We start from the raw sequence: 144,179 nt of genomic DNA, 5'->3' as shown, positions 1-144,179 counted from the left end.
CTGCCCTATGTCCTATTTTTTATTATCTAGAATCTCCAAAAGTTCTAGAATGCATGTAAGTTTTTTTTCCTTCTTAACTATAGTTATCAAAGTTTTAGAGAATATTTGAAAAGGAAAGTAGAAGAAAAAGACAAAATTAGAATGTCTATACACAAAATAGGAAGTCACTAGTGTAAAGTGCATAATGCGCTCTGATTTTTCAGCACCAAGGACAGGGAAACATTCACTGAAAGTGGGGGGTGATGAATTTACAGCAGCTAAAATGAAATATGTGCTTTCGCAGCATGCAGCAAGTCTGTTGAACTCTTCTTCGGGAAATCACATATGCGAATAATACAATATCCGTTGCCGGATTCCACCACCTGAATCTTCTCTTTAGTTTGGGTCAGTACATTAGTCAGGAGATGAGCGTCCATCAGGCTCTAAGATGCCAACACGACATTGGAAGGAAGATGAAACACATTTGTCAAATCCACTCATCAGCACTGGTTCACTTCCCGTGGAGTTTTGAGAAGAGTAATTACAAGATTGTTTGTTTCCTTGTATATTTACCACCTTTCATCTAAAACCTTAGTTTATTCTTATTTTTCATAGAGTTATTCTTTGGGGGGAGGCTTCATAAATTATAAAAATTATTAAAAATAACTGTGCTTTCATACATTAGAAAAGTCAAAATTGTAGATTTTCCTCTACTCTTTTTTACCATTAAGACATGACCTGATAGTTGTGTGGGATGGGGGCAGTGGGAAGACTGCTTTGGAATCTATGCCCTTTATTTCCTGTTCCTTTTTCTGTTTGTTTGTCTTGTTTGCCTATTATCATGTATATTGCACAAGTTAAAATGCCTATTTCACTGAAAGTGGCTGTATGGATCAATGCCACATTTGTCACCTCTGCTTACACTTCAGAAATTCTTTACTTTTTGCATTAGAGATCCCTTCATTTCTTTAAGAATGAAACTATAATTGGCTAAGAAAAATTTTAACATTTACCATTTCATATTCAAATGTTTGCATTTGAGAACAAGGTAAATAGATTATTTTAATTTATTCTAAAATTTAAAACCAACTTTAAATATTGAGAATATTTAAGGAAAATATCATAGTGAGAAATATTACTTCATACTGTTTCTCTTTTGCTATATATTTAATTAGAAAAATATGTGAGCCACTCAATTGCTTAAAAATAGTTAAACATCCATCAATCAGGGATTGGTTCATAGGTCAGCAAACTGCAGCCTGCTTTTGTAAATAAATTTATTGGAATTAAGAAAATCACACTTGTTCACATATTTGGCTACTTTTGTACTACAGTGGTAGAATTTGAGTGGTTGTAGTGAAGACAGTATGGCAAGCAAAGCCGAAAATATTACTGGTTCTTTAAAAATATTTTTTAACTCCTGGATTAGTTACATAAATTATAATTTATTCAACAATAAAACACTATGTAGTATCAAAAATAATGGTCATCTATATATGAGTACTTTAGTTTCCTAATGCTGCTATAAAAAATACCAAAAATATAATGTCTTCAGACAATATAAATTTTTTATCTTATAGATCTGGAGGTCAGAAAATCAATAAGGGTATTTATGGGCTAAAATAAAAGTGTCAGGAAGCTGTGCACCTTCTGGCGGCAATAGGGGAGAATCCATTTCTTTGTTTTTGCCAGTTTTTTAGAGCCACTTACATAATGTTGCTGTGTCCCTTTTCTTCCATCTTCAAAGCTAGCAATAGCGGGTCTAGTCTTTCCCATGCTACCATCTCTTTGGTTTTTCTTTTCTACCCTACTCTTTCACTTATAAGAACCCTTGTGCTTACATTGGGATGATCTGGATAATCAGAATCATCTCTCCATCTCAAGGTCATTCTTTTTTGTTTGTTTGTTTTTTTCCAACCATTTCAAATCACTTTTTAATTCAATCTTTGATAACTATGCAATTTTTTTATTATTAATTTTAATGGGGTGACATTGATAAATCAGGGTACATATATTCAGAGAAAACATCTCCAGGTTATTTTGACATTTGATTATGTTGCATACCCATCACCCAAAGTCAAATTGTCTTCTGTCACCTTCTATTTGATTTTCTTTGTGCCCCTCACCTCTACCATCCCCTCCCTCTCCCCCCCCCATTTCCTGGTAACCACCACACTCTTGTTCATGTTTCTGAGTCTCATTTTTATGTCCCACCTATGTATGGAATCATATAATTCTTAGTTTTTTCTGATTTCCTTATTTTACTCAGTATAATGTTATCAAGGTCCATCCATGTTGTAAATGATCTGATGTCATCATTTCTTATGGCTGAGTAGTATTCCATAGTGTATATGTACCACATCTTCTTTATCCAGTCATCTATTGAAGGGTTTTTAGTTGTTTCCATGTCTTGACCACTGTGAACAATGCTTCAATGAACATGGGGCTACATGTATGTCTTTATGTACCAGTGTTTTTGAGTTTTGGGGGTATATACCCAGTAGAGGGATTGCTGGGTCATATGGTAGCTTTATTTTTAATTTTTTGAGGAACCACCATACTTTCTTCCATAGTGGTTGTACTACTTTACATTTCCAACAACAGTGAATGAGGGTTCCTTTTTCTCCACAGCCTCTCCAACATTTGTTATTATCTGTCTTGTTGAAAATAGCTAATCTAACAGGTGTGAAGTGGTATCTTATTGTAGTTTTGATTTGCATTTCTCTAATAGCTAATGAAGATGAGTATATTTTCATATATCTTTTGGCCATTTGTATTTCTTCCTGGGAGAAGTGTCTGTTCATGTCCTCTTCCCATTTTTTATTGGATTGTTTGGGTTTTTTTGTTGTTGAATTTTATAAGTTCTTTGTATATTAGACCATTATCTGAGCTATTGTTTGAAAATAGCATCTCCCATTTAGTTGGCTGTTTGTTTGTTTTGTTGTCAGTTTTTCTCACTGTGCAAAAGCTTCTTAGTCTGATGTGGTCCCATTCATTTATCTTTGCCTTCACTTCCCTTGCCTTTGGAGTCAAATTCATAAAGTCTCTTTATAACCGAGGTCCATGAGTTTAGTACCTATGTTTTCTTCTATGTAATTTATTGTTTCAAATCTTATATTTAGATCTTTGATCCATTTTGAATTAATTTTAGTACAAGGGGACAAACTGTAGTTGAGTTTTATTCTTTTGTATGTGGCTTTCCAGTTTCCCCAGCACCATTTGTTGAAGAGGCTTTCTTTTCTCCACTGTGTGTTGTTAACTCCTTTATCAAAAATTATTTGATGATATATATGTGGTTTTATTTCTGGGCTTTTTATTCTGTTCCATTGGACTGAGTGTCTATTTTTCTGCCAATACCATGCTGTTTAGATTGTTGTGGCTCTATAATACAGCGTGTCCATAAAGTCATGGTGCACTTTTGACCGGTCACAGGAAAGCAACAAAAGATGATAGAAATGTGAAATCTGCACCAAATAAAAGGAAAACTCCCAGTTTCATACCTATTCAGTGCAGTTTTATATGGGCTCATGCACAGATTTTTTAGGTTTCCTTAGGTAGCTATCCCATATAGCCTCTACAGACTCATCACTGACTGATCGCCTACCAGAATGGGGTTTCTCTACCAAACTGCCAGTTTCCTTCAACGGCTTATCCCACTGGCTAATGTTATTCCTATGTGGTGGTGCCTCATTATAAATGTGCTGATATTCACGTTGCACTTTGGTCATGAATTCCAATTCAGTGACCCACAGAACACACTAAACTTTCCTCTATACCATCCACATCTCAACTGGCATGGCCGTGGGCTGCTCTGCTGTATACATGGTGTTATGTCATCATCTGCGCATACACACATGCTGCCACATCATCCTACAAAAACTGGGAGGGCTTTCCTTTTATTTGGTGCAGATTTCACATTTCTATCGTCTTTTGTTGCTTTCCTGTGACTGGTCAAAAGTGCACCATGACTTTACAGACACACTGTATAATTTAAAGTCAGGTATTGTAATGCCCCCAGCTTAGTTCTTTTTCCTTAGGATTGCTTTGGCTATTCGGGGGTTTTTATAGTTCCATATAAATCTAATGATTAATGATGTTTTGTTCTATTTTTTTTAAATGACATTAAAATTTTGATGGGAATTGCATTAAATTTGTATATTGCTTTGAGTAATATAGTCATTTTGACTGTATTTATTCTTCTTTTCCAGGAACAAGGAATATTTTTCCATTTCATTGTATCTTTTTTAAATTTTCCTTAACAATGCTTTGTAGTTTTTATTATATAAGTTCTTTACATTCTTTGTTATGTTTATTCCTAGGTATTTTATTTTTTTGTTACAATCATAAAGGGGATTATTGTTTTGAGTTTGTTTTCTGATGTTTTATTGTTTGCATATAGAAAGGCAAAGGACTTTTGTATATTAATTTTGTATCCTGCGACTCAAGATCATTCTTAATTCTGTATGCAACCTTATTACTCTTGCCATTTAACCTATCATAGTCACAAGTTCCAAGGAATTAAGATGTGAACATCTTGGGGAAGAGAGGCATAATTCTGGGCATGATTCTGTCTACCACAATGAGTATTAAAAATATTCACAATATTCGATTAGTCTGTAAAATTTAAAATAACAAAACATATATAATATAGTTCAACTTAAAATTTTTATGTTTGTGTCACAAATAAAAAGTAATTCTCAAAGTGTTTGTGGCAAAATATTACAATTATTTTTTTGAAGATGGAATTTTCTATTACTTTTACTTTATATTTTTTAAACTTCAAGATTTTTAAACAATGAACACTTGTCACTTTTATAATAGGGAGAAATCTAAATGCAAATAATGGTAAATTGGAGACCAATTACAATGGAAATTTTAGAACAAGCAATTTTGCAAAACAAAACCATTGTTCCTACATTTATTTTTGTATTTTTTCCTTTATGATGCTAGTCATTTAACAGAATCAGATAGCTCTCACTTTCAAATTTTTAGTAATTTCTGTTGCTTCCCTAGTGCAGGTGCTTGTCAGAAGGGTTTTAGTTACCTGCAGTGTGGAAAACCCAATCCTAATTTCCTTGGACTAGGATGCCCCAATCTGCAGAGACACGGAAACATGAGTGTGCATAGAGAGATTACTCTCCAGTATTTTCTTCTTTCTTAGACATGCAATACTTTCCAAGTCTCAATTAACTGATTTTATAGCTTTTGATATCTGTTTGCATACCCCATACAATTCTAATACTTAATATACTTGAACAAAAATTGATTTTCAAATTTTCACTTACTGTTTTACTTTCAGCTCTTCCTTTTTCTTAGTTTTTTCTTTTATTTTAGATAACTCAATTGCCTTCCTTTCCCACTATTTATGCTTTAATGTGCTTTTTGTTTTGATAAAATTTTTTGTTGTTTGATATTACTCTGTTGTCCCAGATCATAAAACTTTATCATTTCTTCCATTTATGTTACATTCTGTCTGAATTCAGCTTTAGATAGTAATCTACTGTATTCATGATGTGCCTATTTGCATATTTTCCATACTACTTATTTTTGATACATTGTTTTGAATTCTTTTGTAGGTTTTGCTTTAATATCACAGTATTATCAACCGGAGCCATTGTGTTACTTGAAGTAGAAACAATTATTTTTTTTTAAAGTGTCAGGTTGGAAACCAGTAGAATGTTTAAAGGATTCACAATAAAAAATAGAAAAAGTTTAAAAGGGGGAAAGAATAAAGAAACAGAATACCCTTAATTGCTTTGAGTTTAGCTTTCTTTTGCTCATTAGCTTCAATATGGCTTTGCAGATAATTGTGGCTTTCATACTTTCACCAGAGAAATTAAAGAGTGCACGAACCTCATCTTCCTATTCTGTATACTTCCTAGCACATTATGGGTCCTTGGAAAAGACTAAAAAAGTGGCTGTTAATAAATATGAGAACAATATTTTTCTCTAATAGTTGAAAATACAAGCAGTTACCCTGACCTAAAATAAAAATAAATAAGAGAGCCAAGTACTTTGGTCAAACAACTGGCAAAGAGAAGCTAATAAACAAATGTATTTAACCGAATTAGTTTTGTGTAGTTAAATGAGAAAAAATGTGTTTCAAGCTGAGTAAAGTTATATTTTTTTATAATGATTAAAACACATCAGCCTGACCAGGCGGTGGCACAGTGGATAGAGAGCTGGACTGGGACGTGGAGGACCTAGGTTTGAATCTCCAAGGTTGCCAGCTTGAGTGCAGACTCATCTGGTCTGAGCAAGGCTCACCAACTTGAGCCCAAGGTCACTGGCTTGAGCAAGGGGTCACTTGGTCTGCTGTAGTCCCACGGTTAAAGCACATATGAGAAAGCAATCAATGAACAACTAAGGTGCTGCAAAAAAGAATTGATGCTTCTCATCTCTTTTCCTTACTATCTGTATGTCCCTATCTGTCCCTCTCTCTGGTTCTCTCTGTCTCTATCACAAAAAACAACAAAACAAAAACAAACAAACAAACAAAAAGAACATGTCAACAACAAGTATTTCTCAAGCCTCCATTCATTTGCAAGAACTTGTAAGTTGGTCTCATAAACCTGATAATCTCTTTAAAGAGACAAAACTTACCAATAACTTAAAAGAAAAAAAGAATCAAATACCTTGTAGCATCTATATTAAAAGCTTTATGATTCAGAAAATCAGTAGGAGCTGGAACAGTCAGTAAAGGCTCAGTGGCTGAGAGGTGATAAGTACCCAGTTTCAAAAGATGGGGAAGGATACATGCAGGATAAGACATGAGGGTAGATGGTGAATATATCTCCATGACAAAATCAAGAGGTAAGCAAGTGTACAACCAGTTACCCAATGGCTCACTGGAGCGTGGTGGGGTTGGAAAGACATAAAACATCACATGGAATGAAAATATGCCAGTTTGTACTTAAGCAATCTTATCACTTTGTCCCAAAAGGAATTCCCATTTGGTGAGGAACAAACACCTATTATCCTGATTAGAAGACAAAGTCCAATGTTAAAAGAAAAAAAGAAGTGGAATTTGTATCCCAAAGATTTGTTTGCTAAAAAAAACAAAACTGAGCTTCTAGTTTCCTAGGACCTAAGAAAAGTAAGGAAAGCACAAATGATAAAGTATCATGTTTGTTAAAATGAGAATCACATTTTTTCTTTTCCCTCATCCCTAAAAGAATTTATAATTAAAACATTGAAGCAGCATAATGAGTAAGGCCTTGAGAACAATTTTAAACGGTAGGCATTTGGTAGGTAATGACTTTTCCTTTAGTGGTGAGAACAAAGTCAATGGGGTTAGGACTAGACTATGAAGGACATCTTGAATGCCAGTCTGGTTTGACTGAAGCCCCTGGCTTTTTTCCTATTATATTTATTTTGACTTTAGGTCAGGGCTGCTATGGTAGTGTGTGGCTAATGGAGAACAATAAAATTCCCCTAATTATTAAGAATTTTCTCATTAGTCTTTTCCAAGGAACCATAATGTACTAGTTGGTGGCCAGCATATGTAGGCAAGGGTCATGTGCCTTCAGTTAATTTTTCTAATGCAGGTGGGAAATTAAGTATTGAAACATAGTCTAGGCTGCAGCTAATGAGAAGGAGAAAGCTAGACTCAAAGCAATTAAGGGCATTCCAATTCCTTACTCTTTTCTCTTTTAAACAAGTTTTATTGGGAATCCTTGTGTGTTTGGGCTGCTCTTTGTTATATGTAAAAATGCACTAATTTTATTTTAAGTGGTACAACTGCTCTAATTGACAATATTGTGATATTAACCACAGTTCCAAAATAAAGAGTATAGTTTTTAAACACGCACACTTCTCTGCAATGACACTGCATTGACATTGGTGAGAGCTATCCGTGACAGGGTAGGAATAGGGTCTGGAGAACACGTTGAAGACCAAGGAGAGCACGTTTGGCTTTTTGTTTTAATAAGTAGTTACCTTTGGAACTTTTAAGAGACTACAGAATAAAATAATCTGTTCTTATTACAAAGATTTTTCTTAAAAAAGGCACATTCTCTTTTTTATTTTTTCTTTCAATTTGGAAAAAGGGTGAAGGTGAATAATATATGGTTAGAGCTGTGATTTTATAAAATGTCAAATAAGTACGAAGAAATAGCTACGTTTATGGCGTTTATGTTAAGGCCTATTACTGGTATGCAAATTCCCATCCGATAATTGTTTTCACAATCAGGCCCAGAGGCATTACCATGGAGGAAGTAATTATAAAATAGTTAATTAAAAGTAGTTATAAAATGGCAAATTACTTTTTATACATAATCATACATTGCTCAGTTATAACTTAATCTTTGAAATACCGCAATGGCTGCCTCCCAAGAACACAACATCCTTCAGGGAAACAGCTCATCAGCAAGTAACAACTGCCCTTTTTAAAAACTTTGCAAACTCCATTTCTAGGAACTTCCAGCTCAACAGCTGGTTCTTTGTCCTGTGCCATGGTCAATGTTTAATGCACTATAGAATATTTCTCCATTGGGGAGCCTGAGCTCCCCTGAGGGCCCCCCAAGTTGATATGGGAGAGAGGAATGAACATCACATGGGCTTTGTAGAGGGTCTGCCACACAGCAGCCAAGGCTATAAGAGCAAGCAGGTAAGTATTTGTTTGAAAAGGTAAAGTGGCTGGTATACTTTGGCCATTAGAAATGGGAGGCCTCAGAAATTCAACTAGGTACCAATGGGCCCCACTGGGCCAAAAATATGGGAACCAATTTTTCTATACAAAATTGAAACTTTTCTAATTATTAAAATTATATTCTATAATTTAGCTGCAATTTAAAAAGAACAATAATAGTTTACAGTATATACTATAGTGAAAACTATTGTTGAATGATGGAGCTAGTGAATATTTAGCCAGGAGAGTGTAATCAGTTCTATAACCTGCACCTGTTTTTAAAGTGATATTTTTTTTTTATACTTCTGATCTAAGGTAGCTAGAAAAAATTCAGAATGCCCAGTTAAATTTGGATTTCAAGCAAATAAGTTTTTTTTTGCTTTTTTAGTATATGTATGTTCCAAATATTACAAGGAGCATATTTATTACAAAAAAAATCATTGTTTATCTGAAAATTTAAATTTAACAAGGCATCTCAGATTTTTATTTGCTAAATATAGAAACCTTATTCTAGTTGCTACAGTAAATAATATCTTTTTATAGTACATGTTCAAATCAGTTATTGCCTATAGAGAAAAAACACTGATCTTTTTCCATATTAACCAAGTTACCTCACTGAATTCTCTCATTAATTCTCTGGGTTTTTCAGATATGCAATCTTACCTTTGGAAAATAATGATATTTTTTGCCTTCTCCCCTCTATTATTTATATGTTGCCTTCCTTTCCCTTGTATGAGTGCATTGAATAAAAATATAAAACCAGAGTTAGATAATATTGGTGATACTTAGAGGATCCTTGTGAAACCTGATGTCTACAGGTAATAGTTTTTCTTAATTTTCAAATAAAACAACTAAGGATTTTATCTCAAGTTCCATGTAAATAAATTTTAGCTGCCACTGCACTATGTCTGAGGATTCTCATAGTGAGTTCGTCTCATACTAAATTTTGGGTTCGGATATAGCCTACACTGTGGTATTTGCTTTTATTTTTTCATTAAACTTATAGGGGTGATACTGGTTAATAAAATATATAGGTTTCAAGTGTACAATTCTATGATGCATCATTTGTATGTTGCACTATGTGCCTATCACACCAGGTCAAATCTTCCGTTACCATATATTTGACCCTTTACTGCCCCTCCAGCCCCTTCCTCTCTAGTAAATACTGTTGTCTATGTCTTTGAGTTTTTGTTTTTTTTTGTCCATTTGGTGCTTTCAGTTTTATATCCCTCTTATGAGTGAAATCATATGGTTCTTGTCTTCTTCTGACTTATTTCACTTGGTATGATAGTCTCAAGATCCATCCATGCTATCTCAAATGGCAATATTTCGTTTTTTCTTATGGCTAAGTAGTGTTCCATAGTATAAATGTACCACATTTCCTTTATTCAATCATTTATTGAAGGACACTTTTGTTGTTACCATGTTTTGGCCTCTGAATAATGCTGCAATGAACATAGAAGTGCATATATCTTTCTGAATAAATGTTTTCAAATTTTAGGGATAGAGACTGAGAAGAAGCATTGCTGGGTCATATGGTAACTTTATTCTTCATATTTTTGAGGAAACTTCAAACTGTTTTTCATAGTGGCTGTACCAGTTTACATACCCAACAGCAGTGAATGAGGGTTCTTTTTTCTCCCTTCAAAACTTGTTATTAATTATCTTGTTGATAATAGTCATTCCAACAGGTCTGAGGTGGTATCTCATTGTAGTTTTGATTTGCATTTCCCTAATAGCTAGTGAAACTAGCTATTATTATTGAGCATATTTTTGTATATCTGTTGGCCATTTATATGTCTCTTAGATGAAGTATCTGTTTAGGTTATCTGCCCATATTTTAATTGGAATGTTTGTTTGATATTGAGTTGTATAAGTTCTTTATACCATTGCTTACAAAAATTAGGGTATATTTTATAGCTTCATATTTGCTTTGAAATATCCTCTAATTTTTGTGTGATGTATATATTTTGGATATTAACTGAACAGTCAGGGCTGTTGTTTGCAAATATCTTTTCCCATTAGGTTGGTTGTTTATATTTATTTATTTACTAGCTGTACCTGGCCACGCGTTACTGTGGCTCAGTCTGGTTAAATGGAAAAGAAAGAAAAGAGAAAGTGCATGTTTCTAATATGTTTAATTTCACAATGCTTGTGGGTATACAATATTTTTTGTTGTTCCATTGTCTGTGCAGATATAGAGATTGTCTGGTTTGCTGACTCTAGAACATGCAACATATAACTGTCCATGTGAGAAGCAATCCGTGTCTAGATCTAAACCACACAATTATAAAGATTGGCCCTGAGCTTTGTTGATGGTGATTGCAAACGCCAATTGAATTGGGAACTGCAATCTCTTAAATTGAAATGGCAAATCCGTTGGAATCATAAGAATGTGAGGAATAAGGACATCTTCACCTTTGAAAGGTCCTGTCAAGATTGTTGCTCATTAATTTTTTTATTGCAAGCCATGTGCCGTTGCAAAGCTTTGGCTGGTTGATATTTTGCAACATGATAATTGGCACGCCGATGTTCAATTGCAGTACGTGTGGTGGCATCCCTGGCAGATTGAGTGAATTCAAAAATTCTGTTTCATCTGCTTCATCTGCTTCCACAACAGTGTTCACGAACTTGTATGTGACTGCCTCGCTTTGAATGTTTGACTGAATAATATTGTTAAGTTCGTAGATGTCTTTGTTCGTAGACGTCTTGGCCACAAGAATAGCTTGTTCACTCAGCCAATCATGATTTTTATAATTGGTTTGAATATTGGGAAATCCTTTTCAACTAATTCTTCTTTTGACATCACTAAGTTGCAGAAGTTATGAGGCAATGAAATTTGTCCTGAGGTCAGATCAACCGGCACCTTTCTGTTCCCAATTTCCAGTAATTGATGTGAGAATATCTCAGCTGATTGATCATTTTGCAGCTGGACATGCATATTTACAGTTAATTTTAACGTCTTTACATGTCGCCACAAAGTAGAATATTTCAGGCAAGCATTTATTTCATCCACTGGTGTCGATCGAGGAATTATAGGTAATGTTTGTCTGAAATCTCCTGCAAGCAATATTAATGCATTCCCAAATGGTCTGATGTTTCCACGCAAATCTTGCAATGATTGATCAAGAGCCTCGAGCAATTTTTTGTGCGCCATTGTGCATTCATCCCAAACAATAAGTTTGCATTTCTATAATACTTTTCCCACACTGGATGCTTTGGAAATGTTGCATGTGGGAGTTTCAATGAATTTCATGTTCAATGGCAATTTCAAAGCAGAATGAGCAGTTCATATACCTAGTAGCAATGTTGTAGCTAGTCCAGATGATGCAAGAGCTAAGGCTATGTCATTTTGGGATCGAATTGCTGCCAGAATCAATCTAATTAGGAACATTTTACCAGTTCCTCCTGGTGCATCTAAGAAGAAGATTTCTCCAACTCTGTTATTAACAGTTTTCATTATTTGATTGTAAATGCTTTTTTGCTCAACCGTTAGCTTAGGAATATTTAATTGCACAAATGACAAAAGATCACCTGTGTTGTAATTTTGTTCTAAAGATGCAATTCTACATCGAACGAAGCAGCAGCAGATCAATTCGGTGATGGCATTCCTAATTGACTGAGAACTTTGTTTGCAATTTCTAAGCAGAAATCTTCAGTCATTATCAACGCTTTGTTGTAGATTTCTGCTGTGAAATCCATGTTCATATTTAAATTTTCCTTGCTTATTCAACTGAAAATATCTTCAACCATGTGCAATTTATATTTCTCTCATAACATTGAAATAGAATCATAAAAGATTTAGTATAGTGTGTGTTGCTTTTACATCCAACAGATGGCACTGTTTTTTTTAAAAAATATGTTTTTACCTGTCACAGGTGTGACATCTATATAATAGTAGGTATATGAAAACATTAAAACATGCACATATTTGAATGCAATGTTGTGTCCAAATTTCAAAGCAATCAGTGAAGAACTTTCGGAGATTTAAGATTTTGAACAAATGAACATTTACATTTTTATTTATATAGATTTTTTGAATTTTTTTTGTTGTGCAGAAACTTTTTAGCTTGATAAAGTCCTATTTATTATTTTTGCTATTACTTGCCTTGCCTTTGAGGTCAAGTTTATAAAGTCCTCTCTAAGGCCAAGAATCATAAGTGTAGTACTTATGTTTTCTTCTATATAATTTATTGTTTCAGGTCTTTGACTCATTTTGAGTTAAATTTTGTATATGGAGACAAACTATAGTCTAGTTTTATTCTTTTGTGTATGGCTTTCAAATCTTCCCAGCACCATTTATTGAGGAGGCTTTCTTATCTCTATTGTATATCTTTGGCTCCTTTGTTAAAAATCATTTGCCCATGTGCATGTGAGTTTATTTCTAGGCAACAAAAGAATAATATGCATAGGAATAAGCTTAACAAAGTATGTGAAGGACCTGTATGTTAAAAACTACAAAGTATTATTAAAAGAGATTGAAAAAAAGACATAAAGAAATGGAAAGATATTCTGTGTTCACAGACTGAAAGAAACAACTTAGTTAAAATGGCCATATTAACCAAAGCAATGCAGCAATTTTCATTAAAATTCCCATTGCATTTTTAAAAGAAACAGAACAAAAAATAATCAGATTTGTATAGAACCACAAAAGTCAGAGTAATCCTGAGAAGAAAAAAGCAAAGCTGAAGGTGTATATTTATGCTGACTTCAGATTATATTACAAAGCAACAATAATCAAAACAGCATGGTATTGTGGTCTCTGCTTGTGTGACTACCCACTTCCCCTTCTATCCCAGAATAGTGTTCATATAATAATGGTATACAATAGACAGAGAGAGCAGAAGGATAGGAGTTTAAAATAAACATGCATTTGAAAAGAACTTAAAAGTCACTACTCAATGTCATTTTCTTTAACTTTTCACTTGGGTTATCTCCCAGGTCATCTCACTCTCCCAAGATTGCTGTCTATAACCTAGTTGCTGCATCTCTTATTCTACTCTACAGAATTCCTTCTATAGCAGGGGTCAGGAACCTATGGCTCACGAGCCAGATGTGGCTCTTTTGATGGCTGCATCTGGCTTGCAGACAAATCTTTAATAAAAAAATAATAACGTTAAAAATATAAAACATTCTCATCTATTACAATTCATTTCATTTCCTACTGCTCATGTTCATGGTTGCTGGTAGCTAGAGCCAATCATAGCTGTCCTCCAGGACAACACAAATTTTTATTGGATAATGCGTAACATACACAGGTCGTTGTATGGCTCTCATGGAATTACATTTTAAAATATGTGGTGTTCATGGCTCTCTCAGCCAAAAAGTTTCCCAACCCCTGTTCTATAGTCTCCTTTGTTCTTGATTCAAACAGTATGGGCTATTCTCAAGAATTAATAATGGAACTGCTTTATGACCCAGCAATTCCACTGTTAGAAAATATATCTGGAAAAACCCAGAATATTAATTTAAAAGAATTGATGTGCTCCTGTGTTCATCACAGTGTTATTTACAATAGCCAAGATCTGGGAGCATCCCAAGTGCCTGTCAATAGATGAAAGGAGAAAAAGTGGCAACACATATATAATATGGAATATTGCTCAGTCATAAATAAATTAAATCTTATTTGCAACAGAATGAATGGACCCAAAGAGTTTTATGCTTAGTGAAATAAGTCAGTCAGAAAAAGACAAATACCATATGACTTCATTTATATGTGGAATTCAAAAAACAAAATAAACAAACAAAATTGAAACAGACTCAGAGAGAACAGACTAATGGTTGCCAGATGGAAGGGATGAAAAAGGTGAAGGGATTTAGAGGTACAAATTAGTAGTTACAAAATAACCATAGGGATAAAAAATACAGCCTTGGAAATATAGTCAATCATATAATAATAACTAAGTGTGGTGCATAGTGGGTACTGAAAATATCAGGGGGCTCACTTTATAAAGAATATGATTGTCTAAACACTTTGCTGTTCACCTGAAACTAATACAAAATAATAACAAACTATAATATAATTGAAACATAAAATTAAAGAAAATAACAAATACACTAAAAAACTCCTGCATGCATCACCACAGTCCCCAAGCACAGGGAGACATCAAATACATGTTATGTTTTTGTTAAGAATTTTGGGCTAGCCTGACCAAGTGATGATACAGTGGATAGAGCATCAGACTGGGATGTGGAAGACCCAGATTCAAAACCCTAAGGTTGCCAGCTTGAGCGCAGGCTCATCTGGTTGAACAACACTCACCAGCTTGAGCCCAAGGTCACTGGCTTGAGCAAGAGGTCACTTGATCTGCTATAGCCCTCCATTCAAGGCACATATGAGAAATCAATCAATGAACAACTAAGGTGCTGCAACAAAGAATTGATGCTTCTCATCTCCCTCCCTTCCTGTCTATCTGTCCCTATCTGTCCGTCTCTTTGTTTCTCTCTGTCGCAAAAAAAAAGGGGGGGGGCTACTTGCATAATGCTGCACATACAGAAAAAACTCTTGTATTTATTAAGAAGTTCATTTTGCTAAGGAGCTATCTTCCAGTTTCTCCACTGTGAGCTATGCAAAGTACTGCCAAACAAGTAAAATGACAGGTTTTCTTTAATTTGGGCTAAATTTGACTCTAAAGAGGTCTCTTGTGAAAATGAAAGCAATAATTGGAAGATGAGTTCTTCCATTTACAATTTTTTGCTTTGGACTTTCAGGTGTCCTCTATTTTTTTTCCTCTTAATAATAAAGTAGGCTGTTCTTTGAGATACTTTTTTTATGCTAAGGAAGTTCTTGACAGCAGTGGTGCTGACTTAAATCAAATTGTTTTCTGACATCTCTCAAGACAACCACTATTCTCCCATTACCTTTTGATTAATTGGTGGGTTACCTGATATTAACATACTTTCTAATATTTAGCCATTCTCGCTTTTCTGGAAGATATTTGATTTAGCTGTATTTTTTGGTTGTTGTTAAGTGAGAAGCAGGAGGCAGGGAGGCAGAGAGAAAGACTCCTGCATGCATCCTGACTGGGATCCACTTGGAAAATCCCTTACAGGATGATGCTCTGCCCACCTAGAGCCACTGCTCCATTGCTCAGCAACCAAGCTATTTCAGTTCCTGAGGCAAAGCCATGGAGCCATCCTCAGTGCTCAGGACCAACTTGCTTGAACCATTCGAGCCATAGCTGTGAGAGAGGAAGAGAAAGAGTGGGAGAGAAGGGGTAGGGGGAGGGGTGAAGTAGATGGTCACTTCTCCTGTGTGCCCTGATGGGTAATTATTCCCAGGACCTCCACATGCCAGGTGATGCTCTATTGCTTAGCCAATTTGCCAGGGTCTAGCTGTATTTTTTAATGGAATACTTGAATATTCCTCTGTACTGCTAGGGCTCATCTGATATAGCAATGATTCTTACTGTTCTAAGAAATAATCAATGCTCCCAAACAAAAGTTTTCATAATCAAATAAGCTTGAGAAATCCTTCTTAGAGAAGATACACAAAACTTGTTGTCGCCTGACCTGTGGTGGTGCAGTGGATAAAGCATCGACCTGGAAATGCTGAGGTTGCCGGTTCGAAACCCTGGGCTTGCCTGGTCAAGGCACATATGGGAGTTGATGCTTCCAGCTCCTCCCCACCTTCTCTCTCTGTCTCTCTCTCCCTCTCTGTCTCTCTCTCTCTCTCCCTTTCCTCTCCTCTCTAAAATGAATAAATTAAATAAAATAAAAAAATAATTAAAAAAAACAACTTGTTGTCATATTAAAGCCTCTGAGAAAAACAAAGTTGAAAGATGTTTTCATCTTTTAAGTGATTGAATTAACTTATTTGTACAAGAAAAATACATTCCATGAAATCAAATGAAAGTTTTTCCTTTTTGTAAGCTCTACAAGAGTTGGACTTTGTGGCTGCATGAATGTTTGAAAGAACTTATTAGGTAAGCCTTTTGTATGCAGTGCTGTTTGTATGTATGTGTGTGTGCGCCTGTAATTATCTCCTTAAAACCTTTAAAATTAGGGTTTCTAATTTCCCTGGAGACAACTATGGTAAGCTGTATTTTTATAGAAACATATTCGTTTCATAAAAGTATTTATACAGAGAGCTACATAGAATTGTTGGCGGTGAAACAGTACCAGAATGCTATGGGCGGTTGGACCTCAGTTCAGCAACTTCTGTACTTCAATTTTTGGCTAAGAAAGAATTCAAAACCAAGATTCAAATACTCAAGCAAAATTTGTTTGGAAAGTCACAGAGGTAGAAGAAGTCAGTGGTGGAAAACATGAACCAGCTGGGTTGTGTGAGCTCAGGAAACAAGTTACAGAGGCAAAAGGAGGACCCTTGGTGCTAGAAGAACGAAAACAAAGATATGCTCCTCTGGTGCAGGAGAGGGGAAAGGCTCTGGTGTGCTTTAGGGAGAGTGCACTTGCTGAAAGAAAAGAGCGGGGAAAGGCACAGGTATGCTAGAGAGAGAGTGAGCGTCACTTTGGGTCCTCTGTCCTGAGGAGTTTATCCTCCCTCTAAAAGCTGTTTTCTTAGAGGAGATCTCAGGGGAGGATCTCAATAGAATACTAACTTCTTTTTTAGGTGTGTCCTTTTGTGGACAGGGTCTTCACTGATTGGTTTGGGTCAGGGAGTCCTTAGTTATCACAGCTGCTGTGACATCACTTTGTCTGGTTTTGCTACTTCTCTGAGCCTGGAGCTGAAACACAACTGAGGTTTGATCAACAAACCTGAGGCTTTTTTTTTTTAAGATTATTTAATGTGGGTCAGACTCCACTTTCTTGAGGACTTAATGCTTAAGGAAGTGGTCATAGAAGGGCTCCTATGGGAGTCATCTGAGGTTATTCTCTGGTTCCTTGTTCCTCCTCTAAGGGGTTCTCCTACATGACTAGTGACACACTAGGGGCGATAAGGTCAAGGAGGGTCTGAACAGCATGATTAGTGATATGCTAAGAGAGGAAAGTTTGCTCTGGTGTGAGGTCCCACCCTACAACTGTCTGTTGCTAGGCACTGGGGCTTCCAGTCCTGGTAACCTCCTGCAATTGGCTTATTAGTCATTGCTCTTCTCATACCTGCATAACCACCTACTACAGAAAAATTGTGTTATATAGAATTATTTTCTATATTACACATTCTTAAATATCTAGCATAATTCTTCTCTATTATTTCTCTAAACCACCATTTCTATGATTTCTATTTACTTATACCCCTAAATCTACCAATATTAAACTAGTTTTAGCAAATGATCTCACTATTTCCCAAAGAAAATAGATGCCAATACACAGAAATTTTATGTCTGCTTAGTACTTCCTATCAGTATTTAAGTATTTTCAAATATCTTTATCTTAAAAATAAAACCCAAGTGGCCTAAAACACATCCACACCCTGTTTCTGACACTCCTGCCTTCAGGGTGGGAGTTAGTTTCCTTCTTGAGCATGTGTCAGATTTAGCAACTTTCTTCTAACAAATAGGATGACATATGAGTGAGGGTATATCACTTCCAAGATAATGTTACAAAATGCCTGCATCTTCCATGCTGAGCGCATACTCTCTCTTGCCCTCTTTCTTTCCCTTGGATCACTTGCTAGGGGAAGCTATGTTCATGTTGTGAGCAGTCTCATGGTGACATCCATGTGGTGAAGAATTGAAGCTTCCTGCCTACAGTCATGTGAATGAGCTTGGAAGCCCCAGCCAATTCTTTAGAAACTGCATTTCTGACAGACAGCTGACTGCAACCTTATGAGAGACCTTGAAGTATAATGACTTTGTTCAGCATCTCCCAGAATCCTGAGGCTCAGAAACTGTGTGCAATAATAAATGTTTTTTGTTTTAAACAGCTATGTTTGGCATAATTTTTTACACTGCACTGGATAGCTAATATACCTTCTTTTAACCCTATATCATTTTACCATCAATATTCTGTATCTCTATTTCTTTTCACAGAATAAAAGTTGGAAAAAGAATTTTAATTGGCTTAAGGACATTTATCATCTCACATAACAGTATTCTGGGCTCACATATCAAGGTTCTGGTCTGGCTAACTCAATGGATCAGTGAAGTCATTATGATTCACTGACCATTTCTCTTTTTTCTGTAGTCATCCTCATGTTTTCTCTTAAGCCAGTTTCTTCAGGATTCCAACATTTTTTTCTACAGTTCCAGACATCACCAGCAGGTGACAGCTTCACAAGCAAAATTATTTCATTTGATTTTTGTTTTAAGAAGTGAAAAAAAAAAACACATCAGAAGTCTTCTAGCAGACAACATGACATATCATTGGTCAAAGTTTCAGCACATGTTCTTGCCTAAGCTAATACCTAGTCAAAGCTTAAAATAAATTCTCCTTGTTCAAAGTATTTATCTGGCTGTTCAGTGATTAGATTTTTAAACTGGTGTTCATGCCTACATTATATGGTATCTGTGGAAAAGCTGTGGACTGATAATACTTTTTTCTTTGAATGTTTGTTTTTCTTTCATATTTTTTTGTCCCTTTTACCAGATCCCATCACTGGGAGGATGGCTGCACAAAATAATCCATAGAGAACATTAATAAGAGCAAGTTTGCTAATTCTGTTATATAAATTAATGCCTCAACTTTGGTCAGTTTTAAATTTTATAAACCCTGGGCTTGCCCGGTCAAGGCACATATGGGAGTTGATGTTTCCTGCTCCTTCCCCCCTTCTCTCTCTGTCTCTATCTTTCTCTCTGTCTCTATTCACTAAAATGAATAAATAAATAAAAATAATTAAAAATAAACTTTAACAATTTATAAAATTAATGTGTTTAAAATGAGAAAGAACCTTGCATGATACATCTTTTTGATTTTGAGAGCACCTAGCTAGTCAGCCAGAAGTTATTTTTTATAATGAAATTAAAAACACTTTGTTATCACAACAAGCTAGGATTCATGGTGCCCATTGCCCTGTTAGCCAATTCACAAGAGATAGGTTGGTACCCAGTAGGTATAAGGGCATCTTTAATCAAATTGCCAGCAACTTGAGAAGACAGTGAACTAAAGTCTAAAAAAGTGCCTTAACAGTCTCAGCTGACTGCCCAGTTTATATCTTTGGGCATTACTGAACATACAGTCAGTAATTAACAGGACACAGGAGGTTAGGGGATTAAGAGGTTGGGGAATCCAGCATTCTGGAATGTCCTCCAGAGGGTGCAGGATGTTTGGTTGATGTCAGCATTGGTCTAGATGCCCTAGAGATCTTATTCTCGAAGTGCTAGTGTCCTTTGTTCCTTGGAACTCATCTGTAAACTAACTCTTACACTTTTTAAAGGACAGAAAGCTGAGATCATATTGTTCATGAGTTAAGCTATTTGCTTTTTCGTAAGATAAGCTGCAGGTTGTAAAACAGATTTTCTTACTTGTAACCTATTATCTACACTATAGGTATATGTTAACTAGTCTAGCAACCCTTATATAGTCTCTTATTGATTGCAGCTAAAAGCCACTATTCTTGAGGCCAAATTTCTAATTTTTGGGTTCCCCTATCACCATGACATCAGAAATTGTATTTGATCAGCCAATCAGAGTTTTTTTAACTCCTATGTCAAGAATAAAATGGCTACCCTATATCATGGCAGAGAAATAGAGTTGCCTGAAGATGTACACATTGATAAGTAAGGTTGAACTTAATCTGACACATTGTCTAGTATATCTCTAATGAGAAATATCATTTTACTGTTTTATTTCTGACAGTCTTGACAATATAATTAATCTAAGAGGTAATGGAGAAAAAAATATATATAATCTACAACAGGATCCATGTAGTATTATAAAAGCTTAAACCTTATACTATTAAGGCTTCTTATATTATAATTAGAATTGATCTATGTAAGTAAAATTATGAGACATTTTCTCAAACTTGAAAACTCCAAACCTTTCATTATTCTCTGCACTAAATTTCCATGTACACTGGAAATATGATGTACTTTAACTATACCTGGTAAATACATTAGTGCTAGTCACTGAGTGTAGCCATGGATACCATGAAGAAGAGGGTAGTGGATCACAGCAGGTAAGCCCTAACAGAACCATATCTTCTGTCTTGTAACAGGGTTTATATTATCATTCTTAGCACACCAACAGACATTATTTGTCTTCTACAAAGTGTCCTTTGAAACTATGTCTGTGTTAGTTTTTGATTTATTCATTCATATAATACTTGGTCACTATTTTTCTATCAGTGACAGAACAAATATTTTGAGTCTTAGGCTGTTTAAGATTTAATGACAATGATGACTGATGAATTCATCTTATTAAAAATAAACTTGTTCAGCATTTAACACTCCTTACATTATTTTAATTAGAAGGTAGTCCCTATTCTATGTCTATTTTCAAATGTTTTAAAAGTGACTTTCCATCATCATCTCCAAAGCCCCCCCCAATGTAATAAAAATGGGAAATTCAATAATAAATAAAAAAGTTACTTGGACTATCAGTGTCTTCTAAGTAGTTAAATTATTGCAGAAAAAAGTTCTGCATATAATTTACCTAGAAAATAATGATGAAAATGTATAAATAAAGTAAACTAAGCAGCACTCAAAAAGAAACTCAGTTTCAAATGCTTAATCACAAATAAGAAAAATTGTAAGATCAAATAGCCTAATGAATTCACTTCAGGATGTTAGAAAAGAAAAATAAATCTTTAAAAAGGCAGAAAATAGTTATAAAAATAAAAGTAGAAGTGAAGAGATAATATAGGGGTAAAAAGGTATACTGAGAAATCTATGACCCAGTTCTTTGACAGAATTCAAAACACAGATAATTTTCAGGGAAGATTATAAAATGGGAGAAAAAAACCCAGAGAAAATAAAAATTTACATATTATGAGCTGATAAGGGAGAAACACTCAGATACATTAGTATTTGTCACTTTGTGGGTTTTTCTAATCTGGAAATCTGGAAGAAACAGGTATAATATAAATTCACTGAAGAAAAGTTTGAAACTTTCAGCTGACTGATATTTAGAGTGGAAATTGGAAAGTTGTTAATAAATAGTGTCCAAAAAACAATTGGGTCATAATTATAAGTGAGCCCAATGAAAGCTTCAAAGTAACAATAATTTCTTTGTTGTATAGAATTTTCCAGAACATAAAGAATTAAGAAAGCTCTCCAAAGTAACTTTTTAAAGTTAGCATAATCCAGTAGAAAAATCCAAGAAACAGAACATGACTAATCACTGATCTAAAACAGAAATTTGGAAATCTCTGTAACCTGAAGTCAATATCACTGTGAACCTAAAAGTGCCCTAAAGAATAGTTTAATAACATAAGATTTAATAACAAGTGTTAATAAATCTAATGTAGGAATAGAGTAACAATAATTGTGTTATCACTAACTTGGGCTTATTCTAAGAAATCAAGAATTATTGAACCATTAAAATGTATGGAATAAATTACCATCTTAATACTCTATGATACTAGAGTCATTAATAATTTAATATTTCAAAAACATTTTAAAAATACCTCAACAGATGTCAATATATATATATATATATGTCTCTCTCATATTTCACCAGAAAATGAGAGAGAAGCAGACCAGTGGCCACTGTTACTTGGCCTCTTCCCTCTTTGGCTGAAGCCTGACTGTCTACTTTCTTCATTCTAAGGAAGACCACGGTGGATGATAGGCATGTTATAGTCTGACTCATCAGGTTGGTTCTGACCTTGTCTTGGATTTCCTGAAATGATAAAAGGAAAGAAAACCAGACATAAACTTTGGAAGGTATAGTTTCTAAATTTTTATACTCAGAAAACCAATTAAAAGAAAAATACAAAAGCAACATGTTACTGTAGATTGCCAAGCTATAAACTTATTTACATAATTGAAGAAATCCATCTCTGAAGTGGTTTTTTTTTTAACTTGAGTTCTGAAGAGCCCTGAGATGCTATAGAAATATCTCAGAAACCACCAGGAAAAAGGGCCCCACTTATGGATAGAAGGTGGCAATACCTATCTCTGACTTCATAGATTTGATATATGCAAAGTATGTGTGTATGTGTGTGTGTGTGTGTATTTAATGTTCTGTATAAACATTCAGTAGAGAAAAGGTATTGATATTAGGTATTAAACCAATGGCTTCTGAATTTTAAAAATACTTATATATATATATATATATACATATGTTTCAATTTTTTAAAATTCATTTTTAAAAAGATAGAGGAAAAGAGAGAAAGAGAGAGAAGCAACCACTTGTTGTTCCACTTAGTTGTATTTGTATAACCATTGGTCATTTCTATTATTTGCTTTGACCAGAGATTAAACCCACATCCTTGGTGTTTCAGGGTGACGCTCTAACACTAACAATTGAGCTAACCAGCCAGGGCAAGAATATATATTTAAATTGTTCTTAATTCTTTTTATAATGAAATACTATTTTAGGAAAAAAAGTCAAACTAAACTTTTATTAATTGGGGAAAACACTACAGAAAAAGCACTCAGCCTTAAAAATATTAAGCATTAAAGATATTATGGTGTTTGTATAAGTTTCTAAGACAAACTATTTTTACCTACATTTTTCCAACCTATTTAAAACTGAAGAAAACATATTATATGTTCTTTGTAAAAAATATTTCTACACATATAGATTTAAAAATTATATTTTTTAAGCAAATCGCATTTTCAAAAGGGATAACCATATTGTTAAACATGCCAAGAGCTTAAAAACTGTGCTTTTTTAAACTAATAGATGTACATCATTAAAAATATATTTGTAAAATAAATGCATTTTTATATTTATTTGTACTCTGCATTGTTGTGAAGGTAGGTGATGCTATGCTTTTTGTTTTATTTTTCAACAATGAAAGCTTGTCACCTCCTGATGGATGATGATGTAAATGGACATGTTTATTATAATAGAAGACAAAAGTGAAAATATATTAAATCAACTGAACAATACAATTCTTTATGTTTTTCATATTTACTTAATTTATTCCATTTCTTCATGCCAGATGTTGGAGAATACAGAGTTGGGTACATGAGTCCAGAAGACTTGGCAGACAGCTATTTGTATTCTCATAAGTTTCAGAACTGGTCCACATGCTTCAGCTGCTGCCACAGCCTCCCTGGGGTGAAGCCCAAGCAAGGCAGCGGACCAACAGGTAGCAGTATGCTCATAGGAGCTCAGTTGCTATAGTAGCTGAGCACAAAATCCTCCCCGCATACATGATCTGTGCTGATTAGTTGCAATCCGTTTTGAGAAACAAAAACATCGGTTAAGAAAACAAGGCAGGCCCTTTGAATTTACAAGACAAGGTAACTACTTTCAGTTTTTTAGGAAGCATTCTCTGTATTCCAGTCGGTAATTCTGGGACCTAGGGGGTGATTTTGGAGCTCATGATATGACTTTCAGTTCTATTGTCAGTTCTCCTGTGTCATTTATATTGCATGCTTAGGTCTCACCTGGAGACGTAGTCTTGTTTTTCTAACCACAAATTTAACTTGGTTGTCTCAACTGAATTTTTAATCTTACCCCTGAAAGTCCTCCTTGCCTAGTTTCTTCTATCTCATTGAATTGCATCACTATCTTTACAATTGCTCAAGACATATTGTTATATCTGCACAGTGAGGAAACAAATGTTTTGCCACACAATTAAGTAGCCAAATTAAAGAGTCTTTTATTTTAAAGCCCGTGGCCACACGGGAACTATAGTTACCAAATCATGCAACCTGAAACAAACTCAGGGGTTTGCTTTTAAAGGCAAAAATAAGCGAGGGGAGGGGGTGAGCACCCAGCCAAAGCAGTTTTACAGAACCGAAACAGGCTTTTGGTTATTGCTGGGACAATCTTGGGAGAGAGTGCTCAGCAAAGCATTTTACAAAAAGCAAAAGAATGTGCTCGGCTATGTTGGCCTTTACAGAGGTTGTTAAGGTAGCATCCTGAGGGCTTTTCTGGAATCTAGACATCAGGGAACATTTATGGCCTTTACAGAACTTACATTATGGCTTTACACAACTCTTTTAATTTACGCATCTGCAAATCTTGCGAAACTCGTTCTATGGTCAGGGATATGGTGCTTCTACATTTCAAAGTAACTGTTATTCTGAACATTTCTGTTTATCCCCTGGATTAAATCCATCATACAGTCTTGCTGAAAGCCCTCTGTGAACACATTTGGGCCCACCTCTCTTTACTATATCTAATTGTTTTCTCCATCATAATTAATTATACTTCAGCTACATCTATTTTATTTATTTATTTATTTATTTATTTATTTATTTATTTATTTTGCATTTTTCCGAAGCTGGAAATGGGGAGGCAGTCAGAGAGACTCCCGCATGCGCCCGACTGGGATCCACCCAGCATGCCCACCAGGGGGTGATGCTCTGCCCCTCTGGGGCGTCGCTCTGTTGCATCCAGAGCCATTCTAGCGCCTGAGGCAGAGGCCACAGAGCCATCCCCAGCGCTCAGGCCATCTTTGCTCCAGTGGAGCCTCGGCTGCTGGAGGGGAAGAGAGAGGCAGAGAGGAAGGAGAGGGGGAGGGGTGGAGAAGCAGATGGGCGCTTCTCCTGTGTGCCCTGGCTGGGAATCGAACCCGGGACTCCTGCATGCCAGACCGATGCTATACTGCTGAGCCAACTGGCCAGGGCCCTATTTTTTTGTTTGTTTTTGTTTTCAACACATCACGCTGTTTCCTGTTTAGAGCCTCTGCCCATGCTATTTTTTGTTCCTGGAATGCTTTCCCCACCAGCTTCACTTTGCTAAACCCTGCATATCCTGGCTCCCCCATATTATTTCATCCTGTTAGTGCACACTGTTCTTTCCCTGCATGACATATATCATGATTTGTAATTATAAAATGCTTCTTTCTCTTCCTTTGTTTGATGTTGCCTCTCCCCTGTAACTGCAAACTCTCTGGGGGCTGAAATTATGTCTGTTTTATTTCATTGTATTCCTAGTGTTTGCCACATCCTGGAGCCTTGGTGCCTCTTTCAATGTAGCCTTTGAGCCCCTTAGCATGTGTTAGCCAGTCTTGGGACAGTACAGCTGTATAATAAACAACTTCAAAGCCTCAGATGCTTAAACTAACAAATATTTATTTTTCTCCTTTACAGACTATGAATCATCTGTCATAGCAGGGCTATTCTGGTCTCCATACAGTGGGTCATATTCCAATCTGCTCCACCCATCTTCATTCATTCTGGGACCGCTGGGACTTGGCACCTATGGTCTGGGTGTGATCTTATTGCAATCATAAAACAGCAAGTGGGTAAGCCAAACAGCAAGTGCATTTAAACTCTCGGTTGCATCATGTCATCTAAGATCCCATTCAATATTGCTGAATGAAGAGTAAGGGAAAGAGATGAGATGGCAGAAAGAGATTTGGGTGTTTTGGATTTTGCAAATCTATCTAAATACTTTCATATAATTAGCTCTTGTTTTACTAACCGTAGTATTCTTTGACAAATTTGTGTAAATATAGTTTCCAAGATATTTTTTATTAGCTTTTAAACATTATTTATACCATTTGGGTTTTGCTGAAGATCTTAATCTTATGTAGTTAAAATGTCATAATTTTTTGTATATGTGTGTGTGGTTTGTGTCTTTGGGTTGTCTTATATAAATACTATGTGGTACAACCAAACCCAGATTCAGCACAACTTGGCTCAAAACATTTCCTTAGAGTAAAAGTTGAAGTCTTTTCAAAGCCAATAAAATTTTTTATGCCCTTTTTCCCCACTCCACTTCTGATACCTCTCTGATGTCATTTCCTGCTTCTTTCTCCTCTCTGAGTTTTCATTGGCTTAGTTTTCTCACTGTCCTTCAAACACACATTGCATTTGAAGAATACAAGAACATAGAATTTTCAATAAGATTTTTATACAAATATGTAGAGAACACACTTCAGACATTTATTTAATAATTACTGAGGGAACCAGTAGAGTGGTAAAGCTGATTGAAAGGGGGGTAGGTGATCAGTTATTGAAAAAAAAAGAATGCTGGAATAAAATGCAGAGTTAACACAAAACTATAACTTACTTGTAACACACACATATATCTTTTCTAAACATTTTTTTGTCAACCCACTGATCTCTTTGGGTATCAGAAGCATAATGTTTTCAGAGTTGTGAATGTGAAGTTCTCATATTTACCTCATCACTAATCTTTTGAACGTTTTTGGCCCTGGCTGGTTGGCTCAGTGGATAAAGCATTGGCTCAGTGTGCAAACATTCTGGGTTTGATCCTCAGTCAAGGCCCACAAAAGAAGTGACCATCTGCTTTTCTCCCCTTCCCTCTCTCTCTTCCCTTCCTCTTCCCCTCCTGCAGCCAATGGCTTAGTTGGTTCTAGCACTGGTTATGTGCTGAGGATAGCCCGGTTGATTTGAGCATCAGCCCCAGACAGGGGTTCCAGGTGGATGCCCATCAGGACACATGCAGGAGTTTATCTTCCCTCCTCTTACTTAAAAAAAGTTTTTGTGGTCAATCTTGCCTTTTGATTTGCAGATACATATTTTTGAGATTTAAATAAGCATTTTATAGTTTTTAAATTAATTTTTAGACTATGCACTCTTATTTCATCTTAATTTTAATATATTCAAATGACATTTTAAATAACTAGGTTTTTAGGTGTATATAAAAGTATAAAAAACTGAGTTCTTAGATATACATAAAAAGTATGTGAAAAAGTCAATGAACATTAAGATAGATATAAAAATATAATTTAATCCTTTTGATAATGACTGGCAATGATTAGTAATTTGTTAATTTGAACATTTCTTCAAGCTGTTTCTCAAAGTTTGAGGACATGCATAAAACATGTACTTTAGTTATATACAAGTTACAGATATGCTGATTTATTTCCATTATAACATTTGAAAAAAGAAACTGATAATTATTGTCAAATGAGGGAGCATTAAACCACCTTCAATGGTTGTACTAATACTTAAAGGAAATGCATTAAAGTAACAGAAAAAAAAGGAGAAATAATTATTGAGGTTATAATTAAAAGTTTCTTTTTTTTTTTTTTTTTTTTGATGTGCTAAAATATTTAATGAAATATACCACAATAATATTTCAACAATGTAACCTCAACAGCAGTATTAACAACCATTAGCACTGTTATTAACAAATGAGAAGAGACTTTAATGTTCAAATACTCTTCTAGTTGTCCGGGAACCCCAGGAACTCATCATTGCTGGTGTCAGAATTTAAGAAGCTCAGTGGCTCACAATCACTGGTATCACTTTCTTCGCTATTTTCATATATGATACCATCTTCAGTGCCATCTAAGACATTGCTAATGCCACATTTTTTTTTTTTATAATTTTATTTTTTTAATGGGGTGACATCAATAAATCAGGATACATATATTCAAAGATAACAAGTCCAGGTTATCTTGTCGTTCAATTATGTTGCATACCCACCACCCAAAGTCAGATTGTCCTCTGTCACCTTCTATCTTGTTCTCTTTGTGCCCCTCCCCACCCCCTATCCCTCTCCCATTCCCCCCTCCCCCCCGTAACCACCACACTCTTGTCAATGTCTCTTAGTTTCAGTATTATGTCCCACCTACGTATGGAATAATACAGTTCCTGTTTTTTTCTGATTTACTTATTTCGCTTCGTATCATGTTATCAAGATCCCACCATTTTGCTGTAAATGTTCCGATGTCATCATTTCTTATGGCTGAGTAGTATTCCATAGTGTATATGTGCCACATCTTCTTTATCCAGTCATCTATTGATGGGCTTTTTGGTTGTTTCCATGTCCTGGCCACTGTGAACAATGCTGCAATAAACATGGGGCTGCATGTGTCTTTACATATCAATGTTTCTGAGTTTTGGGGATATATACCCAGTAGAGGGATTGCTGGGTCATAAGGTAGTTCTATTTTCAGTTTTTTGAGGAACCACCATACTTTCTTCCATAATGGTTGTACTACTTTACATTCCCACCAACAGTGTATGAGGGTTCCTTTTTCTCCACAGCCTCTCCAACATTTGCTATTACCTGACTTGCTAATAACAGCTAATCGAACAGGTGTGAGGTGGTATCTCATTGCTGTTTTGATTTGCATTTCTCTAATAGCTAAAGAAGATGAGCATCTTTTCATATATCTGTTGGCCATTTGTATTTCTTCCTGGGAGAAGTGTCTATTCATATCCTCTTCCCATTTTTTTATTGGATTGTTTGTTTGTTTGTTGTTGAGTTTTATGAGTTCTTTGTATATTTTGGATATTAGGCCCTTATCTGAGCTGTTGTTTGAAAATATCATTTCCCATTTAGTTGGCTTTCTGTTTATTTTGTTATCAGTTTCTCTTGCTGAGCAAAAACTTCTTAGTCTGATGTAGTCCCATTCATTAATTTTTGCCTTCACTTCTCTTGCCATTGGAGTCAAATTCATAAAATGCTCTTTAAAACCCAGGTCCATGAGTTGAGTACCTATGTCTTCTTCTATGTACTTAATTGTTTCAGGTCTTATGTTTAGATCTTTGATCCATTTTGAGTTAATTTTTGTACAGGGAGAGAGACTGTAGTCCAGTTTCATTCTTTTGCATGTGGCTTTCCAGTTTTCCCAGCACCATTTATTGAAGAGGCTTTCTTTTCTCCATTGTGTGTTGTTGGCCCCTTTATCAAAAATTATTTGACTATATATATGTGGTTTTATTTCTGGACTTTCTATTCTGTTCCATTGGTCTGAGTGTCTATTTTTCTGCCAATACCATGCTGTTTTGATTGTCGTGGCCCTATAATAGAGTTTGAAGTCAGGTATTGTTATGCCCCCAGCTTCATTCTTTTTCTTTAGGATTGCTTTGGCTATTCGGGGTTTTTTATAGTTCCATATAAATCTGATGATTTTTTGCTCTATTACTTTAAAAAATGTCATTGGAATTTTGATGGGAATTGCATTAAATTTGTATATTGCTTTGGGTAATATAGCCATCTTGATTATATTTATTCTTCCTAGCCAAGAACAAGGTATATTCTTCCATCTCATTATATCTTTTTCGATTTCCCTTAACAATGGTTTATAGTTTTCATTATATAAGTCCTTTACATTCTTTGTTATGTTTATTCCTAAGTATTTTATTTTTTTTGTTGCAATCGTGAAGGGGATTATTCTTTTGAGTTCCTTCTCAGTTGTTTCATTGTTGGCATATAGAAAGGCTATTGACTTCTGTATGTTAATTTTGTATCCTGCGACCTTACTGTATTGGCTTATTGTTTCTAGTAGTCTTTTTGTGGATTCTTTGGGGTTTTCGATGTATAGGATTATATCATCTGCAAAAAGTGATACCTTTACTTCTTCTTTTCCGATATGGATGCCTTTTATTTCTTTGTCTTGTCTGATTGCTCTGGCTAGAACCTCTAGTACCACATTAAATAAGAGTGGAGAGAGTGGACAACCCTGTCTTGTTCCTGATTTAAGGGGGAAAGTCTTCAGTTTAGTGCCATTTAATATGATGTTAACTGATGGTTTATCATATATGGCCTTTATCATGTTGAGATATTTTCCTTCTATACCCATTTTGTTGAGAGTCTTAAACATAAAATTGAGTTGTATTTTATCGAAAGCCTTTTCTGCGTCTATTGATAAGATCATGTGGTTTTTGTTCTTTGTTTTGTTGATATGGTGTATTACATTAACCGTTTTACGTATGTTGAACCATCCTTGAGATTCTGGGATGAATCCCACTTGATCATGATGTATTATTTTTTTAATATGTTGTTGTATTCGATTTGGTAGTATTTTGTTTAGTATTTTAGCATCTGTATTCATTAGAGATATTGGTCTGTAGTTTTCTTTTTTTGTGCCATCCTTGCCTGGTTTTGGGATGAGGGTTATGTTGGCCTCATAAAATGTGTTTGGAAGTATTGCTTCTTCTTCCATTTTTTGGAAGACTTTGAGTAGAATAGGAACCAAGTCTTCTTTGAATGTTTGATAAAATTCGCTGGTATAGCCGTCAGGGCCTGGACTTTTATTTTTGGGGAGGTTTTTAATGGTTTTTTCTATTTCTTCTCTACTGATAGGTCTGTTTAGGCTTTCTGCTTCTTCTTGACTCAGTCTAGGAAGGTTGTATTGTTCTAGGAATTCATCCATTTCTTCTAGGTTGTTGAATTTAGTGGCATAAAGTTTTTCATAGTATTCTACAATAATTCTTTGTATATCTACGGTGTCCGTGGTGATTTCTCCTCTTTCATTTTGGATTTTGTTTATATGAGTTCTTTCTCTTTTTTCCTTGGTAAGTCTTGCCAAGGGTTTGTCAATTTTGTTGATCTTTTCAAAGAACCAGCTCCTTGTTCTATTAATTTTTTCTATAGTTTTTCTGTTCTCTAATTCATTTATTTCTGCTCTGATTTTTACTATTTCCTTTCTTCGGCTGGTTTTGGGTTGTCTTTGTTCTTCTTTTTCTAGTTCCTTAAGATGGGAAGTTAAGTGGTTCACTTGGGCTCTCTCTTGTTTGTTCATATATGCCTGAAGCGATATGAACTTCCCTCTTATCACTGCTTTTGCTGCATCCCATAGATTCTGATATGTCGTATTGTCATTTTCATTAGTCTGTATATATCTTTTGATCTCTGCACTTATTTCTTCTTTGACCCATTCATTTTTTAAAAGTATGTTGTTTAGTTTCCACATTTTTGTGGGATTTTTTTCTTTTTTTTTGCAGTTGAATTCTAGTTTCAAGGCTTTATGATCAGAAAATATGCTTGGTACAACTTTGATTTTTCTGAATTTGCTGATGTTGTTTTTGTGGCCCAACATATGGTCAATTCTTGAGAATGATCCATGTACACTGGAGAAAAATGTATACTCAGTCACTTTGGGATGAAATGTCCTGTAGATGTCTATCATATCCAGGTGCTCTAGTGTTTTGTTTAAGGCCACTATGTCTTTGTTGATTCTCTGTTTGGATGACCGATCTAGAGCCGTCAGTGGTGTATTGAGGTCTCCAAGTATGATTGCATTTTTGTCAGTTTTTGTTTTAAGGTCAATAAGTAGCTGTCTTATATATTTTGGTGCTCCTTGGTTTGGTGCATATATATTAAGAATTGTTATGTCTTCTTGATTCAGTGTCCCCTTAGCCATTATGAAATGGCCATTTTTGTCTCTGAGTACTTTTCCTGTCTTGTAGTCAGCATTATCCGATATGAGTATTGCTACACCTGCTTTTTTTTGGATGTTATTTGCTTGGAGTATTGTTTTCCAGCCTTTCACTTTGAATTTGTTTTTATCCTTGTTACTTAGATGAGTTTCCTGTAGGCAGCATACAGTTGGATTTTCTTTTTTAATCCATTCTGCTACTCTGTGCCTTTTTATTGGTGAGTTTAATCCGTTTACATTTAGTGTAATTATTGATACTTGTGAGTTCCCTATTGCCATTTTATATCTTGCTTTCTGTTAGTTTTGTGTCTTGTTTGATCCTTCTCTTTCGTTTTTCTATCTTTTGTTTTTATTTGGTTGTATTCCATACATCTTTCCTCTGTTGCTATCTTTTTTATCTCATGTGCTTCTGTGGTGGTTTTTTCAATGGTGGTTACCTTTGAGTAATGAAAAGTGTCCCTACCCTGTTCATTGTAGCGAACTATTTTGTGAGTACTTTTGCACTCCATCGTCCTTTGCTACTGTTAATCTCCATCTTCTCCCCCTCTTTCTTTTTGTTGTTGTCACAGTTTAAATTTGGTTTTATTGTGTTCTTCTTGGAGCTTTTACTTGTGGCTCTGTTTTTTTTTTGTTCTTTGTATCTGATTGGAGAACCCCCTTTAGTAATTCCTGGAGTGGGGGTTTTCTGATGATAAATTCCCTCATCTTTTCTGTATCTGTGAATGTTTTTATTTCTCCTTCGTATTTGAAGGATAGCTTTGATGGGTATAGTATTCATGGCTGAAAGTTCCTCTCTTTCAGGACTTTAAATATTGGGGTCCACTCTCTTCTAGCTTGTAGAGTTTCTGCTGAGAAATCTGATGATAATCTAATGGGCCTTCCTTTATATGTTGTATTCTTCTTTTCCCTGGCTGCCTTGAGAATTTTTTCTTTGCTGTTGGTTTGTGTCAATTTCATTATGATATGCCTTGGAGTAGGTTTGTTGGGGTTAAGAAAACTTGAAGTTTTGTTTGCTTCTTGAACTTGAGGCTTTAGTTCTTTCCACATGCTTGGGAAGTTCTCATCTATTATTTGTTTGAGTATGTTCTCCATTCCATTTTCTCTCTCTTCTCCCTCTGATATACCTATTATTCTTATGTTATTCTTTTTGATGGAGTCAGATAATTCTTGTAGGGCTATCTCATTTTTTTTAATTTTTGAGTCTCTTTCTTCTTCTCTCTGTTGTGCCTCAAGTTGCTTGTCTTCTATTTCACTAATCCTCTCTTCTATCTGACCTGTTCTATTAGCTAAGCTTGTTACTTCGTTTTTCAGCTCGTGAATTGAGTTTTTCATCTCTGTTTGATTTGTTTTTATAGTTTCAATTTCCTTGGACATATATTCTTTGTGTTCATTGAGTTGTTTTCTGAGCTCCCTATATTGCCTTTCTGTGTTTTCTTGTATATCTTGGAGGATTTTTAGTATTTCTATCTTGAATTCTCTGTCATTTAGCTCCAAGGTTTCCAATATATTAAATTTTTTCTCCATAGATTTTTCCTCATCTAGCTGTGTTACCTCTCCTTCTTTTGTATCCATGATATTCGATTTTCTCTTCCTTAATGGCATCTGAGGGTGGTTTTGTTGATTGTATTAATGAGATTTAATAAAGAATAAAAAGTTAAAAAAAAATAAAAAAATAACAAATCAAAAAGAGTTGTTTTTTTTTTAAAAAATTAATAATGAAATAAAGAAAAATAAAATAAAATAAAAATTTTTTAAAAAAGGAAATTATTCCCCCTCCCTCCTTTTTTCCTCTCCTCTCCTCTCCCCTCTTTCTTGAGAAAATCTTGTGGTGGACTGTGAGTTATAACAAACAATGCCTGTGATGGAGGGCCTGAATTTGGGAAAAGTAATAAAGGGGCAAAAAAGAAAAAAAGAAAAAAAAAAAAAAGGAAAAAAAAAAAAAAAAAGAAAAAAGAAAAAAAAAAGAGCGTATGGACCCCCAACAAGCAAATAAGGAAAAAATTTGGGTCAAGAATGAAATGATTTGCTTTTAGGTGTTGGTTGTCTAAGAGTTATGATGAGAGGAATAAGAGGAAAACGGAAAAATGGGGGGACAAATTAAAAAATTACTATTTTATTTAGTGGAACAAGAACTAGATAATATGGAGAGCCAGGGATGAGAGCACTGCTAGTGAGTTAAAAAGGTGAAGTAAAAACCCCCCAAAATGCCACAAACATAGGTTTGAGTCCCAGATAAGATAATTTGTTTGTTATTGAGGTTTGAATGAGAGGAGATGTAAAGGAGAAAGGAAGAAACTAATATAGAGGGAGAAAAGAAAGAGAGAGAGAGAAAAAAAGAGGTAACCACTAAAAGAAGAAAAAAGAAAGGAGAGAGAGAGAGAGTTAAGGGTTTTGGAGTGCAACCCTCATAGAGAGAAAGGAAGAGAAGAGATAAGATAATGGGAGATGTAACACTTATGGGTAGTGTAGTTCAAGGAGAGGAGAGAGTAAGACCGGTAGAGAGTTAATCGGCCAAATTGGAGGAGGAAAAAAAAGTATCAAGAATGAAGATAAGAGAAACAAACGAACAAATATAATAAAATGGGATAGGTTATAAAGTCTGCAGATTATTCTTGATTTTGAGAGGTTATCTTCTTGCTTTTTCTTTTCTCTCCCTGTTCCTGGTCGGTGACTCTGTACCCTGGGTTCTGCCCCTTTGGCACGCTCAGGTAGAGGTTTGCAGTTGATAAGTCTCTATGGTGATGTCATGTATTGTGCTTTAGTCTCGTTGGCAGTCGAAGCTCAATAGCATTTATAGGCTCCGACAGTGAGAGAGTCCGTGTTCCTGGAGCCTTTCTCCTAGTCTTTCCTTCCTTAATTAGTAGCCTGATAATCCAGCTATGGGGTTGCTGCTGCCTCTGCCTGGATAGTAAGAGGCTCAAAGAGCTGGCAACTCCCCACTCTATTTCCACTCAGCACAGGGCTCTGGGTAAGGCTCAGTCAGTCAGAGCTGCTAGCATAATCAGGCGGGCTTTCTGCCCACTCAAAGACCTCTGGCTCTGCCACTCTGTCCGGTAACACAAGCGGGAGCCCACTTGCGGGGCGCTTGGAGGAAACTCTCACTCACTCTCTGCGACCAGGATATCCGGCCCGCAGTCTCACGCTCTGAGTGAAACCCCCAACCGCAGGGAAAAGTTGCAGCGTTGGAATTGAGTCTCGCTCTGTCCCCGTGCGCGGCTTTTGCAAGGCGCTGGGGCGGCTTGAGATTCCGCTTTGGCCCACACAAAGGCCCCTGACTCTGCCCCTCTCTGCGATAACACGGGCGCGCACTGCTGAGGCACTCGGAGGAATCACTCACTCCTTATCTGCGCGCGCAAACCAGGATATGAGGCCGGCCGCGGTTCCCTCTGAGTGAAACCCTCACCAGCACGGAAAATCTCCACCGTTGGAATTAGTTCTCACTCCCTCCCGTGCGTGGCTTTCCCAGGGCGCTGGGGCTGCCCAGAGACTCTGCCCTTGGCCCTCAGAAAGGCCTCTGACTCTGCCTCTCCGTGGGGCAACACGGGCACCCACTCTCGAGGCCTAGGAAGAAATTCTCGCCCACTAACTGCGCACCGACCAGGAGACCGGGTAAAATGGCCGCTCCGCTTGTCTTTCTTTGTTTGGGTTTGGCGCGAGTGTTAGCTTGTATTGCCCGGGTTGCCACAGGATCAGATTTTCCTCGGCATGGATCTGTGTGCCACAGCCTGGTTCGGCCGTTTGTGCCGCGGCGGCCTGGATGTATTCACCCCCTTTGCCCGCCTCAGTTTCTATATTCACAGTTACCAGAGAAAGCCACCCTGTTTAGGTTAGTGAGGAAGGCGGAGCATTTCTTACTCCCTATTTCCTTCGGGGTTTGGTTATATATTTAGCCAATTTTTCACTCAATCATACCTTTGGGTGTATTGCGAAGCATCTGGAAGCTCCAAGTATAGGTTTTTCTGTTTCTGGTTGAAGATCTTGTTGAGTTTTGGGGGAGATTTATCGGTATCGCTTCCTACCCCGCCATTACTCTGACGTCATCTCAAAAGTTTCTTAAAGTAGAACTTGCTAAATGCACTAAAATATTGTTCATATTTCTGTCTAGTATAAACTTACTCTATGAAACACTAAAATTAGTGGTATAATTAAGCCCTGGAAAAATAAAACACAATTAGAATACCTACTACCCAATTATATAATTTTATAATTTGATCAATCAAAACAGGCTGGCTATTGAGCCCTTTTTATAATTTAGCACACTAAAGGAACTTTATATTCCAAATTTTCTCAGCAATCCTCAATGTTCTTATGTGCACCCACACAAATTTCTCCATTCTAACTTTTAGGGTTTATGTTTTCTAAATTGGGGCCCTAATTCTAAGTTAAGAAGCCAGCAGAGGATAACAATTCAGACTCCCCTGAAGCTCTGCTACTCAAACCATCAAATTCTAGAGCTAACATTAAACATAGTTCACCCTCTGGGAATTCATGAAGGGAGTCTCTTTAAAAGTACCATGGAGGGCTTCTGAATTTCATTACATGCTCTGAGTAGGTAACTAATTGATAACATTAAACTTCATTTTCATTCTTCAGTCATAAATAGGACTTAGCAACAATCAACTTCACAGTCTATAATTATTATTTCCCCATGTTTCTTACAAGTAAAATTTGTTATGCAAGCCAGTGCATTGTCTTTCTATATCTCATCCCAGTTCACCATAGGTTGAACCATATTGAAATGCATACCCCAAATGATCAATCTCTGTATACTAACAAAATTGGGTCCCATTTGCCATGTGGCTAGAGAGTGCTCCAACTCAATATCCCATCGAGAAGGTCAGCTTGGTGGGACTACTTCTTAGGTAGTAGTATATTAAAGTGGGTTTTTCCCTGATACAGACCCCAAAACAAAGTTTTCTGCAAAAATATTTATTTACTAATGTCCCAGTAGACCCCAAGCTCTACGTCAATTAAGCATCACTGATTCGACTTCCCTATGCTGTGGGACACTCCTGCTTATCAGCAGAGCTGGCAGCCTCTTCAAGACTACTCTTGAGGCAGCTATGAGGGTTCTACTTATCAGTGCTCACCAACTGTCATCAGAGGAAAGACACAACTGACAAAGAAGTTAGTTGCAAGAATCACACAGGCAGTTTATTACTCACAAATCCTTTTGGTGTGCCTGGGTACAATTTAAGGGGGCCCTGTTGGCATGCTCCTCTCTACTGTCTTTGGTCAGAGTGGCTTGGAGACAGTCCACATTCATCTTGGAGTCTTGGTGACTACTGCTGGGGTTGGGGGCTCGGCTTTAGTGCCCTTTCTGGCCAATGCCTTCTAACAGGTGTTAATCTACAGGATTATCATCTCAAACCACCTTTTTGGGAGTTCCTCACAGGGAGCCTTTTTAAATTAATCTACTGAATGTTATATCAAGCCACTTTTAAAATGTTTCTAGGGGAGACTACTGTTTATGTCAATCCACAGAGTTATGACATCAAGCCATTTCTTATCTGTATGTAACTTCACACACACACTAACTGAGCTCTGCATGAAAGGCAGAGTCTGTTGATCATATCTGTACACTATACTAATTCCTATCCAGATTGCATAACTTTATTTAATTTCAATTGCTTTTAAAATTATATCCTAATTATTTTTATATATATTCCATGTTTTTCTATATTTCTATATATTTAATTACTATAACTTTATATTACTGCAACAAATAAACATCCCCAAGTAAAATCAGAGGGGAGTGAAGAATGCACTTGGAAGAGATGGAGACCAAGCAGTAATATCATATTTAGCAAATCCCTGTAGAGAGTGACTTTAGCTCTGTTCTGTAATGGAGCTAGGGAAAAGATGCAGGCCTCATCTTCTCACACTTGTTAGTCATTGGACTAGGACTGTATTGGGAGAGCACTTTGACTCTCCATTCATGCAGGTAAAGCAGAATCTGATAATTTGTGGTCCACTGACAAAAAGACACAGGTACTAACGCCTTAAGAATTATACTGGTCATTTATTGTTTTTATAACAAACTACCTCATAACTTAGCACTGTAAAACAACTATTTTTTTATTTCACGGTTCTGTGGATCAAAACTTTGAGCTCAATTCAATTGGACACCCCTTCTGTTGACTGCTCCTTGGGTCACTGTTTGACAAACCAATGTCTTTCAAGTGTGAAACAAGTATGTTTAGGTTTGCTTGCTTGTATTTTGCTTTGGCGTGGGGCAGCACCATGTGTGTGTGATCTCTGAAAGGCTGTGGGTGCTTGCCCTCAGGATGGCAGATTGCAAATTGTATATTGCATGCCTGCTGGGGAGGGGCAATTGTTTGCTATTTTTTGCTGGAGAAGGGGTATTGCTGCTTGACTGGTTTTCCTGGAGAGTGCTGAGGCTGATGGGGGCCCCAGAGTCCAGGTTTTGGGTCTGGAGGTAGTTGTGGCTTTGGGAGCCCTGAGTGAGGGGGAAGCAGTGTTCCCTGACTGTTTGCTCGTCCACTGTTACAAGACTCTAATCAACAGAATGGCCCACCATTTTCTGTCTCTACAGTTCCTTTACTGTCTGCCCAAATGCAATGGGAAGCTGGATGGCTATGACCGTGGCCATTGGCTTTACAATTACTCAGGTGGCTGTCATCACTTGTCAGGTGGGCTGGAGCCTGGTAGGTGTAGAGCCCCTGAGTTGATACAGTTTGTCTCTGCTACTCTGGTCCATTCCTCTGGTAGCTCCTGTTTCTTCACATGGCTGTCTCAGGGCAGCAAAAGTGTGTGATCAGAAGCCAGAAGATCTCTTGAGGTCTATTTTTGAAATATGGATAGCACTGCATCTCACATTTGGTTGGACAAAAGAACTCATAAGTCCAGGAACAAGACATTCAAGGATTCACAAAATAGAGAAATAGATTCCTCTTCTTCATAGAAAAAGCTTCAAGGAATTTGTGAATATTAAAGCAGAAGTGAAAGCACCCAGTGAGCCAGTGTGCAGAAGTGGGGACGGTGGCTGAAGGACACAGACGGGACAATGCTAATGTCATCTTTGACGAGTCACTTCTCCCCAGTGCTTGGTTCCTGGCATGGAGCATCTGCTGCACTTATTTTCCTGTATGGGTGAATTAAGGATGATTATACTAAAAGAATAAGAACATTTTATTTAATCTGTATATCTTTGGGGAGACTTCATTTAAATATATTAAATTTAGAAAAAAAAATTTCTGTGAAATCATATATCCTGATATCCAATTTGGAAAATTTGATGTTCATTATAAACAGCTGGATCTAGAAAGCTAAACTTATAAGCATTTTTAATTAGCATTAACCACAGAGCAGATGCATAACAGATCCTTGTTGAATTAGGTTAACAGTGGAATGCTGATTAAAAGCGAGAAGACAGAAAAATCAAACTAAGAGGAAGTCTGATTGCTTAGGAATAGTACTGCATTTACTCATTTTGGGATTCCAATGAAAGGGAAAGAGAAACTATTTCTGTATTTACTAAGCTATTACATTATCTCATTTCAATCTAAGAATAATCTTTAAGGAAGACATTAATACCTATAATTTCTGTCAGATAACTCATCTGTAGCTTAGGGCAGGTGACTTTTTACAAGAATGTCATTTGTGGTGACACTGTTTCCTTGACCAAGTCCTGCCTCTCTCACTCTCCCAGGTCCAGTTCTTTTGTTTTAATTCTTCCTCCAGGGAGGGGTAGACAAACTTGTACTACTTTTCTTTAGTCTTCTCAGTCACTTTCTATTTTTTCTGTGAGGTCCTAGTTAAACTAGACCATGTGAGTGCATACATACTTGTGTATGGTGTACACACACACACACACACACACACTTAATTTAACAGTCTCAATCTCCTTGCACATTGCAGGCTTACCAGTGGCTTAAAAAGAAACATTTTCTAAAGGAAAAATAGTCTGCAAAATTGCAAGTCTGCATAAAACATTCACAACCATTTACATTATTGCCCTGAGAAATTGAGCATCTTTAGACAGCATTCAGACATCTTTTCTGATGCTAATCTCTGCCTTATATTTGCATAACTGAAAAGCCTATCAGGAATATGTTTTTCTGAACACTGTGTGCTCTACAGTTGTTTTCAAGTTTTTGCTCCTTTCTATAAAACATTTTTTCCTACTGTGTCTTTTTAGGTTTTAAATGTAACTTAATTTTAAACTACATTTAGTATAAAAACTTTCTTTGCATCCCTTACACCACATCCTCTACTGTCATCATTTAACATAACCATAGTGCATTACTAAAGTAATTTAACTGTGGTACAATAAACTACAGACTTTATTCTGATCTCAGCAGTTTTTCCACTAAAGGCTTTGATTTTAGGGTTCTCCAATGCCAGTGTCACTCAGGGTTCAAGCTCACTAGCCACTTATCTCATCTTTATTTAACAATCTCTAGAAGAGTGAAGTTCTTTTGGAGCACATAGCTAAAGTGGGAACCAGCCCCAGATGATGATTCTACTTCTGGTTTCCCCTTGGAGGAGTCACCTAGCTGGAGGAGTTAGAGCTTTGGGTGTGGCAAGAGGCAGTCTGTCTTGGTGCTAAAAACTACAAGTAAAAACAAAGAGAATTTTCTAGGTTAAGTTTTCCAGACCCTGGGATGAAAATTTGTTTATTATTAAGAATATTCTCATGAAATACTGATGGGGAAGTAGGAACATGAAACTGGGAATGGTAAGCAGAGGAAGACAACCAAGGACACCATATTGAACAAAGTCTCCTCTACTTGATCCTGCGAGGGGGCTCCAGGAACTATGTGGGTTGCACCTGAGAATTTTCTTGATCAGGGGACTAGGAAGATAGACTATTTGTATGCTTCATACCTACCCATTATTGGTTAACAGCTGCCCCAAGGGCATTGCGCTCCAGAGTAGTAGGCCAATCAGTTCTGGCAAAGTAAACCCACAGGTGCTGACTGTTGTATGGAAAAGCACACAAAAGGTACCAGTAATGTGAAGACATGGAGGGAATAAATATAGGTGCAGCACACCGTTTATAATCTGAAGAAATTAGACTTCTTTTAAAAGGATATAAAGTACTTGAAGGCCAGGAATGTTTGGAAGGCAAAAAAAAAAAAATTCTACTTAAAAAAATATTATGATGGGAAAGGTTTTATTATGGTGAAGGTGTATTAAAAATACAAAATTTTCTTCCAAACCATAAAACCTCACCAGAAATAAAAATAGAAAAAAGTTTTAATATTGAATTAACATTAAATAAGAATGTGATGCATGTCATAGACAATCCATTAAGAGATTTTTGAAGACGGAAAGAAATCTCAGCTTTTAGCCAAGCAGATACAACCCATTACAGAAGTCTCCCCCGTTTATGATTGCACTCTCTGCAGTTTCAGTTACCCTTGGTGAACTGGTCTGAAAATATTGTTAACCTAAAAATAGTGAGAAGCAACTAGCCTTATTTGAGATTCAGAAGAATAGCTTCTTGGGAGGCACTGATTTGGGCAGAAACTCAAACTATGTTCCCATTAGGAAGTTAAGGCCATAGAAGAAAGGCATTTCTATTGCTGCAGATAAGTTAAGATAGTGATGCTAATTCTAAAGATTATTTTTTAAATCTTCAGTCTGGTAGTCTTAATATGTGCTTTCTTCTTACCTTGTCAAACAGCTGTTTGTGACCTTTAGGCCCAGTTCAAAGGTTATTTTGTCCAGTTTTAGCATTCCAAATATTTCAGGAGTAATACGTGTGAGGCAGTTCCTCTAGGATAGCAATTCTGACTACACTGTAAAGTAGCTTTATGTTGTTTTTCACAATATTAAACAGAAAATTTCAGAAATACACAATTCGTAAATCTTAAGTTGCATAACTTTCTGAGTGGCAAGATGACCTCTGACACTGTCACACTCTGTCCTGCCAGAGATACGAATCATCCCTTTGTCCAGCATATCCACATTCTACATACAGTAAAATATTTTGGGAGCAAGAGAGAAACCACATTCACATAACTTTCATTATATTATATATTTTTTAATTTTTCTAATTATTAGTTATTGTTGATAACCTCTTACTGTGGCTAGTTTATAAATTAAACTTTACCATAGGTATGTAGGAGAAAACATAGGGTTTCGTATTATCCGAGGCTTTAGTCATCCACTGGGGATCTTAGAACGCATCCCCCAAGATAAGGAGGCTTCTGTGCTGTTGGGCAGATAAAATATATTATGCTCACTTTGTAAGAGATGGCGCTGCCCACGTGGAAGCCCATCACTCAGGTGATGATATTAGTTGCCCTTATGCTTGGAACGGGCATAATTATATTAATGTGTGTTGGGGGCGGGCTGTGGGCAGGCAGAATCCTTGTAGCCTGGGGTTTGGTTTTAGGACTAAGCCTTTCCCACTCTTTTTGATGTGGGCTGGACTTTGTATCAGAGACTTCCCTATTTTGTATATTGGATTAAAAGTTTTGATTTCTGCACTATGAATTGGGGAGCTTGCTCTCTTGGTTCCTGAGATTAGCATTAGAGAGGAGAGTAGAGAAAGGCCACGGGGAGGAGGCCAGGAGAGGCAGCCAAGATGGTGGAGTGCTGAGTGAGAAGCCAGTTTGTGCAGAGTTTGTGCAGGGAGAAGGAAGGAGATAGGAAACAGAGGTGAATAAGTCTGGTGAGCTAAAAACCTTTGATTCTAGGAGAACTTGGATAAAGTCAGTGGCTTTGTGAGCACTGAATGAGTGAGTTTTGGAGCCCAGTTTGTGTTTTTACTTGCCTGCCAGGTGCAAGCTAGGATTAAAGCTAATAGCCTACCAGTTCTTGGCTCCATTGTTTCATTACCGTCTGTCCGAATCCAATGCGAACCTGCATGGGCCAGGCGGCTATGATGGTGACCACAGCAACTGGCTTTACATGTGCATAAATGTTCTCAAGGTAAACAATAGCTAGTCCTCAAGTAAGAAGACTTGAAAGCACAAATGATAACACATAACTTATCCTTATTACCTGATAATTGTGGTGACATGTATGATACTGGTCCAAAGTCCAAGGGCCTGACCCTTGGAAAGGCCAAAATTCAAAACATAAAAATTTGGAGTAAGGAAAGTTTTATTAATTGGGAAGGCACCAACCAAGTAGGTAGGAGACTTAATGGTACCTCATATCCATCTTAAGAAAGTACAGAGTTCAGATTTCTTTTATGTCAAGGGAAAACAAAAGGAAATGGGATGGGGGATGTGTGGTAGGGAAGAGGTGATTAACCATTGCAGATGTCTGGGTTCCGGCAGGGGTCTGGGCAGATTATGGTAGTTGATGTGAGTCTGGTCAGGAGTTTTCTGCAAATATTTTATATACAATGCACACTTCCCTTATCTCTTCAAACAGAATCCCTTTAATGGCTAGCAAGTCTATATACAAGTAAGTAGAAGCTATTAGCCTGTAGACTACAGAAACAAAGGAGGCTTGAATAAGAATGAATCAGAGAGGCCGAACATTTTACTCTGTTACTTATGTATTAACCATTTGACTTTACTTAGAAGAAAAAACAATAAATAGACTCAAACTGGTCTCTTTATGACATGATATAGTTTTACAACTTGGAACAAAAAGCCTACTGAAGTTAGGTTAATACCTTCCCACAGAAAGAGAGATAAAGGCAATATCTCTCTAGACATTTAGATTTAAAATAGATCCTCTATGTCCTTGAGAAAGACGTTCTGGGACCCTTCAGCTGTCAAAAGGCCTATCTAGTGTTCAGAATAATGTGTATACATTTCAAAGAGAGAAAAAACAAACTTTCTAAAGTAAATGCTCTAATAAAGAGGAGGAATAAGTCTCTTCCCCTATTGTCAACAGAAAAAAATTCTCTTATTTTTAATTTTTGTCTTTACCGAGGTTATGAGACTTACTCGTTTCAGAATTCTCAGTTTACATGTATTTTTAAGTATATTAAAAATATACATATATATTAGTCTGTAAATATAGTCTTTCCAGATGCCATTATGAGTGATGATACTTTAAAGTGGATTAAACATATTCTTTTAAAAAAAATCAATAATTAATTTATGTACCTTTAGTCAAAATGCTATGATTAATACACTTTTACATATGCATTTAAAACATTAACTCATGAAGTAAGTTGTACAGTGTACCTGACAGGACAGCATAACAATAGAAGAATCAGAAGGTAAGAAAGAGTTCAGAGCTACAGGAAGTGCATTGAATTCGTGTGGGACAGGAAAAAACATAGGTTCTATATATTTTCAAAGTGCTACCAATTTTGTAAGGAAAATATATTAAACGAACATATAGAAGGTTTGCTGGAGAAGTGGAAAAGTTTATTTTCCCTGACATACTGAAGAGATAAAAAATGGAATTTAGCAGGCAATAAGTATGGGCACATTTGTAAATGAAGTCCAAATTCTAGTGGCTTTGAACATTAAGGTTTATTTCACCTCTTTTATTGAGATTAAATCTTTAATGAAAACTTGAAAAGGGGCATAAATTAAAGCACAGAGTCAGATCAACTACAGCAACAATGTTCTCAGTTACCCAGAATTATTGTGAAAGAAGTGGTTTGATACTCTTTCCAACTTTCCACTTTTAGCACTTGCTCTAATTTACTTTCATTTAGAGACACCAAGCCTGTCACATTTAGGCATTTGTTTCTGGGGGAAAAAAGATAAGAAAAGATAAGAAAAGAAAGAAAGAAAGAAAGAAAGAGAAAGCGAGAGAGAGGGAGGGAGAGGGAGAGGGAGAGGGAGAAGGGGAGAGAAAGAAAGAAAGAAAGAAAGAAAGAAAGAAAGAAAGAAAGAAAGAAAGAAAGAGAAAGAGAGAGAGAGGGAGGGAGAGGGAGAGGGAAAGGGAGAGGGAGAAGGGGAGAGAAAGAAAGAAAGAAAGAAAGAAAGAAAGAAAGAAAGAAAGAAAGAAAGAAAGAGAGAAAGGAAGGAAGGAAGGAAGGAAGGAAGGAAGGAAGAAAGAAAGAAAGAAAGAAAGAAAGAAAGAAAGAAAGAAAGAAAGAAAGAAAGAAAGAAAGAAAGAAAGAAAGAAGAAAGAAATGTTAAGTGCATTAGGCTACAAAAAGGCTGGCCAGGGATCAGCCTCTTTTGGATTATTACAAGCATAGAATTACAGAGTGAGAGACTAGACAATATTTTGGTGATCTGATTGTCTCTCTTTTCACTTAACAATTAAGAAGTCACATGGATACTTTAATTTCAATTAGAGCTAACATGGATCATTCTATGTGCTATTGCTTAATAACTATTTCTGAATTAATTTCCCTAATTCTCAAATTAACATTTTATAATGCAAATTTACTATATTCTTGCCCTTCTCTATCTGCAGATGCTAAGATAAAGGTTTGTCAGTGGTTTGTTTAGGGGTCTGTGTGTACATATGTGTTTAATTTTTTTTTTTCCTGTATTTCTCTGAAGCTGGAAACAGGGAGAGACAGTCAGACAGACTCCCGCATACGCCCAACCGGGATCCACCCGGCATGCCCACCAGGGGGCGACGCTCTGCCCACCAGGGGGCGATGCTCTGTCCCTCTGGGGCGTTGCTCCATTGCGACCAGAGCCACTCCAGTGCCTGGGGCAGAAGCCAAGGAGCCATCCCCAGCGCCCGGCCATCCTTGCTCCAATGGAGTCTCAGCTGCGGGAGGGGAAGGGAGAGACAGAGAGGAAGGAGAGGGGGAGGGGTGGAGAAGCAGGCGGGCGCTTCTCCTGTGTGCCCTGGCCGGGAATCGAACCCGGGACTTCTGCACACCAGACCGACGACGCTCTACCACTGAGCCAACCAGCCAGGGCCTGTGTTTAATTTTTAACTGTCCCTTTTACACTGACCCGTGCAGCCCAATTTTGACACCTCTTTGTTACCCACTGTCCCCCATGGTTTGTTCCAGGTCATTCCCAGTCCCATCCCTTCCTGGGAATCATTTAATCTGCATTCATTTCTTGCTTTTACTACATTCAGAAATAAAAGTGATGTGGGATAATTGATTTTGGAGCATTAACCATCATATTCTTGTTTAGTCATACATGTTAAAAAGCATTCTAAATGCATAAGATATTTCCTTACCTTAATGAATCAACTCAATATAATTTTTATTACTAGTAACATAACACATATAAAAGTGGTTACATTATTAACTTGAAGAAATTATTCAAAAATCCATGTCTGTTATTAATCTATACATCACAGGGTGAAAAATGTGGAGCATACCCAGAACTTAGGTATTTTCAATAAAACTGTACTATTACTTTATATTCTGTCTTTTCACTTCATATCATAAATTATAAGAAACTTTATGATCCTCAGTGTAATAACTGCAGTAAATTTTGAAGCAGAAGATGACATCTTACTTTCGTTTATTTTTTTCCCACCATAGTTTAATGATCTTACCATTTCTAGTAATGTTGACATTTCAGTATGCTTAACTTTAAAAAAAATGTTCTTCAGTAAAAATATATAACACATCAATTTACTGGTGGTTTTGCCATACTTCTTCTATTCCTCTTTCATTACAAATTTTTATCAGATATAAAATACACCTTCTCAATTTCAAGATAATTTTGGTAGTGTGTTTCATAAGATTCCTCTATAAATGCACATGCTGCGGGTGTACAAGGTCAGAGGTTTCATTTCCTTAACATTTCAGGTGGACATTACGACATTGTAAAAGTTGCAAACTTGTGTTATAATGAGGTGAAAATATCTATAGAACAACCAAACATTTTTTCTTTCAGCTATTTAGTTCTCAGTTTTCTCCCTGAAGAAATGCATGTACAAGAACATATGTGCACAAGAATATATGTGCAAGGATGGCCACTGCACAATCAGCTGTAATAGCAAAAAATAAAAGCCACAAATTGCCTAGTAACAGGACTATTCACAAAATGGAATGCCATGCATAGTTAAGAATAACAAGTAGGATAAGATCAATACATACTAAAGAAAAGATTTTCAAGAGATGTTGCTAAATAGAAAATAAATTTGAAAATATATATATATATTACTTATTGTACTATATATATAATCCAATCAATAAGTATTTATTGAGTGTCCACATTGTATACGACACTTTTTAAGAGTCATAACTGAAGATAAATTTGGAAGTCAATGGCATATAAATGGCTTGTGAAGCCATTAGAAAAAGAATATAGAAAAAAACAGAAACAAGTCTAGAATAATACAAAATAACATAATTGCAACAGACTCTCTGAAAATGAATGGATGGGTTAGTATGGAGAGAATATATGTGATATATTTATGTTTTTAAAATTTTTTATATAATTTTTTAAAATTTATTTATTTCAGAGAGGGAGAAAAGAAGTGAGAGAGAAAGAGAGCGAGAAGGAGGGAAACAGGAACATACATCTCTTCTTGTATGTGCCCTGACTGGGCATCTAACCAGCAACCTCTGCACTTCGGAAGGACGCTCTAACCTGACAAGCTCTCTGGCCAGGACAAGATATTTATCTTTATATGTATATCTGAGTGCCCCCTTTTCCTCTTTGGGACTATATTCATTTATTACTTCTGTAAATAAATTCGGATGTTCATCTTTTACATTTATAGGGGAACATAGTGTAGCAGCATTAAATTGGATTTTAAAATATCATGGAGTAGGATGTAAAATGTCAGAAAAGAACAATATTGATTCTGTCTATTCTCCTGGGATGCATACAGATTTTGGAGATTATTCAAACATGACCCTGATTAAGGGCTTCCACTCAGTCTCCTTTTGGTAGGCATGGCAAGGCAAGGGTAGAACTATTTTTCTCTTTTTCATTCATCTGGGGCTGAATGCTTGTTAAAAGGGCTATGTGAAATCAGAGAGAGCACAGTTCAACTCTAAGTTGTGGAAGAAAACATGACCTTTGGTCAGGATGAAGAAACTGAGGAATATCACTACACTCAGAATTAATACATTAAAAAAATAAAAGAAAAAATGAAAACCAATATCTCTAATAATAACTGGCAATATTTGGGGAAATCCATATTAAATACTATATTAAGATTAAATATGGGAAGACCCATGCCAAAGGCCAGAAAATATAAAACAAGCAAACAAACAGAAAACCAATTCTACCATTTCTGACATTTAGAGAAATTTCACTTAAATGAAAAGTGTGATTATGAAACATAAAAAGGAAGTTAATAAACAGAATACTAGTTAAAGAACAATATGGCAAGTTAGGAAATAATTTTTTAAAACTATGTCAAACTCAAGGAAACATAAACAAAGAAAAATTATTTGATCAGCAGAATTGAATAATAATACCAAAAAAATAGTATGAGATCCAATATCACAAAATAGATATTCTGGAAAGACAAAGAACATCACACACACACACACACACACACACACACACACACACAAACACACGAAAATTATTGGAGAAGAAATTTGATCAGTATGAATGAAAATTGCCTAAGTAGAGTCATTTATGTCTAAGGAAATAAATAAAAGAGAACCTGGAGGTCATGAAGCGGGTGCCTTATGTTCATCCTACCTATAAACTTTTGAACCAGCTGTGAGACCAGATGCTAAACTTTACTTCTTTCTCACCATGGCAGCAAAACCTTCCATACTCCTTATCTTGAAAGGAGCCAATCTGGCTCACCAGCCAGTATCATTCATTGACATAGAGGACCTAAAGGAGCCTTGACCTCTTGGGTTTGTATACTTGTTGTGGAAGTACATCCTAGGACTTGCTTACCTCAGAATCTCACCAGCTGGATTTGACAAGTCCTTTCTGAACTAGTCATGATGCCATGAGAGACAACCAATAGAAAAAAAAATTATTTTTGCTGCAAACTTGTGGTTTGGATGTTATAAGCTTTGGCTTTCTTTGTTTTCCTCAGGGCATACATTGAGCTGCGGCTTGAACCTGCACCTCTCAGATTGCAATAATTTAGCTTAAATAAATGCCTTTTATTCTTAATTACAGCCTAAATGTTTTTTGTTTTATGGGGTTGTTGTTGTTGATGGCAGTGTTAAGAGAATAGCTGAAAGGATAGATCAACCTGTAGAAGTTGATAGAAAGGGATGATAAAATTGTTCAGTGCTGACAGTAATAAAGAAATTTAGAAATTTAAAGAATTGAGAAATTACAGGTGCTGATGAGCTCAAATAAAAGCATAATTTTGTGTTATTTGACAAAATACTTATTGAAAATATGCACCAATCTATTTGTATAAACCATCAATAACCAAAGTCTTAATAACCTTCAGTTTTTGTAAGATAAAAATAAAATAACTTTTCAGTAAGATCTAAAATCACTTTTCATAAATGCATTTAGAAAATAAAACACTTAATTAGGCAGAAGATTCAATTCTGTTTTACAACCCATTCCCTCAGCCCATTTTTTTTAGAGAAAACTTCCATATGTAATAAATATTATTTTAACTTAAATTATATCATTAATTTAAATGACATGTATATTTATATTCCATTTTGGTCTTTTGATATGTTTAGCATTGTGATTGAAAAAGTCTTATAATAAGAAACAAATAGGATTCCAATTCTAACATAAAAAGATTGTACTGCAAAGCTAACAAAAATTAAGCTGACATTTTAAAAATATTTGTTTTTTTCTTTTTTGGTAGTTGTGATTTTTCATGTAATAAGAGAATAAATGACTCATTACCATTCTATATGCTCATAAAATGTTTCTTTGTAAAAATAGTGCTTTATCTGAATAATATTGTGTGATTCTTCCTTTTAAAGTTTATGTTCCAAATAATATAATGATATAATGCAGAGCAGTTTTTGTTGCTTTAAATTTTGGAATTTTCTTCTCCACATACAAAATTCCCTAAATATAACACTTAGAAAACTCTGCTACTTTTTTTTGGCAATTATAGGTTAATAAAAACATTTATACATTAATAAACTCAAGAGATTAAAATCAGTGTTATCATGTTCACTGTAGCACCAGGGTACAAAATATTACAAATTTCAAACATGTACAATTAAAATAACTATGAGACTAAAACAGTTAAGAGGCTGCTTTAAGATTTAGTGTTTAAGAGAAAACAACCCAAGTGTTCATCTAAAATGAAAAATAATTTATACACACAATAGAATATTATCCCACTTTCAAAAAGGGATGAAATTTTGATAGATGTTACAACATAACAAAACTTAAAGACATACATGTTACAACATAACGAAACTTAAAGATGTTATTGTAACCGAAATAAGCCAGACACAAAAGTACAAATATTGTATGATTCCACTAATATAAAGTACCTAGAACATGAAAATTCATAAAATTAAAAAGTAGATTGTGGTTTTCAGGGGCTAGTGGAAGAGTAAGTGAGAAATTATTGTTTAATGGTTATGGGGCTTCTATTTGGAATGGTATTAGTGATAGTTGTACATTGAGGGTTAATTAATGCTACTGAATTGTTTACTTAAAAATAGTTAGGATACTTTATTTTATGTTATATATGTTTTACCACACATTCAAAACTAAGCTTTAAGATTCAGAGTCAAAACTAGAGTTAAGAAAGATACAATATTTACTGATACAAGTCTAGTTACTGTGTTAATATACTAGATATAGTCATTGCTGAACTAATCTAAGATGAAGTTCTAACAGATTTAAACACAATGTCAGAATTTATATATTTAATTCCTTAAGCCCATTATGATAGGAGAGGGACAGTTTCTATTAAATAGATATTGGGAAAATTATTATAATCTAAATACTATCACTTTCCACATTACATGTAAAATAAGTAAAGTGTTTTCTGACTAATATAAAATTTTAGCTGTTTATAGAAGAAATGTTTGTATTTATGACATTTTTATAGACATGTAATAATATTTCATTTTTTATTTAGTTAGAATTATTAGTATTTTCTGTTTACTTTTCTTTATATACCCAGAAATATCTTTTTCATCTGATGAATAAATATTGAATTACATTTCTAAATATTTTATGGTTTTATTTTTATAATTAATCTTGTTGGTATGTTGTGTAAATTACATATTGGACTTATTTTTTCCCCTTCAAGTAAGTATCCAAGAAACATTTATTGATGATTTTACATTTCACCACTAATACAAAATAATCTCCATCTTATATTATTGTGTTGAATATCAGTGAATCAGGAGGCTTTGGCTAGAAATAACTGATTAAGATTTATTTAAGGGTCTTATGTTTGCTAACCAGAAATATAACTAGGCAACAGTGAAAGGAAACCTGAGGATTCTTATAGTAAGAAGTACATTCTTGAGAAGAATCAGTCCTGAATTTTTAGCCTGTGGATGGGTCTGAGATGGTAATCCTCTACAGGTGGTCTGAACAAAGGATGTCAGGCAGTCTGGATACATGAGCATTGTTTTCTCAGTTCTTTGGGAAAGGGGGTAGTGAGAGGGTTATATGTAGATCCAGGCATTGACACAAAACTGCAAAGTTAAAAAGTTTAGTTCTCTGGTTAGTAAAGACAGGAATAGAATTGTTTTGTCATACTTCAACCTACCTTGACTTTATGGATTGAGCAGTTTGACTATAGTGACTCTATTTTGTTTTTTTGCTCTGTTCCTCAATTAACTGTTAAGATCTAATATGTACTACTGATCCTTTTTATTCAGTGTCCCTGTTCTGAAAAAATTTTGGAGACAACCATAATATACAAATTACTAAAAATTGAGCAAGTGTTTTACTATCTGGTATGCAAGTTTATTTAATTCTTATTTCAAAATATTGTCATTATTCTAAGCATTATTTTACAACTTTAATTCATTTTCTCAACCTTCTCTCCCCATCATCTAGCAAAAACTGTTGAGATTTTAATTACAATTACATTAACATTTGTACTAACTTGAGAAAATCCACTTTCATTTTTATCCAGTTTGCTATTTTTGTTATGTACTTTGATGACTCTACTCTGCTTTCATGCCTTCATTCCAGTTGTCCTCCAATTCACTGATTCAATCCTCAGTTCTATCTATCCTGTTTTTAATTCCTTCCATTGTGGTCTTTATTTCTGATATTGTATCTGTCATCTCTGACTGATTCTTTTTTATACTTGCTATTTCTTTATTTAGGTGTTCATAATGACCATCCATTGTTGTTCTAAGATCCCTAAGCATCCTTACAATCATTATTTTGAACTCTGCATCTGGAAGTTTGATTATTTCCATATCACTCAGTTCATTTCCTGAAGGTTTTTCTTGTGGTTTCATTTGGATTGCACTTTTTTGTCTTCTCATTGTCTGTGTTTGGGTGTTTTATTTGTAGAGTTGGTTGAGTCTAGGCTTGGTGTTGTCTGCCTCCAGTTTTCAGTTGTGTTATTTCTTGGTCTTCTTGGGTTGGTATCAGCTATTATTTGTAATCCAATTTCGGATTTGGGCAGCTTTGAAGTCTTGATTTGTTTGTTTTCTTAACAGGTGATAGTCTTCTTTACTGATCTCAGCAGGGGGCTTCCTTGAAACTGTATCCAGGAATGTGATGGGTATAACCTGAGACTCTGAAGGCCTCTCCACCAACTAATCTCTCTGGGGGCAGGGTGTTTTCTCAGCTTCGGTAGGGGGAGGTGTATCTCAGATCTTCATGGAGACTTGAGTTACTACCCCTCCTCCCCACTTCTTGCTTTCAGCTGTTTCTTGTTGCACTGATTGGAGCTGGAGAGATGTCTGGAGATCTCTGATCCGGAAGCAATTCAGTACTGTTTTGTGGATCAGCCCCTCCCCCAGCTATGGCCGCCTCCAGCACGGATGAGTCAGCTTTTTTAGGTTGTCTCCTGCATTCCTTAGCTCCTCACAGTCTGTCTCTCTCTCTCTCCTTTCTACTTGGGAGATAAGCTGGTCTTTTCAACACATCTCACTCCCTGGTCGCCAGGCAAGTGGCTGTGAGCAGTATTATCTGCTCTTTTCCCTGGAGTGAGATCCCCTCTGGGCTCTCAGCCTCACCCCCCCTCCATTCCTGTAAGCAGGGGAGATTCAGGCACTCCCTACCAGGTTTGTTGTAGCTTCTTCTTTGCTCCTTGGTTTTTGAGAGCTGTTCTTGTAGTCCAGAGTTGGTTTTTTATGCTAATTTTTCTAAATTGATTTGTATTCCAGTTTGGTGGTGAGAGCTGGGCATCTGTGCATCCACCTACTCTGCTGCCATCTTCTAATCTCTCTTTGATGACTCTAAATAACTTGTTAAATGACATTGCTACTTTTTATTTGTTTAGTTTCAAATGTCATTCATTCACTTCCCATTAGATAAAATCACCTCTGTGATTGCATCCCACCACATCCATTCATACTTCTGACTTTCAGTCTCCTAATGTAGCAAGAATTTGATAATAGTAATAATTGTTAAATTACATTCTTATGAGTATGTAAATACAATGGTACCTTGAGGTAGGAGCAGATCAACATACAATTTTTTTTTTTTTTTTATAATTTGTGGGCTTTATAACAGTTTTCATTTTTCTGAAGCTGGGAACAGGGAGAGACAGTCAGACAGACTCCCGCATGCACCCGACTAGGATCCACCTGGCACGCCCACCATGGGGCGACGCTCTGCCCACCAGGGGGCGATGCTCTGCCCATCCTGGGCGTCGCTATGTTGCGACCAGAGCCACTCTAGCGCCTGAGGCAGAGGCCACAGAGCCATCCCCAGCACCCGGGCCATCTTTGCTCCAATGGAGCCTTGGCTGCGGGAGGGGAAGAGAGAGACAGAGAGGAAAGCACGGCAGAGGGGTGAAGAAGCAAATGGGCGCTTCTCCTGTGTGCCCTGGCCAGTAATCGAACCCGGGTCCTCCACACGCTAGGCCAACGCTCTAGCGCTGAGCCAACCAGCCAGGGCAACATACAATTTTTTTTAACTTTAAACTTAACCTAAGCTTAACATTACATATTTTTTATTTAATCATCATCTGTTTTTGACTTTTTGGCTGCACGTTCGGCACTTACTTTCACTTGCAGGACTTTTGAATAAAAATCTATCCAAAGAGGTTTGCTTTGCCTGCTTTTTAAAATGTTACGGAAATGTGACAAACAAGTGTTGGTGCATTTCTCTCATCCCAGAAGCAATTTTTGCCTTCATCCTGGGGCATCCCGTTCATTTCACCCTGTGTTAGATATTGTTTCTAGTATGGACTCCTCTGTTTGTAGTTCCTTTATGGTGATGAAGTAAGTCAAACATGAGCTTCCTGAGGAAAAAAATATGGGAAGAATAATTTTTAAACCCTTGAACAAATGACAGTAACACTGGATTGATCTATGGTTGAATAGCTTTGGTTTAGTAGAGAACTTTGAATTTTATATAATATTCTTTTGGATTTTTAAACAATGTTTTTCATTGTTTTATAATTTCAAGTGTTTTGTTAGATCTGTAGCTGGTATGAATTTTAAAACTATCTTTTAAAATTATATATTTTATTTTTTTATTCTAAAAGCTGTATTTAAAATTTTCCTATTGTTATAAAATTCAATAAATATTTTCAAATGGTTTATTAAATGTACATATATTGTGCTGGGAATAGTTACAACTCTTTATCTTTCAAATAAAGATATTTTATTAGCACTGGCCAGATAGCTCATTTGGTTAGAACATCATTCTCATACACATAATAAAATACATTGTACAGTGTGTCCATAAAGTCATGGTGCATTTTTGACCGGTCACAGGAAAGCAACAAAAAATAATAGAAATGTGAAATCTGCACCAAATAAAAGGAAAACTCTCCCAGTTTCATACCTATTCAGTGCAGTTTGATATGGGCTCATGCACAGTTTTTTTAGGGCTTCTTAGGTAGCTATCCCGTATAGCTTCTACAGACTCGTCACTGACTGATGGTCTACCAGAATGGGGTTTCTCCACCAAACTGCTGGTTTCCTTCAACTGCTTATCCCACCGAGTAATGTTATTCCTATGTGGTGGCGCTTCATTATAAACACGCCGATATTCACATTGCACTTTGGTTACGGATTCAAATTTAGCGAGCCACAGAATACACTGAACTTTCCTCTGTACTGTCCACATCTCGACTGGCATGGCCGTGGGCTACTCCACTGTATACACGGTGTTACGTCATCATCTGTGCATGCGAACTTGCTGTCACATCATCCTACAGAAACTGGGAGGGTTTTCCTTTTATTTGGTGCAGATTTCACATTTCTATCTTTTTTTTATATAAATAAATTTTTATTTTAATGGGGTGACATCAATAAATCAGGGTACTTATATTCAAAGAAAACATTTCCAGGTTATCTTGTCATTTAGTTCTGTTGCATACCCATCACCCAAAGAGAGATCATCCTCCGTCACCCTCTATCCAGTTTTCTTTGTCCCCCTCCCCCTCCCCCTCTCCCTCCTCCCCTCCCCCCACCCCCTGTAACCACCCCACGCCTGTCCATGTCTCTTAGTCTCATTTCTATCTTTTTTGTTGCTTTCCTGGGACTGGTCAAAAGTGCACCATGACTTTATGGACACACTATATTTTATTTCCAGGAAATTTTTCTAAATATATTTTATTGCTTTTCTCTAATGACTTTTTCTGGAGCTTATGTTATTGGATATTGAAACTCTTGGATTGATCTTCTAATTTTCATGTCTTCCCTTACTTTAAAAAATACTTTATTGAGGAATATTTGCATGTAAGAACTGCACATATTTAATATAGAGAGTTCTATGAGTTTGGAGATATATATATACATCTATGGAACCATCAAGGCCACAAACATATCCATGACCCTTTTGTTTCCTCAATTTTGTTCTAGTCTCTCTTTCTAGTAAATTTCTTCTAATTTTAATTTACATTTCTGTCAAAGTGTTGAATTTCCAAAAGTTTATTTTTCTTGATTATTCTATTTCTTTCTAATAATATCCTATTATTTTTTTAATTTATATAAAATTGAGACATAACATATTAGTTTCAGGTATACAACATAATAATTTGATGTTTGTATGTATTGTGAAATGACCACCACAATAAGTCTGTTAATATCCATCAGCACACAGTCACAAAGTTTCTTTCTTGTGATAACTTTTAAGATGTACTCTCTTTAACAATTTTTAAATATATTACTGGTATAGTTAACTATAGTCCCCATGCTGTACATTATGTAATATCCTATTCTTATTTCATAGTTGTCATGTCATCTCTTATTTCTGAGCATGCTAATGATAGTGTAGGGATTTTTTTTCTTTTTTGAACATTATTTTAAACCTGCAGAGTTGTGCTTCCTCCCACTTTCTTTTTTCTCTTTTTTTGATTGTTCTTTCTTGTGAGCTGCAGATCTCAGGTTCTGCTGATTCTTGGTTGTCTGCTTATACTTAAGAGAACTAAGCTGACCGGAACTCTAGCCTGGAAAAACATCTTTTGTGTGTGAGCTTCAAAAGGAATGATCTAGTTAGGCTGTTTAGTAGGAGAACCACTGATTCAGTATTTTTAGGTCTTTCTCCTAAGACTGGTTATATTTTGCAAAGGAAAGTTTCATCAACCAAGTGTGAACAGTGAAAATCAGGCTGTTAGCCTTGTGAACAAAGTGGTCAGGGCTTCCTAGACACTCTTACATCTAGTAAACATTGCTCATTTAATTCAGTGATGTGCTGGAGCTGGTTCTTTGAGAGCCAAAAGCTATAATTTTAGGAATTTTGCAAGCCAATTGTTGAATACAGGCATTTAAGAATGAAGTTACGTAAACATACAGTTAAATTATATAAAAACAACCCTGGCTAGTCATCAGTGGATAGAATGTTGGCCTGGCATAGGGACATCCTGGGTTCAACCCCTTGATCAGGGCACACAGGAGAAGTGACCATCTGTTTCTCTTCCCCTCTCTCTCCTCCTTCTTTCCCTCTTCTCACAGCCAGTGACTCCATTGGTTTGAGCATGGCCCAGGTGCTGAAGATAGCTTCCTTGAAGTGCATCAACCTCAGGCACTAAAAATAGCTCAATATTCATGGATTGGCCCCAGATAGCTCAATACTCGATGACTGGCCCCAGATGGGGTTACCAGGTGGATTCTGGTCAGTTCACATGCAAGAGCATACCTCACTGTCTTCCCTTTTCTCACCTAAAAAAAAGTGATGAGTATTAAACTTTTATTACCTGTTTTCATATGATATTTTAGGGCTCCTTTTCATATGAAAACAGATAATAAAAGTTTAATACTCATCACTTTCTTACTATTTTACTACATTTTTCTATTATCTATGCTCTTAAGGTTCTTTATTACTATTTTATCTGTAGAATGACTATATTATAAATGTGTCCCTGGACATCTCTTTCCAAGTCTATGTTCAATATTTTCATATTGGTAGTTAAATAAGCCATGGAAATAGTATTTACACCACAGAAATCCGCAAACACTACAAATCAGGGCTTGCTTTCTTGTTTTATTGTATACATATAATAAAGTAAGGAAAAATTTAATAAGCTACATGAAACTGAAAAGTATTTGGATTTGTAACTGATACATTGTGAAGAACACAAAAAGTAAAGAAATATTTTTCTATTACTTAAAAATATTACTTAAAATATTACTTAATTAAAAAAAGACATCACTTATACCATTGCAAAATGAGTGAAGTATCTTTAATAATTTTGTTTTGTTCCTTAAGTAAGCAAAAGTAGTCAGTATTGATGTCGAAACTACTCTTATTCATAAATGAAAACCAGGTTTTAGATTGACTACAAATAGCAGAGTTTGGCACAAAACAAAATTGATGAAAGTATTCTATAAGAGTTAATTGGCTCTAAGGAATTTATAGTAAAAAGTATTATATATTTAATTGTGATTTTTTAAAAAAAGACTTTATTTTTTAAGACTTATTTTAAGTTCACAGAAATATTGAATGGATGTTGTAGAATCTTCCATGAACTCCCTACCCCAACATATGCATAGCTTCCCCCATTAGCAACATCTCCCACAGAACGATACATTTGTAACCAAGGATCAACCTAAATTGACACATCATAGTCACCCGAAGTCTACAATCAACTTAGATTTCACTATTTTTGTCCAAAAAACCTTTTATTTCTTCTTTTACATTTTTTCTTGCACATTTATTTTATTATCTCTTAATGACAGTTTACTTTCAATATTATTTTGTATTATTTTAAGGTGTCACAGTGGCTAAATTATTATATACTTCACAAAGTGTTCTCCTTTATATTTCTAGTACCCATCTGGCACCATACATATTTATTGCAATATTATTGACTATATTCCCTATGCTGTACTCTACATTCCTATGACTATCTTGTAACTACCGATTTCATTTCTTAATTCCTTCACCTCTTTACTCCAGTCCATCAACTCCCCTTTAGTAACCACCAGTTTGTTCTCTGGGTCTATGAGTCTGTTTCAATTTTGTTTATTTTGTTCTTTGGAATCCATATATCATATAAGTGAAATCATATATATATACCACCACTTTTTTATGCACCTGCCTATTGATAGGTCTCGGGTTGCTTCCATGTCTTGGCTATTGTAAATAGTGCTGCAATGAATATAGGAATATATGTATTCTTTTAAATTATTATTTTGGAAAACAGTTTGGCAATTCCTTACAAATCTAAATATACTCTTGTCATATCATCCAGCAATTGTGCCCCTTACTATTTACCCAAAAGAGTTGAAAACTTATGTTCACACAAAAGCCAAATTATGTTTATAGTTGCCAAAACTTGAAAGTAATCAAGATGTCCTTCTGTAGGTGAGTGGATAAATAAACTGTAGTACATCCAGAAAGGAAATATTATTCAGCAACTAAAAAATAAAATTAAAGAGCTATCAAACCATGAAAAGAAATGAAGGAAACTTATAATACATTATTAAGTGAAAGAAACCTAACTGTATCATTTCAACTCTCTGACATTCTGAAAAAGGTAAAACTTTAGGGACAGTAAAAGGATTGGTAGTTGCTAGGGTTGAGGGTTAAGGGGATGTAGAGTCAGGGTACACAGGATGTTTAGGGCAGTGAAATACTGTGTGATATTATGATGATCGATGTATATCAGCATGCATTTGTCCAAATCTATAGAATGTATGACAGCAAGAGTCAACCTTTAAAATTTTGCTGTGTTTTTAATTGGAGTTTATTTATTTATAAACAAGGACAATTAATGTGTTTACACTGTTTAAGGCTGCCTTACTTAACTTGGTATATAGTCCCTCTTCTGTGGATCTTTAGAAATTTTCTTTATTAGAGTTTGCAGACATGCATTCTTTATATGGATAACTCTAGTGCATATTCTTGGTTACTAAGAAAAACCAGTATCTTACTTTCTACAATATTTTGTAATTTGGCTATACCAATTTAGAAGAACACAACTGAGTTTTTATATAACTGCATACCTTGCCCTCTGCTGGGCTTTTGGGTTTTAGTTCTAATGCACATTGATTTTATTGGGTTTTCTATGTGAATGACATATCTTCATTGTGTCAATTTAATATATTTAAAGATCTATTTTTTGCATATTTTACAAGTTTGTCATTAACTTTCAGCCAGATTTATAAATTTGTATATTTCTATTTTAATTGAATTTAATGTTTTCTATTCTTGTGCTTCTAATTTTATATTACCGCACACTCAGTTGAAGTTCATTATATGTAACTTTTCTTTGCACTTTTCAAAATTATTTCAAAGGTTGTACATGGATTATAAATATCACATTATTTGAGATTTCTTATTGTTGCTTTGCTTCAATATAAATTCTTAGATCATAAGTGTTTTTTTTTTTACTCAGAATTTGTAGGCTTGATCTTTTTTTCTTTTGACTTTTATTTACTAAAGGATAATTTGTGACCAACTTGCTTTTTAGTCCTTTGTGGATAATTGAGTTTTAAAGTGTATTATGAACTTCTGTCTGACTGCCTCCCCGTCTCCAACTTCAGAAAAATACAAAAAAAAAGTCAAAAAGTATTATGAACTATTTCATAACACAAATAATATTTGAACACATAGAGAATTTTATAATATTTTATACATATAATTTAACTGAAGAAATAAAATATTCTTAAAATGTTGAGTCCTTTCATATATTCCCTCAAATATGATTCTCTGCCATTGTACACCCCAAGCAAGAGGTAACCAACCACTCACCTGTATTTTATGCTAAACTGAGTTTATTGCTTCTAGTAAATTGAACTTTTTGTTTGCTCTATATAGATAATAATGATTTCTGAAAAGAATAACAGTCCAATTTTTTTTTACAGTTTTTAGACCACTTGTATCTTTTCATTGTGCCCCTGAACTTAACACTCAGTACAGTGTTGCAAAGAGGTAGTGATAGTGGGCATCCTCCTGCTTTTTCTGATTTTAAAAGGAATACTTCTACTATGTCACCACTATGTATAATGTTTGCTATATTTTTTTAAAAAATACTTATTATCAGGTTATTAAATATCTTTCTATTCTACTTCAAAAAATTTATCAAAATTAACATGTGTTGCATTTTATTGAAAAACATGTTGCACCTGTCGAGTTGATCACTTATATTCCTATGCACTTAATGTGCTTATGATTTAAATGACATTATTAGATTTTGTAATGTTAAATTACTCTTGAACTCATCAAATAAACCCAAATTAGTCATGAACTATTATTTTTTATACACTAAGTTTGGTTACACTAAGGTTGGTTCCATAATACTTTATTAAAATATATGTTAGTGATTAAGGTTAGCCTATATATTTCTTCTGTTATTCTGATATCTGGCTTTAATATCAAATTTATTATGGTCTCATAAAATAAATTAGAAAGAAAGAGACATGTTCCAAGTTTTGTATTCTCTTAATAAACTTTTAAATATTGGAATTAACTTTTCTTTAAATATTTGGTGTAACTTGGCTATAAAATTACTAATCTTGTTATTTGTATAATGGGTAATAAATCCTATTTTCTGGTTAGATTTCTTAATAGTTGTAGAGCTTTTTAAAACTTTTTTCTCCTTGAGCAAGTATGATAATTCTTTTTACAGAAATATGTTTATTTCCACTTATTTTTCCAAAATTGGCATAATATTTCATTATACTTTAACCTTAGCTGTCTTTATTTTATATAACCTTGACATTTCTAGTACTGTATATTTGTACCTCTCCTTTCCTTTTTCTTGTTTGTTCAGATATTTGTCAATTGCATAAATCTTTTTAGAAATGAACTTTTATCATTATTAATCTTCTTTATTTTTCTTTGTTCTTATTTTATTCTTTTCAGAATTTTCATGTTTATTCTTTTTTAATTTCTTAAATCAATGATTAGCTTATCAATTTTTAGTTTTCTTATTGATTGAACTTTTAAGTGTATAAATTCTCCTCCAATTACTACTTTAGTTGCAGTAAACAAATTATCATTTAATTTAAAACATTTTGTACTTTCTTTCACAGTTTATTTTTAACCAATGAGTCATTAAGGAGTTTGTGAGTAAATTTATTGTGTGCTTGTTTATGTGTGTGTATTTATTTACAAAGATATGTTTTCTTTTAGACTTATGTTTTGTTTCAATTTCTATCTTAATTAGAGAATGGATATTTATGATGATACTAATTCTTTTTAAATTATTTGTGCTTTTGTGGCATAGTAAGTGGTCAGTCTTCTTTCTTTTTTTAAATGAGAGGAGGGGCGGTGGGGAGGCAGAGTGATGGACTCCTGCATTCACCCAGACCGAAATTCACCCAGAAAGCCCCCTACAGGGGGATTCTCTGACCATCTAGGGCTGCTGCTCCATTGCTTGGCAACCGAGCTATTTCAGAACCTGAGTTTAGGTCATGGAGCTATTCTTCTTCCCCATGGCCAACTTTTTTGAACCATTTGACCCATGGCTGTGGGAGGAGAAAAGAGAGAGAGAAAAGAAGGGGAGAGGTGGAAAAGCAGTTGGTTGCTTCTCCTGTGTGCCCTGGGGAATTGATCCAGGACTTCTACACATCATGGCAATGTTCTTCCACTGAGCCAACTGGCCAGGGCCAAGTTAGCTCTGCATTCACATATGCTTGAAAGGTACGTGTATATTTTAAATTCTGATTCTTGTTTTTACATATAACGTTAGATCAATTAGTAGTTACAAATTTCAAATCTAGTATACTTTTATGGATGTTTTGCCCAAACAATTATTTACTGTTAGAAGATTGATAAAGAATCTTTCAATATAATGGTGGCTTGTCAAATTCTCCTTGTAGTTGTGTTCATTTTGTTATGGATATTTTGAAGGTGTGCTATTAGGTTCATATTGTCAAATCTTAGGCTAATATAGCCTAATATAACCAATAAAACTTTGTGAACCACATCACCCAATAAAATGTCATGACTTTTAATTGTCACTAATTAGAAAGAATATGTGAGATAGACTGAAGCTGGCATACAGTTACTTTGAATACAATCAAGTAGTGTGGCTGAGAGATCAGAGTTAGAGATAGTAATCTGATGTGAAAATTAACTGATAATTCTAATCTTAAAATGTGGCCTACAAAACTATTTATATGTTTGTGTTGTGGAGTCACTGTTATGGTATTCAATTAGCCCTCAGTGCATTTTATTTGTATCATAGATGAGAATCTAGTTGGTTACTCAGCAGGTATTTCAAGTAATTAAAACATTTTTTCAGGCTTAGAAGGCAAAAAAAAAATTTTTTTTTAAAGATAGTTTCAAACATTCTGAGATGAGATAATTGCTCTCTTAGAGAACTAGTAATTTTAAACTCAGAGAAGATCTTGAATTATTTCTAATTGTTTTCTAATATTTTTGCATTTTGGTCAGAAAGCCATTTTTCATTTTGTTAAATAGAATTAGACCTGTTAGATATTAACCTTGTAATTACAATAACCAACTGTCTGATTAGGTAATTGATTTAGATGTCTGATTTTAAATTGAAATATTTTATATACATTGTTAGAATGCCTAACATATTTTAAGAATTGCCATAGAGAGATGACGTCAGAGTAATGGCGGAGTAGGAAGCGATACCGATAAATCTCCCCCAAAACTCAACAAGATCTTCAACCAGAAACAGAAAAACCTGTATTTGGAGCTTCCAGATTCTTTGCAATACACCCAAAGGTATGATTGAGTGAAAAATTGGCTAAATATATAACCAAACCCCGAAGGAAATAGGGAGTAAGAAATGCTCCGCCTTCCTCACTAACCTAAACAGGGCGGCTTTCTCTGGTAACTGTGAATATAGAAACTGAGGCGGGCAAAGGGGGTGAATAGATCCAGGCTGCCGCAGCAAAAACGGCCGAACCAGGCTGTGGCTCAGAGATCCAAGCCGAGGAAAATCTGATCCTGTGGCAACCCGGGCAATACAAGCTAACACTCGCGCCAAACCCAAACAAAGAAAGACAAGCGGAGCGGCCATTTTACCCGGTCTCGTGGTCGGTGCGCAGTTAGTGGAAGAGAGATTTCTTCCTAAGCCACGGAAGTGGGTGCCCGTGTTGCCCCACGGAGAGGCAGGGTCAGAGGCCTTTCTGTGGGCTGAGGGCAGAGTCTCTGGGCAGCCCAAGCGCCCTGGGAAAGCCACGCACGGGAGGGAGTGAGAACTAATCCCAACGGTGGAGATTTTCCATGCTGGAGGCTGCTTCACTCAGAGGGAATCGCAGCCGGCCTCATATCCTGGTTTGCGCGCGCAGATAAGGAGTGAGCGATTTCTCCGAGTGCCTCGGCAGTGCGCGCCCGTGTTATCGCACAGAGGGGAAGAGTCAGGGGCCTTTGTGTGGGCCAAAGCGGAATCTCAGGCCGCCCCAGCGCCTTGCAAAAGCCGCACACGGGGACGGAGCAAGACTCAATTCCAACGCTGCAACTTTTCCCTGCGGTTGGGGATTTCACTCAGAGCGTGAGACTGCTGGCCGGATATCCTGGTTGCAGACAGTGAGTGAGAGTTTCCTCCAAGCGCCCCGGAAGTGGGCGCCCGCTTGTGTTACCGGATAGAGTGGCAGAGCCAGAGGTCTTCGAGTGGGCGGAAAGCCCGCCTGATTATGCTAGCAGCTCTGACTGACTGAGCCTTACCCAGAGCCCTGTGCTGAGTGGAAATAGAGTGGGGAGTTGCCAGCAATTTGAGCCTCTTACTATCCAGGCAGAGGCAGCAGCAACCCCATACCTGGACTATCAGGCTACTAATTGAGGAAGGAAAGACTAGGAGAAAGGCTCCAGGAACACGGACTCTCTCACTGTCGGAGCCTATAAATGCTAATGAGCCTCGACTCCCAACGAGAATAAAGCACAATACATGACATTGCCATAGAGACTTATCAACTGCAAACCTCTACCTGAGCGTGCCAAAGGGGCAGAACCCGGGGTACAGAGTCACTGACCAGGAAGAGGGAGAGAAAAGAAAAAGCAAGAAGATAACCTCTCAAAATCAAGAATAATCTGCAGACTTTATAACCTATCCCATTTTATTATATTTGTTCGTTTGTTTCTCTTATCTTCATTCTTGAGACTTTATTTTCCTCCTCCAATTTGGCCGATTAACTCTCTACCGGTCTTACTCTCTCCTCTCCTTGAACTACACTACCCATAAGTGTTACATCTCCCATTATCATTTCTCTTCTCTTCCTTTCTCTCTATGAGGGTTGCACTCCAAAACCCTTAACTCTCTCTCTCTCTCTCCTTTCTTTTTTCTTCTTTTAGTGGTTCCCTCTTTTTCTCTCTCTCTCTTTCTTTTCTCCCTCTATATTAGTTTCTTCCTTTCTCCTTTACATCTCCTCTCATTCAAACCTCAATAACAAACAAATTATCTTATCTGGGACTCAAACCTATGTTTGTGGCATTTTGGGGGGTTTTTACTTCACCTTTTTAACTCACTAGCAGTGCTCCCATCCCTGGCTCTCCATATTATCTAGTTCTTGTTCCACTAAATACAATAGTAAGTTTTTAATTTGTCCCCCCATTTTTCCATTTTCCTCTTATTCCTCTCATCATAACTCTTAGAAAACCAACACCTAAAAGCAAATCATTTTATTCTTGACCCAAATTTTTTCCTTATTTGCTTTTTGTGGGTCCATACGCTCTTTTTGTTTTTTTTCTTTTTTCTTTTTTTTTTTTTTTCCTTTTTTTTTTTTTTTCTTTCTCTCTTTTTTGCCCCTTTATTACTTTTCCCCAATTCAGGCCCTCCATTACAGGCATTGTTTGTTATAACTCACAGTCCACCACAAGATTTTCTCAAGAAAGAGGGGAGAGGAGAGGAGAGGAAAAAAAGAGGGGGGGAATAATTTCCTTTTTTAAAAAATTTTTATTTGATTTTATTTTTCTTTATTTCATTATTAATTTTTTTAAAAAAAAACAACTCTTTTCGATTTGTTATTTTTTTATTTTTTTTAACTTTTTATTCTTTATTAAATCTCATTAATACTATCAACAAAACCACCCTCAGATGCCATTAAGGAAGAGAAAATCGAATATCATGGATACAAAAGAAAGAGAGGTAACACAGCTAGATGAGGAAAAATCTATGGAGAAAAAATTTAATATATTGGAAACCTTGGAGCTAAATGACAGAGAATTCAAGATAGAAATCCTAAAAATCCTCCGAGATATACAAGAAAACACAGAAAGGCAATATAGGGAGCTCAGAAAACAACTCCATGAACACAAAGAATATATGTCCAAGGAAATTGAAACTATAAAAACAAATCAAACAGAGATGAAAAACTCAATTCACGAGCTGAAAAACGAAGTAACAAGCTTAGCTAATAGAACAGGTCAGATAGAAGAGAGGATTAGTGAAATAGAAGACAAGCAACTTGAGGCACAACAGAGAGAAGAAGAAAGAGATTCAAAAATTAAAAAAAATGAGATAGCCCTACAAGAATTATCTGACTCCATCAAAAAGAATAACATAAGAATAATAGGTATATCAGAGGGAGAAGAGAGAGAAAATGGAATGGAGAACATACTTAAACAAATAATTGATGAGAACTTCCCAAGCCTGTGGAAAAAACTAAAGCCTCAAGTTCAAGAAGCAAACAGAACTCCAAGTTTTCTTAACCCCAACAAACCTACTCCAAGGCATATCATAATGAAATTGACACAAACCAACAGCAAAGAAAAAATTCTCAAGGCAGCCAGGGAAAAGAAGAATACAACATATAAAGGAAGGCCCATTAGATTATCATCAGATTTCTCAGCAGAAACTCTACAAGCTAGAAGAGAGTGGACCCCAATATTTAAAGTCCTGAAAGAGAGGAACTTTCAGCCACGAATACTATACCCATCAAAGCTATCCTTCAAATACGAAGGAGAAATAAAAACATTCACAGATACAGAAAAGATGAGGGAATTTATCATCAGAAAACCCCCACTCCAGGAATTACTAAAGGGGGTTCTCCAATCAGATACAAAGAACAAAAAAAAACAGAGCCACAAGTAAAAGCTCCAAGAAGAACACAATAAAACCAAATGTAAACTGTGACAACAACAAAAAGAAAGAGGGGGAGAAGACGGAGATTAACAGTAGCAAAGGACGATGGAGTGCAAAAGTACTCACAAAATAGTTCGCTACAATGAACAGGGTAGGGACCCTTTTCATTATTCAAAGGTAACCACTATTGAAAAAACCACCACAGAAGCACATGAGATAAAAAAGATAGCAACAGAGGAAAGATGTATGGGATACAACCAAATAAAAACAAAAGATAGAAAAACGAAAGAGAAGGATCAAACAAGACACAAAACTAACAGAAAGCAAGATATAAAATGGCAATAGGGAACTCACAAGTATCAATAATTACACTAAATGTAAATGGATTAAACTCACCAATAAAAAGGCACAGAGTAGCAGAATGGATTAAAAAAGAAAATCCAACTGTATGCTGCCTACAGGAAACTCATCTAAGTAACAAGGATAAAAACAAATTCAAAGTGAAAGGCTGGAAAACAATACTCCAAGCAAATAACATCCAAAAAAAAGCAGGTGTAGCAATACTCATATCGGATAATGCTGACTACAAGACAGGAAAAGTACTTAGAGACAAAAATGGCCATTTCATAATGGCTAAGGGGACACTGAATCAAGAAGACATAACAATTATTAATATATATGCACCAAACCAAGGAGCACCAAAATATATAAGACAGCTACTTATTGATCTTAAAACAAAAACTGACAAAAATACAATCATACTTGGAGACCTCAATACACCGCTGACGGCTCTAGATCGGTCATCCAAACAGAGAATCAACAAAGACATAGTGGCCTTAAACAAAACACTAGAGCACCTGGATATGATAGACATCTACAGGACATTTCATCCCAAAGTGACTGAGTATACATTTTTCTCCAGTGTACATGGATCATTCTCAAGAATTGACCATATGTTGGGCCACAAAAACAATATCAGCAAATTCAGAAAAATTGAAGTTGTACCAAGCATATTTTCTGATCATAAAGCCTTGAAACTAGAATTCAACTTCAAAAAAGAGGAAAAAAATCCCACAAAAATGTGGAAACTAAACAACATACTTTTAAAAAATGAATGGGTCAAAGAAGAAATAAGTGCAGAGATCAAAAGATATATACAGACTAATGAAAATGACAATACGACATATCAGAATCTATGGGATGCAGCAAAAGCAGTGATAAGAGGGAAGTTCATATCGCTTCAGGCATATATGAACAAACAAGAGAGAGCCCAAGTGAACCACTTAACTTCCCACCTTAAGGAACTAGAAAAAGAAGAACAAAGACAACCCAAAACCAGCCGAAGAAAGGAGATAATAAAAATCAGAGCAGAAATAAATGAATTAGAGAACAGAAAAACTATAGAAAAAATTAATAGAACAAGGAGCTGGTTCTTTGAAAAGATCAACAAAATTGACAAACCCTTGGCAAGACTTACCAAGGAAAAAAGAGAAAGAACTCATATAAACAAAATCCAAAATGAAAGAGGAGAAATCACCACGGACACCGTAGATATACAAAGAATTATTGTAGAATACTATGAAAAACTTTATGCCACTAAATTCAACAACCTAGAAGAAATGGATAAATTCCTAGAACAATACAACCTTCCTAGGCTGAGTCAAGAAGAAGCAGAAAGCCTAAACAGACCTATCAGTAGAGAAGAAATAGAAAAAACCATTAAAAACCTCCCCAAAAATAAAAGTCCAGGCCCTGACGGCTATACCAGCGAATTTTATCAAACATTCAAAGAAGACTTGGTTCCTATTCTACTCAAAGTCTTCCAAAAAATTTAAGAAGAAGCAATACTTCCAAACACATTTTATGAGGCCAACATAACCCTCATACCAAAACCAGGCAAGGATGGCACAAAAAAAGAAAACTATAGACCAATATCTCTAATGAATACAGATGCTAAAATACTAAACAAAATACTAGCAAATCGAATACAACAACATATTAAAAAAATAATACATCATGATCAAGTGGGATTCATCCCAGAATCTCAAGGATGGTTCAACATACGTAAAACGGTTAATGTAATACACCATATCAACAAAACAAAGAACAAAAACCACATGATCTTATCAATAGACGCAGAAAAGGCTTTCGATAAAATACAACTCAATTTTATGTTTAAGACTCTCAACAAAATGGGTATAGAAGGAAAATATCTCAACATGATAAAGGCCATATATGATAAACCATCAGCTAACATCATATTAAATGGCACTAAACTGAAGGCTTTCCCCCTTAAATCAGGAACAAGACAGGGTTGTCCACTCTCTCAACTCTTATTTAATGTGGTACTAGAGGTTCTAGCCAGAGCAATCAGACAAGACAAAGAAATAAAAGGCATCCATATTGGAAAAGAAGAAGTAAAGGTATCACTTTTTGCAGATGATATGATCCTATACATTGAAAACCCCAAAGAATCCACAAAAAGACTACTAGAAACAATAAGCCAATACAGTAAGGTCGCAGGATACAAAATTAACATACAGAAGTCAATAGCCTTTCTATATGCCAACAATGAAACAACTGAGAAGGAACTCAAAAGAATAATCCCCTTCACGATTGCAACAAAAAAAATAAAATACTTAGGAATAAACATAACAAAGAATGTAAAGGACTTATATAATGAAAACTATAAACCATTGTTAAGGGAAATCGAAAAAGATATAATGAGATGGAAGAATATACCTTGTTCTTGGCTAGGAAGAATAAATATAATCAAGATGGCTATATTACCCAAAGCAATATACAAATTTAATGCAATTCCCATCAAAATTCCAATGACATTTTTTAAAGTAATAGAGCAAAAAATCATCAGATTTATATGGAACTATAAAAAACCCCGAATAGCCAAAGCAATCCTAAAGAAAAAGAATGAAGCTGGGGGCATAACAATACCTGACTTCAAACTCTATTATAGGGCCACGACAATCAAAACAGCATGGTATTGGCAGAAAAATAGACACTCAGACCAATGGAACAGAATAGAAAGTCCAGAAATAAAACCACATATATATAGTCAAATAATTTTTGATAAAGGGGCCAACAACACACAATGGAGAAAAGAAAGCCTCTTCAATAAATGGTGCTGGGAAAACTGGAAAGCCACATGCAAAAGAATGAAACTGGACTACAGTCTCTCCCCCTGTACAAAAATTAACTCAAAATGGATCAAAGATCTAAACATAAGACCTGAAACAATTAAGTACATAGAAGAAGACATAGGTACTCAACTCATGGACCTGGGTTTTAAAGAGCATTTTATGAATTTGACTCCAATGGCAAGAGAAGTGAAGGCAAAAATTAATAAATGGGACTACATCAGACTAAGAAGTTTTTGCTCAGCAAGGGAAACTGATAACAAAATAAACAGAAAGCCAACTAAATGGGAAATGATATTTTCAAACAACAGCTCAGATAAGGGCCTAATATCCAAAATATACAAAGAACTCATAAAACTCAACAACAAACAAACAAACAATCCAATAAAAAAATGGGAAGAGGATATGAATAGACACTTCTCCCAGGAAGAAATACAAATGGCCAACAGATATATGAAAAGATGCTCATCTTCTTTAGCTATTAGAGAAATGCAAATCAAAACGGCAATGAGATACCACCTCACACCTGTTCGATTAGCTGTTATTAGCAAGTCAGGTAATAGCAAATGTTGGAGAGGCTGTGGAGAAAAAGGAACCCTCATACACTGTTGGTGGGAATGTAAAGTAGTACAAGCATTATGGAAGAAAGTATGGTGGTTCCTCAAAAAACTGAAAATAGAACTACCTTATGACCCAGCAATCCCTCTACTGGGTATATATCCCCAAAACTCAGAAACATTGATACGTAAAGACACATGCAGCCCCATGTTTATTGCAGCATTGTTCACAGTGGCCAGGACATGGAAACAACCAAAAAGCCCATCAATAGATGACTGGATAAAGAAGATGTGGCACATATACACTATGGAATACTACTCAGCCATAAGAAATGATGACATCGGAACATTTACAGCAAAATGGTGGGATCTTGATAACATGATACGAAGCGAAATAAGTTAATCAGAAAAAAACAGGAACTGTATTATTCCATACGTAGGTGGGACATAATAGTGAAACTAAGAGACATTGATAAGAGTGTGGTGGTTACGGGGGGGAGGGGGGAATGGGAGAGGGATAGGGGGTGGGAGGGGCACAAAGAAAACAAGATAGAAGGTGACAGAGGACAATCTGACTTTGGGTGGTGGGTATGCAACATAATTGAACGACAAGATAACCTGGACTTGTTATCTTTGAATATATGTATCCTGATTTATTGATGTCACCCCATTAAAAAAATAAAATTATAAAAAATTAAAAAAAAAAAAAAAAGTAGAGTTTAAACTCACTGTCATGAACTGTATTCTTCTGATGTAAAGAACTACTTTGTACTTTACTATCTTGTCCTTTTGTTCCCTGAGGGTCCATGCTGGTCTTTGACATACTTCCTGAATTGCCCCCACCCTCTAGTGTAGGGTCAAAAGCAGTAGGTTCTGGCCTTTTGGAAGGCCAGGCCTGTCACCCTCTCTCTTGGATCCTGGGTCACCAAGGCCTCTTCCTGGGGTGCCTGCTGGGCATTAAGAGGTGGCTGCTGGGCAAGTGAGCTGCTTGTGGGGACATACAGGGTATATATTTAATTCTGTCTCCCATTATTAGAATAAAACACTTCATACCAGAAAAAAAAAAAAAAAAAAAAAAAAAAAAAGAATTGCCATAAAGTGAAAGTTTAATTTATTATACTTGAAAAAAGTTATTTATGTACTCAGCAGTTTGTTCGTCAAATAGATATTTGAATTAATAAAAAAACTTAAATATATTACATTTGTCAACATAGGTTAAATTTTATTTTATTATTATTATTTTTTTATTAATTGAATTTATTGTGTTAACATGGATTCAAGTGTCCCACTGAATATAACGCCCTTCCCTCCCCATGTCCCTATTTACACCCTTTTTGCCCCCTCCCCTTAACTCCCACCCCCCTTTCCTCTGGGATTTGCTGCCTGCTATCTGTATCTCTGTGTTATGTATATATAATTTCACTAATCCTTTAACCTTCTCAGATCCTATCACATCCTCTTCCTTCCCTCTGACAGCTGTCCCTCTGCTCCCTGTGACACCACCTCTTTCTCTATTCTGTTCCTCAGTTCACTTTGCTCACTAGATTCCACTTATAGTGAAATCATATGATATTTTTTATTCTTTGCCTGGATTATTTCACTAAGCATAATAGTCTCCAGGTCCATCCATGCAGTTGCAAAAGGTAAGATTTCCTTCTTTTTCATGGCCACATAGTATTATATTATGTATATGTACCACAACTTTTTAATCCATTCGTCCACTAATGGACACTTGGGCTGTTTCCAAATCTTGGCTATTGTAAACAATGCTGCAATAAACATGGGGGTGCATTTCTTCTTTTGAATCAGTGATTTAGTATCCTTAGGGTATATTCCTAATAGTAGGATAGCTGAGTCAAAAGGCAGTTCAATTTTTTTTTTAATTTTTATTTTATTTATTCATTTTAGAGAGGAGAGAGAGGGAGAGAGAGAGAAAGAGAGAGAGACGGGGGAGGAGCAGGAAGCATCAACTCCGATATGTGCCTTGACCAGGCAAGCCCAGGGTTTCGAACTGGCGACCTCAGCATTTCCAGGTCGACACTTTATCCACTGTGCCACCACAGGTCAGGCAAGGCAGTTCAATTTTTAATTGTTTGAGGAAACGCCATACGGTTTTCCACAGTGGTTGCACAAGTCTGCATTCCCACCAGCAGTGCAGGAGGGTTCCCCATTCTCCACACCTCGCCAGCACTTATTGTGTGTTGATTTGTTAATGAGTACCATTCTGACAGGTGTGAGGTGATATCTCATTGCGGTCTTAATTTGCATTTCTCTGATGATTAGTGATGTTGAACATTTTTTCATATGCCTATTGGCCACCTGTATGTCCTCTTTGGAGAGGTGCCTGTTCAGTTCTTTTGCCCAGTTTTTAATTGGATTGTTTATCTACCTGGTGTTGAGTTTTAGAAATTCTTATGAATTTTAATTATTAACCCCTTATCAGACGTACTGGTGAATATATTCTCCCATTGTGTGAGTTGTCTTTTTATTTTGTTAATGGTATCTTTTGCTGTACAAAAGTTTTTTAGTTTGATATAGTTCCATTTGTTTATTCTTTCCTTTATTTTACTTGCCCATGAAGATATATCAGCAAAAATATTGCTACAAAAAATATCAAAGAGTTTACTGCCTATGTTTTCTTCCAAGATGTTTATGGTTTCACAACTTATATTTAAGTCTTTTATCCATTTTGAGTATATTTGTGAATGGTGTAAGTTGATGGTCTAGTTTCATTTCTTTTTGCATGTAACTGTCCAATTTTCCCAACACCATTTATTAAAGAGACTGTCTTTACTCCATTATATGCTCTTACCTCTTTTGTCAAATATCAATTTACCATAAAGGCATGGGTTTATTTCTGGGTTCCATGTTCTGTACCATTAATCTGTATGCCTATTCTTATGCCAGTACCATGCTGTTTTGATTACAGTGGTAGTATAACTTGTAGTATAACTTGATATCAAGAAGGGTGATACCTTCCACTTTATTTTTTATTTTTGAGGTTGCTAGGGTTATTCATGTTCTTTTTTGGTTCCATATAAAGTTTTGAATTATTTGTTCTATATCTTTGAAGTATGCCATTGGTATTTTGATAGTAATTGCATTAAATTTATAGATTGCTTTGGATAATATAGACATTTTAATGATGTGTATTTTTCCTATTCATGAATACAGTATATGCTTCCACTTGTTTGTATCTTTCTTGATATCTTTTATTAATGTCTTATAATTTTCTGAGTACAAGTCCTTTACCTCCTTGGTTAAATTTATTCCTTCGTCCTTCATTTTTTTGTTGTTGCAATAATAAAGGGGATTGTTTTCTTCTTTTCTCTTTCAGATAGTTTATTGTTGGTGTATAAAAATGTCACAGATTTCTGAATATTAATTTTAAACACTGTCACCTTGCTTAATTCATTTATCAAGTCTACTAACTTATTGACTGAGACTTTAGGGTTTTCTATGTACAGTATCGTGTCATCAGTAAATAATGATAGTTTTACTTCTTCTTTCCCGATTTAGATGCCTTTTATTTATTCGTCTTGACTGATTGCTGTGGCTAGGACTTCCAGGACTATGTTGAATAAGAGTTGTGAAAGGGGTTGCCCCTGCCTTGTTCCTGACCTTAAGGGGATTGCTTTTAATTTTTGCCTATTGAGTATGATGTTGGCCATTGTTTTGTTGAGGTATGTTCCTTGTATTCTCACTTTGCTAAGAGTTTTGATTATAAATGGGTGCTGGATTTTATGAAATGCTTTTTCTGCATCTTTATTATTTCCTTTCTTCTACTTCCTCTGGGTTTCATTTGTTGTTCTTTTTTTAGTTCTTTTAGAAGGAGGGTTGTTGATTTAAGCTTTTTTTTTTTTTTTTTTTTTTTTTTTTCTTCTTAAGGTATGCCTGTAATGCTATAAACTTTCTTCTTGGGAATTCTTTTGCTGTGTCCCATAAATTTTGCATTATTGTATGTTCATTTTCATTTGTTTCAAAATAAATTTTTTATTTCTTCTTTGATCTCATTATTAACTTATTTATTGTTTAATAATATCTATTTAGCCTCCAAGTGTTTAAATGCTTCTCAGTTTTTTATTGTTCATTTCTAGTTAATGTCCTTGTGATCAGAGAAGATGCTTGATATGATTTAAATCTTCTTGAATTTATTGAGACTTGTTTTGAGTCCTAACATGTCATCTATTCTAAAGTATGTACCATGAGCACTTGAAAAGAATGTATATTCTGCTATTTATGGTGAAAGGTTCTGAAGATGTCAATTAAACCCAGTTGATCTAGTGTGTCATTTCAGGGCACTGTTTCTTTGTTAATTTTTTGTCTGGAGGATCTATAGTGATATTAATGGAGTATTAAAATCCCCTAGTATTATAGTATTGCTGTTGATCTCACACTTTATGTCCATAAAAATCTGCTTTATATATTTAGGTGCTCCTATATTAAGTGCATAGATATTTACAATGGGTATATCCTCCTGTTGGATTGCTCCCTTTATCATTATGTAGTGACCTTCTTTTCCCTTACTATAACCTTGGTTTTAAAGTCTATTTTGTCAGATACAAGTATTGCTATCCCAGCTTCCTTTCTCATTTCCATTTGGGTCAAAACTTTATTCCATCCCTTTACTTTCATCTATGTATATCTTTTATTCTGAGGTGGGTCTCTTGTAAATAGCATATGTACACATCCTGTTTTCTTATCCATACAGCTATCCTATGTCTTTTTATTGGAGCATTTAATCCATTTACATTTAAAGTTATTATTGACATGTACTTATTTATTGCCATTTTATTCTTTTAAACTACATTCCTTTTTTTCAAGATTTCTTTGCTCTTTTTACAGCAAGCCCCTTAACATTTCTTGCAGCATTGGTTTGGTTGTAATAAATTCCTGGAGTCTTTTTTGTCTGAAAAACTTTTTATTTCTCCCTCAATTTTAAATGATAGCCTTGTGGGGTAAAGTAGTCTTGACTGTAGGTTCTTGTTTTGCATCACTTTGAATATTTCTTGCCATTATCTTCTGGCCTTAAGTGCTTCTATTGAGAAGTCAGATGTCATTTTTATGGGGACTCCTCTGTAGCTAATTAACTACTTTTCTCTTGCAGCTTTTAGTATTCTTTCTTTGTCTCTTAATTTGGCATTTTAATTATGATGTGTCTTGGTGTAGGCCTCCTTGGGTTCCTCTTTAATGGGATTCTCTCTGCTTCTTGAACTTGTATGACTTTTTCCTTTATCAATTTAGGGAAATTTTCAGCTATGATTTTTTCAAACATGTTCTTTATCCCTTGTTCATTCTCTTCTCCTTCAGGAACCCCAATGATGTGGATGTTGTTTCTCTTCATGTTTTTACAGAGGTCTCTTAGAGTTTCCTCAGTCTTTGTGTGCCTCTTTTTGTTTTGCTGCTCTGTGTCTCTGCTCTGGTTATCTTGTTTTCTAAATCACTGATTCAGTCCTCTGCTTCATCCAGCCTGCTGTTGATTCTTTCTAGTGCAGTCTTCATTTCTGATATTGTATTTGTTTTTTCTGACTGGTTCTTTTTTATGATTTTAATGTCCTTTTTGATGCTTGCTATCTTTATTTTGGTGCTCCTTATGTTCATCTGTTGCTTCTCTAAGATTTTTAAGCATCCTAAAAATCATTATTTTAAACTCTGCATCTGGTAGTTTGGTTTGTTCCATTTCATTTAGTTCTTTTCCTGAGGATTTCTCTTGTTGATTCATTTAGGTCACATTTCTTTGTCTACCCATTTTGTCAGTGTATGGACTCCTACTTTGGGTATGCTGCTTGTGTAGCTAGTTTAGTCTAGGGTTGGTGTTGATGCCACCAGCTACCATTTATGTTGGTTCTAGATCTTCTTAGGTTGCCATCAGCTGTTGTTTGTAACCTGCTGTGGGCTACTTGTCTGTAGCTCTTTTTTCTGTTTGAGTCTGCATTTTTTGTGCCTGGGTAATGAGGGAGGGGCCAACCTATGTATAAGTATCAGCTTCTTCCTGCTTAGAGCTGACAACAACTCCATAAAAGACCAAATCTTTGTCCAATTTGCCTCTACTTTTCAGGTGCTCCACCTCCTCTTGCAGCTCTTCACGGAGTCTTCTATAGAAAGACTATAGCGTGGGCCCAGGCTGGCTTCACCCAACTAATCCCTTTATATGTTGCAAGCTTGTTGCGTTACGGCAGCTGAGTTTGTGAATACAATGTTAGTGAAATCCCCTACTTCAGGGGTCTCTTATGCAGTAGCTCAGAACAGGAATTGTGTGTGGCTGCTACTCCAGAGCCTAATCCCTTAGGCACTGTTGGATACTCAAATTTTATTTCTCCCCAACAAGATGAATAGCAGGTTCAGATCGAGTGGAATTGACAGTCCCCTCTACATAAGTCCTTATAGCTGATGAAACCCTGGTCTCAAGGAGAAAGACTGAGAGGGTCTTCTCCTGGGGCTGACTGTGCCCCCCAGATAATGGCTAAGCCCCTCAACTAGATACAACAATAGGCTCACAGAGACCCACACTTTGAATGTCCATGCTCCACACCTCTCTTCTTTCCCCCTTTGGAGTCTTTCCCAGCAGGGTAAGATATCCAGAACCCAGGCTGGTTGAATGTGAAGCTCCCCCCTATCCAAAGCACATAAGCCACTGTGCTGGTGCTGATCACAGAGAGAACTCACCTCAGCTGGGCCAGGTATGAGGAGCCCTTCCTTAGGATTCCACTCTAACAAGGGTTGTTAGGTCCTGAACCAATGCTCTCAGCAGCTGGCCACTGGATGTGCCATCCTTGGGCCTCCCTGGCATAAACATGGTACTGACCAGTAGGAGACACAGCCCATGACTGACCCTCAGCAACCTTCTTGGAGCTACAAGCAATCCAGAGTTTGTGGCTGCCTCTGCTGAGCCCAGGTGCACATAGAAATATCAGCTGCACACCTAGGCTGGCTTTTACCCATACTAGCTCTGGGGGAAAGTCTGCTTAAAAGCCAAGATTCCCTGAGTCGTCCTTCTGCAGCCTCTGTCTGCTGGCTTCTTGTGGGTCTCAGCTGCTGAATAAACCTCTGCTAGAGTCTAGAGCCTGAAAAAATTCAGGGATTAGGAAGGGTGGTGGGTTTGGTTCTGCCTCTTGTCCTTAGGTGTCAGTCTGTCCAGACCCTTTTCACAGACCTCAGTAGGTTATGGCCCCAGGAATCTGGTTGGTGTGGCCTATGAGACCCAGAGGTGTGGTCTGCCTGCCCACAGTTTCAACTGAGTCCTGTGAGGTGGAAGCACCAGTCTTAGACTCAGAAGCATTTGGTAGGGGGGTGGGGTAGCTCTAGCCTCTGTACCAGAAAACTGAGTCACTTACATGTCCCCTGCTTTCTGGCCTCCTAGAATGACCTTTCTTTACTCTGACTAGAGTAGGAGAGATTCCCAAGGGCGGGGCATTTGCTTTTTCCCAGGCTGATGCGACTCAGAGGGAATTGCTCCACCCAAGAAAAATGGCGACTGCAGAATTGGAGAATGACTCAACACAGGGTTTCTGGTAACTGTCCCCCTACCGTGTCTATACCTGGGCCTTCAAATTTACATTGTCCTTATGCAACTCCAGTCCTCTCAGCTCTTTCTTCTCCAGAGCCCTGGGTAAGTGGCTGTGAATGAGATTTTTCTGCAAGGGCCCTTTAAAATGAAGTCGGCATCTCAGAAAGCTGTCTCTTTCTTGCAGACAGAAACCTGGCTCTTTTCACTGCCTAATTCTGTCTGGGTGCCTCTTCTAGGCTCTGAGGCTCTAGACTGGGGCTCTGGGCCTGGGGCTAAGCACCCATACCTCTTAGGGCAACCCTCCCTTCAGTGAGAGTCCCTCTAGGCCCTCAGCTGCCCCTTGCTCCTGAGAGTGGCGGAGCAGCCCTTTCTGCATCTTCGTCCTTCCTACCACTCTCGGTGTGGCTTCTTCTGTGATCCTTGGTAATAGAGTCCCCTTTGTTTACTCCAAAGCTGATTTTTTAAGATGATTGTTCTTAAATTAAGTTACAATCCAATTTGGTCCTGGGAGGTGGCAGTTGGAACGTCCACCTACTCAGTTGCCATCTTGGAAACATAGGTTAAATTTTAAAGTGTTGAAATTAGCTTTGTAAGTTGGAAAAAATATCAGATAATGTGCTCTCATCTCCTCTACAGCCAGTTTTCTCATTCCAGACACAAGGCAAGTTTATACTTTTGAACTTTCTAGTTGTTTGTGGGGCCATGTGATCTTTCTGGCTATTGGGTATCATTTGTGTGATCAATTCTGGCCGATGGGTGTCATTTCTGGGCTGAAGCTTTCCATTGCCAGTGTGAAGCACCTCTGTGCTCTCTGCCCTTCCTTCACTGTAGTCAGAAGTTTCTTGCTGAGATGGCAGTATCAGAAATGGGAAATCCACCTGTCCTGGTCTTTGAATGACTGGATAGATAGAAGCCCCTTGGTGATTTGTTTGACTTATAATGAACGTGAGAAAGAAATTAATTCCTTGTATATTTAAGCAAGTGAGTTATTGGTTTACTTAGATAATGCAACATTATTTGTCCTGTCTTGATTGGTTGGGAAGGGCAGAGCCTGAAAAATGTGGCTTTTCCCTTCATGGTTAAGAAATGATGGCAAGATTATTATATTGAGGCTGGAAAAGTTGGTAAGTCACGTTTTCCTGTGACAAAACATTTTCTAAACTTTCAACTGTGGTAGGTTGCTTTTGACACTTGGGTCTGGAGAGAAAGAGGCTGTGAAACAGAGATTCTGGTCAGTGTTGGTGATATTTGGTAATCTGTTACAAGAAAGATCTGAGCACAGTAGAAAACTGACAGTTTTACAAATATTGTAGATATAAGATAGAACTAAGGCATTCAGACAGTTGAAAATTTTCAATGTTGCAAATTTCAACTGGTTGTATATTCTAAATAGTGAGAAATTAAATTGATAATGTTTTTGAGTGATAAAGACTGATTACAATTCAGACTTGAGATAAAGACATAATTAAGATTATCTCTACATGAATAGTTCTGACTACATTGGTGGATTCCTGAGACCCTTTAGGGGGCTCTGCAAATTAAATTTTTTTATACTAATATGCAGACATTATTTGTCATTCACACTCTCATTGTCTCAAACGTGTGTGGTGTACAAAGGGTACACTGATCTGATTTCAGATTTCACTTGATAAGAATAAAAGAATACTTACAGTTATCTGAAAAAGGCTATTGAAATAACTTTTTATTTTCCAACTATATATAACATGTGAGGCTAGATTTTCTAAACCAAAACAGATTAAGTACAGAAGCAGATACAAAAATCCAAGTGGACTGTGGCAGATTGTCACTGTTCCCCAATATCCAATCTTCTCTTCTAGCTGAGTAACAGAAAAATAAATACCACATTATTCAGACTTGTTTTCAACATTCATGGACAGTAAAATATGAAAAGTAATAGTGTGCAATTCTTTTTGTGACAGAGATAGAGAGAGAGACAAAGAGAGGGACAAATAGGGACATACAGATAGGAAGGGAGAGAGATGTGAAGCATAAATTCTTTGTTGTAGCATCTTAGTTGGTCATTGATTGCTTTCTCATATGTGCCTTGACCAGGGGGCAACAGCAGAGCAAGTGACTCCTTGCTCAAGCCTGCTGCAAGTGACCCCTTGCTCAAGCCAACGACCATGGGCTCAAACTGGTAAGCCTTGTTCAAACCAGATGAGCCCATGCTCAAGGCAGCGACCTCAGGGTTTCGAACCTGGGTCTTCTGTGTCCCAGTCTGAAGCTCTATCCAGTGTGCCACCACCTGGTCAGGCAGTGTGCAACTTTTTAAGTACACTTTTCTTTTTCTGTTAACTAGAATACTGGTATGATATTTGGAGCTCCTGCAGGTACTGTATACCATGCCCATGACTGTTGACTTTGTTGTGGTTTACTTGAAAGAATAAAATTTTATGAATTTTACTGATGTTGATTTGACTTTTCACTAACATCCAGCTACAACTAATCTTAAGTAATGTAATAACCTTCATAGAAACATTACTTATATATTTTTGTTTATAAAACATTTACACAATAAATAAATTTAAATATACCTACATATATACATATGCACATACATGTGTACATAAAATATATAAAGTATACTTTACTGGCCCTGGCCAGTTGGCTCAGCGGTAGAGCGTCGGCCTGGTGTGTGCGGGACCCGGGTTCGATTCCCGGCCAGGGCACATAGGAGAGGCACCCATTTGCTTCTCCACCCCCACCCCCTCCTTCCTCTCTGTCTCTCTCTTCCCCTCCTGCAGCCAGAGCTCCATTGGAGCAGAGATGGCCTGGGCACTGGGGATGGCTCCTTGGCCTCTGCCCCAGGCGCTAGAGTGGCTCTGGTCGCGGCAGAGCGACACCCCAGAGGGGCAGAGCATCGCCCCCTGGTGGGCAGAGCATCGCCCCTGGTGGGCGTGCCAGGTGGATCCCGGTGGGGCACATGCGGGAGTCTGACTGTCTCTCCCCGTTTCCAGCTTCAGAAAAATACAAAAAAAAAAAAAGTATACTTTACTATACTTTCTAGGAAATACTCCAAGTCATTATCAAACATAATTAAAGTCCCTGCTACTCCTTACTGGGACAGGTACATAGGGTAGTCTTTGGGAAGAATAGCTGAATTCCAAGTCAACAAGTCAACTACTTACATTCTTTCCTTTTTTTCCTTGAAGCTCATATGTGAAGCACTTCTGTTTTCTCCATCCACAGTATCTTAATATGCCTGGCATGAGTTAGTTTTCTACACTGTAGCCTCATAAGCCACTTGATGTGCTTCTGTGTCATAGGCTTTAAAAATAGTTTACCATATCTTTCAGGTAGTTCTGAAGGTACTTCAAAGTTAAGTCTGTGTCTGCAATATACAGTCTCCATATTAAGTCTCATCATCTCTAATATATCCTTTAAATCTAATGACAATCTATGAAGCAATTTTTACTTGATGTGAGAATAGGTAAACAGACAAAAATAAACTTTATTTTATGTATATATAAATTTGGGAAGAATTTCAAAATAATACTATTAGCCATGTTTGGGCAATTGTGTACTTTCAATTTGTTCTACGTGAGCATCAATTACTTAAGTAAGAAAAAGAAAATGTTAAAATAAAAAAAAAAGAAAAATGAGCAAATTTGATGACAGTATATTGTTAAGTATAAATAAATTGTTTAACCTATGTGCAGAAAATCCAATTATAATATAACTGTGTCATCATATACTTCAGCTGAAAAGCTCTGGAATCTGTCAGTTTTTAAGATGCCCCTAGGAAAATGTTCTCAATCAGCCCCAACCTAAACTAAATCTAATTTGAGTACAGCCAAGCTGGGATTTTGGGATGAATTTGCTCAAGCTGTATTCCTCAATTCTCTGGATAATATTTTTGATGAAAAATTATGTTATCGGTGTTTCTGACAGGGCTGGCAGGCAGACAGCAGTGGTTTATATGTGTTAGTGATTGTCATTTTAGAATATAATAGGATGTTAAGGCTGGCAGAAAATTAAAACATTATCCAACACATGGAAATGAAAACAAACCAACTTTGTGAGGGTCCAATACCAATGTCTTAAAAAAATCAATTATCTGTTAAAAGTACACGCTAGTAAAAAAACTACAAACAAATATTGAATTCTAGTTCATGATGTATTTGTGGAAGTGTTTAAGGGTCAAATGTACTGATGTCAGAAGCATTTTGAAATGCATTTAATAAGTAATATGTACTGATGAATGCATAGCCATGGAGACATGTAATAAATCATACATAATGATACATTAATTAGAGAATCCAGTGGAGGGCATATGGGTGTTCACTGTATAACTATATCAATTTTTTGTAAGCTTGAAAATTTTTACAATGAAATGTTGGAAAAGGTAGAGATAGATTATAGACACCCTTAAATGTTTAATATATCTTGACTGACAAGGAGAGTCTGAAATGAAAATATACACCATTGCCACGGACCAGCGCAGCTCCAAATAACGGTGTGGAATTGAGGAAACACACTTTGTCAGAACAAAACCGATGGGACCGGGAGGACTCCTCAAACTGCCTGGCAGTATCTGAGTGAGTCACAGCCCCAGTTCGCTTTATTATATAGACCTATGCAAATCAAGGACCCTGATACAAAGTTGCACATCAAAGGCTAAGATAGAAACTCTCCCAAGGCAAAAACAGGATACATTAGTGAAATTTACAAACATCTGAAACAAACAAAGAGTCAGAGGAAGGGCATGTATATTGCTTCCTGCAACACAAGGAAGGAAGTGGAGTGGGTGCAAACACTCAGCATCAAAGCCAAATATGGAGATAAAGGGGGGAGAACTTAGCCTCCTGCCAAGCCTCGAATCTATAATGGCTTTTTGCCATTAACGGTCCACAACATATCCCCCTTTTCTTTTTTATTTTTAATTTGTGTGCTGAGATTTGCACTCATCTGATTTTCTAATTTGGAGGCAGACGGATAAAATACAGAACAAACACAAAATTAGTATAGCCAATGCTAACAGATACCCAAAACAAGTATACCAATACATCACAGTGATCAAAGCCTTTAAGCAAACTCTTTAAGCTAATAATACAACAAGAATTTATAAAAGAGTAATGTCCTTAAAGTGTTCACCAAGTCCAAATTGGCACCAACACCATTCCAAATCTCTGCAAATGCAACCCAACCCCAGTTCAGTCCATCAAAAATTGTCACAGGAGCAGGAGTCCAGGAAAAGTCCACATTCAGGAGAAGTCCACATGGCACTGGAATTGCTGTCACACTTCCACACTCTGCAGTTATCGTCAAAGTCCCAATGACAGCTGCTCCCAGCTGGCAATGACCCAGGTAGACTGGAAAAGCCATCCGCAGCACGCATGAAGACGGAGCTTCCGTTTTCTTTAAAGTGGAAAGATGAACCCAGGGGTCCTATACTGGAGCTTTACAGCCATTGGGTGGTGAGGAGAACCTTGGGATACACTAAGCTGGGTGGCAGAGGTAAATTTGTAAGTTAGGAAAAAAGGAGCTCTGAATTAGGAGTAAGTCCTAGCCTAAAATATGAGTGGGGCATTGAGGCAGGAGAAATAAAGGAAAGACTATATATTAAACAAAGCAGCAGAAAACAGGACTATTAATACCCACAACAGAGATCTTCGAGGGAAGAATAAAAAACCTGAATATTCAGGCAAGACCTAGTTAAATGGCCCTTGTGTAAATGAGACCAGTCTACAAGCTACTTGGAAGAAATACCCCAGGCTCATCCACAGTGTTGTAGATGGGGCCAACGGCCCTGGGCACCTTCAGCCTTCAGTGGCAAATCCCAGTGTTCTGGGCAAGGTTAGGTCACAGGTGGCTGGAGCAGGGCTGGAAGAGACTGAACCCTCCCTTAGAGGAGCGAAGGGGAAGCCTCCCTTCCAGTGTCCCTTCTTCCTCACAGCAAAGGCATGTAAGCCTGGCAGGCTTTGGCTTAAATGACCTTCCTTTTCACTATTGAAGCAGGGCCCTGATGAAGTTCCAGTTGGAGCGTTGGAGCCTGTGAGGGCATATGCCAAGAGCTAGTATTTTACCTGATCTCCTTTGGGCTTTTTCTGCCTCTTGGTACCTTAAAAGCCATGCTCAGAAGATATTGCTGAGGGGCTTGAGAGTCCCTATCTGCCTATATATCTGGAGCTATTCAGAAAAGAACAAAACAGTGTTATTAGCTGGAATCAAATAAAAATGAAAAAAGGGGTAGTAGTTTGCAGGACAAAAATTTTGGCATCTCTTGTACATCAGCATTCAAAATAAACTGTTTGAAGTAAAAAGTGTAACAGGGTAGACCTGCAGGAGCTCCAGGACATGACTCCCCCCTTTTCTTTTTATATTATTTACAATATTGAATCTTCAAGCACACTTTACAATATTTTTACTTCAAAGATTGCAAGAAATTCTTGACTTTGTTAACTTTTAACAAAAATAGAGTAAATGCACCTTCAAGCAACATTCCCACACTTATCAAAACACCCCCTTAATATTAATTAACAGGCACCTTAAAGAGTACATATCAAAACTGAAAAATCCCAGTGTGATCTTCATTATTCTCCTATAGTAAAAAAAACCTTTGTACCTTTATTATGTAAATCTATGCTGCTTCAAGCCTTTCACTTGCAGCCTGGAGCAGCCTGGCCAAACCAGCAAGTCTTTTGGATCCAAAATGAGAGCGCTTTACTTGTTCCAAACAAAATTATATTTATGTAGGGAAATGAAATTATCCCCATTTTGTTTTCAATACTAGAGCCGGCACTTCCAAAACTATTATCATCATTACTTTTCATGTAAGGACTTAATTCAGGCCTTATAAACAAAAACACTTAGACATTAAACAAAGACTTCACATACAATCACACAAATCAAGAGTGAAACCCGGGGTTTTAGAGATTAAACTATGGCCTGCTTGATCTTAAGTAGGGCTAACTTAATAGGAACGTAATAAAGATGTATACTAAACAGAGATCTCTCTCGAAAAATCTCAAGATGGCCGTATGAGATTTCTGTTCAGCAACACCCAAATCAGGCCCCCCTTTCGCCCTCTTTTCAAGCAATGGAGCAGAAAGGAAATAAAATGATCTAAAACATTAAAAAATTAGATAATAATAATAATTGAGAAAGGGAAGAGAGCATAGTAAAATAAGCCTCATACAATTGCTCTTGTGAAGTGAGTCTCTCATCTAGAATCATAGTGTCTCACCAGTCATTCAGGGATCCACCAAGAAGCTTCAGCAGACATAGGAAAAACACATACATATCCTCTGCCCCATAAGAAAACAGGGTCTGGCCCTTGCCAGATTCCTGTGAGCGGGTCCCTCCATCGCACTTCAGGGAAGGCTTTCCTTGCAGGGTTCCAGAGTCTCTCTGCTGCTGAATGACCCTGTACACATCAGTATTCAAAAAATTTAAAGTAAAAAGAGCATGACAAAGAAGATTTGCAGGAGTTTCCTAATACTTAAGTTGCTATTTGGCTCCTAACTAACTCTGAACACACCTCACAATGCACTAGCCAAATCAGTAAGACTTAAGGATCTACATTCTATTTAAATTTAAATGAGTGCTCCTTACAAGTTCTAAAAACATTTTATTTTTTCTAAATATTAGAGCCAGCATTTCCAATTTTTGCATGCAAAAACAAACTTAATTCAGGCCTTAAAAACAGACACATTTTGACAACATTAAACAAAGACTAAACAGAAACAAGAATTAGATGAACCAGACAAACCAGAGAGAAACCCGGGATTTCAGAGCACATCCAGATTAGAAAGATGCCTGCCTGATATTAGTCAGGGCATTTTCAGACACAGGGACTGAAGGATGTGACTAAACAAAATCTCCCCGAGAAAATTTGCTCTCGGCAGCTGCTGGGATATTTTCCATAGTCAGATCCAACACAGGTCCCCTGCCTCAACCTCCAGGCAAAGAACAAGAAAGAAACAAAATGATAGTTCAGAAGACCACAGTCAAAACATTAAAGAAAATCAGACCATGACAGAAAAAGCTGTAATTTTCCTAATACCTGAGTCTCCTATCCATTCTCAAATTCTATATTCGCTGTAACTGGTGGCTCAGGTTGACTATGCTGAGATTTTTCTCCTACCTCAACAGCCCTTTCATGAAAGTCCAACTTCCACAGCAAATAATCACCCCCAGAGAGACAAGCACAAGCAATCACCTTCCAGTCATTTGGGGGAAGAGCTTTTGTACTAATAGAATCTAATAAACCAAGTGAAAAAGGAGCAGAAGGCCCATACTGAACACAAGCAAGTTTAAGCTCTTTCAGAGCTCTAAAAGGTACAGGTTTATGTTCTCGCACTAGTCTCCTCATATCATCCTGTATTTCTACAACAGGAAAATGGGTAAAGCCATCATTTATTGTTTCCCCTACATTTTGAGCCTGGTAATCAGCCTGATAAGGGAATGGAGGAGCAGAGGGTTGAATGTAGGAAGGAGCTGAGGGCAGCGGAGGCCCCGCGGCTAAGGCAGCCATAGCCACGGATTTTTCATCCCCCCTGTCATCCTCAGACTCCAAGTTATCCTTGTATTCACATCCCTCTGTTTCCAGCTCACCCTGATACTTTTCAGACAATGATTTGTCTTCATACAGAAACATTCCTACATAAAGGTCCCTTACTTTTGACCCTATCTGTCCCATATTCTTTTACTCCCAACTACACTTTCCCCAAAAACTTTCTTTACTCACTGTGCGCACTTCACTTTGGGGAGTTCCGTCACCTTCCTTCAGTTTTAGTTTCCTCGTACTCATACTCAAGTCCCTGTTCAGGCGCCACTTGCCGCGGACCAGCGCAGCTCCAAATAACGGTGTGGAATTGAGGAAACACACTTTGTCAGAACAAAACCGATGGGACCGGGAGGACTCCTCAAACTGCCTGGCAGTATCTGAGTGAGTCACAGCGCCAGTTCGCTTTATTATATAGACCTATGCAAATCAAAGACCCTGATACAAAGTTGCACATCAAAGGCTAAGATAGGAACTCTCCCAAGGCAAAAACAGGATACATTAGTGAAATTTACAAACATCTGAAACAAACAAAGAGTCAGAGGAAGGGCATGTATATTGCTTCCTGCAACACAAGGAAGGAAGTGGAGTGGGTGCAAACACTCAGCATCAAAGCCAAATATGGAGATAAAGGGGGGAGAACTTAGCCTCCTGCCAAGCCTCGAATCTATAATGGCTTTTTGCCATTAACAGTCCACAACACACCATAATATGGGTCACATTGAAATACTTGGGAATATGCAATCAATTTCCTCTTCGCCATGTTCTACACCTTTGGTAACATTGCATCCATTGGGAGCACCGTCTTCTTCATGGGACGGATGAAACAGCTAAAGAGGATGTTCGAGCCCACACGTTTGATCGCCACCGTCATGGTGCTGCTGTGTTTTGCACTCACCCTGTGTTTGGCCTTTTGGTGGCACAACTAGGGGCTCGCCCTCATCTTCAGCGTTCTGCAGTCATTGGCCCTGATGAGGTACAGCCTTTCCTTCATACCTTTTGCAAGGAATGCCATGAAGAAATGTTTCTCTACTTGTCTGGCATAACTCGTGGCCCGTTGCGCCAAGCTTTGGGAGGCTCTGTGGATGGAAGCTGGCGGTGAGTTTTTGTAAATACCTTCTCACCCTCTCGCTCACAGATATGTATCTTACCACAGTGGGTTTGTGTGACCCAGACGCTTGTGGATGGCTTTTAGTGTTCCCAATCCCAAATGTCTTAGCAGCACTGTAGGAGGGATGGGCCATGTGCCTCCTGGAGAGGAATGTTCTTCGTCACTGCTTTCCTCTTTGGGTGTCGTTTCCCTGAATGCTCACGGATAAAAACCACGTTAAGTAGGGGGAAAAAAAAGAGAGAGAGATACTTTGTGTATTTAAACTTATTTTTAATATTTACTGAATCGTTACTCTGTGCTTTATTTAATTTTTAAAAGAAGAAATAAGTACTATAATTATTCTGCTTCTACAACTGGGTAATGTAACGCTATGGAAGCTGAGTAACTTCTTAAGGTCATGTAACCGGTTGGCAGAATTGAGAACTTGACCTGAGCAGTCTGGATACACTCCACATGGTTAACCATGACACTATACTCCTGATTTTCCCAAAAACTACATAGACACACAGATAAACATTTTCTGTTCAGCTAACTGACTGAAACTTTACCTGATTGCAAAACAATCCTAACTGTGAATCACTCCATTTGTCACTGTCTCCTTCTTCCTGTAAAACTCTAATGCAAACCCCCTTGTCAGATATTCTGATATTTGGATGTTGTATTCTCTTTATTGCAATAGCCTGAATAAAACCAATCTCCTTACTTGTCTAACTTTTGCCTTTGATAATATCTAAACTTTTTCCCCCCTCTATGACCATAGAATATAATGGCAAAAATATAGTTGTATTTGGTGATATTGTTAATAATCTCAATGCTACAATTACTTGGATATATGGTACTGAGCAGATGGCACCACCAATAAATGACATTCTTTAAAAAAAATGTAGACTGGTTAGTAGACTTGCTTGTTTGGGGCATTGAATAACTCTACAAAACCTTTTACTATAGAAAGTTTACTACTATATATAATGCATTTTATTTTGTTTGATTTTTTGTGTGACTTCTTTACTGGGTTCATGAATAGTATTAGTACATATTGTTTAGAAAACTGTTAATGAGAAATCACCTGATTTTGTTATTCAAGGAAACAAACAGCTATTGTGTTTTTATCTTGTCTTTAAGATAAGACTATCCTTAATAACAGCTACAGAACAATTAATAGCATCCATGCATATAAATATGCATAAATGTTAATGATGCATATTTATAGTTATGTGTCTTCAATAATGGGGTCATAGTGCATTATATATAGTATTTTTTTCAAATTAATAATCTTTCAGAAGTATTTTCCCTTTGCTTTTATTTTTATTATAAAATATCAAATAAATAAAATAATGTAGAAAATAAAATAATGGAATCCCATTTACTTATGTTAACCCAGATTTAACAAATGTTAATCTTTTGTTACATTCACTCTATAATTTCAGGACAGAGCTATGCTTAGGTAGACTTAGAGATCTCTTCCCCACTTCAGAACCCAGTCTTTTTCATTAATCAACATAAGTACAAACTCTTCTACATTGGCCTGAAGCTCTCTGACCAGCATTTTTATATTTCTACAATATTGCATATCTTTCCCATCTGTGTATTTATATTTTTGCTTCTTAAGTCAAGATTTCTTTATAATCCTTTTACCCTCTGCTAATTTAAAAGATATGCAGTGCAGTTTTATTTGAACATGCACATTTGGAATCAACTAAACTCAAAGTTAACCAATACCTTCCTTTTGCATAACACTAAAATCAGAGAGTTTGGTTCTCATTGCCTTCTCCAATAGCCCATGCTATTATTGTGTAATATTTTAAATTCAACTGTGTATTTACCTTCTTCAATTTTATATATATTGTTTTAAATTAAGACTTATTTAGGTGAAACAAAATTGCTTTGCTTACCTTTCTTCCTCTGTCTCACTAGATTTCTGGGTCCTATCTCCTTCTTATTGAAATATTTTGCATTTCTTTTATCGTCCGTGGCATACTCAGACTTTGGAAGTGACATTTTTATTTTCCTTCTAACTGTCCATATTAGTAGTTAATTTTTTTCTTAGCACTTTAGAGATATTATCCCCTAGCTCCAGGACAGTTTTGCATTTATTTCTAAGTCATATTGCTAATCTGTTTTATTTTATTATTTTATTTTAGCTAGAAAGAGAGTGACAGATAGGGACAGACAGGAAGAGAGAGAGATGGGAAGCATCAATTCTTCATTGTAACACCTTAGTTGTTCATTGATTGCTTTCTGACAAGATCGGGCATGTTCAGGGTGGTATGGCCATAGATCCATTGATTGCTTTCTCATATGTGCCTTGACTGGGGGCTCCAGCTGAGTCAGTGAGCTCTTACTCAAGCCAGCTGCCTTGGATTCAAGCCAGCTGCCTTGGGTTAAAGCCAGCAACCATGGGGTCATGTCTATGATCCTATACTCAAGCCAGAAACGCCTTGCTCAAACTGGTGCGCCTGCACTCACTGGATGAACCTATGCACAAGCCGGGGTTTTAAACCTGGATCCTCAGTGTCCAAGGCTGATGCTCTATCCACTGTACTGCCACCTGGTTAGGGCTATATGTTAATCTTTAAATCACTGTTTAAGATTAATTTCCTGGGCCCAAGCAGGTTGGTACAGTGGTAGAGCATCAGCCCAGTGTGTGGAAGTCCTAGGTTCAATTCCCAGCCAGAGCACACAGGAGAAGCACCCATCTGCTTCTCCAACTTCCCCACTGTCCTTTCTCTCTGTGTCTCTCTTCCTCTGCTGCAGCCAAGGCTCCACCAAAGCAAAAAGTTGGTTGGATGCTGAGGATGGCTCCATGGCCTCCACCTCAGGTGCTAAAATGGCTCTGGAGCAATGTCCCAGAGAGGCAGAGCATTGCCCCCTAGTGGGCATGCCAGGTGGATCCCAGTCAGGCACATTCGGGAGTCTGTCTGACTGCCTCCCCACTTATACCTTTGGAAAAGTACAAAAAAAAAAAAGATTTATTTCCTTTGTAGGATTTATGCCATTTACATGGTATAACTTCCAAGCCTGAACTCATACTTGACTCAAACTTGGGGTTCTAATTTTTTATCAGAGATACTCTACCAACCCTCTCTACCAAAGTTCTGAACTGAGACAGTTACCTTACTACTTTTCTGGGTTGGGGGTGATTTTTTCTAGTGCTCTTTATATACAGGATGCATGTATTTGATAGTTCAAGCTTAACGTAGGATTTTAGTTCTAGTGCCCTGTCTCAAGAGGCCCAAGGCCAAATCTCTTTGGTCCCCTCTGTGTGTATATTAAAGCTTCAGCCCTTCACACCCAAGGTCTGCCTGAGTCAACCCCTCTAGGGTAGGGTATTATCCACTTCACATTTCCTGTATTTGGCTTTAAACTCTGGTATTTCTCTAGCCCTTAGAGATTTTCCTTTTTAACATTAAAGTTGGTCATAAATGTAATGTTGCTGTGTGTTATATTTTAGCTAGCATTTTTAACTATTTTAGCTAGGAAGCACTTCATATCAGCTCAGGACATTGTCTTGCTAAAAGCTGAAAATCTCATGATTATTTTAGGTCAATAAGCATGTGTCTGCAACACGAATTTAATAATTGAGAACTATTACTTAAATATATAAATAAGTTCTGGTGAGGATGTGGAGAAAAGGGAACCCTCCTGCACTGCTGGTGGGAATACAGACTGGTGCAGCCACTGTGGAAAACAGTATGGAAATTCCTCAAAAAATTAAAAATCAAACTGCCTTTTTACCCAGCTATCCCACTTTTAAGAATATACCCTAAGAACACCATAGCACTGTTCCAAAAGGAGAAATGCACCCCCATGTTTATGGGAGCATTGTTCACAATACCGAAGATCTGGAAACAGCCCAAGTGTTCATCAGTGGATGAGTGGATTAAAAGGCTTTGGTACATATATACTATGGAATACTACTCAGTCATAAGAAATGATGACATCAGTTCATTTACAATAACATGAATGGACCTTGATAACATTATACTGAGTGAAATAAGTAAATCAGAAAAAACTAAGAACTATATGATTCCATTCATAGATGGACATAAAAATGAGACTCCAAGACATTGACAAGAATGTGATGGTAATGGGGGGGAGACAGAGGGGATGGGGGAAGGGAAGGGACACAAAGAAAACCAGATAGAAGGTCACGGAAGACAATTTGACTTTGGGTGAGGGGTAAGCAACATAATCAAATGTCAAAATAATGTGGAGATGTTTTCTTTGAACATATGTACCCTGATTTATCAATTTCACTCTATTAAAAATTAATAAAAAATATAGTGAGTTAAGACAACAATCATTTTATTCACTCACAATTAGAAAAAAAATATATCAGTGATTTTTAAATTGTAGAATGAGGACTATACAGAATTACACATTTCTAGTAAAATGATGGCTTTTGCTATAAATGATCCTGGGTGTGGATGAATTGAAATTCGAATTTTGAAGGAGCAGAAGTAATGATATGAAGTCTCCATTTTAGCACACCACATTTCCCAGGTAGCTGTTAGCCATAATAGTTTTGGAGTGACAGATTATATACGCCATACTTATTTAATCATTTTCACTATTGAACGTTGAAATTTTATAGTTTTTATTCCTATAATATTATAATGATGAATATTTTATTTATAAATATCCTTACCATAACTCGTTGAAACACATTATGAAAAGGTGATTCAAAAAGTAATCTGGGCCCTGGCCGGTAGGTTGGCTCAGTGGTAGAGCGTCGGCCTGGCGTGCGGGGGACCCGGGTTTGATTCCCGGCCAAGGCACACAGGAGAGGCGCCCATCTGTTTCTCCACCCCCCCCCTTTCCTTCCTCTCTGTCTCTCTCTTCCCCTCCCGCAGCCAAGGCTCCATTGGAGCAAAGATGGCCCGGGCGCTGGGGATGGCTCCTTGGCCTCTGCCCCAGGCGCTAGAGTTGCTCTGGTCGCAACAGAGCGACCCCCCTGAGGGGCAGAGCATTGCCCCCTGGTGGGCAGAGCGTCGCCCCCCCGGTGGGCGTGCCGGGTGGATCCCGGTCGGGCGCATGCGGGAGTCTTGTCTGTCTCTCCCCGTTTCCAGCTTCAGAAAATTACAGAAAAAAAAAAAAGAAAAAAAAAGAAAAAAAAAGTAATCTAGTTTAAAGGATTTTGATGTATGTTTCCAACTCTAAATATATTTATTTAGTTTATAACATTTAGGAGGAATAAAGGAGTACATGTTTTTATAAGCTTTCTGAAATATTAGCATGAGTTGTATTTTAATATTTTATTAAAAATAATTGCATTTTTTATAATGCTTCTCAATACATTTTTCACAAAAATGATTTGCTGGTTTTCATCTGATTTTTGGACACTTTTTTATTATGTAGTGATTTTTCTCTTTATGTCTTTTACATTTTTTGTCAATAGGGTATTAATCTCATAGAAGATAAATATATATATTGAAGGGGAGCAGAATTTGACAGCCCAAAATATGTCTCCTAAGCCCAAAAATTATTTTAGGCTGGTTATTTAAAACAAAACAAAACAAAATAAAAAAACAAACAAAGAAAAAGCAGACATGAAAGAGACACTCTGAAACCCAAGTAGAAGTTACCCTTTGATAAGAGACACTTAAATTTATATGGGGAATTTTCATTTATAAGGGTCTTTCTCTCTCGCTCTGTACCAGAAAGAAAGGAATGACCAAGTCTCTAGAAACTCTTATCAATGGAGAAGTCAGACTTAAATCTGATTCACAACTTTACCCTCCTTTGCTATAGATTGCCTGATGGCCTCCCTTAATCTGTTCTCTCCACCCCAATATCTTTTTTTGTTGTTAGCTGGAGATGTTATTTAAGATGGTGGCTTGGGCCATTTCAAGGAGTTACTCAGTTTTTCTGGGTATCTTCTATGTATATTGAAGGGACACATGTTAATAAACATCTGTTTGTTTCTTTTCAATTATTTTGACTTTTATTTCTAAGAGTGGGAGGCTCAGATCTAAACCAAGAATCTAGAAGGGTAAGGATAAAACTACTTTACCTCCTCCACAGTTTTTAATTATTTGTATATGGTTCTTTATGGGAAAAGTTTATGAACTATTTTTTGTCATATTTAACAAAAACTTCCTCAGTTTCTCTTTATCCTTCATTTGTTTGTGCATTTTATGCTGTACAATAATATGTTCACATAATTAACTATGTCATTGTATTTGTTTTTATTTATATATTTAGAAAGAAGTTTCTTATTGAAAACTATGTAAATACTGGTATTTAATTTCAACACATTTATTGTTATTGTTTCTGTAAACTATTAAACCAATTTTCAATAAGAAAATTTTTGTGTGGCTTAATAGAGTAATATAGTTTATTTAATTTCCTATGATAGTTGGTAGTCCTGTGTAATTTTTAAAATTATCTATAATATTCCCTATTAGTTTGAATTTTATCTTTATGAAATAATAAGTTTTTTCTGAAGTCTATATTTTGTAACACTTCCTGCCTTTTATTGCACCTTTATTACTCTAAGAATTTTATAACTACAAAACTCTTAATATTCTTAATGTAAGTTTTACCTATTTTTTTTTCTTTTTAAAATTTCTTTTCAATCACATGTTCAGATGACTTTAGATTTATGGTGTCAAGTTCCAAAAAATAATTTTGGTGATTATTTGGTTGGAAATAATTTATCAATTATTTGGAGAAAAATAGACTATTTTGTTACATATTACAATATATTATAAACTTTTGTCATCAGGGAGCATAGTTTATCTCTTCATTTATTCAAATCTTACTAAACTCTTGCTTTGTTTTGCCTTCTTTTTCTTGTTTCTTATTTTGTTACTTATAATTATGTTTTCACCTGTGCTTAAAAGGGATCAATGCTCTCTTGATAGAGTTGGTTTTTCATTAAACTGCTAAGCCAGCATAGAATTCAATAGGAGCCACTAATATGAGTATTCTGAATTCTTATTAGAATATGCCTGAAGTAATAGCAAAATGCAATAACTCAAAGCAACATGGGGAACAAAGATGGACAGCCTGATACTAGAGTCTGCAAGGAATTGTCACAAATTATAAGGTAGATGGAACAGTAGCAAGGAGCTATCTTTAAAGGTTCAGTACATGATATTCTGTGAATTAGAGTCAAGAAATAGGCACCTTCTGAAGAGAGGTGGGAAGCTTGATGGTATTGATACTATAAATATCCAAACTTTGTCTCAATGATACTGAGTCTTTACCACTCAGGTTGTAGGTAGTTGTGGCACTGTTCCTTCTCCCCCGGATCCCCATTTCTTCATGTTCTGCTCCTTTGCTCAAATTTAATCTACTTGGAAGTTTACAGTATTAGGAAAGAACTTGTTCATGTGTGCATGTGTGAATAAATGCATGTGTTTGAGTTTGTGCATGTGTGTGCCTGCACATGCATGTGTATTTTGGGGTTGTAAGAGGGCCTGATTATGGTACCATTTAGGGGGATGCTGTCTACATGAGTAAAAGGTTGTTTATGTGGGTAGTAAAAAAGAACCATCCTGCTCCAGGGCATGATAGGAAAGTAATTTTTCCTATACAGGTGTTTTTTTTAAATTGTTCTGTAATGGAGTTCGGGGAATGATAAAGTTAAGCTCTCCAATCCATCATTTAAAAATAAAATAAGTAATTTAATGTACAGAGGTCTACAAACCAAGCCTTTTCTAAACAAACAATTGTTGATAAACTGGAAGAATCAGCAACTGGAATTCCCATACTGGATTGACTATAATTTTACTTTATTTAGTAAATGACATATTTTTTATTTTTAAATATAATGCAAAAGAAGGTAGCAAAAAGGGTTAGTGCAAATAGTCTAACCTATCCAAATAAATACAATCATCTTTAATAGTCACCATGGTCAATCTTTTTCATTTTAATGCTGCTCACTTAAAATGCATACAGACAAGTACATATTTAGAAAGAGAAAAATATTGATATTCCTGGGCTTTTGCTGGAACAAGATACTAAGGGGTCTGAAAAACAAAAGATTATGTAGAGGAAAAAGTGCTTTATAAATACATAGCCCCTCTCTCCCATCCTTAGTTCCAATGGCATAAACATAGACAAAATTTGGGAAGCCTGGGGCTAAAGGGCATTCCCAGAGTGTCAGAATTTAATAGAGGTGTCAAAGGCACTTGGGTGGTTCCTAAATCAGCTAGTAAAACAGCACCTATCTCTCACTGAATGCCATTTGTTTTTCCTAACAAGGGAAACATAAGAAATGTATATCTACCTGTCCAGCACCAGCAAAGAAAGATCCAATGGTTACAATGATGATACTGCCCTATGGTTGTAAAGAGCATACAGTTGACTCACTAGGCTGTGGCCTCATTATTGGCAATGTCCTTTAGTTGTGTTTGATGTAGCAGAAGTTTACTTTACATTCTCAGATTTCTTAGTGGAGCCATGGTAGACAGAAGGCTGACTCATTAGAGCATTAGGTTTTGAGCAATTTTTGTCATGTCAACATTTTGGAGTTTCATGTCTTCTGCCAACGTCAGTCACAACTTAGAGCATCCTGTGACTCTAGCTCATTTTTCTTGTTGAAAAGGATGAAACAGCCCCACATAGACACCTTTTCTAACAAAATCCTTTCCTGGAGATGGGCAAGGACAAGTTCTAAAAACCCTCAAAAGTTGAGGAAAAATACCAGTAGGCTTGGCAATAGAGATTACTTTGCAAAGGGTGTGAAAATGGGTTTGCACTCTTGACATTTTTTTATTCCAAATTAACATTGACACAAGTAATCAGCACATTGTCCCTCTTTAGCACCTGGGATTGGGCTGGACTCTCTACTGGGATTTTGGAAACCTTATAGTCTCAGCTCATTGGTTGATTTCCAGATGTTGCTGTTCAGGAAGAACTTTTAAAATTTAAGCATCTTGTTAGTGCTTTGCAGAGAAGAAGGGACAGCTTACTGGAAGACAGCTTGGAAATAGGCAGGACTGACAGCCTCACAGGAGTCCATGCTACAAAGACTATGATCATAAATGCTGACTTTCCAGGCACATCTTGCTGACAACAATTCCAGAAGATGCCAAGGGCTGTGTCAGTTAGTAAGGTATTTTCTTTCAGCTCCCAACCCACTCTTTCGTACTCTTATTTACGATTCGGGGATGAGTCCTTTGCAACCCCATTTCTGCTTTTCCAGCTGTTCTCTGCTAGGCTCTGCTAGGAGGAGGCAGCACTTCTCCACTCTTGCAATAGTCATTTCTCCCTGTCATACCAGTAATTTTAGTTTGTAATTTCTCCATCAACTTGCAGAACCAACTCCGTGGTGCCCACTTCAGAAACACTCCCACCAAAAACTCTCCCTTCTCAGAGGTCTGGTTTCCAGATCTACAGGACATCATCTTCAAGCTTTTAAGTTTTCATTTAATTCCAACCTCTTCCATTTGTCCCACTCTCTCTGGGATGAAAGATGCATCTTATAATTATTATACTAAATTCCCTTTGTTAAATAATTAGATGGAGTTCTCTCCTGGTGGCTACTGACTGCTACAGACCCTGCTGTACAGATTCACAGAGCTCACTTTCCTACCACTTGCAGAATAGCTTAAGCAGAGTGTGGTGTGTCATCTTTTCCTGGGCTAAACAGGCTCAAGGTCTCAGTAAGCATCACAAGCAAGGGTCATTTGAAATCTAGGGAACTCCATGAACATGCTGATCAGAATGAGGAGCCCAGGGAGCCCCCTAGCCTGGGAGAGAGGTGCTCAGTCAGCATGGCTCAATGAAGCCTCCAGCTCCTTGGCACCATGGTATACCAAGGCCACACATATTGGGTTCTACTGTCCACTACTTTCACAATATGACTAGGCCAGCCTTGGTAAAATAGGCAGAGGCAAAGCCATAGATGGGGTGGGAGATTGACAGGCATTTAGGCCTGTTTTTCCTCCCCCATCTGGCTCTGGTCCTTGAAGTGTTAATGGGAAAACCAGCTAGAAAGTTATAGGCTAGAAAGTAAGGCTCAGCTCAGGACTGGGAAGGGGTGGTCCTGGGTACAGATGTAGGATGAAGAATATACTGATTCCCATTCAGCTCTAGTTCAGGTGGGGCTCAGAGTTCTGGGCTTATTGCCATGTGGCAGTAGAAAAAACTAGTCAGGTTAGCTTCTGACACCAAGATTGCTCCACTCTTCCCACCTGTGTTGTCCACGTCAAAGTCCCACTTATCTCACTATTATTCAGCTGAGGTTGATTTTAACGAATAGAAAATTTATTTTAAGTGGAAGATGTACTATATAAGATTTCAAATGGAATGAGCTTAAACTAGAATTAGGCTCTTGAGATACAGTGATTTATTCTCTGCTGTTTACAGTGCCTAAAATAGTTCCTGGGTATTTTATAAAGTTCCTTATGGATTTTCTTGAAAATATTTAATTCCAAAAATCTTTTTTCTTTAACTTCTTCAACTGCTTAAAAACACATATCTTTAATGTTGATACAGAAAGAAGAAAACAAAAATTTCATGTTATACTATAATCCAAGCATAATTATAATGCTATAAAATGTAATGACATATAAAATGTATATTTAGAGAACCCAGAAATAAACCCGCACCTTTATGGAAAGTTGATATTTGACAAAGGAGGTAAGAGCATACAATGGAGTAAAAACAGTCTCTTTAACAAACGGTGTTGGGAAAATTGGACAGCTAGCTGAAAAAAAAAAAAAAGAAAGAAAGAAAAAAAGAAACTAGACCACCAACTTACACCATTCACAAAAATAAACTCAAAATGAAAAAAAGACTTAAATGTAAGCCATGAAACCCTAAGCATCTTAGAAGAAAACATAGGCAGTAAACTCTCTGACATCTCTCACTGCAATATATTTTCTGATTTATCTCCACGGGCAAGAGAAATAAAGGACAAGATAAACAAATGGGACTATATCAAACTAAAAAGCTTTTGCATAGCTAAAGACAATATGAACAGAATAAAAAGACAAACCACACAATGGGAGAACATATTCGACAATACGTCTGATAAGGGGTTAGTAACCAAAATTTATAAAGACCTTATAAAACTCAACACCAGGAAAATAAACAATCCAATCAAAAAATAGGCAAAAGAAATGAATAGACACTTCTCCAAAGAGGACATACAGATGGCCAATATGCAGATGAAAAAATGTTCAACATCACCAATCATTAGAGAAATGCAAATTAAAACCACAATGAGATATCACCTCACACCACTCAGAATGGCGCTCATCAACAAAACAACACAGAATAAGTGCTGGGGAGGATGTGGAGAAAAAGGAACCCTCCTGCACTGCTGGTGGGAATGCAGACTGGTGCAGCCACTGTGGAAAACAGTATGGAGATTCCTCAAAAAATTAAAAATCAAACTGCCTTTGACCCAGCTATCCCACTTTTAGGAATATATCCCAAGAACACCACATCAAATGACTCAAAAGAAGAAATGCACCCCCATGTTTATGGCAGCATTGTTTACAATAGTCATGATCTGGAAACAGCCCAAGTGTCCATCAGTGGATGAGTGGATTAAAAAGCAGTGGTACATATACACAATAAAATACTATAGGGCTATGAAAAAGAAGGAAATCTTACCTTTTGTGACAACATGGATGAAACTGGAAGCTATTATGTTAAGTGAAATAAGCCAGGTAGAGAAAGAAAAATATCATATGGTCTCACTCATTTGAAGAATCCAATGAACAATATGAACTAAGGAAAAGAATAGAGACAGAGGCAGGATCGATGGGTCCAGAGGAAAAGTGGACAGAGGGAAAGATATGATAGGAAGGGATCAGAGAAGGGAAAGAAATTGGTGAAATTATATACATGTAACACAACATTATAGAGAGCAGAAAAGCTAATTCTGGAGGGAAACAGGGAGGGCTTTGTGGGGAGCGGAAAAGGGGGATATTGTGGGGAACATGAGGGAGGGGGGATACATTTGGGGGGACACTAGAATCTATGTAAACACAATAAGTTAAAATTTTAAAAATTGTATATTTAGTAATATACTTAACATACATTGTTTAGTCTACATTATTTTAAAGTTGATTTTCACTTAATATATAATAATACATTTCATTTGATGGCATTAACATTATTATTTTTATTTTTGAGAAGCAACAAGTGCTTTTTGAGATTGTAGTTTGCAATTGTGGGGCACAGATTCAAACAGAAACTCAAATTGTGTTCTAATTGCAAGGTGAAGGCACGAGATTTCTATGAGGAAAGGAAAAGAAGTTATTCCATGAGTAGAGAAGTAAAAATTTCTATTGGTGTTTACAAGTCACTCTTTAGCTATATACATGGCTAGTTACTGATTCTATCTTCAGAAGAAATGTTTGTATTCAACAGTCCTATGGTCATGATGTCTGCTTTCTTTTACTTTTAGAAACAATTGTGTATAAAACAATGTTGTTTTGGTCCAGCCCTAAAGCTATTTTGCCTATTCAAACATTTCAAATGTTCAAGGCATAAGATATGAGAGCAGTTCTCTGGAATGTCAGCTCCAGCTCCATTTAAAATGGCTCCACTTTTTGCCTGACCAAGGCAGTGGCACAGTGGAAAGAGCATTGGCCTGCAATTTTGAGGACCCAGGTTAAGGACCCTGAGGTCTCAGGCTTGGGCATGAGATCATAGACATGACCCCATGTTCACTGGCTTGAGCCAAAGGTCACTGACTTGAAGCTCAAGGTCACTGGCTTGAGCCCAAGGTTGCTGGCTTGGCTCAAGCAACGGGTCCCCTGGTCAAGGCACATATGAGAACGCAATCAATGAACAACTAAGTTGTCACAACATTGAGTTGATGCGTCTCATCTCTCTCCCTTCCTATCTCTCTGTCCCTGTTTCTCTCTCTCTCTCTCTCTCTTAATCTCTTTCTTTTGCACATGCACGCTAAATATAAAATAATTTGTCTCCACTGTCAAGTTTTCACAAATATAATATAATATATATTTAAAGGCTATTCCTAAGAGACTTACTCAGGTAAATGTTTTCTTACCTTTAGCAGTCTTTAGTATATTTGTTATTACTACTGATTTTTAAAATTTTTTTAATTAACAATGACATTTACAAAGAAATATATTTTTATGTTTTCCTTCTCAATCCAAATATTATTTTGTAATACTATTTTGAAATACTACTTTTATATAGGATTTTATTGTATTAGATATAACTTAATTACTTAGATATGGAGGAAGTTCATATATATTTTTGATATTATAATCAATTATTCAAAAAATAAGTTCGAATTTTATTTTTTTAATCTTTGTGAATATTTATTTTGGATAAGTTTCTAGAAAGAAAATCACTGGGTAAATGAGTATGGATATTTTTAAGCGATTTATATGCTTTCTAATCTATTGATAAGAAATCCTGTGATTTCTGAACCATCTCCCTCACCTGTGAATAGTATATAAGAGTGCTTGTTTTGTGTGTCTCAAGTACTGGGTCCTAGAATTGAAAAGCATCATTGTCAATTTGTGACATGAAAACCCTTTGCTTACTTTGTTTATATTATGTAATTCAGAAATCTTTATACTTTCTATCTCTGATATCAACTCTTTATTTTTCCTGTGGCTTTACTTTACGAAGATAAATCCTATCTTTATTTTTTCTCTCCTATTGAAACTTCATTTTTAATTTTATCTTCTCTTTTATTGCTGGTTTATTTGCCTTCAATATATAAAATCTACATTCTTGGTCTTTCACAATCACGTTTCAGTCATGCTTAATAATTTAAGAAAATAACTTTGGATGTTGCACTGAAGGAAGATGTATATAGTACATATAGGTACTATATTTATTACTATATGTATGATAAGTAAGTTTAAGGTTATGAAAAGTGAGTCAAATAAAAATTTACAGTATGAAAAAATATGAGATGATACATCATGTCAGTATCAAATCACAGGCTGAAAATTAATGCACATGTCTTAAAAGTAGGTGAATAATTTGATATTAACTTTTTAGAGTGCATCATGAAGAGGGAGCTATACTGAATGACTACATTTGCAAGCATCATAAACAAATCAGTTATTCAGGAGTTGCAAAAATATTCCTAAAATGAAATTTTTCTGCTTTCTCTTCTCCAACACACACTGGGCCTTATGGAGAAAACAACCTACAACATAATTCCCTTTTGAAAAGCACCTGCAGGAGATACAATAGGTTTCAGAGGTTATCTCTTATTAACCAGAAAGCCTGACTTCAAAACCCAGGCTTTCTGTTGCTGGGCTCTGTTGGGCCAATGCTCTCTAGGTTACTGGCATTGCTCCAAAAGTGTTTTATGGCCGAATCACTTTAACGTTGTAAGGGACAATTGAACTAATTTAGCTACATTGTTTTTAGGATGTTCTAGTTTAAGTCAGAGACAGAGGGCACTAGTTGATGAAATCACTTGTTAACTGAACATTGATAGACCTTCATTAGGAGTCTGAGACCTTATCCAATGCAGACCTTTTAGAGCATCATAAATTTACTCCACTCAATAGAACTTATTCAATAAATGTTTTCAAAGGATCTAAACAAACTAGTTGCTGGAATAAAACATGATAAGTATGACTTGTTATAAAAGTATGTGACTGGGCACCACATGTGCAGAAGAAGGTCAGCAAGGTTCTCATGAAGGAATAACACTTCAGCCGAGGCAGCCTGTAAGATGGTGAGGGGTCTACTGGTGATTAGAAGAATTCATTCAAGGAAGACACCAAACGAAGAGGATATGGGCAAGAAGGACCTGAGAGTGGTCCCTGAGGCTGAAGTAAATGGAGAAAGAGGATTTACAGTCATATATAACTGTAAATAGAGTGAATATACCCCTTCTTGAACTGGAGGTGGGGGGTTCTTACAACTATGACATGCTGACTGAGCTAAACTAAATGAATAGATGCTCGCATTTGCCACAATGGGGTGGAAATTAGAACTGGCGTCCCTCTTCAATCCCCCACTTGTCCTGACTCCCCACCACACGGCTTCATCTTCCTTAGCGTTGCTCTGCTCAATAAAGATCAATTTCGTTCCCACACATACTACAGGCACCTGCTAGGACAGGCCTCACGGTCTTTCCTCCGAGCCAAAGGGTGTTCCAAAAGTAGCGTCAGCATCCTATGTGACACCAGAGCAGACGATAAGCCCTGCCCGGGTTCAGAGAAATAGTGATAGCCAGTTTACAGCAGTTGAGCTGGATTGTGAAGGACCCAGAATGTACAGAAGCAGGGACTCCAGGTAAGAGCGGCCGAGGTCGCTGAGGCACACAGGACACAAAGCACAGACTGCTCAGGGACAGCAAGAGCCGCATTCTGGTTAAGCAGAGAATCTGTGGAGAAGCCTGATCCTTGGACGAAAGAATTACATCCTCTTACCCCTGAACCCTTACCACTCTGTGCCTACAACATAACGGTACCACAATCGACATGCGGGAAAGAAATATTTTGTGCTGTATTGGGAAATAAGGCTACAGAGGTACTGGAGGCAAAGCAGCTGTGGTTAGGCTTGCTCACTTGTTTTCCAGCTGCATGTACTTTGCATGAGTAGTACGTGAGCATGTGGCAAGAAATCACGTGTGTGTGTGTGTGTGTGTGTGTGTGTCCCTCCCAGTCCTACATAAGGCTATGGGAACTTGCCCTCCAGCCGGTTTCCCCGATCCTGCCCGTGAGGGTTGGTTTCCAGTTCGCTCACCGGCTCTTGCGAGAATCCAATCAACTGGAATGATGTTAACGCCATTCAGCTCCGTGGTTCTTCTGTCTGCCTGCATCCAATGGGAACCTGCTTGGCCTTGACCACTGGCGTTATAAGTAGGTAGGACCTTAAGATCTTGAATTCCAAGGTAGAAATCTTACCCTTGAACATGGGAATGCAGGCCCCAGTAGCTTGCTGGGGTATTCACGAACTTGCTCCTGTCTCTGTTGTACTCACCTGGCAAAGCAGCAGCCTGGCCCATGCCAAATGTGCGCATCTCTAGGCTGAACGTAGCTGGGGAGAAACACCTGTGAGACCACCTCCCTTCGAGTCTGATCACAGAGTGAAAATGGACATGACTCCACCCTGTTGACATTTCTGCAATCCCAATAGCTCCCTTTTCCACCTCTCCAAAGGACCACTCCACTGCTCTTCCGCCACGTATGGAGCCCTCCTTCCTCAGCCCGCTTGTGGCTGAGAAAATAGCAGCCATGGGGCCGGAAAGCCCTCTGCACCCCACGTGCACACCCGTTACCTGCCCTCCTGCCTTTCTGCTCATGCTCGTCACCTTCCCTCCTAGCCTGTGGCGATGACAAGTCCCTGCTACCACCAAGAACCAAGCCCTCTGTTGTGCACCAGCTCCCAGCCCACCTCACCTCCCATCACGCACTTCTTCCTCTCCTGAGCAGACCTGCTCCGACACTCTCATGCCTTCCTAAGAAACCCCCTTCACGCCAGACTTCGCCCTCATCGGGGTGCTGTGATCACCACCTCATTCCGTTCTCCCTTCACAGCGCCCCAACCTGCCTTCCATGGCCGCTGGCCTACAGATACTGCTCAGAGAGAGCGCCGGGGGGGTCCAGGGGGTTGCCAACCCCTGTGGTCTTGACTGTTCTTCACATCTCAGCATCTCTCAACGGGGGTGCCCATTCCTGTCTTTGCACCTGAACTCCTCTTGGCTTCTATGACCAGATCCAACCCGGGTGCTCCCCGCCAGCCCAGCAGCTCCTTCGCAGGCCGGCCCCTGCACCAGTGTGCCCCTGCCTGCCGCGGCCACCTCCTCCAGCCTGCCGCACACTCGCCCCCGACGGATAGATGGACCTCAGCCAGACCCGGGTTTGAAATACCACGGCTGACCACTGGTCCTGGAAACCTTCCCAATTCTGCAGGGTCAGGAACCAGGCGTGGCTGCACTCCAGATCGCCTGCTTCCCACAACTCAGGCCCAGGGTTCCCTGCGCTCGGGCCGCGCTCACGTTCTAACTCCGGAAACATGAAAACAACCGTTCGGTGCCTCTACCACCCACCCACCCGACCCCTCCTCAGGCTTCCTAAAGCATCGGAACAGTCAGTCCACAGCGCAGGATTTATGACTTAATGACAGACACTCTGTAATTGTTCCCTAAATGTCTTTTTCTCTGGGGCAAATCCATTCTCCCCAATGAAGTTAAGTTTCCGAACAACACAAGCATGGCTTTCTGGGGAGTCTGGGGTTATCCAATGGCCAGTTCTCTCATAGCAAACAAACAGGAAGTTTCACAAAGTAAAACCAAAACTCACATACTATTTTAGTCTGTGATCCACAGAAGCACAACATTTTATGCCTAAGGCTAAACATTTCAGACTTTTGTATGTAAAAGAAGCCATTGAGACACTTTAAGTTGTGGCACTTTTGTTGTGATACCTGTATTTTGAAAACATGAATGGGACAGTTATAAGGCGAATGGACTGGATGGTGAAGAGATAAGTCTGGTTGGTAGACTCTGAGTGGATGGGTCATAAAAGAGAATCTGGTGGCTTGTACTAGGGTAGTGCAAATTGAGATAGAAAGCGATTGATATATTTTCAATATATTTTGGAGTTAGAATCCAAACACTTAGTGCTAGATGATTAGACTTGGGAGATAAAGTGTATGGTCAAAGTCCTTTCATGTGGTTCTGGTATTTGCAAATAGATAATGGTACCAACCTCTAATGTGGGGAACATACTGGGGAGAAGAGAATTTAAAGAGGAGTAAATAATGATTTAGTTTTGGACATGATTAATTTGGGAAGCCTTGGTGACATTTGCATAGAGATATTGAAATATGAAGTATATGTTGATTATTAATGATCAGGTATTAGAGATGAGATGCATAAGTGAGTTGTGATGAATAAGAGTTTAACTAAGAAAGATTGTAGAACAGTGTGGAGTGGGGACAGGGCTGGAATGAGGATAGCGTGATGGAGCACAAAATCTCAAGACAGCACAACCAGAAAGAAGTAAGAGGAAATTAGGAGAGTGCGTGATTATGGGTGTAAAGAAAACAAATTTCTCAAGCATACTGTGGTCAACCAAGTAAACTTGTGAGGAGAGATGAAACATAAGATAGAGATGAACAAGAGCCTATTATCTTTTGCCACATAAAAGTTGGTGATGATTCTAGTAAGATCAATCTTAGCAGGTTTAAAGAAGATGAAAGAATATTTGGTTGGTGAGGATGTGAAATCAGCATACGTTTTCTTTGAGAGATAGTTCACCTTGAAATAAAGTCAAGATATTGGGTAAGTAGATTTGAGGATTCAAGGATTAGAGGATTCAAAGAAAACATTTTCACATGGCAGAGGTGGAGTATATTTGATATCTAATTGGAAGGATATGAGAGAAAGTGGTAGGAGATAGAACAATGGCTGGGCAGGGTCATAAAGTGCTGCATGAACTGTACTGACCTTTGATGGAAGGAGAAAACCCTTCCTTGAATACCAGAAGGTGTGGACAAGAGGATGGATGCAGCTTTTTAGATTTGGTGGAGTGAATTTGAAGGAGCTCTCATGTGGGAGTTTCTCCTATGCTGTGAAGAATGAGGCTAGGAAGTCTACTGAGACAATAGGAGAAGAAAGGAGGGAATACAATTGGGAAATTGAGGGAAGTTGAGAATTTTAGATACCATTGTTACTAAACTATCTGGAATTTCCGGTTCCTTCAAGGCGCCTTTTTATGTAAGCTTGTTTTCTTTTATTTTCTCCTGCAATGATTTAATATATACTACTCTTAGAACAAACTTGTTTTTAAGCTTTATGTGAAATATAATGACTATTTAGAAATTCATTTTATGTTTATACTAAAGTGTCAATTTGCAAAGTGATATTCTTCACTTTAACTTTTATAAATAAATGTAACTTTCTAGGATTTTGTCTAAGTTTTATCTATCTATCATCTATCTATCTATCTATCTATCTATCTATCATCTCTTCATCTCTCCATTGATCTATCTATCATCTATCCATATCTCCATTGATCCATCCATCCATTTATTATATTAATATATATTTTAACAAGCAGGAAGCAACTCTATAAACAAACAAACAAACAAACAAAATGTAGTAGAAAGTAAAAACTGCCTATTATCAATTAGTGCAGTTCTTGAGGACATTTTCCTCTTAACATTAAAAACTGGCCTGACCTGTGGTGGCGCAGTGGATAAAGCGTCAACCTGGAAATGCTGAGGTTGCCGGTTCAAAACCCTGGGCTTGCCTGGTCAAGGCACATATGGGAGTTGATGCTTCCAGCTCCTCCCCACTTTCTCTCTCTGTCTCTCTCTCCCTCTCTGTCTCTCTCTGTCCCTTTCTCTCTCCTCTCTAAAAAAAAAAATGAATAAATTTAAAAAATAAATAAATAAAATAAAATAAAATAATGTTGGAAAAAAAAACTGGTAAAACACTATAGAATTTCTTTTTTGAATTGCCATCCAAATCCTACAGCCTCCCTTGATTGTTTTTTAAAATTTCTAGGAGTTCTATTCAGACTGCTTGTGGGTAATTCAAGCTTCACATTTCAGCACACTGATCTCCTCAAGAAGTCAAAAACAGTTCTTTCCCAGGGACCGTGCTGTATTCCTACCTAGTTTGGGGCATAAATGTTCCTCTGTTTGCCAAAAGCCTTTCTCTGTTTTTCAGAGAAATCTATTTTTTTTAATGACAGTAATATCTTCATTTATTTCTGACTGAAAACATTAGCAGCAAAATGCAAAAACATTTGGTGCTAGGATTGGCTGAGTGTTCTTTTTAATAAACCAGATTAAAAAGATGACAGTAAATCATCAGTAATTACATGTCATAATAAAAGTGCTAAAATTCCTGATATAAGGATCATTCCCATCTTTTGCAATCTGTCTTTAGTGCAGTTTCTTCTTATAACCAGCACCCGCTAATATGCCCTTGTCAGTAGGCAAGGATTGCAGGCTCTTGAATTCTTTTGAATCTGAAAGCCATGCTGTGGGATGTAGTTCAATTTTAGCAATTTTTCTGAATGAGGAAACAGGATTAAAAGGATATGTTACTAAAGGTCAGAGAGTGGATATTTGTCTCACTGATATATTTCGAGCCTGACACACAGTAATTGCTCAATAATTTTGAACCTCCATACTGATTTCCATAGGCTGTACTAATTTATGGTATCTAGTTCCCTCAAAAACGTAAAAGTAAAAGTACTATATTATCCAACAGTTCAACTTCTGGGTATATGTGCAAAGGAGTGGAAATCAGATTTTCAAAGAGATATCTGCACTGCCATATTTATTGCAGTATTCACAATAACAAAGATATGAAAACAAGTTAACTACTATCCTTCAGCAGATGAATGGATAAGGATGTAACGTGCACACACACACACACACACACACACAGAGGAATATTATTCAACCTTAAAAAAATAAAGAAATACTACCATTTGTGATAACATGGATTAAGTTGGACATGATGCTAAGCAAAATAAGCCAGACACAGAAAGAAAAATACTGCATGATCACACTTATGGGTGGAATCGTCATTAGCTGTATAAGCAGAGAGTATTATGTGGTTGCCGGGGGCTAAGGGGACTGAGAAATAGGGTGGTGTTGGTCAAAGAGTTCAAAGTTTCAGTTATTAGAGATAAATACATAGGCTCTGGCCAGTCGGCTCAGTGGATAGACTGTCAGCTGGTATGTTGAAGTCCTGGATTTGATCCCTGGTCAGGGCACACAGAAGCTACCATCTGCTTCGCACCCCTGCCCTCTTCCCCTTCTATCTCTCTTACCTTCCTGTAGCCAGCGGCTTGATTGGTTCAAGAGTTGGCTCTGGGAGCTGAAGGTAGCTCGGCTGATTTGAGCATCAGTCCTGGGGTTGCCAGGTGAGTTCCTCATTGGGGTGCATGTGGAATCTGTCTATCTCCCCTCCTCTCACTTAAAAAAAGAGAGGAATATATAAAGGAAATTTGACAGACACACACGCAATGATAACTGTTTAGAAGTGATGAATTTGTTAGTTAGCTTGATTGTGGTGATTGTTTCACGTTGTATAGTTATATCAATAAATTTTATTGTACACTGTAAATATGTTTTACATGTAAATGATATCTTAATAAAGCTGTTAAGAAATAATTTTGGTCTGCCACAAAGATTTCCTGTCTTGAAGATGCTGTGATAATGGTCAGGATACCTTTCACATGGATGCATCATATCCTTTGGTACGTATGATAAAATGTACAAGACAGTCCACATTACATCTGAGGTCAAGAAGAAATGCCTAAAGACTGGTTTTATCATGAAAATTAAAAAGTGATGTAGGACAAAAAATCTGAAGGCAGCGTATAAACCCTTAATACTTTAATTCTTGCCTTTCTGAAAACTTGCAAAAAATGGTATGACTCCTCTACAAAATGAATATTTAGGAAGCAGATGGTTACGAACTCAGGCTGAAAGACTCCCCTGATCTCTTTTGATCTTCCACCCCCACCCTATTACAGACATTCAGTCTGTAATATCAGTGGTTTTCAAAAGAAAATGCAATATCTAAAATCTGTTTTAAAAGGATTATATGGTACCAAAGATTAACCAAACTTTAATTTATTCTTATTTAAAACAATTCATACAGGGGCAGAAAATGATCGAGGCAAAATATCATCATTTTGGTTGTTTCTTTGCTGGAATTAAATACAAACTAGTTAAGTAGATTTGGAAACTAAGCAGGAGTCAGAGTGGGACTTTTAAAAGCTGTGCTTGGGGGTAGGTCACTTTTTGTTGCAAGGAATAAACTTCCCCGGTTGGAGTGAAAGCTTTCAGATTTGCTTCCATGATGCGGAAATGAAAACATTTTACACAAACTGCATCTAAATGTGGGTGAGTCACCAATCCATATCTGGCCTTCACCCGTGTTTGTGTCAAGCTGACACACAGAAATAAATCCCAGCTGGTCCCCATCTCCTTTGTGAGTGTTTGTTCTCCAGTTTTTACTTGAAAGCATTCCTCGGGGCTGGGCACGGGCAGAGGACGATGCGGGGGTTTTCGCCAATCTCTTCATTCACAGTGGAGGAGAGCAAGGTCAGGTATTAGATAGGGAATAAACACAGGCCTCCATTTACCTTCCAATTTTCAAATCACTTGGCAATACAAGTTTTCTCTAGAAGTTATATCCTAGCCTTTCTGACTCCCCTAGGGAAATCGGGGTGGTAGATTTAGCCATTTGACCTTTACTGAGCAATTCAATTTCATTTTACATTATTGATCATCCCACTACCCCCACCACACCCTTCTACTCTCTCTCTCTCCTCAGAACTATGTGATTTCGGAGGACTTTCTTAAGCGGACTTGCCTTTGGGACCTGCATTCACAATACAGAATACAAAGCCATGGTCCTCAGACTATTTGTACCCAGAATCAGCTGAACGGAGGCCTTACATTAATTACCCTCACTGACTGAATTGAGAGGTAAGGCCCAGATATTTGAATTTTTAAAAACAAGTTATATAGCTGCGTGCATGCTTTTATATTGATATCAGATACTTGCTTTCTCCTGTGAATTTCAACCTGGGAACAAGATGTAAGGCAAAGACATACAATGTCTGCCAGAGGGCAGAGGGGTAATTTGTCAGAGGATATTGAAGGTATTCTAAATCCCACCATATTGTCATAATTGAAGTATTCATGCTCCAAGCAGATGTGTTCAAGGTGCTAAATTTTATTAGCGAGCAGAAAGCAGAGTCTCCTAGTTTGTCCCCCGAGTCCCAGGAGCACTCTCCCGTGTCCTTAATTTTTCTTCTCTTTAAATTTTTTTCAATTACAGTTCACATTTGATTATTATTTTGTATTAGTTCCAGGTGTACAACATAGTGGTTAGATAGTCATGTACTTTACAAAGTGGTCCCCCTAATATTTCTAGTCCCCACTTAGCCCAATACATAGTTATAATAGTAGTGACTCTAGTTCTTATGCTGTACTTTGTAATTACCAATCTGTACTTCTCAATTCCTTTACCTTTTTCACTCAACCCCCCGACCCATGTGTTCCTTCTTCTTGAACTTCTTGTACCCTACCTTGTCCTGGGATTCCATAGCCTGAGGAGCTTGTCTCGCTTGACTTTGCTTCTCCTCATCACCTGTGCTGAATGGCACTGGCGCTGCCTTTCCGGGTGACCTGTCTGGCTTAACCTGGACAGCTCCATTCATGAAGGCCCTTTGCAGCAGGCGGCTCTTTCTCCTGCACTCACTCACTGCTGCTGACTGCTGCCCTCTTCCAGTCACACTGTCACCAAGGAGGCCACACCAAACAGTAGCCCTTCCCAGGAATTTGAATTAAAGATTGAAAATGGTCAAGAAATCTGAAAATCAGGTGTTTCTGTGAGTGGCTGGACAGGCAGAACGAAAATCCAGACTCTTCACAGTTTATCTCACGTAGCCTGGAGAAGGCAGAAAACCAGTGTTCATCTTCCATTGGCTTTTTGAAGCTACACCAACATGTGAGAGCAGAAAGGGATGCATCTACCTAACTTGGCAGATTTTGTAACCTAGACCTTGGCTTTTTCATAATTGTGTGGTTATTTCTAAATGTATTGGTGGAAATAGGATGTACAAAAGCTATGTTGCAAGAAATGTCAAAAAGCTTCCCAAAGTCAGACAAGGCTGCTTTCCTCTGTACAACAGCTGTCAAGTGGTGAATCCGTTCAAAGATTACTTGCTACCATCATAGAAGTCTGTTTGAGTCTATGTTTGTTTCTGTCCTGTGTATGTTTCAGTTTAGCTATGTTCAGCTGTAAATAAGAGGGTACTTCAGTAACAGTAGGAGTGAATTAATCTCAAATATCAATAAATATAAAAGTGGAGAATTAGAGGGTTGATGCACTAGCCCTTAGCTTTCCATCCTCACATATGGATGGCGTCTCCCTTCTAGGTTATGAGAAGTATACTGAGCTTCAGACTCCAAGAAGCAAGAAGAAGGCCTGGAACAAAATGGCTTTCTGCTCTTGCTGTTCTTTGTCATTTGTTTATTTTTGGTTAGGAAGAAAAGTGTTTCCTCTGTGTCCTTTGAAATCCCTTGTCAATATGCAGGTTATAAGAATACCCCGTCATTGATGGCAGCATCCTTGGCATTTCTATGCTGAGTCCCTGAAAGCCAGCAGTAGCCTCCCTGATACTTCTGCCCCTAGCCCTTCTAAAGGCTGCTGTAGACTCTTCTCTGTATTAAATCTTGTTCTAGAGGGGTTTATGCTCTCTTAACTAAACTTTTATTGATTCAAGTGCCTTCCATACTCCTCTGTTTCAAATATATTTGTTCCTCTTTATAGGATAAGAACCTGGAATACTGCTTTACTCTGTTCTTATACACTTTGGGCTTCATCTCATCTAGGCAGAGTATAAACTGGAATAGGCAGTATCGTGTCTAGAAGGAGGCATGGCATGCAATGGTGCCTGCATGTGTGTATGTGTGTGTGTGTGTGTGTGTGTGTGTCTACGTGCTTGGTCAACAGCTCCAGCTGAGCCCAGACTTTGAGTCAAACCAAATATGTGAGATATGTGAATGAAGAATCCTCCAGATCACTGCAATCTCCAACAATCTGAGTCATACCCAGCATTTGATGCTAAAGCTCTGGACATTATAGAGCATAAATAAGCCTTCTACCCAGTACTCTATTTAAATACTTAAAAGAATCTGTGAAAATTATAAAATACTTTTTGTTTTTCTCCACTTGATTTCAGGAAGGTTTGTTACACAGCAATCAATAACTGTAAACCGAGGATAGGACTTAAGCATTCCTGGGTCTTCTCACTAAATGCCATTTTAGTATTTACCCTTTCCATCAAGGTTAATCTTTCCACAATTAGTCTGTAAACTCTTAAAGTTTTAGACTTACACTGTAACTCCTTGGAATTGAATGTACTGCTGAGCACTCAGTAGGACCTTTCCAAAGTCTGTATTGGCTAACTGTCAGGATGATGTCCGGACTTTGCCATAGGAGCAAACACTGACCACAGGCTGTGAGAGTTTCCAAAATAATTCTGTGATGTAGCATGTGGGATGTCAAATGCACAAAGGAGCCACACAGAACTTTCCTGAGCCTGTATTGTTTGCTGGGTTTGCTTTCCTCTTTTTAATTAGAAAATTATTTATCATTGGACCACATAGTAAATAGAAAACTTTCTCTCGGAGTTTGGCATCATGCATTAAGTAACTTCCTCACTTTTGAAGTTAGGAAGAGGCTGAACTGGGACCAGGAACTACTATTAGCATATTACTGGCAGGATATGAGCTCATTTAAGAGGTTTAAGGAGTGGCCTTGTCACTGTTCTTAACCCCTTCTCCCTTGGTCCTTCTGAATCAAGATCTTTGCATGTCTCGCCAGCACACAGATGTTTATTAGACTGAGCAAATTAACAAATGCAAAATGACTCTGGAATTCAATATGTTATGTATGCACTAAGTATTATTGTTAGACTTAATCTTTATAATTGTACCTAATTGCCATCCCATAAGACATCTTATTAATTAAATAAATAAAATACTGCTCTAAATAAAAACTTGAGTGCCTATTTTGTCATATTGAAAGAAAAAGAAATTATTTTAAAAAAACAGACTTAAATTCCAGTAATGAAATGATGTTCTGGGCACCTTTCCGTCTTTCCTCTTACGCCCTCTTTGGTAGTGGGCTTGGCTTCCCTGGCTGATGCTTGTGGTGCAGTCGTACAGGGCAGGAAACAAACACCAGGCACGTAAAGAGTGATTCACAAACAACATCTGGCACCTTTGCCACGCTTCAGAGGCAGATGCTGATGCACTAATGCCAACATTTTGCAAGTACCAGGCCCAGTGTGCAAACTGCTCATTGACCCAAATGCTACCCCAATCCCAGATGTCACAATGCTTCTCATGTCACCTCCCTGTGAGTGAGAACAGAAGGACCTCTGAGGCGAACACTGGTCTACGCTTCATCCTATGGGAAAGGCTAACCACCTCCAGTTTAAGCACTCAGACTTAGCAGTGTGCCAACACTTGAGTTTCACCCAGTGTCTGTGTCTCCCAGGCACTCACTGGCTCCTTCTTTGACCCAGATGTGTAAATATTGACAGCCTCCCATACCACCAAGATGGAGACCACAGTGGCAATATCTCAAGCTTTTGTTTATCCTTCATAGGAGGAAATGAATAAATGCCTTTTAATCGATTGCTTGTCCTAATTATAATTCAGTTCACTTGGGGAGAATGAATGCAGGTTGGAAAAAGAAACTGAAACACTTGTTTTCTGAATACAAAAGAGTCAGTTGAGAACTGTGTTTTATATGATACTTGAAATCAAATCAAATTCCAAAACGGAAGTGATTTCTACTTATTCAGCCACCTCAAGGGTCTTTGAAAAGAACTGATGGGAGGAGTCCAAGCAGGGATTAGCTTATTCCTTGGGACTAATGAAAGCTCTTTACTACTGGATTAATTAAAAGTATAACCAGCAGGCTTCTTGACCTTAACTTTATTTAGTGAGCAGGAGAGATGGGTTAAAAATATTATTCATTCTCCTTAAATCTTTTTCACACTATCACTTTCCCAAGAACTCCCACTGAAAATGGGCCAGTGGCGCTCATCACATTTGACACTGTAACTAAAAACACAAACACAGGTTTGGGTGCCTCCCACAGCAGAAGTCAGAATCATGGCATAGGTGCTGGTGTAGAAGGAAAGAAGTTTATTCAGGTGCAGTGACCTGGGAGAATGGTGGACTCATGTCACAGAGACCATCTCCTTTTTCTGCTCAAGCCTCAGTTCTTATAGGAATAGAGAGAGGAGGGCTTTTATTTTTTTATTTTTTATTTTATTTTTTTTACCCAATCATGTTTCTAGCTCTTGGCATGGTGGGGCCCTGTCCATTCATCTTTCTAGCTTTTGGTGCATTCAGTGTAAGAACTGACCCCTGAAGCCTCTTGGCCAATGGGGGAGCTCTCCGTGCTCCCAACTGTCTTTGATAACTCTGCCATAAAGCTATCCTCTTGGATATGTTGTGTGAACATGAGGCTGCTTTATTTATCCAAAAGCTGCTTGGCTATGTGTAAGGTCAGTGGCCAAGGCCAGGCTGGTTCACATTGGATTCGGGCAGACGGTAGAGGAAGTGCAGAGCCGGAATGGATTAAGCCATTCCATTTAATAAAGTCTCACAAAGGCAGACAAGCACAGACGCAAGGAAAACTGCTTCTCAGGCAGACAAACAGCGAAATGGCCCCTCACAACACAGGCAGGCAACCCGTGCATCTGCAATCTCTCTCAGTGCAAGCACCCATAGCCTTCTATAGGCTATGCACACATGCCTTTGCCAGGTGCTTACGTGCTAATCAGGCAAAGGGCTTGCAGCTCGTGAACCAGCAATCAAGCCTAACATAGATGCCCCACACCATGCTTCTATATACCCATGTGTGAAAGAACAATACATATATGAATTTGAACTCAGTTGAACGTGAACAGTAACGGTCACAAGAATTGGTTACAGGAATGACTGAGTCATTTATTCAGAGTGGAGTAAGAAGTCCTGCTTTCCCCAAGGCAGCTCAGGTGTGCAGTTTCCCTTGAAGCCAGGGAGAATGTTCTTATCTCTTGATTGCAGGCCTAGTTCACTATTCATGGTGCAGGAGTATGGTGACCTTTCTTTGTTTCTAGAGGCTATGCACAAAGGGTGCTCCCTCCAGCCAAAGTTTTCCCATAAAATGGGTAGGGTCCCAGATCACCCTGGAAGCTCTAGAGAACTCCTTCTCCTCAATGCTTGGCCAACTCTGGAGCCCAGGCTGAGGTTCCCTGGTCTGCTGATATGTTTCTCCATGATTTGGTGAGATTTGTACACGTGCATAATTCTCTTTTTCTTAGTCTATTGCTTTAATTAGCTTTATACAACTCTAAAGTCCAGGCTGACATTTCTGTCTGGTAATGTGTAGCTTATTGTGTTGATTATACTAAGCTTTTCCTTTATTCTTCTTTAGGTTACTGTGGCACAGCTGTGTTAGGCTTGCTCATGGGTTTACCAGCTGCAAGCACTTTATTGATTAGTGAGTGAGCACGTGGCAGAGGCTTGTGTGCACAGCCTGTATAAGGCTACGGTGCTTCGCCTGGGTGGAGATTCTCCCAGATTGCTCTCCCGCCACTGTGGGTGGCGGTTTTCCCTGCTCCCTTGTCCTTACTGTGAATAGCAGGTTTTCTTTTGTTTATTAGCTCTTTCCCTTTTGTTGTTTATTTGCTCACCTGTTTTGCTTGCATCCAATAAACAGGAATGGCCCAACACTTTCCAGCTCCGCAGTTTCTCTACCGTCTGCCCGAACCCAACGTGAACCTGCCTGGCCTCAGCCACCAACATTACAGTTACATAAGTTCAAACCCCTTTTGATTTTGCTTTGATTATTTTTATTACTGTTATTAATCATAATCAATTTTTTCCTAAAATCCATCTGTGAGGAATTACATCTCTGAACCATGCCTCCTGCACAGCACACCATGGTTTACCCTTTTCTATTCTCCACTGTGGCTTATTCTAATCCTCTGTTCTTCTCAATTTCTGTTAAAGTTTTAACTTCCATAGCCAAAAGTCTTTTTTAATTTTTTCATTTATTTGAAGTGGGGGGGATGCCTGGCTAGTTGGCTTAGTGGTTGAGCATCAGCCCAGCGTGTGGATGCCCCAGGTTCGATTCCTGATCAGGGCATACAGGAGAAGTGACCACCTGCTTCTCCACCCTTCCCCTTCTCCCTTCTTTCTTTCTCTATCTCTTTTATCTCCCACAGTTATGTTTTAATTGGTTCAAGCACATTGGCCCGGGTGCTTAGGACGGCTCCATGGAGACTCTACCTCAGGTGCTAAAAATAGCCTGGTTGCAATCATGGCCCCAGATAGGCAGAGCATCAGCTTCAGACGGGCGTTGCCAGGTGTATCCTGGTCAGCGTGCTTTCAGGAGTCTGTCTATCTCCCATTCCTCTCAGTTGGAAGAAAAAATAGAAATAAAAAAAAAGAGAGGTGGGGGAAAAGGGAGAAAGAGAGAGAGAGAGAAGCATCAATGTATTGTTTCACTGAGTTGTTTTATATAATGCAACACATGTTTCACTCTCTTGTGCATGGTTGTTTCTCATATGTGCCCTGCCAGGGATTGAACCTGTCACCTTTGTGCACTGAGACAACACACTATCTACTAAGACACCTGGTTAGGGCCCTGAAAGTCTTTTCTAAAGAAAGGGTTTATTAGGCCATTGCTAACAAAAATGAAAGAAAATCAATCTTGGGGCATGAAGTTTAAACCACCAGCATCACATCTGGGTAAAAAAGACAACATGTCCATTGTCCTACAATTTACAAGCATTTAAAAGTTTTTGTACATCAAATAGGAAGAAAGATGAAAGCCATCTGAAATAATTTACATTCACTCTAGGCTAAGGGGTGGGAGAAAGCCAAGCAGGACTGGCCCTGGGAGAGACACAGAGTCTGCAAAACGAGATGTCCCCTCCTGTGGACTGACTGTGGGCAGCAGTCCAGAAAGCCACCTGTGACTAAGAAGCGGATGCTCCTAGAATTCTATGGCACCTGCCTAATATAACCTGCAGAAATGGCCACCTGGATATTAATCTTAACTTCCAACAGCTATAGAAGGAGTGTGAGCAGTCTGGACTACATATTAACAAGCTAACTGTTCTGTGTGTTCCTGTCACTTTTCAGTCACTATAATTTTAATTTAGAACATCTCAGAATTTTCTCCTTGTCACTTTTAGCACCCACCTTTCTCATTTCTCAAAAATTGATACCACTCAACTAGAACTCTCTTATCCTTTGCATCCACACCTAATTTGTGCCTTTGTTTTTAACTTGTCCCTGTAACAGTGGATAAGGCAGCTAACATCCCACATGGCAACAGCTGCAACCGAATAGTCCTTGGATGAGTGCTTTGTTCTTTTTGCTGCTTTAGTAACAGGCAAAATGAAAGTTACAAACACATTCCAAACATAGTGACAATATGGCAATTTCTAAAAAGCTAATTAAGGAAACACTGAAGAGGAGGACAAACTTCTGGGGACAAAAATGATTAAGCACAAATATGTTGCTGCCTACACCTGTGGTGGTAGTTAAAATGACCAGTGGGGGGAAGGTAGTGTTGGGGCCCTGAAAATAATGTGGGGAGCCTTGTCCTTTGTACCTCTTCTGCCACTGCAGGTCAGTGGCATTCAGAATGTGGTGCTCAGAGGCCAAAAACAAACATGAAACTATTAAATGAGTGGGCAGTACATCTTCTTACAAGGAAACGTCCATCTCTCTCTAGAAGAGGCCAAACTAGATTAAAAACTAGAGAAGAAAAGGAAGGAGGAGGAGATGCACTAAAGCAGGGAGACGGAGAGGGAGGAAGTGAAAACAAAATGAAACAAAACAAAAACACTATTTTAGAAGTTTCACTAAATTCAGAGAAAAATGCAACTTTTTTTTTCAGCAGGGATCACTTCCCATCCCCCAGGCTGCTGAGGAAATGGGCAGGTAATTGAAACTTCTATCAACCATCCCAGAAGAATTCTAATAGTATCCAAGTGAGAATACAATGTTTGCAAACAAATATTAAGATTAGTAGGATCTAATGAATAAATAGCAAGAGACAAGGCAGGAGGCAATGGTGATGACAGATATTATCTAAATGACAGATATTATCTAAATGTAATACTGGGGAGGCAGGCTTATCCTGGCCACGGTCATTTGCATACTGCTTAATTCTCACAACTGTGTCCCCCTTTGTGTGTCCTCAGCACTCTGGAATAAGGTTTGTTAGATGCTAGATCATCTAACTAGGGAAATAGGGAATCATTCCTTTGGAAATCTTCAAGACAAGCTCACCAGTTTTGACTGCAGCGATGAGGTTCTGTGAAATTAGAGTGGTGAGTGAGACAGTCCACAGTTTCTTTTATAAACACTATCGTTATCTGCAAACAATGTTCAGATTTCCAGGCTTGGCTTCATTCATCTAGAGTCACCCACAGTGAGTGTTTTTAAGGTCATGGAAAAGCCTTCTCTTGGTCAGTTCTCAAACACAGCATGTTTTTCAAGGTCCCTTCCCTCACAAATACTTCACATTCTCTTCCCTTTGCAGGGTTGGCCTTTCCCCTCCTCCCCTCACCTGGCAAAGTGTCTCCATTGCCTTTAAGACTAAGAATCTGACATTCTCCCAATTCCCCAGAGAGTGAGTTCCTTCCTCTTCAGAGACTTTTCTGTACCTCCCCTGTGTCATTTCCACATCGCAGTGGTGCCCTGTATTCATATGTATGTCTCCATTGTTAGGCTGTGAATGCTGTGAGGACAAACTCCACATGTTCTGTTTCCAATAATGTACAGAAAAGACTCAAACACACTGTAGGCATTTAGCTGCTGAAATAATAAACTCCATAAAATAGATCCTTACCTTAGACCTTCCTTCTCTATCTTACAGCTTCTTTGATGTCTGTCAAAATGCTGATTCTTAAAGAGTAGCTAACAAGTAGAGCTTTCTTTTTGTCATTCCTAATGTGGATGGCTATCATTATTTTTTTTATAGTAACTTTTAATAAGGAGGAAAAGGTATCCTTTTCCCTTCACCCAGATGGGCAGAGCATCAGTCCAAGACAGAGGTTGCTGGGTGGATCGGAGTCAGGGCACATGCGGGAGTCTGTCTCTATCTCCTCTCCTTTCGCTTAAATAAATTTAAAAAAGGACATATTTATATTATAGGCCAGTTGCGAGGATTATATGGGTATGCAGAACAGAGCCTGGCATCTAGCTATTCTAGTGTTACTTGTTACCATTAATCTTTCATATTGAGGCATGTCAGTGGGCAACTATAGTGATGTGGGAAGCAAAGAACCACACAGAACAAGGAAACAGAGGGCAACAAAGATGATAAATGCTGAATGCAATCAATGGACATCCCAGTTTTCCCCAGGTCTGGCCTTGCTCAGTCAGCCTTCCCTGGTCCCACTGCACAGACATGATTGCCATTACATGCCCAGGTTACAACTCTTCTTGTTAAATAAAAACAACAAAGAAAGAAAGAACAATTATGTGTAATAATTTCTTCATCAGCTACTGCTCAGCTGTCAAGTCCTTAGTTTCAGAAACATTGGACCATTATCTATTCTATAACTTGAGTATGTGTGTGAGGTTAGATATTGTTCTGTAAGCCTCGCACACCGAGACCCCAATCCACAACTATTAAAGATGAAGGGCACACTAAGTAGTAAGACAATGTGGGTAACAAAAAATAACATATATATCAATAGCACCTTACATGCTATCACCTATTTTTAAACAAGAAAAGAACAACTAGCCAAGCATTTCAAAGAACAAGATATTAGGTATTTTGGAACTCATCAACATGCTTGCTGGAAATGTCCAATAACATTTGACTTTAGGGCCCCAAATACAATGCCCGGTGGGAACCCTTTCTGAAGAACCATGGAGCCCTCTGGCCCACAGTTCCAGAGCTGTTGATGGGATCTGTAGCCATGGGCACTGTGGAATGCTGGCTTACCTGGACTAACTTCCCATGGCTCACCTTCCCTTCTCTCCTCAGTGGTGTCATTTTGTACAAGGAAGAGTATCATTAGGGGGAGTGCTTTCCCCTCTGCCTGATCCTTAGGTGTTGATCTTTTGCTGCTTCTCTATCTAGATGCTGACTGTCCCCATACCTTCCCTATGTCATTGCCTTCCCTCCAGCACAATTGTTTGGTGGTTAACTTAGCTTTAAGCAAGACCTTTGCTACACAGCCTCATGTGGCCATTGTAGGTGCCTAGAAAACTCATAAGCCCATTCTCACTGTGCCAAGGCACTGTCATTCAGCGAATCCTTGATAAGCAGTAGCATATGGAGACAAGCTAAGATTTATTTAGCCTGCAGCACTGAATGATCCTTAGAAACCTTTAAAGAACAAAAATGGCAAACAGTAACAGAAAAACCTGACCTGTTCTATGGTTTAAAAACTTCATTTTTTAATCCAAGAAGCCTCAACATGATGAAACTATGATATTGAAAATATACTCCCATCATGCTTCAGCTTTAATATTTTCAGGAAGAGCTGTGGTCAGCATACATGTCTTGTTGAGTTTTGAATTTAGCAAATTCATTTTCATATCAGTCACTCCAGGAAGCATCAGAGTCTTGTTGGGTACTGTCAGTGAGGTGGTTTGTACCACATTCCTGTGTGGTAGAGACATGTGTGGTCAGTTCACTGAAAGTGGGGAAAATCAAGCTCAGATAGTTATTCCTATGGCAATGTAGCAGAGAAATTGGGTAAATTAGGGATGAATACAGACTCTGGCTTTCATGCATGTGTGTATCTATAGTCACCCACTGACATGCCTCAATATGAAATAAAAATTAATGGTAACAATACTTGAATAACAGGATGCCAGGCTCTGTTCTAAGTACACATACATGTATTACTTGCAACTGGCCTATAATGTAGATATGTTCTTCTTATTTTTTTATTTAAGTGAGAGGAGAGGAGATAGAGAGACAAACTCCTGCATGTACCCCGACTGGTATCCACCCAGCAACCCCTGTCTGGGGCAGATGCTCTGCCTATGGGGCCAGTCTTGCAACTGAGCTATTTTTAGTGCCTGAGGTGGAGGCTCCAGGTAGCCATCCTCAGCACCAGCTCAGGAACCAATGTATTTGAACCAACAGAACCATGGCGAGAGGCAAAGAGTGAAGGGGGAAGAGGAGGGGGAGGGATGAAGAAGCAGATGGTTGCCTCTCCTGTGTGCCCTGACTGGGGATTGAAGCCAGGACATCCACATGCTGGCCAACACTCTACTACTGAGCCAACCAACCAGGGCTGTAGATACATTCTTGACTCTACCATAAAAAAGCCAACGTATAGAAAAGTTGAACAATTTACCTACAGTAACACAGGTAGTAAACAGTGATCTCTCTCTTAGGTTGGGGAGATACTTTATTTGGTTCTATTTTGTTTTAAATGAGACAGATCTTTTCCAGTGGGATCAGCAGAGAAAACTATATCTTGTCTGTGAGTGAATGTGTCTGGCTTCCACAGTGGATGCTGTTAGGGTTCTAGGATTTTTCTCCCTCACTGTGGAAAATCAAAATCTTTGTAATTACAATTATTTTGCAATGCCAGGATACTGGATAATTGAGGGACTGGCACTGATTGCTGTTCGCCTCTCACTCATAAGTCAAAACCCGGGCAGATAGAGATTGATGATAAGTTTAATTATTTTGGTGCAAGATAGGAAAAGAAGGCTGCAGGTTTTCTCAGCCTGCGTTCTGTTTGAGCTTTCCAGATGCTGCTGTATGTGATGGGATGCTGATGGGATCCTCATATCTCCTTCTTCTAAAAGAGCTGCAAAAACAAGGCTGCACAGTGCCGGGCACCTTCCTTGTATGACAACCCCATGACAGGTACACCTGGGAAGGACTCAGTACAAGATTCTGACACCTGCTCCCCAACATTCTTTGACAGTTTAATTTTTTGAGGCTACTGGGAAAAACCCTGGAACATCGTGCATCTTTAAAACTAAGAAACAAGGGGGTGAGGGGAGGGGAGGGGCACAAAGAAAACCAGATAGAAGGTGACGGAAGACTATAAGACTTTGGGTCATATAGTCTTGGGTGAGGGGTATGCAACATAATCAAATGTCAAAATAACCTGGAGATGTTTTCTCTGAATCTATGTACCCTGATTTACCAATGTCACCCCATTAAAATTAATAAAAAAAAATCCAAAAAAACAAAGAACAATAAGACATATTTTCTCCCAAGAATTCCCAGATTTCATTGCGCTGGTCCTCACTCAGTTGACAATACATTCTGTGCTGTAACTTAACCCAACTGACCTTTCTGCTGCAGGCACAGTTTTTATGTCGCCCTTCCCCAGGCGTATTTTAGTAGATTGTGAATAATATTTTAATAATAAGATTTCCTGTGAAATGTGCAGCAGAAGGATGTAAGGCACATCCAAATAATTATGTACTTCCTTTGCTCTCTGAATAGAGCTTGAATAGAAAAGAAAAATCGCACTCCTCCCATTGACAGAGAGAGCTGAGCCGAGACAGGCAGAGATGTCTTTTGCACACACATCACTGCTGAGTCAGGCAAGCCCAGTGAACAAATGTCCTTCAACCTAAGGACGCTTAGCTTTTTGGGGCCTTGTACAAAACTATTTCCTATCCAGGGTAATGAGTGCTCAGGAAGACGGTGGCAACCAGGGAGAGATAGTGCCTCTACAAGGTAGTAATTTCACTCAAAGAGATGTTGCCATTTCTTCACAGGAGTTGAATTAAGAGCTATATTTATAGAACTTCCTAGGTGTGGATTTTCTGGAAAAAACAAACAAACAAAAAAACAACAACTTACTTTACTTCTGAATGGAGCAGAAGGTATTAATCAGAAATGCATTAATGGCAAAATCCATTTTTAACTGCTTTTGACTCTATATCGTCTCCGGTATCCAGCATTGTGAGTGGCCTGTCACACTGCCGGCCACAGACTCATAGTGAGGGCTGGTGGCTTCCTGCCCTGCGAGCCTCCCCACTCCCTTCTCTGCATTGGCACAGTCCTTGCTGCCTGTCCTGGCTTCAGGTGCCCATAATCCAATGTCTGGTGAAAACTGTATCTGCCAAATTGTTGATAAAGCAATTTGCTCTAAGTTCCGTTGGGAAATTAGTACATTTAGGTGGTATATTGCACAGAAAGCAGGACGGGATGGGAAAGCAGACAAGATTGACTGTGGGAGAGCCTCCCAGCCTCACCAATTAGCCCTTCGCCTTGCGACCAGTGCTGTATTTCTCTGAGCTTCCACTTCTTCACCTATAAAATGAGGATAATGGCTCCAACACTGAATGCTGTTGTGCGAGGCAGAGGAGAAGCAGTACATGAAGTCTGTGGCCCAGTGCCCAGCATGTGGCATGTGCCCAGCCTAATGCCCAATTTCCTCATTTTCCCTTTAACAGTGATATTCTTTCCAGAAGAAACTACTTTATAAAAGATGTCTAAGGGGAAACTCAATCCTTTTCTCCAGAGCATTAACTTTAATTTTGGCTTCCTGTGCACCATGAACTTCTCCAGCACTTGGAATCTACCCTGTGCTGAGTAACATCATCTCCTGACAATATTAGCATAGCCTGGTGTGGAGGGCATGGGACAGTCCTAGATTCAACATTCCAACTCTTCCATTTATTAATTAGTTGTAAGATCCTGGTTACCAAAAGTTTTAACATTTCTAATACCCAGTTTCTTCAAATACAAAATGGAAATTAAAGTACCTTCTTTTTCTATTTTTGTATTTGCTAAGATTTTTACGAGTTTCCAATGCATCTTGTCCTCATCTAAGTTTTTGAAAGATGTTCTTATTTATCCCCTAACATCTGATTAGATACCTTCTTTAACATCACCCTTAACATAAATGAGGAACAGAGGCTTAGAGGGGTTAGCAGGACTACTTAAAGCTGGGCTCTGAACCAGGCAGTCCTACTTCAGAGACCATAGTTTTGACAACCACACTGGCTCTCCTCTGACATTAAGTATGTAACTGGCACTCAAAGATGTTATACCATTTTCTTCTTATAGATACTGCACCCCATTGTGGACATTAAGTCCCTCTAGGAAGTGAGAACTTCTACTTTTCCTAAGCCCTGTCTGGCTGGTACTGCCCACAGCATTGTGGAGGGAAACAGCAGGATGACCTGTAGGGTCCCTTATATTCTTGAACCTAGGGAAGAAAACACTCGGAGGATGCTGCAAATTGCCCAAGAGTCTTAAACCTAATGTGAGATTAGCAAAAAACTACTCTTATGCTGCAACACTCAGCACTCTCATCCTGTTGCATTCTTATAAATCCTAGGGAAATATTGTTGGCCAAGGTGTTAGAGAGCTGAAACATTTTTGCTGCTAAGCAACTCAGTGCTCATGTCACAGAACAGAACTTATCCAGAGCTTATCTAAATCCTCTCGGGGTCAGAAAATTCATTCTAAGGTCTGGTCTCTGGAGAATCTAGTAATTGGTGACTTTAGCTAGATCTGAAACACAGTCAGGGAGGGCTCTGCTCCTGGAGGCAGCTGCCTGTTATTAAGTCTTATACACTGTGGGCTCTCTGTCAAAGTATTCTCTCATGTAGAAAGAATTTGATTTAGGAGAGAAGTCAGAATCTGTGTAATGCCATTGGGTAGGAGAACTTGGCCTGGAAAAGATGCACCTATTGTTTAGGTAGCTGTTAAAGATCAGCAAATCCTTTGTCTTCATAATCAGTTATTTAGATTAGTGATTATTTTAACCAACACATCATAAATGGGCAGTTATAACCAGGCAACAATAATAATAAGGCAAGACTGTCTATATGCCTAGAATGAAAGAAAGCAGGACCTTTATTCAAAAAGAAATATTAAAGAATGTTTTATGTGCATCTCAAATTGCATTCTGATTAAACTCAGACACTTTGGGGAAAAGACCACCATTGAATATTAACCAGCTAACAGTAACTAATCCTATAAGACCTCTCTAAATTCAAGACCCTACCGGGAATAAATTAAAAAAAATAAATGGTTGGTATAGAGGCTTGCTGTTCTAGAAGAGCATGAGGTGGTGCTGAAGAGAGTTTTTCTTTTATCTAATATCTTTTTTAACATATCTTTTTTCTTTATGAGTGATAGCTTGGGAGTCTCCTTTGATGGTAACCCACACAAATGTATGATTTCCTTCTAAGTGGTTGAAACCCTGGTTTTTATGACAGCCTTTCCGAGTGGCTTACTCAGGTGTTCATAATCATCTGTTTCATCTTTCTGTGGAGATTATTATTACAAGAACCCAGAGCTCTCTGCAAACATTAATTAACCAAGCCTGTATATAAGGATTACTATATTAGAATTCTCTTGCAGGGAAAAAGAAACTATTCCCAGGTTTTACTGACACTTTTCCTTTTAGACATTAGCATTCATTTAAAATAGACACATATATGTAATTTCTTACTTTATTAAAATGTTATCTCTTTTACATAAAACTAAATTGTTCTTTTCAACTAGTTAACTTTTAAGGTGGCAAATTCACTTAATATTGGTTATATCTTATGTATATTTTTAAATATAAGTTTTTTGCATAAATTTGTTTAGTTAAATTACATTTCCCCATTCTTGGGCACAGTTTATATACCATTTTAATTAAACTATTTTCAGATTACTCCAAGATTAAAGCTTATTGCTATTTTATCCAATGCCCTGGTAGAATGTATAAGGACATGTTAGTATCAAAGACTTCTTCTTAGCTGGGCCAGACACATCAGAAATGTTCTATCATTTTTTTTAATATTAGAGAAGAGGAAAACTGACATGGAGGTCAATACTGTGATAAATCATCTTCAAATATGCATTTTAGTGTCAGGTGATGGAACATTTAATTTTAAGATCTATCATATGTTGAAAAGCCTTGAGTTGATGAGTAAATAAGTATGACACAATCAAAATAAGTATGTTGTACAAGACTTGGAGATGGCTCATAACACATTTGTGCTTAGTTGTCTTCAACAATGTAATAAAATCCCTAAGTTTGCTTATGGAAAAAAAAATCCCCAATCTAATCTAAAGCAGGTATAAGCATTTGAGTAAGTATGCTGGAAAGTTCATTTTCTTTATTGTATTATAGTAACTTCTCTAAAATTGGATGATTTACTCTCCAGGATGGGACCATCAGAGCAAGTGATTCATTTCCAAGATGCCAGAATGAGCTTGCATGCTACTTTGGAAGAACACATTACAAGAAATGGGTTTTAAAAAAAATGATATTTCTAAGAAATAGTGCTTCTGCTGAGACTTGCTCTATTTAGGTTTAGTCTAATGATGTCACATGGCTCAAGATTATTGCTGGAGGCTGTAATAAAAGTGCCAGATATTCAAATTTGTTTGCCCTTCCTGTAAATGTATGAGGGTAGAATGCAATGGTCTTTGCTGATTTGGTGTTTGGTGATTTTCTGGATATTCTTAGTAATTATCTTGCCAAAAAATTTATTGCTTGCCCTTAAGATCATTTGAGGTAATCTTTTTTTAACTTTTAACATAGTGTTTTGATGGCAGAGTATAAAATAAAAAAAGCAAGGGTTTGTGTATAAGAAAAATTAGAAGACCACTTAAATGTATTATTGACGGGCATAGTTCTGGCCCATCTACACAAGTAGGATCTATAGTCATTGCTATCATAATTTGCTCCTAAGAATAAAACATTGTTTAATAAGTTCTAGAATAAACCCAACTATTTTTGCCTAGTGGGATTATCCACAACAGCAGAGAGTATTTATCAGAGAAGTTTCTGTGAAACATTTATCAGAAAGGAGTTTCTCTAGAGGCTGCAGGAAGATTCTTGTCTATGAAGCAAGAGTTGACACTACTTAATAATCTAATGCAATAACCTGATCTAATAACCATGCCCATATAAGATGGCTAACTTTATCAATAAATGTTATGATCCTGGCCTGTGGTTGTGGTGCAGTGGATAAAGCATTTCTCTGCAATGCTGAGGTTGCTGATTCAAAACCCTGAGCTTGCCTGGTCAAGGTACATACAACAAGCAATCAAAACCAAACAAAACTAAGGTGATGCAACTATGAGTTGATACTTCTTGTTCCCTCCACCTCCCTCTCTGTGAAAACAATAAATAAAATCTTTTTTTTTATTATTCAGTGAGAGGAGGGGAGGCAGAGACAGACTCCCACATGCAGTCCAACCCGGATCCTCCTGGCAAACCCACAGGGGAGAAATGCTCTGCCCATTTGGGGCAATGCTCTGTTGCTCAGCAACTGAGCTCTTTTTAGCACCTAGGGCAGAGGCTATGAAGTCATCCTCAGCACCCGTGGTGGAGGAGAAAGAGAGAGAGAGAGAAAGAAAGCAGTGAGAGGAGGTGTACAGAAGCAGATGGGCACTGCTCTTGTGTGCCCTGACTTTTAATATAAGCTGGGACATCCACATGAAAGGCCAATGCTCTACCACTAAGCCAGCTGGCCAGGACCAATAAATAAAATCTTTATTTTTTTTAAAAAAATTCTTTAGTGAAAATAAATAAATAAGTAAATAAATAAACAAATGTTGCATATGTTCAGACTGCTCTACCTATTTGACTCTTTCCCCATTTTGTCAATCTCTCCTCATGCCTTTATATTCTCTGAGTCACAACAATATAAAATTAGGCCAATTAATAACACTACAATAGCCTCCAAGTGTTCAAGTGAAAGTAAGAGTTGTATGTCTTTCGCTATAAATAAAAACGTATATGGTTAAGCTTTGTGCGGAAACCATGTCGCAGTCTAGATAAGCTAAAAGCGAGGCCTCTTGCACCAAACAATTAGCCAAGAAAAAGTTCTTGAAGGAAATTAAAAAGTGATTTTCCATTGAGCACTCAAATGATAAGAAGGCAAAACAGTCTTATTGCTAAGATGGAGAAACTTCAGTGGTCTGGATAAAAGATAAAATCAGCACCAATATTCCCTTAAACCAAAGTCTTATCCAGAAAAAAGGCCCCAACTGCCATTACTTTTACGATGGCTAAGAGAGGTAAAAAAAACTGCAGAAGAAAAGTTTGAAGCTAACAGAGGTTGGTTCATGAGGTTTAAAAAAAGAAGCTGTCTCCGTAACATAAAAGTGCAAAGTAAAACAGCAAGCACTAATGTAGAAGCTGCAGCAAGTAATGCAAAATATCTAGCTAAGATAATTAATGAAAGTACTACACCAGTGGTCCCCAACCCCTGGGCCGCTGACTGGTACTGGTCTGTGAGCCATTTGGTATCGGTCCACAGAGAAAGAATAAATAAATTACATTATTTCCGTTTTATTTATATTTAAGTCTGAATGATGTTTTATTTTTAAAAAATGACCAGATTCCTCTGTTACATCTGTCTAAGACTCACTCTTGACGCTTGTCTCAGTCACGTGATATATTTATCCATCCCACCCTAAAGGCCAGTTCGTGAAAATATTTTCTGACATTAAATCGGTCCATGGCCCAAAAAGGTTGGGGACCACTGTACTACACTAAGTAATATATTTTTAATTTGCACCAAAAAAGCCTTATAATAGAAGATGCCATCTAGGACTCATAGGTAGATAGAAGCCAATGCCTGGACTTAAAGCTTCAAAGACAGGCTGACTCTCTTTTAGGGGCTAATGCAACTGGTTACTTGAAGCCAGTGATCACTTTACCATTCTAAACATTCTAGAACCCATAATAATTATGCTGAATTTACTCTGCCTATGCTCTATAAATGGAGCAGCAATGCCTAATGGTAATACATAGCTTACAACATGGTATGTTGAATATTTTCAGCCCACTGTTGAGACTTACTTCTCAGGAAAAAAAAAAGTGACCAAGTGCTCTTAGAGAGAGTTATAATGAGATTAATGTTGTTTTCATGTTTGCTAACACATCATCAATTCTGCAGTCCATGGATCACGGAGTAATTTCAAATTTCAAGTCTTATTTGAGAAGTATATTTTGAAAGGTTGTAGTTGCCATAGATTGTGATTCTTCTCATGGGTCTGGGTAAAGTAATTGAAAAAATTTGGGGAAGGATTCTTCATTCTAAAAGCCATCAAGAACATTTGTGATCTAAGGCAAAGAGGTCAGAATGTGGACATTAACAGGAATATGGACAAAGTTGATTCCATCTCTCATACAGATCTGGTGGAAACAGGAAGAGAACTAGAATTAGAAGTGGAGCCTGAAGATGTAACTGAATCGCTATAATCATATGAAAAAACTTTAATGAATGAGGGGGTTACTTCTTATGGATGAGAAAAAGAAGGTAGTTTCTTGAGAGTGAATCTACTCCTAGGGCAGAGGCTGTGAAAATTGTTGAGCTGCCAATGAAGAATTTAAAATATTGCACAAACTTAGTTGATAAAGCAGTGGCAGGATTCAGAAAGATAGACTTTAATTGAGAAACAGTCTATGGAGAAATCTTTTGTGAAAGTAAGAGTCAATAATGTAGCAAAATTTATTGTTGTCCTATTTTAAGAAATTGCCATAGCCATTTCAAATGTCAATATCACTCCAACCAGTCAGCAACCATAACATCAAGGCAAGACTTTGCACCAACAAAATAATTATGACTTGTTAAAGGCTCAGCTTATGGCTAACATTTTTTAGTAATAACGTATTTTTTAACTAAGATATGAACATTTATTTAGAGATTATGCTATTGCACACTTAATAGACTACAGTAAAAATTTTTACATGCACTGAAAAACCAAAAAAATGTGTGACTCACTTTATTGAGATGTTCATTTTATTACTGTGGTCTGGAACTGAACCTGCAATATCTTTGAGGTATGCCTCTATAATTCAATATGCTTTGAAAAATGCATATACCTGTGTAATCCAAACCCCTAGTGAGATACAATTTCTAGGCATTCTTTTTTTTTTTAACCAGGTGACAGGAGGGGAGATAAAAAGATCGACTCTTGCATGCACCCCGACTGAGATCCACCTGGCAACCCCCATCAGGGGCCAATACTCTGACCATCTGGGGCCATGCTCACTACCAAGCTATGTTTAGCACCTGAGGCATAGGCTCCACAGAGCCATCCTCAGTGCCCAGGGTTGATGCACTCTATCCAACTGAGCCATGGCTATGGGAGGGGAAAAGAGAGAGGGAGATAGAAGGGAGAAGGGAGGGGTGGAGAAGCAGATGGTTGCTTCTCCTGTGGGCCCTGACCTAGAATCAGACCCAGGGCATGCACATGTTGGGCCAACACTCTACCACTAAGCCAACCCACCGGTGTCTTTATGCATTCTTAAATAGCCAACTTTGCCTAAGCAGGAGAAAATTGACAATATGCACTTCATTGTCTGATAGGCAAGGATACTGAAACTAAGTAATGACTAGTAGCTACAATTGAACAGTCTTGCTGAGCCTTACTCAATGGAGCTGTCCTGTCTTCAGAGCAACCTCAGCAGCAGAAGACAATGAGAAGGTCACCAATGGCAGAAGCAGAGAGGAGGGAATGACGATTTCCTGCTGTAGTTGGGTGTCTCAAGTCAGGAATTATGGAGCAGGGAGGTTATGCAGGGCCTCCAGAAGGACAGAGCACACAGACACACACACGCACTGCACACACCTACTACAAATGAGACAACATTTGAATTGCTGCACACAGACAGCACTGATGTCCAGCCAATGCTCACTAGACAAAGGGATGATTATCAGAGAGAAACCAGCTAAGAGCTGAGATGTTTGTCCATTTCCTCTCGTTCTTTCCTGTCTCATAGCACCAGAGGAGCTAGCACTGCAGAGGAGCAGGCTTCTCAGAGCTAGACTTTATCAGCCTTGATGGGGAAAGGGCAAAGGTGAGATTGAAATTAATTGGTAAATGACATTGGAAATTAACAGAATTTATTGTATCTGAGAATATGAAATTATGTGACTTCCTCATACTGTTAAAGATGAGAAAGAATGAGTCAACCAAACATGGTTGAAAGTAAGGACTGGAGCAAAATAAAAACTATTTCATAAGTATTCTCTCACAGGATTAAATTTTTACAATAAGCAGCTACATGGGAAACAATAATTCAAAGCCTGTGGATTATAGACCCCTGGGGGTAAGCAGAGGAGATTCCAAGTTACTCCATGTTATTGCAAGGGGTCAGCAAAGCAATGCATCCAATAAACATGGTCTCTTGATACAGTAAATAATGTCTCACACAGATAGGTAAACATTCTTTGTCGATGTAAATTTAATTTTAGTTAAGTACAAGTTTATTAACAAAAGTGTTACCAAGTTCTTAGTGTGTATATTAGGAGTATATTTTACTCTATATACTCTAAATCACAGTCTGCTTATGTATAGGGTTCTCACAATTGTTTTTAGTATGAGAAAAGAACCATTGTCAGCAAAAATAATTCCACACCCTGAGAGAATGTGGTGGATTTATGTGGCCTCCAATGTCTTGGTGAAGTTGGAGAGTCTATGATACTCACCCTACGTGGTGCCATTGGCTGCTTCTTGGCTGCACAGCATCCAGGACCTCTCTATTTGTGGAGTCCTCTTCAGAGAACAGAGGACCTTGCTTCTATTTTCAGGAGCTGAGAGGGGTTTGATCTTCCTTCTCCAGCAACCCGAAAACAGAGCTTGCCCATGTGACATAGACTTGTTCCATAGGCTACTTCTCCCTGGGACCTTGAATTTTGAGAAGAAGCAAAGATATTGGGACTATTAGAGACCTTGTGGTGATGTATCAGGGACAGCAGCAGTGGTATTCCTTTCCTAGGGAATACCAAATGCTGCTGTAACAAAGGACCACAAATTTGACGGCTCAAGCAACAGAATTTTATTGTTTTATAGTCCTGAAGGCTAGCATTCTGAGATCAAGGTGTGGGCAGAGTTGGTCCTTCTAAGCACTGAGGAACAACCCGTTTCACCCCTCTCTTCTGTGGGTTTCCTGGTGGTCTTTGTAGAATCATCACACTAATCTCTACCTTCATCCTCACGGTGCATTTTTCCTGCGTGTGTCTCTATGTCCAAATTTTCCCTTTTTATAAGGACATTAGTCATATTGGATTAGGGTGTACTGTAAAGAATTCAACTAATTACATCTGCAACAACACTCTATTCAATAAGTTCATATTTTGAGGTACTGGGTGTTAGAACACTAGCATATACATTTTGAGGGGATACAAATGATCCTATAAAAGGAGATGAACTGTCCTAAACAAGGGTTCATTGGCAGATTTTTCTGATGGCATAACCTTGGCTGCTCCCATGCTGACAACTTCCCTTGGTTTCTGCTTATTTTCTGTGCCTGGTTCTCTGGTCCTTGTATCAGTTTATATTTCTGGTTAATTTAGGAAGAAATATTTCTCTTGTTTGTCATTAAGTGCATAGGCTGAACCACGTCCTCAGTCATAGTATATATACTTATAAAAGAATTGAATTCACCATCACATATTATTTTATTATACAACACTGCTTATTTTCCACTAAAGGAGTGTAAAAGGGTATTTCATGATATTTTCTTCCTGTGAGGAATGAAAAGACATAGCACCATGTAGGTCAGTGGGCCTAATTAAATAAAGGTAATAAAACAACTTAGTTTAGAAAATATCAAGTTTACTTTTGCATGATTTGTTTTGGAGATATATTGACCATTATATAAAAATTAAAAATGGAGCTTTTGAAAAAGACAGTGGTTTTTGTTAGAGGTCATTTAGTAAAGTTTGCAGTTTCTAAGAAAACTGTGGAATGAAAATTTTTTTTCTGACAAAACCTAGGTGATATAAAACAAACAAACAAAACAAGCATGGGTTATTTTAATTGTTTTCCATAAAAGTGAAAATGTCATGGACAGTTGGACTTGAAGAGGTAACAGGAATTTATAGGTGAATGAAGAACGTATTGTTGCAACTGTGTAATTTTTTTTCCCTATGCAATTACTGCCTGAGAGAACTAAAATATCAGCAGCTGATACTAAATTTCTTTAGGATTTTAGACAATAATAAATGTGGTGTGGCCATCAACCTCACAACTTTGTCTTAGGCTTACATAATTGAAATATAATACATTCTAGAACAGAAGAAGTATTCTTCTCTGACTCTGACAGTTTTCATAATTTAAGAGCAACCTAAGTGTCCATCAATAAATGAATGAATACAGAAAATGTTAGCTACATACATGTGTGTACACAAACATGCATACACATGTACACACAATGGAATATATCATTCAGCCTCAGAAAGACGATTCTGTCTTTTGTAACAACATGAATGAAACCCTGGAGGACATTATGAGATGTGAAATAAGCCAGAAAAAGGCAAATACTGCATGATCTCACTTATATATGAAATCTATAAAAGAAAAGAAGGTCAAACACATAGAAACAGAGTAAGAGAGTGGTTTCCAAGGTCTGATGGTGAAGAAAATATGGAGAGGTAGGAAAAAAAAATACAGGCTTTCAGTTGTAAGATGGATAAAGTCTGAAGATATAGCATGTGCCATAGTAACTATAGTTAGTTACAATGCATTGTATAGTTAAAATTTCCCAAGAGAGTAAAATGTAAATGTTCTCTTTTCCCCACCACACCCCCTATATAAAGCAATATAGATGGGCAAGACTAGAGTCCATTCAGGAGAGAGTCTGAGAAGACAGGTGGACTTCCAGAACAATGTCGCATACAACAGAAACACCCTCCTTCACCCTCTGTTTGCTCTTTTTATTCTCACTGAATTCATCATTAAAACAAAACCCATTTAATGTGAGTCAGCTATTGTGCTAGACTCAGGCAATTCACCGATAGTGAAAGACACAGCCTTCACGCAGAAGTGGAAGAGAGCAAACTTTTTCTGTAATGATCCAGACAGCAAATATCTTGGGATTTGTGGGCCATATGGTCTCTGTCACCACTACTGAACTCTGTGGCAGGGCCAAAGCAGCCACAGGCAATGCATAAAGGGACAGATGTGGCTGTGTGCCAATAAATAAATTTTATGAATTCTGAAATTTTAATTTTCTATAATTTTCATTTGTCATGAAATATAATTCTCATAATTTTTCCCAAACCTTTTAAAAAGTGAAAGCCAATTTTTTATGTTGCTGAGACATGAAAAGCAAACAGATAGCAGGCCTGCTCTAAAGAATCCTAGAGTCTAGTAATAGAAACAGGTACATAAATAATTGGAATATGTGTGAATATGTGTTCTGTGTACATATGAACAAGATGATGAGAGGATTCTCCACAGCCATGTGGCACAAGACAATGTGATGGCTTTCAACCTATCTTCTCACTCCAACATGCCAAAAAATTGTGACATTTCAATCTGTATTAATTGCCCATTATTGACATTTTTTTATCAGTCAGAAAATGTATCCTCTGAAGTGGGGGAGGAGGGAAGAAAGTGAGGGGGAAATGCTGCAATTTTTGAGTTGTGCCTTTTGCAATGGTGAGCGGCCTCATTGAAAACAAATGTGAAATATTTTTCAGGGAATATTATTTAGTGATCAGGATTATTTGTTTGTGATACTTAAATTCTGCTATTGTACTCTTCATCTTTTCATGTTGCCTTTGTTTTAGCAGCAATGACTAACAGGACATGCTCTAATAAATAATTATATTTTAAGAAAAGGAACATGGGATATATGTTCTGTAAGTTATCTTTTTTCCTGAACTTACAAAGGAACTCAGTAATCCAAAAAAGATTTTCTGACTAAAATTACAGTGGTTCTTATAGCTTTATTGGTATGAGATTTGTGCCCACACTCAGTAAGTGCCCACTCTACTGTCACCATCTTCAAATTTTGTTTTAAAAAAGATTTTATTTATTTATTTTAGAGAGAGAGAAGGGGGAGGAGCAAGAAACATCCACTCATTGTTGCTTCCCATATGTGCCTTGACCAGGCAAGCCCAGGGTTTCCAACTGGCGGCCTCAGTATTTTAGGTCTATACTTTATCAATTGCACCAGCTCAGGTCAGGCACCATCTTAGAATTCTTTAAAAAAATTTTTTTAATTACTTATTGATTAACATGAGAGAGTGAGAGAGAAAGAGAGACTGATTTGTTGTTCCACTTATTTATGCATTCATTGATTGAGTCTTGAATGTGCCTAGACTGGGGATTGAACCCACAACCTTGGTGTATCAGAAGGACATTCCAACAAACTGGCTATGTGGCCAGGGTATCTTGGAATGCTTAACAGTTTTTGAAAAAGGGTTGCACATTTTCAATTTGTACTGAGCCCAGGAAATTACGAAGCTAGTTCTAGAGAAAATTGATAGGAATTCTGCATTATATAATATTTTATGTCCTATACTTTTCATAGCAATGTGCCATCTACAGAGCCAGCTATCAAAACTCTCTGGTGAATACCCAGCATTTATGAAATGCCTATATTTGCCATGCGTTATTCTAGTTGCTTTGCATAGACTATGATAACATTTACTTGATTCTCATGGAATTGATTTGTGTGCCGCACTTAAACACATAAATGATCCATGAATAAAAGACTAAGAGTGAAGAGGGATACAAATAAAGTGAAATAGAATGGAGAAAGGGTAGAGGGAAAGCAAAATAACTAAGGAAGGAAAGGGGAAGCTTGTTGCATAGATGGTTGGATGGCTGCATGACATGTTGCCCAACACCATGACTACTCCGAAACAGGAAGGAGATAGATTCTTCTGGCATGCCACGATTCCTGGCAGCACTTTTTTTTTTTTTTGAAAAAGAGTTAGATAGATAACAAAAAGTCACAGAAAGTGACAGACTCTGTAAATAACCCCAGCAGCTACAAACAAGTGACAATGTTTAAATAAGTAAATTGTGGACAGCTTGACATTATTTGGTGATAATAAGGGCCCAAATCAGTGAGCACTCTAGATCTTGATGGCTGAAGTCATGCTTACAGAGAGCAATCAGCCTTTCTATTCAGAAAATATCATCTTTTTTTCTTTTTTGCTTTTGAACTTCAAAAACCTATTGTATTATTATTATTTTTATATTAAATACTATAAACAGAAAAGACATTACATATAGGAAACACTGAATTCATAATGCCCAATTTTAATCTTTATATACTGTAATTTAAATGTCTTAATCTCCAACAGCCTACAAATATAAATTTAATTGCATCATTCTTTAAGTCTGCATCTCAATCATTCTAAAGTTCTCATCTTTAGGAAGAAAGGGTTCAGTTCCTTGAAAAGTAACTTATTCCCAAGTATTTTTTAGTATCCCAAAGGTCATCTGAAATATGTGCATGAATCAGTCCTCCCATCCCTCCCTGATTAATTCAGACAAACAGGTCCTGACCACTAGTCAGCTTTTCCATCTACCCTGGTTGCTAGACACATTTGCTACTGTTGCCACAGGCTAGGTAAGTACTAATCATTCAGGAGACAAATACTGCTTCCACCCGGGAGTCCCTGCTTCTTGAAATTAACCACACCTGCTGTAGGTTTAGATGGAGTTTCAAATGCTAACCTGCATATGTCTCATCTAGAGATTCTGTAAAATGCTGGTTCTGATTTAGCCACTCTGGGGTAGAGCTTGAGAGTCTGATTTTCTAATGAAGGTCCAGGTACCGCTCATGCCCCTGGCCCGCAGACTACACTGTGAATGCAAGATATCACAACACTGTTCCTCAAAATGTGCGCTTTGTACCACTGGACTTCCAAACAACACAAAATTCTTTTGTAGAATCCTGGACCTCTGTTTCTATTGAATCAATAGTTCTGAAGAAATCAGAAATTTGTTTTAAACTAGCTTCTTTGGGTGACTCCTAAGTAACCAGCAGGCTAGTGTACAGACACCATGGCTCACACACCCAGTTACAAAACTAGAAGGAAAATCACCCTTCTTTCTATCTTTACTAAATTAGGGGCATGGGAGACGTATCAGGGTCATGTCGATGAAAAAGGGGCTGCATATGAAACCTGGCAAGTTCAGGGGCAGCCTGCATGGTGGCCTGACAAACTCAGAGACCTAACTAAAGTAACCACATAGGATGGTCTGAAATGAAAACTTTCTTCTTGAAAGCAGTTCTTGGCAAATAGTCATATCCTAAGGCAGTATTTTTCCTTAACAAAGGTCAATGTGTACCTTAACTGAGCCTGTCTATTGTACTTTATTTATTTATTTATTGCATCTACAATAAATACTTGATAACAGGCCTTTGCAACATAAGAAGAGCACACCTTTGAAAGGTGAGAGGAACCTTTTCCAGACCCCTCAGGGCACTGCCACCACACTAAAGAGGAGTTTACAAATCTCCTTATTGTGATTATTACTATGTTAATTGTTGACTGTTGACTATCCTATACCTACCTGCCTTTGTATAAAAAGACAATTTACTTTTTATGCAATCCCAGGGATCACCCCATGTTGCTTTTTCCTGGCTCCCATATCTACCACCAATGGATTTCAGGTACTCCTTAAGTCTTCCCCTTTGATTCTAAGTGGTAAAACTTCCAATTTTTTTGGAGCATTTTCTCAATCCATTGAGATTTTTCTTCCCAGAAATTGTGTCAGTTTGGCTCAAATAAACATATAAAAATTCTTTACAATTTCAGACATTTTTTATGTTGACAGCCAGATAACTTGGGCTCTAATACATTCAGAATTTTGATCTCTGTCACAAATGCAGTTCCTTGTCTCCCTGGAGACAAATAAACCATCTGTGGGACTAGGTCAGAATGTGGCTCAAGATCACACCAAATACTACATTCAGAAGTGCCATGACCCTGCAATTCTTGGCTGTACATTCCAAGTCTGTTTTTGTTTGTTTGTTTTGTTTTGTTTTAATTGTAGACTTCTTCCACCTTTATTACACATTCTCTCATGGGCCCTATTGTCCTTTCTTGCATTCTGGACTCAACCATGTTCTCTTGTTCACATTTATCACACCTAAACCTTCATATCTTTGTCTCTAAGAGGTCCCTGAGTCCCATTGAATCTGGTCAATAAAATAAATACCCAAGTGGCTAAGATGTCACCTGACTCCACATTCTGTGTGTATGTGAAGCAATTTCAGGTCATGCTCAGCTGTACCCAAGCATTATTTGCAGAGCAGAGGCCTTTGATAATTTCTCTGCCTGGCAGATGATGCCATGGGCCAGATTGAGCCAGCATGTCTCATAGATAGTGCCCAGCATCACTCTCTAGATCTCAATGTATGTCGCTCAGATATTGCATTAACCAGGATAGACATCCAATGGTATTGCTTGTGTCTGAAGAACTATGCCCTTTTTCTTGAAAATACAGCCTTTGCTACCAGGGTTATACAACGACTAAATATTGGACCATGCAGAGAAACTAATCACATTGAGAATTTTACAAATGAGAAACATCTCAAGCAGGAAGATGGTGGAGTAACTTAAATAATATCACACATTAGATTTTTAATAATATACTGGGACTTAAATACAAAACGCTTAAAAACGAGAGCTTTTCAAAAGCTTTGTGGCATTAACAGGGGGGGAAAAGGGATTTTTTTTAACCCTAAATACTAACACATATTTAATTATCCCACATACATAAGCAGTTCTTCTGTTTCATGAACCCTGTCTTTCACAACTACAAAGTTCTTCAGCTACCTTTTTACCTTCACATTGTATAATATCAGAAACCATGTGAGTTCACAGACCACTCTGAAAGGATGTTAATGGAAATTCTTACTGCATTCCCTTTTCCTCATCATTTTGCCTAGCTTTTCTAAACTTGACAATACTTATATCAGTATTACTGAAAACATAACCACAAACTGATTTTAAATTGAAATTTGAGTGTTATATATTCACCAAATAATTGTGACGTGTCTTTTGTTAGCCATTTTATTTGGTACTGGGAATATGGCGGTGAAAGACAGGTAAGTCTGTGGCTCTCCTAGGCTAAACATTCCAGTGGGTTTTATTTGCAAACTATTCAACAATACTGTGTGGGAACTGCCATCTGGACAAATACCTTCCCAAGGAATGAGTCAAATTGCTTTAGAGCTCACCGGTTCTAGAAAGAAGATAAGTCTAGAAAACAGACAACAGTTAAAGGTACAGGCATACAGGTGGCAGCAGGGGTTCTAATATGAAGAAGCGGGGGCAACCTTAGCAGGCATGTGAGGCTCCAAGAAACAAAACACAGGACCAATGGATATTTAGAAATAGCAACTGGTGAGTAAGTAGTTGGCATCAGTAAAGAGAACAGCATGAAGCAGGGGTAAAGCTATTTGGCTGGGTTCAGGAATCCACCCACCAACTCTTCCATAGTAGGTGGAAGGTCTAACTGCAGCAATGTTGAATTTATTTGGTCCCCAAAGGATAGTGGGATTGAGTCAGTAATAAAGCCAGAAATTGAATTTTTGTGACTAAAATTTAAAATAACATCTAGGTATAGGCAGTTAAACATGAGCAGAGGACTATAGGACAGGCACAGAAAGCCACTGAGGCAGAAAGCCCTGGGTACCTAGCAATGGGCAAAACCAGGAAAACAAGGACCTCGCCTCCATGGCAACCTTTCCTGCCTTAGCTGATCATGTGGTTTAAACCCTTTGCTCCCCTGGCATAGTGCTAGTTATGTGGTTTTAGCCCCTCTTAGAAGAGAAACAAGAGGTGGGAGAACAGGCTTTTAAGACCCTCATACAAGCCCTTGCAAAACTACTCCCATAAGTATTAAGCCCTAGAGACTCTTAGGCCTCACTTGTGTTTCAGCTCCTGGCCCAGAAAAGCTGTAAAAGCAGTCAAAGGAAGCCAAGTCTGACTTCAGGACCAGCGGGCATTGACTAATGATCCCTGCCTTGGCACTGGCCAATCAGTGGAGATCATGACCCTGAAAGGACACACCTGGAAAGCTGATGAATATTCTATTGAGATCCTCCCCCGAGACCTCCCCTAAAATCTCCACCCTTAAAATACCTTAGGACCTTAGGACAGAGGACCTTACACTTTCTTCCTTCTGGGAGAACTCCATCTTCCCCCCTCCTCATTCTCTTCTTCCCACCAGGCATGTTTTTCTGGACTCTCTCTTTCTCCTGAGCTCTAAGGGATTCCATGAAACTTGCAACCAGGGGAGCAGTGGGCTGTAGCAGTTTGTCTCTGAGGCAAACCTGTCATCAAGGCCTCCTTTTCTCTGATTTTCTTCCTGCACAGCCAATAAATTCTTCTTTTACTTGCTGCACTTTGCTTCTTGATTGAACTCTCTCTCTCAAGAAGAGAAGGATGGAGGTCTTGTCATTTCCTGGGTAACATATTTTTGTGTTGTGTGACCCAGATTGTCTTATTGTGGTATAGTTTTGGTAACATGGGTCTTGAAATAAAATGAAGAAAAAATACCAGGTAACAGAACTGCAACTCATATTAGAGAAATGCAAATCAAAACTGCAGTGAGATACCACCTCACACCTGTTAGATTAGCTATTATTAACAAGACAGGTAATAGCAAATGTTGGAGAGGCTGTGGAGAAAAAAGAACCCTCATACACTGTTGGTGGGAATGTAAAGTAGTACAACCATTATGGAAGAAGGTATGGTGGTTCCTCAAAAAAACTGAAAATAGAACTACCTTATGACCCAGCAATAGAACTACCTTATATACCCCAAAAACTCAGAAACATTGATATGTAAAGACACATGCAGCCCCATGTTCATTGCAGCATTGTTCACAGTGGCCAAGACATGGAAACAACCAAAAAGCCCATCAATAGATGACTGGATAAAGAAGATGTGGCACATATACACTATGGAATACTACTCAGCCATAAGAAATGATGACATCGGATCATTTACAACAAAATGGTGGGATCTTCATAACATTATACGAAGTGAAATAAGTAAATCAGAAAAAACCAGGAACTGCATTATTCCATATGTAGATGGGACATAAAAGTGAAACTAAGAGACATTGATAAGAGTGTGGTGGTTACAGGGGGAGGGGGGAGAGGGAGAGGGGAAGGGGGAGGGGGAGGGGCACAAAGAAAACTAGATAGAAGGTGACAGAGGAAAATCTGACTTTGGGTAATGGGTATGCAACATAAGTGAACGACAAGATAACCTGGACTTGTTATCTTTGAATATATGTATCCTGATTTATTGATGTCGCCCCATTAAAAATAAAATTATTAAAAAAAAAATAAAAAATAAAATAAAATAAAAAAAGAACTGCAACTCAGTTGAGTAGGAATATTGGTATTTGTAGTGGTATCACCAAGTATTGGGGGTAGAACTCCATGTTCTGCTGCTTTTTCCAGGTTAAGAATTGTTCTACATGCTTGAGTTGGGGATCAGTTGGCAAAAGCAATTTGCATTAGTTAGCACTTAGGGGTCAATGTTGACTACCAGCAATGAAACCAGGCACCTATATTGTTTCTCATTGTAGTAATATCCTAAAGCATTTCACATTTTATGATGCCAGTTGCCCTTTTGAGATTACCAAGTCTTAGCATGCTGAAAAAAAAAAAAGTCATTTGAATCGTAGTTTACTAAATTCAAAGATTTTTTAAAAACCAAGAATGAATCGCAGAAAAAAATGTAAATGCCTTTTTAAGGGCATTTAGCAACATGTTTATGCCTTTTATCACATTATATCCTCCTTTCTTAAATAAACCCTATTTGGGCATGATATTTTTATAGTACAGCGTTAGGTTATATTGGCCGATGTTTTAGTTACACTTTTGGCAACTGTGTTCATCAGTGAAATGTTTATAATTTGATTGTCTCAATAGAATTTATTACTAAAATCAGTTCAGTGAAAAGTTTGGGGAGGGGTTTATTGTTTTTTTTTTTTTAATGCTTAGCATGCTTATAATGTCCTTTATCTTTTCTGTGTTTTTACTGAGTGAATTTTGATAATTTTTATTGTTTTTAGAAAATCAGAACTGAAATGGTTAAAATTCCTAAGTGGAGTTGTAAGGAGCTATTTGGTGGATGCTGTGATGGGCTGCTCTAATCCTCTTCTGATTGGAAGGACTTGAATGCTCCCGGCAGCAGTAGATCTTAGCTCTTCACCCTTTTTGCGTTGGTTGAAGAGAGAGGTTTCACGCAAGGCCATGCCCTCTTCCTGAGGGGGCCCATGTTTGATGTCTGATCAGTGTAGGGGTGTATAGCCCAGCCCCCTCACATCCTCTAGCAATAAATCTGGGTGGTCATCCCAACATTTTTGAGTTGACATTGGAGCTCCACTTCTTTCTCCACCTAATCTTACTTCTCCCTTCTTTTCCATGGTAGTGATCCCAAGAGCATTCCTCCATGATCTTCCTGTACAATGGATCCATCCCAGAATCAGAAACCCAACTTCCAAAAAGATCCTATCATGAGCTTTAAAACATTTCCTCCCTACTGTGTCTTATCTGTGTAATTATGTATTTTTTATTTTAATTTACTTTCATAGCCTCATTAAAATAGGTAGTAAGACTTAAATTGTAAAGTTTAGGAAATTTATGACTTACTATTGCCACTTTTAAGGCATGACTTCTACATTTTTAAGTACTTTATGTTGATTTCTTTCTAAACATGTTTATCTGTTTATTTGTTTTTATGGATATTGCTAAATATTGCTTGGTGGCAGTATCTTGAGGCATTACTAATGACTTTGTGTCCCTTGTGGGCCCCATGTACTGGAGCTGTATTTAATTCTCAGTCATTTCTTAGAGTTCATAGGCTCTGGAGACTAGTAAATCATGGGTGGGTGTACAGGTCTTCTAGAGAGGCTAGAACATTCTGATCAGATGTATATCACATACTTGGGAAGGTTTGCTTTTGTCAGGGTTGATTCAGGGTTTATTTTCTTTTTGTTCTGGAGCAAAGATTGTTGTGAAACCCAGGGATACATGTTAATGAAGTGTTTATCCTTAGGAGGTATGGTCAACAATCTATGCTCTATGTTAGGTATAGCAGACAGAGATGGTTCCGATGGCTCTTAGAAGACACAAGTGGGCCCCATAAGACTGCTGTTGTTTTCTTGAGAGCTTAGTACTCACTCCCAGGAAGCTTGCTTGCTAAGGAGGATATTGTACTTAACACAGAGACAGAGAGAATTTTAAAGGGAACTTACAATGCCTACTCCCCAATTAAAGTAACATAAGAGGCAATCACTGCCTCTTAGAAATTTTCTCAGGCTTTTTGGCATTGAAAGGAAGGAACTCTTATTTATTAAAATCTTGGAGAGTAGGCTGTATCTGATACTTAGCTTTCTCACTATGGTAACTTGCCTTCTTCTTTTGCAACAAAGCTAACGTGAATTTAAAGGCCCAGGGAAAGATTATTTGGATTCAGGCACCTTGTTAACTTATGGTTTGAGGGTTTCTGTTGGGCAGTGTCCATGCGGAAGGAGGAAGCCAAGTCTTCTGGGGAGAGCAGAGAATGGCTATGTTTGTTGGAAGGCCTTACTTGCTGGAGCAATGACAGATGCACGTTTAAAGTTAATTAACAATTCAATGCAGCATAAGGTAAGTGCCACATAAACAGTATGGGCAGCAAGTATTAAAGGAGTTCAGAGGGGCTTAATAACTATTTGTTGACTTGAATAGCATGTAGACAATTGCCCATAGTGCTTACATCTAGCAATTACTTTTCTATTAACCTTGTCCGTGGGTAGCCAAGTACCTAATACTGTTCCCATGTCACCTCATCACTTCTGACTAATCTCACTACATCTTTTTGAACATATGGTAATTGGTGACTTTTGGAGACCAGTTTATTCAAATGAATTTTTTCTTTAACAATTGGAACACCTGTTTTCACCATTTATTCCTATAATTTTGGTTTGCCACTTAATTTTGCTCTCATATTCATAACAAAAAATATTTCAGTACTACAGTCTGTCTTATCACAGAGTATCAACTAACATCAGGCAAGTTTCATAATGTCTGAATTTCAGCTTCCTTTTCTTCATAATGGGGATAATAATATTCTTATAAGATTTTTCTCAGCCTTAAACAAGACAAAGTACTGTATTGGAGTATCTTATAAAGTGTTTACAGTTAAATAAACCCGATTTTCATTAAGGCAGTTAGTGAAAAACCTCAAATATGCACATTGTATGAAATAATCTTTTTCTTCCTGCATATGAAGTGCTTGACACACAGCGAAGGTCTTCCCCTTTTCTCCCTTCATGCTTCACAGGGGCTGGCTCCCATTTATGCTAATCTACTATTCGTATCAGATAACAAGTTGCAGGATTACTAAATAACAGCCTTATACTTGTATTTTGCTCAGAAGTTTTAAGAGTGCTTTATGCTTTAATTAGCATAGCATGCAATTAAAACTATCCTGAGAATGGATTACCACTCCCCACCATACAGATGAGAAAAATAAAAGTCAGCAAGGTTAAGTGACTTTTCTAAGATCATACAGACAGTAAGTAACTAGAAGAGCTGAGACACAGCCTAGGTGTTTGGTGATAGCTCCATTCAATTTTCAGGATGGTCACTGGGTCACCCTTGTGATGTTTTATGCATTTTGAAAGGTTATTTGGAGATGAACTCAAATGAACCCAGATTTTACTATCACCTTTACTCAAGAGCTAATTTTCCATGTTACAGAATATCGAGCCCTTAGAACTCAGGCTGTTAATACTAGAAAGGACAGAGCACCTTCCTTCTTGAGCACATCAGACTTGAGCAACAATGCAATGTCATCTGTCCTGAACAGGCAACGAGAGTGGGCATTTCTGATAAAAGGCACTCTTAGACAGATTCTCTCAGGCCCAGGAAAAAAAGTCTCAACTTCAGCGTAAAGGACAATGCAAATCCAAGGTAATATAAATGAGTAAAATTGCCTCAGTGCCCAACTTGAGAGCAGGGGACAAAAGAGTTGGATCTGTAGCTTTGTACCAGAAATGCAGCATAAGAGATACCTCTGATTGGATTATTTATATTCCTGGTGTTGAGTTTTACAAGTTTTTTATAAATTTTGGTTATTAACTTCTTATCAGACTTATTGTCGAATATGTTCTTCCATTGTGTGTGGTTTGTCTTTTTATTCTGTTCATATTGTCTTTAGCTGTGCAAAAA

Source organism: Saccopteryx bilineata, chromosome 3, assembly GCF_036850765.1.
Source record: "Saccopteryx bilineata isolate mSacBil1 chromosome 3, mSacBil1_pri_phased_curated, whole genome shotgun sequence".
Taxonomy (NCBI): Eukaryota; Metazoa; Chordata; class Mammalia; order Chiroptera; family Emballonuridae; genus Saccopteryx; species Saccopteryx bilineata.
The sequence above is the reverse complement of the archived record's forward strand: the minus strand, read 5'-3'. Positions refer to the sequence as shown.